Source organism: Bidens hawaiensis, unplaced genomic scaffold, assembly GCF_021521415.1.
Source record: "Bidens hawaiensis isolate Kalapana, Puna unplaced genomic scaffold, B.hawaiensis_p1.1 tig00011076_1, whole genome shotgun sequence".
NCBI lineage: Eukaryota > Viridiplantae > Streptophyta > Magnoliopsida > Asterales > Asteraceae > Bidens > Bidens hawaiensis.
In genome coordinates, this window is record NW_027491854.1 from 587,974 (window position 1) to 730,865 (window position 142,892).

A 142,892-nucleotide genomic window follows, 5' to 3' on the forward strand; every position below is an offset into this window, starting at 1 on the left:
TCCCGGCGCCTAGATTTGAAAAAAAGCAGACGCCTCCTAGAACATTTTGTCGGCCAGGTGAAAAAAGGTAAAAAAAGCAGGCGCCGATGGGAAACATTCTTGACAAGTGGCACTCAATCCTCGGGGTATAAAAAGTAGGCGGCCGATTGGTTTGTGTTGAACATAACAGAACCGGTTGGATTTGTATGGACATTTTGGAAATTATCATGGTCAAAACCAACCGGTTGGAAAGTCCAAACGACAACCTGGTTCCAACTGAGCGAGCTGAGTAAAAATAAAATGCAACATTAAATGTAATGGGTCGGATCTCTGATGATGTTTTGAAACTTGTTTTGGAGGTCCCAAAAGATGATAGTTTTATTGAGGTAAGTAGGTAACACACAAAATGAAAAATAGTGGGCACTGGGCAGTACAAAACGAATGCCAAAACCCAACTGGAAACCAAACCGTGTCCAGCTTGGTCTTCAGCGCCAGGACCACAACTCTAATGTAATTTGTTTGCGTAGCATGATTTCTTGTTTGGTTTCTTTTTGTGGTTTTCGCCCTCTTTGGTTAATGCCCAAGAGGGGGGGGGGGGGGGGGGTTGCACTAGTATGTAACAACCAAAATTTCATTCGTTTTTAATAAAATTTTACCCAGGGTAAGGCCCTACTATCAAAAAAAATAACGTTAACTTTTATTTCCTTTAAAATTCAACTAACGCTCACAATATCATAGATTTGTATCCAACGTCTACTTATTTACTAAATTTTACAAATTCAATGTTTGTTGTCGTATCTTGACAAACAAACACACGACACGCGGCCAATATTTAAAGACGGGTTCGATTCTTTTATTGTAAAACCGGAAAAATCAAACCACACAAAAGAGCCGATTACAATGTAGATAAACACCTATCTCATAACTCCCAACTATTGAATATAGATAAACCATAACTAAATTTACAAAAAAAAAACAAATTTTATTTGAAACTTTATGTATATATCTTGAAACCACTTCCAACCTATATTATTATTGAATTACAACAATGTTGATAAGTTTTTTAAAGTTTAGAAGTAAAATAAATGCTCGTTAATTATTATTGAATTACAACAATGTTGATAAGTTTTTTTAAAGTTTAGAAGTAAAATAAATGCCCGTTAATTGAAATGGTACATTTTGTATTTTATATTAACCAAACATAAAAAATGCCTATAAGTAGAACATATCTATATATGATTTGTACCAGATCCATGAAACCCGTCTAACCCAAAACCGGATTACCTATAAAAGAGTCGATCCTCAATCTTTACCAGAGGTCGATCTAGTCCATGCAGGTCCATAGTTAAATTAGCCGGTCGACTTACTTTGATTGTCACAGTCAGACATACATATACTGCTCGTTGGTGACTATATTTGCATATCGTCGTTGATTCAGATTACGGTTATTTGTTATTTTAAGTTTATATAAATTATTCTTTTAGTTGCATTTAACATGGGTGTATATACCAAATACCACTATTTTTGTAAATATTTTTTTCTCCAAACCTATTTTTGGTTAATTATCAAATGTTTCTAAAGGATAATATTTTCTGGTATCACATTATTTGTCATGTTGACTGATCTGTCAACAATTAATAAAACAGTCCAATTAATTAATGCTAATTAATTTTGTAATATTAAATATAAAGATATCAAAAGATTACAAGGTTATAATGATAATATGATTAGGGTTTAAGGTTTAATTCTGCTTTCTTTTACTATATATATGATATGATGCTTAATCTCATTTCCAAGTTCATTTCACGGCCGCTTAGCAAGATGAGATATAAGTGTCCATGTAAACAGTTCTTCATTTCTTTTATCGATTTTGAATTATAATCTTTGTATACATGTTTCAAAATAGCTGCTAGCGCGTTTTCACAAATGTCTGATCTGTGGGTTTTTTTTCCTTTGTATTTGATAAAATTTCATTTTTGGTGTTCACCGAATTCAATGTATGAATTTCATTTGGCATTTGCTAAATTTTAACTTTTTTTGCTCTTTGACTCGGTATTTGATAATTATGTTAATTCATCCTTTGAGGGTTTTGTGTTTGGAATGTGTTATGACCAATTGTTATGTTTAAATCGTGTGTTATCTCGCAGTATGCATTAATCTCTGTCCCCATCGTATGACGGCGATCGGATCAGATCATTATGACATGTTGATTGTTCATAGAGGCGCTTGTACGTGTCTGGTATGCAAAAATGGTTATTCTAGTTGAATAGTTTTATGGATTCTGAATGTTTTCTATATCTTCTATCAAGAATGAAAATTGATGTTTTGGAAAATGTTTTTTATTTTATTTCATTTCGTTATTTTGCAATGTAAATGTTTTAAACAATAGAAGGGAACTTTAATTTTAGTTTGTTTTGTTTTCTAATTTTAGTTCTCTCTTGCCATTTTCAACGCGCTGGAGCTGCATTTACGGCTAATTAATCCGTTGGATGCTCTAGAGATACGATGCTAAAGTTTATGCAGGATCTTCTGCGTTGTTATTCGAACGTAGAAGAACGTAATCGGGTAAGAATCTTCATCGTTGTTAGGTTGTAATTGTCGTTTGAACTAACAGCGCCATAGCATGATAGTTGAGGGACCAGTTTTGTAACTATGGTAATCTATGTTGTTACCATAGTTACAATATTGGTCCCTTAACTCTTATACTATGGCAATGTTAGTTCAAACTACAATTACAACTTACAGTAGTTTATAATCCTTTGTTGCTGCATTTATTTGCTTGATTCGATTTTTGGATTTCGGTTGGATGATGTGTTAGATTTAAATTGTTTGATTGAGATGATGCTTTAATTATGTAAATTGTGCTTAAATGGCAAAATACATCTAGATTGATAATTAGTTAATTACCTTCTAATTTTTGCAATAATCTAGCCTTTGTATGGTAAATTAATAATAATTGCTAATGTGATTATAATAATTATTATTATTAATATCATTATTATTTTATCATTTTAAGCTTGTTTTCATTTGAACCTGTAAAGTACAAAAACTAATTAATGTAGTATCTTTTGTAATAAACTAATGCCTATAATTATAATTAACATGTACCAACAAAAGTTAATATTGTTTATATTCTTTAATATATTTAGTTAAATTTTTATCATAATTGTTAACATTTTCTTTGCTTTAATTTCAACAGGTCCATAAGCACAGAGAATACAGACAAAAAATTGTATCTAACTATATGGTAAAGTTTGTTCAACAATGTACATAAGATCATAATTGCATTATATATAATTTGCTTTGATTTTTATTCTTTATTATTATTTTTTTCAGCCTGTGTATAAAAACCTACACACAATAGATCTTTCAATGGTCTTTCTTCCATCAACGGTCTTTCTTCCATAGTATTCAAAGCATAATGAACGAAAATGCACCGGGAGTCTATACTTTTAAAATGCTGCAACGCATACAGACACTTCATCATAGAGACACTTCATCAATTTTTAGAGGCGCTTGTACGTGTTAACTATACTAAAATGTCTATTCTTGTTAATAATTTTTGGATTCTGAATGCTTTGAGATTAGTTTTATCATATACTTCTTTAATGTTGCTTGCTAGTTACTACATTAACCTTTGTGTCATCTGTTTTTTTTTTTTTTTTTTTTTTTTTGTAGTTTATGAGTAGGCGGGAATGTGTTAGAGTGCTGTCGGGGTTGTGAAACTACGCGTGTCGCGTACAATGACCCAGACCCTATACGAGGAGAGAAATGATTTGGCTAGGATAAGGGCATGCATGGTGCTTCATCATCTTTAGTTGGCGTTATGTTTATAAGTCCTAAAGAGATTGATTTGACCTAGAAGATGATAATTGTAACATGTTGGTTGTACATAGTGTACGTTCTTGTAAAAGTTGATTGTAACTTGTTTATTGTCCAGTGTTTTTTTACCCTTTAATTAAAGGCTGATATATAGTATCATGTTGTTGTACCTTTTGTTTTTTGTTTTTGTTTTCGTGAAGTATGATATATATATTGATGACAATTGAAAACAAAATTACCGCCTACAACTTACAATATATTAGGATCCAATCATTGACAATAACTGTATAAGAGCAAGAATTTCACCACAAACAACAAATTAAAACACTAAAAGACCAAACAATAAAATAAAAAAAGGACCAAATTATTCCAATGGTCATGGTTTAATGGCAAAGGAAAAAAGGATATCAATTGACATGGAACTACTAAAGAAAATGATGAATTTGGCAACTAAATTCCTCAAATATATTCCTCACTTGATCAATTTCACAACTAAATTCCTTTTAAGGGGTGGAGTTGTAATACCCAGAAAAGTTCAAAAACCCGCCTCCATCACTTTTCGTTATTCCCTTCAAGTTCTATGTTTATTATTGTACTAGGTTAGAACCCGTATATTACACGGGATGATAGATAATAAACAAAAACAACAAAATAATAATAATAACATTAATAATATGATCTAAATTCTAAGTATATGTAAGTAAACTATCATGATTCAAAAAAGACCAAATATAATTCATAAATCAATAACTTCATCTCATAAATGAAATTACATATTACATTACATAGAATTATGAAAACTAAAAAGTTACGACGTTTATTCATAAACATCAAAGTTATAATTTTTGTTTCTATTTTCTACAACTTACTTTAATATTTAACATGCTCCATTAATAGAAAAAACTCGTTTCTATTGTCATCATATGCAGGTGGTATTGCCTGTCAATCCAAAAAAAGAATAAAATCTATAACAAACTTATCTTTCTTTCCAAATTATGAATGTAGAGAAAGTAATAAAAGTTAACAACCTAAATATGACACTCTAATTTATGTCTAAATGAGCCACCTCCTAGTGATTTATGATATATCCACCTTAAATCAAAAACCTGGGGATGATACGTGTTTTGGCTTGCCAAAAAATGAAAAGAGAAACAAAAAGAAATAATAATAATAATAATAATAATAATAATCCAAAAAAATATGAAAGAAACAAGAATGTAAGTACTATAATATAACAATATCACTTGTATATAATATTATTTGCAAAGTGCAAAAATAAAAAAAGAAAAAGAAAATTCATATTCTCGATTGCATTGAAGAAAATAAAAAAGAGAATATCAAGTTGTCACTCTCGAGTCTCAGGTACTAAATTATAGAGCTATGAGTTAAAAACTGATCCGATATTTGGCTTGATTAATATATTTATAAAATTAGTAACAAGATTCCATTTTTAAATGGTTAGTCAACACAAAAGTTAAGCCTAAACAAATTGATGTATATTACTAAAATGATTTGTTTTGAACCGAACTCATTTTAACCGGAACTCATTTTTCTAAGAAACCATTTTGACCCGAACCAAATAGATGTTTTTTTAAAACGACCCATTTTGACATGAACCAAAATTAATGAAATAAAAAATTAGAAAATGCCATGAGTTAAAAGTTGAAGCGATATTTGGCTAGATTAAAAGATTTCATTTATAAATGGTCAGTCAACACAAAAGTTAAGCCTAAACAATTGATGTATTTTATTAAAATAACTTGTTTTGAACCGAACTCATTTTAGCCGGAACTCATTTTTCTATGAAACCATATTGCCCCGAACCAAATAGATGTTTATTTAAAACGACCCATTTTGACATGAACCAAAATTAATGAAATAAAAAATTAGAAAAAAACTAATTTTATAATATTTTCTTAAGAAACAATTATTAATGCACGATTCAAATCATTAGATTTTGAAAAGAAATAAAATTAATGAAATAAAAAATTAGAAAATGTCATGTGGCACTTTGAAGACACTTGGTTATTTATAAAAAAAAGTTGATGAAAATCCACTCTTATATTATATAGCTGGTAGAAATTTTGAAAAAATAAATAAATTAATGAAATAAAAAATTAGAAAATATCATGTGACACTTTGAAGACATTTGGTTAAATATAAAAGAAAAATTGGTGAAAATCTACCATTTTATTATATAGGTAGAGATTTTTAAAAGAAATAAAATTAATAAAATAAATAAATAGAAAATGTCATGTGACACTTTGAAGACATTTGGTTAAATGAAAAAGAGAAATTGGTGAAAATTCACTCTTTTATTATATAGGTAAAGATTTTAAAAAGAAATACAATTAATGAAATAAAAAATTAGAAAATGTCATGTGACACTTTGAAGACATTTGGTTAAATGAAAAAGAGAAATTGGTGAAAATTCACTCTTTTATTATATAGGTAAAGATTTTGAAAATAAATAAAATTAATGAAATAAAAATTTAGAAAATACCATGTTGCACTTTGAAGACATTTGGTTAAATATAAAAGAGAAATTTGTGGAAATCCACTCTTTTATTATATAGGTAGATAGATCATGATTAAATTTGGGGATTTGGTTATAGTTTGTTACATCGTTTATCAATCATGTGTTGGTGTGATACATTGGATATGCTTAAGGTGCCTCAAACACCCTTGGGACTCATCGACCTTGTTGAATCTTTAAAGTACGAGGTTCTAATACCAATTGTTGGGATTTGATGTTCAAAATCGCCATTAATTCGATTAATATTAGAAATATATGCAACAGAAGTAAATCAGTAAGATTAAATCAATAAGAACACAATGAATTCATAGCAAAACAAGGATAACATATTAACATAAAAAAAATAAAAATAAAATTGTACAAAACGAGCAACTCCCCCTCGACAAATGAATATTAGCTAGTTTTGAACTATCGAGCAACTACTACAAAACTCAAACCAAAATTATTATTTGACTCATAGTTTTGTGTTGAGTCATTATAATATCATTTTCTTGTTAGAAAGGGTGCCTAATTAATTTGTTTTTAAATGCTCATTACTCGAATAGTTCAAATCCAATTTGTGTTTCAATGACTGGATTTTTGTTAAAAAAAATTCTAGTTTTGTGTTGACAAACTTGAATTAGTTTTTTTCTTATATAAGAATCCAAAGTGAATTGTAGCTTCATGGTTATGCCTGATCATCAAAACTCAATTTTGCATCCTTAGCTTGTGGCATTGTTAAAACAATCTTGCGTGTAGTAGTTTTAACTAATTTTCATCAAAATGAGCATGAATTACACATTCACTTCAGGATTTAACATATACGTTTGAACTTTTGACATCATCAAAATACATAACCCCCCCCCCTCCGCGGAAAAAAATCACGCATTACGAATAATTAATGTGTCCAAAAATATATGTCTGCTGTGACTCCCACCATTATATATGTGTTACGATATAGCGAATCTATCCATTCGTTAGGGTTTGTCCGTTAAATTGTAATTAACATATGCAACTCAGTTTACGATATAGCGAATGTGTTACTGCCTATAGACTTACTACGTACTAATGTAACCGCGTGGTGGCAAACAGTTTTGATCGAAAAAAACATTCAACCAAACGTTGTGAATTTATATATATAGAAAGATCGATGGGATTTTACGTAGGTTTTTCTCGAGTATGATTTTGTTAACAAGAAACATACTCCTTTGTTTCGCTTAGAATTATTTGATAAAAGATTTTGAAGGTACCAATACAATAATACTTTAATAAGAAATTGATCCACGAATGCACGATTCAAGGACATATCAAGGCATTACCAAATAATAAAATGTACACTCTTAATATTATTTTTCATCTTGGGGTTTTTTTTTTTAACAACAAATTTCTTTTATTCTTGGTCGAGTGTGGGATTCGAACACAACCATCTGAAACCCAACCCAAGTGTTTAAAGGTTCACCAACCTCATTAATTGGTTATCTTATTGAGTATGTAAACAGAGAATAAAATTGTCCAATAATGACAAATGTTGTTGTATATCATAATCCTGGTATAATATTATTGCTCGAACATAAAAAGTGATAATATGAATGTATGATGACAAGAAATTCAATTTTCAAGGAGGTAAGTATATTAAATAATTAACTTTATTCATTAATTACCATTTAATTTAATTTAATATTAAGTTTTACATTCAATTTCAAATTAGAAGCATTGTGGGTTTAATCCATGTTCTGATCTGTATATATATAAGAGGCTTAACTCCATGATCAAATGCCTCTGTCATTATCACAAGTTTAATTAGTAAGTATTTTTCTTTTATCATCTGTGGTTATGTATCAATCTGATTTGTGTTGGATTATAATATTTTCAAACATGTTTCAAAATATCTCACTTGTTTTCAAAAGTGTATATATTTCATTTTGATGTTAATCAAAATTAATGAAATTTCATGGCTTCCGAATTCGATATGGATATATAATTCTTACTTTGATGATTTTGTGTTTTGAACATGTTCTATTCATTTTTGTTTTTTTGTTTTTTTAACTTGTTATATTATTTATTGCTTGCAGTATACCTTGATCTATCTCAATTGCACTATGGCACCTGAAAAAGAGCAACCAAATTCAAGTGTTTGCCCGATTTGCAGATGGAATTTTTACCATCCTAAGGCACTAAATGGCCATTTAAAGACGCATACGCCTGTGGAGCGTAAAATGGCAGCCATTGCTAGGGCAGCGAGTTCTAGCAGTACTGATGAGGATGTGAAAGCGCCAGAAGCTAAAGAGTTTAAGACCCCCGATCTCAACAAGTCACCCCCAAGGGAGGACGATGATGAACAATGATTTTCTTGTGTGCTTGCAGTCGTAATTCGTGTCCCTTTTTTCATATGTTAAGCTTTCAAGTAATAATATAATGTAGTGTTGTTGAATTGTTGTCTTACATGTAACGTTTTAGTTTCAATCTATAAGCAATGATAACTATTATAATCGTGTGTGCAAAAAGATCATTAAAATACTAATCGAAGGGTAGAACTAAATTCCTAGTGATCAAATTCGGTAAAGAACTATAGTACTTTCCAAATAAACCATTACAAATAATTAGGCTTTTTTTTTATCGTTGTTATAACGACACTGCAGATAGATCGTTTGGCACGAGTTATATATAGCAATCCGTCTTGGCAAAAATTGATCGCTTCAAAACCGAAGTCCACTCACTAAGAAATCATAGATTCTCAGTTACTTAGAAGGATCGATGTAAAAGAATTGTAGCGCGTGGTTTAATATATGTTAAGTCTAGTTCGTATGTTATTATATTTCCCGAATTACATAATCAAACATGCTCAATCTTTTCATATTTTTATTTCACTTCTGTATTCCAGATTATTATTTCAATCCATTAATCAAAAATAAACATCTAGAACAAAGAAGATGGGATTGACCCTAAAAACACAATTTAATTAATTGAACCAAACCGGCTTGCAGATTGTTTAGAATAGATCGGCATTATATACCGATAGTACATATCCACGCAACGCTTCACCAAGCGTCAAGACTCTAAACATCGTATCCATTCAGTTATATATGTTAAATATTGAACTTGTTTAAAGTATTGTTATTAATTATCTGTACTTGTGTGTAAGCATTCGAATAATCGTGTTATCATATGTAATAAATAGGATCTGCAATAACTTCATCCGTGACGACATAATTTCATACTGTTAATTGTTAAATTTCTATTATAAGATACGAAAGATTGCAAAAGAGCTAAAAAAAACCTAATCGATCGAATACCATTTCAAGGTTCATGTGATACACTGAATTTATTAAACTAAACATTATTATTATTTGTGTATGCTAAGCATGTAACTATCATATAGTAGCTTAAATGACCGATCATAGTTAGAACCGACAGTTAACACAACCACCAACCAACGGCCGGGATGTGTTGGTTTGGATGATGTCGGTTTATATACTATTATTAAACTTATGTCTTAAGCTAATTACGCACACTTATTATATATGTATCGTTGTGTAATAATTGTTGTGACACTAGTAGATTAGCTAGGTATGACTATGAACCGGTCGTTGTACTTGGTTGTCAACCAAATAACAACTGCCAGTTTTAAACCGCCAGTGTATTTATACCGGCTATTGTATCGAAACGAAATAGATTGCTATATTTCATCAATCATCGTTATCTTGTTTGTGTTTTTTTTATCTATTCTTAATATTTACTATATAAAAGATTTTTATCTATTCTTAATATTATATGTCCACAATAACAAAATCAAACCCTATTCAATCTTTCCATAATTGCATTTATCACTAGCTTCCTGCTCATTTGTAGAACTTGATACTCTACACGTGCGAAGGTTAAGGATCGATCCAAAGGTACGTTAAGCAGTCAAACAGAAGGAAATTTCAAGTTCGATTTCGGCAGTCTCAAACATTGTGGATCACATTCCAGATCAGAAAGTACTTGATCAAATGGAATCAAAAGACCAGAAGGACATAAGCAAATCGTTGTACACACACACATCACAATACGTAATTTAGGTATTGTATACTAATCGTATACTAATACACGAATTTATGTTGATACATTTATCTATTGTATGTATCGAACATTAAAACATCCATTATGATATAATTATTTTATAAAACTTTACATTTTGATGTGTTACGGGTGCTAAAACAATTAGTTTGCCTACATTAATCTGGATATATTAGTGCGGTCCATGAATATGGGTGGGGCCATGTGGCGGTGTGGGTAATTGGGTATGGGAAAGTAAAAGAATGACTTGGAAAAAACAAAATTAAGATGTGCATGTTAAGCTTTCTTCTGAAATGAATAGTAAAGTTTGCGATAAATGGTTAAGATGATAAAACATTGAAAGTTGTATACTTGTATGTTATCCATTAAAACATACAACAGAATTGAATAGTAAACTTCTCTCACAAGTATTCTTCTTTTTAATATATAGTATAATTAAGCTCATGGTGGGCTTTTCTTTTGTGCACATGGGTAGTGATGTCTAGAAGGAAACCTTTTAATATAACCAACTATATTTAGATATGGCGCATTGCGACGAAGGCATAAAACCGTGAATAAAAAGTTCGATTTGAATGTATTGAAAAAAAGAATCTTACCACAAATTCAAGTATATCAGCACGATGTACAGGATTGATAAACCGAACAAAAACGTTGAACAACGCGCTTGCGTTAACTCGCAAAAATTAAACCGAAGCATATTAAACCTAAAAGTGGGTATAACCCATTAAAGCAAGTAGTGCACACCCTTATTGCATAATAAAGTTATTTAAGCAAGAAGTATAAGTGTTAAGGCACAATTTCTCTCATAATTGTATATATATAATCTTTGAATAAAAACAAAACTTGGATTAGACATTGTAATCTCATTTCATACTCGACTATAAAATCATTTATTATACCCTCATACTTGGATTAGACACTGTAATCTCATTTCATAATCGAATCGTGTATCATCTAATATCGAACCAAATCCTAACCTTTTGTTTTCCCCAAATTCTTCCCCATCCTCACGTATTTGTGTGCACAATTGGTTCCATTCAAATATACGGCGCTTAACCATAACCGAGCTCAGTTATAGAATATTGCGTAACCATTACCATATCTGAATAGTCGGTTAACAGTCGATTCCAGCTAAGTTCGGTTAGTTGTCCAATGTATTTTTTCATTATTGTTTTCCTTTGTTCCAGTTGAAAATGGTTGTGTTATAGTGTTCCAAGCTCAATTATAAAGTTTCGAAGCAGAAATATGCCGGTTCCAAACTTGGTCATCGTTTTTCAACCTCGGTTATAGACAGTTGCCACATGATAAATGCTCGAAGCTGGAAATAAACCGACAATATAAAATTTAGGAAAACATAAACATACATGGTTCGATCCAGTTTGATTTCAGCTAAAATTAATTAACGAGGACACCTTGACCATGACCATAACCATGACCATGACCATGACCATAACCGAAGGGATGATTAACGGAAGAGGACAGCATCAAGTTACCACTATCAATTATTCAATCAAACCTTCCACACCCTGCACTTTATATAAAACTATCAAGCAGATGAGATCACTGCTTACTCCTTTGTCTCAATAATAATTGCTTGCGACTCGGACCTGTCGTGGCTAATTCTCATTCAAGTAACTTCAATTCCATCCGTACAAAGGTATTCTATTAACCTAACACACTTCAATCGAGTATTTAGCTGCTGATCCGGAATCCTTATTGCACAATTAAACCGAATTTTACGTGGTAAATAATATTATAATTATAACCTATTGTTATATTTGGTAATATTCGGATCTGATATATTTTACAACTAATTGAAATTACGATTGTTGTTGTTATTATTATTATTGTTGTTGTTGTATAAATAGGGATTAGGAAATGGATATATTACGATTAATTGATCGATTGTTGATACCGTGTTTGCTTTTATGTGGATTCAGTATATTAATCATGTCACGGAAGATGCTGATTGACGGTGATATCGGTTCGAGTGATGACAATAATCAGTATGATTTTGATTTGTTTGTCATTGGTGCTGGTAGTGGTGGTGTTAGGGCTTCTAGGTTTTCAGCTCAGTATGGAGCTAAGGTATACATACATACATACATACATACATATATACATGCCACTTATTATTGCTTAGTTATGTAATAAATGTTATTTATTATTAATATTTGTTTCATAAATGTTATTGTAAGGTTGGGATTTGTGAGCTACCGTTTCATCCGGTCAGCTCGGAGACTATTGGAGGTGTTGGCGGGACGTAAGTTGTTAAATCTTTGTTTCGAATTGTGACTTTAGTGGTGCGTGTTATAACGTTTACAGCGTGTTTCAGGTGTGTGATTCGTGGGTGTGTTCCGAAGAAGATTCTGGTGTATGGAGCAAACTTTGGGCCTGAACTTGAGGTATATTGAGCTTCTTTTCTATAAAATATAGCCAGTCGTAGTGTTTCCTTAGCGTGGTCTTGGCTTATAGTTTTTTTTTCAGGGGTGTGTATAGACTATAGTTACGTGAAAGGGGGTTAGTGCTGCCTAACTTGTTTATTTGATTGCTATTTGTTGCTACTATAGTCTATCTACTGCTTCATGGTAGCAGACGCAATAGCTTACTTTTATATTACTAGTACTTATATATGGTTGTCGCTATCCTAGCCAAATCTTTATGTTATCTGAAATACTTTACTTAGCCTCTCTTTTTCTTGGGATAGACGAAAGGTTTGTCCCCATCACACCCTCTCCATACCCTACTAACTACTAACAGCTTGCCGTGTGTCGGATTTTACTGGGTATGATTGTTTTGTTTTACAAACTATTAAAATGGCTAATCTTGAATGTATTGAATAGATATATTTTTCATTTATGGTTCTTTGTGCTGTTATTAATTCAGTAAAACTGTTGTTTTATGCTTATAATCTTTATTTTGGTTTTAGTCCATGTAATTTTGTGTTAGGCTCTTTTTTAAAGGGTGTTTTAGGTAAATATGACACACTGTGAAGTTTGAATTGTTTAGAGATGTTGTGTATCTAACGACTGCTAGTACCCTTATGAATGACGAAGATTATAGTTCTCTAAATAAGTTTTCTATATAATACAATGTTTATTGACAATTGGGTATATCTTATCTTTATTGAATAGATATAAGTAGTCTTTGTTAGAGAGGAATCATATAAATATTTTACTCATCTCTGTTTCAACTCATGTAGGATGCAAGGGAGTATGGCTGGCAAGTGAATGAGAAAGTTGATTTTGATTGGACAAAGTTACTTCACAAAAAGGTTCGTTGAGGAAAGTTTCTGCTGTGCTTTTTCAGTTCATGTTTTACCTCCCGTCATGAATTTTAAATGGGTCAAATAAAGTTTCTGCATTTGTTATATAACCATCTTGTTCAATGTGTTTTTCTAACAAGTACTGACATGCACAATGGAACATTCATCTTCAAGCCTCTTAATATGTGGAAAAGCTAAATCATATTTGTCGAATTCTTATAAAGATAATTGCAGGATACAATTTGGTGAATCAAGTTAATATATTTAGTTTAAATTTTTCTAAACATTTTTTCTCTTGTATCTTAAAATTTTTATTTGAATCCCTTTTCTAGAACGAAGGAATTAAATGAGATTTGATGCTATTGTCATCCCTTACACATTGGAACTTGTTTGTTTATGTTTTTGTATAAGCATTAATGAGATATCCGTTTCTGTATATGAATTTCTAGATACTTTATTCCATATTTCAGTTGTATTTATATTATTCTTGAAAATTATTCTACTTAGATATTCAGTGGCAAATTCAATTCTTATAAATAGCGTATGATAATGAAATGTGGTGATACGAAAATGACAATTTTTAGCATCACTAATCTGTAATTTTTTGTACAAGTTAAAATGGGCCGGGTCAGTTTGACCCAAAATTCTTCAACTAGTTTGCCATTTTGTGTTTTCATCATATATCTTTTTTATCGTAGACTGAGGAAATATTGAGGCTAAATGCAGTATACAAACGCCTACTCTCAAATGCGGGAGTCAAGCTTTTTGAAGGCGAGGGAAGAATTGTGGGCCCCAATGAAGTGGAAGTTATACAGTTGGATGGCACCAAACTGTCCTACTCAGCAAAACATATACTGATAGCAACTGGTAGCAGAGCACAACGTCCCGATATTCCTGGGCAGGTATAAACTTTGGGTAATATTATCAATGATTTCAGTTTATTATATTTTATATTGCTCTTCTTTATAGGAGTTAGCTATTACATCTGATGAGGCTTTGAGCTTGGATGAGTTACCAAAGCGTGTTGTTGTACTTGGTGGAGGGTATGCTGACTTTTTACTTTGACTTTTTGACTTTTTCATCATGTAATTTCTGTACACGAGATGACAGTTATTGTATTTAATCAGCTATATCGCTGTTGAGTTTGCTTCAATATGGCGAGGGATGGGGTCCACCGTGAATCTATGTTTCAGGAAGGAACTGCCATTAAGGTAATAAATATATATATTAATATATAAATAATTAACTTAATCTCCATGTAATTATCAAACTGACTTTTTTTGGTGAAATTATGATTGCAGAGGTTTTGATGACGAAATGAGAGCTCTGGTTGCTAGAAATCTTGAAGGAAGAGGCATTATTTTGCACCCACAAACAAATTTGACACAGGTAATTTTTGTCTAATTATTTTCTGATTATGTTTATATTTTTAATTGATTTATATTATATGCATATGTTTCAGTTGGTCAAAACAGAGGATGGCATTAAAGTTACTACAGATCATGGTGAAGAACTAATGGCAGATGTTGTACTTTTTGCCACTGGTAATTTTAGACCTTCATAAAAGATAGCTGTTAGTTAAAATTCACCCTTTTTATATAGTTACTTTTAAAATATTACATGATGCTTCTAAATTGTAGCTGGTTGATTGGAATTGAACCCTAAATCCTATCCCAATTCTTACATTTAAGCATGTAAACGACCTGCACACACATACATTTGAGTCAACCCTCACCCGAAGACGACCCAATTAACCCATTTATCAAAAAACAAAATTGACATAATGAGTGATATGAATTTTTTTTTTGAAAATTATTAGAAATCTTGAAAATGAATTGAAAATTACAAGTGTATCTGCCGAAAAATGGAAAAAGGAAAAAAACACAAATAAAAATATAATTATAGTGTTTGTTGACCCAAAACCTTTTTTTTCCCGTGTCGGGTTTGGGCCGTGTCAACAATTTCCGCCCTTGTGTCTCGTTCATTTTTGTTTGTGAGCATTTGTTCATTTAAGTTCGTTTTTGTTTTTAAGTTTGTTCATTTACGTTCGTTTATATACATTAAAATCTTTAGGGCCCTTTACAGTTTGCTCTGGTCTTATGAAATTAATATATCACTCATTCCAATTTACCGTAGTTTTATCAACTATTTTTCTAAACCCAACAGATTGATGTTCACTCTTACTTGAACTGGTGTTCGCTTAGTTATGTTTATTTATATTCGTTCAGTTATGCTCGTTCTTTTATGTTCGTGAGCCATTTGTTTATTAAGTATTAACGAACGAACATAAACAAACACGAACACAGTCATTTTTTAATAAACAAACACAATCAAGAAAAGATAACCCTATTCATTTGACTGTTCGTGTTCGATCGTTTGTCCGGTTAAACTTAAACGAATGAACAGACATGAACTTTTCATTTTGTTGGTCACAGGGCGGGCCCCAAATACAAAGAGATTAAATTTGCAAGCTGCTGGTGTTGAATTAGACAAAACAGGAGCGATAAAGGTTACCTTTTACTTTATTTCCCTGTGTTTATATTTTAATGTTGCTTGTAATGCAAGTAACAAGAAAACGATTGGTTTTGGATTAAAACAGTATGAAAAGGGTAAATTTGGAATTTTGTAGGTCAATGAGTATTCTCAAACCAATGTGCCTAGCATTTGGGCCATAGGTGATGTTACAAATCGGATAAATCTTACTCCTGTTGCTTTGATGGAAGGAACTATGCTTGCTGTATGTGATTTCAACTTTTACTCTGAATTTACTGATTATTATTATTATTATTATTATTCCATTTTATATCTATAATACATTTAATACTTTTATTATTTTATCACATACAGAAAACCGTCTTCGGTAACGAACCTAGCAAGCCTGACCATAGCAACGTACCCTGTGCCGTTTTCTGGTAACACTATTTTTTAAATTTTCTTTTTATTTATGTCAAAATCAGTTTTTATGTTTTTTTACCAAAATTATATTTTCCATGTCAGCATACCGCCTCTCTCTGTTGTTGGATTAAGTGAAGAACAGGCCATAGAACAGGCTACTGGAGATATTTTGGTTTTTACATCAACGTTTAATCCAATGAAGAACACCATTTCTGGGTATGTTAATAATTATGTTAATAATAATAAAGTAATTAAAATTAAGATTTAAGAAACAAAATGGGTTAAAGTGTAATTTTTGGAAGTGGGAATAATAATCTCACTTGACCCAAATCTGTAGCTTTTAATTTTTCAAACCATAAGGACGAAATCAATAATTTGGACCAAACCTTCTATATCATTCTACAAAATGGAGAAAAGTGGGTTGAGGGTCAACTATTATTGATATGTATTAAATTTAAATATTAATCTGCGTTTCTATATTTCCATAGACGACAAGAGAAGACACTGATGAAGCTTATCGTTAGTGCTGAGTCCGATAAAGTTATCGGTGCCTCGATGTGCGGGCCTGATGCACCAGAAATTATGCAGGTAAATATAATTACTCTTAATCCTTTTGGAAAAATTTAAATGTAAACCTTTAAATAATTTTTAAAAAAAATTAAGACTGCTATTGCAATAATGCTTTTCACCACTCATAATGATGCTCATATTTTTGTTAGGGTGTTGCTATTGCAATCAAATGTGGAGCAACGAAGGCACAATTTGATAGCACGGTTAGCTTATGTGGATTTTTTTAATTTGTGTTTCATGATATTTTATTTCTCGTTTAATTGAAAAAGGTTGGTGCCTTTTCAGGTTGGGATACACCCATCAGCTGCAGAGGAGTTTGTTACAATGCGATCAGTTACAAGGCGTATTGCTGCTGCTGGTAAACGGAAGACCAATCTCTAAATGTGTTTTTTAGTTGGTTGGTTGTTCTTCGTACCTCACGTCGAGACGTGTGTAACATTATATTTTATTCATAAGTTGCAACATTGGGTGATTGGTTGGTATGTACTATGTGGTTATAGATTTTTGAAATAGAACGGAATAATGAACGAAAGATTGAATATTGGTAGTTTTGGGTTTTAAAATGTTATATATATGGTTCTATATACACGTTCTTTTACATTTTCATTAATGATGTGTAAAGTGAACCAGAACCAACCGTGCTATCGGTTTGATAGTTTGTATGTAGTTTGTGTTTGGACAAGTCCTAGAAAACAGATGATATCATAATAATCAACAATGGAATGGACAAGAGATCATGTTTTCATGGTGAATTGTATTACACATCTTGATTCCAATTCCAAGTATATAAAAAACCGTACTTAGGCTATGGGGTATACGCAAAGGGTGGGCGCCGATGTGGCATTGTGGATCCAAACTCGGGTCCAAGTCTGACTCAAACAGGTCAAGGTTTGTTATTTTGCTCCTTTTATATATTTACTTTGCGTGTATGTATTTCCTACCAAATAAATAAAAAGGTATTTGACTATTTGTTTATAGAGTTTGGTAGTTATTTACCAGATTCCATTTGAGTGGGTATGAAGCAGGTCATTTATAATACCAAATCACATTAGTTTTTGTCCCACCTCAAATTTTCTGTTTATTCACAAGCTAAAATAATTAATGTATATATATATAACGAAGGTAAATAAAAATCATTAATTATATAAAAACAAAAAAAAACACCTTTTCAATTTTTCATTATATTTCAATGGATGGTTATCTCATTCCATGTATCACAATTGCCTGTTTGTTCCATGATCAAATGTTGCGATGATAAACAAGTCGAGTGTTCACATGCAACTAAACACGACACGTGTATTCACATGTTAAATAAGCATGCAAATATTTACACATCAATACTCTATAGTTACATATTTACAACCAAAAATAATAGTAAGAGTGTGCTCAAGTATGTATAAACTATAAAACTAATGTCTCTCTCTTTTAGCTTTTATATTATGATATAAAATACCCGGCCAGTTTAAGTTATGGAATAACACGTATTCTTCTAAAAAAATGTATGTCATAAACGGATCACCTATGGACCCACACCAATACTAACCCGAACACATTCACATTAAACCTGAACTCACTAAAAAGGTAATTCTTTTAATTCCTAAACATTTCTCATTTTAAAATTCTTTGGTTGCTATTAGACAATGTCATAAGGTAGGAAAGGTAGGTTACCTATGCACAACACCTCATGAAGCCTTGAGTTAACTCAGTCAAACCAACCCCCCTATATATAGAACCAAAAATCCTCCATACTCTCTCAACCAAAACCTCAAATCTTCTTTCAAATTCAAACCAAACTAAACTAAACTAAAAAAACACACCAAAATCCCACAAATACCCAAATGGCACAACATCAAAAAACCAACACAATCTTTATGATCCTAGTGATCACAATGGCTGCCCTATATGGTGGCTCAATGGCTCAGTCTTCAGGGTGCACAAGTGCTCTAATTAGCTTGTCACCATGCCTAAATTACATTTCGGGCAACACGTCAACACCATCATCAGGATGTTGTACCCAACTTTCTAGTGTGGTCCAGTCAGAGCCACAATGCTTGTGTCAAGTTCTTAATGGTGGTGGCTCGTCTTTGGGACTTAATATTAACCAAACTCAGGCTCTTGAGTTGCCTAAGGCTTGCAATGTTCAAACACCACCAACTAGCCGATGCAATGGTAATGTTCTAAACATTTAGTTACTATGTTTTTATCCAAATTATAAAACATATGGATATATACTTTCATATTTATTTAATTAGAAATGATATGGAAAAATTACCTCAAAGTTTAAAAGTCCACATATTAGTTGATTCAAAAATAATTTTTTTTATAGTTCTCATGTCAAAATGGGCGGGTGGGTGGGTAACACGGTCAAAACAGGTAACTTTTTGTACATAATGTAACAGTAGAGTTCACCAGAAACACATGTTATCTAGAATAATACATTGGCGCAAGATTCACACACATCCTACGTTGACGTGGCACATGATTGTTTTTTAAATACTTTGGCGCAAGATTCACAAACATCATGAGCCGATGTGGCACGGGATATGGGTTTTTGTGGACACTTGTCATCCTACTATCGGATTAACTTTTTGTAAAAAGAAAATCCAATGGCTATTTTGTTAGATATTGTACGTCATGCTTTCCTGATTTTGTTTTGTCAATGTCTCAAATATGCTTAGAAATAAATTATTTCAATAATAATCAAACTTTATGAATAATCCTGTATGAGTCGTTAAACATAACTGAATTAGTTGAGTCAAAATTGTCACCTCTAATTAAGAATTTATTTTTTCATAAGTTTCATATTCAAAACCAACCAATTCAAATTTATGAACTTATTCATTGTTTTGTGTTTTAAAATTGAGCAGCTGCTTCTCCAACTGACTCTCCTTCAGGAACAACACCTACTTCTTCTCCAGGATCGCCTTCGGGTAAAGGAAGTGAAACAAACACCGTGCCATCGACTGATAACGGTTCTTCAGATGCTACTTCAATAAGATTCACAACCATTCCTATACTATTTTCCGTATTTGTTGCCACATATGCCGTGGGGATCTAAGTTATTTACAACTATCGCGCGCATCATTATGTTAGTGTTCATCATATTCACTCATTTTCCTTTGATTCTTATTGTTTTTTTGTTCTCTTGTTTTACTTTGTGAGTTTATTTGAGGGGCATTCTATGTATGGAATTCTTTGTGGCCAGTATTTGTATTGTTTTGGATAAATATGATATTTTTTTATACAATATTGTGTATTTCATGTGAACATAGCCAGCATAGTTGATAACTGACATTCAAATATCATCTGTGTTGGAAATCAAGAGGGCAATTGATTGATAAAACACAAATTAACACAAAAACATATTTACTTCAACTACAACTTGTTCAATATGATACAACCCTTATTTATACTACACAAATGACGATTATTTACCGTACCATAAGCACCTAATATAGTTACATATTTACGTATATATGCTAAACCCCTAAGGAGTTACTTCCAATAATTTGTGGGTTATTGCTATAGGTGGATCATGATAAATTTTGGGCTATAGAGTATTGTGATTGATTGTAAAATGTCAACTCTGGGCATGCACATTTGACTCTAAAAAGTAGGGGTGTGCAAATTAACCGCCATAACTATTAACCGAACCATAATCGACATAACCGAACCGATTTTAACCGATAACCGACATAACCAGTGGGACAGTTTAATGAATTTTTGAAACACGCTAAATACGGGTCGGTTTTGGTTAAAGATAATTTCAAACCCGCCAAAACCGAACCGTCCCATTTTCAAGATTCTCAGCATTATGCAGTATAATTAGACACACGGTTGATAATTTGAAGAAAATTAAAGAAGATAATAAACTAATAACGCTCTCATTTTTTTATTATATGATCTAGTTTTACTAAAATGTTAATCCATTAATCGTTGTTTGAATATATATTATTAATATTATAAGAATTATATATTTTAACTATGTATGTCATTTTAAGTGTTTTAAGTACCAAAGTTTTAGGCTCAATTATACATTGGTTTAATCACGATTAACTAACTCATAACCGACTCGCTATAACCTACAAAACCGATTAACCGAAACCGCCATAATGAATCAGTTATGGTTATGGTTATCTATTAACCAGCATGTTGGTTATGGTTATGGGTTTGGCCTAAAACCGCTCCATGCACACCCCTACTAAAAAGTACCAACGATATGAAGTTGGAAGTTGGAACCATTTGAAAAACTTGGCTTGAGACCTAATTTACGAACAAATTTTCAAAATCTGTTCATATAGTATAGTTTCTTGCAATTCAAAACATTTAAATATACAGTCATCATAGACTCATAATCTGAAGACATGAAACCCCTTATATAGTTAATAGTTGAAATGTTGTGATTTCAAATAACATTGAAATAATCAAGAGTTTTATAGAGACAGAATAACTAAAGAAGATAAAAGACATCTCTTTGTGATCGAAGAGTGAAGACGGACTATATCGACCAGCTTAAATATTTGTTTTTGGTTATCCAAGTATGTCGTCCATCTTCTACCCAAGCATGCTTTTGATTATAAACTAACTTCTAGTGGTAGCTCAAAGACACCATACTAACCATCTTATTAGTAAGTCTAGCGATACTCTCTTCCTCAAAGACTTAAACTTATAATATGATAGTGTTTCAGGATGAGTCAGAGTTTAGAACATCAAATTAATATAAATGTTTGAAATCTCATTTTCGGAAAGCTCACTTGGGTATTGGAGACTTCAAGCTTTCTTCAATAACAAAAAAATAAAATTTAAAAGAAAATAACTAAACAATAATTAATAAATTTTATAATTGTAAATAATAATATAATAATAAGACTACACTCAAGCAAAAGGTGTATTTTATATTATTTACTGGAGTAGTTAATACTTAATAGTTTGTTTAATTGTCAACCACTCCAATTCCCCCAAAATAAACTATATATTTTATTCGTTTCTTTTTAATAAAAAAAAAAAGGATCCGACCCGATTGTTGTCACCTCCCGAATATTGATTCATTCATGCAGAAACACCAAAACATCCGATCTTGGCCGGTCTATATATTAAACCAACAAATTGTTGGCTGTGCATTTGAAGGAAGAGAGTGAGAAGAAGATGAATATATTCACATTGGCAGGTGACATGACACATTTAATGAGCATTCTAGTCTTACTTCTCAAAATTCACACCATCAAATCATGCGCTGGTACGTACGTACATTATATATAATATTATGTCACACACGTTACCTTTCATTTGTTAATTATGATGTCATGATAATGTGACATTGGAAGGTTAAATTAGAAACATGCATGCAATGCAATGCAATTAATTGGTCAGATCTTAATCCTTTGATCTAATCGATTTACTGTTGCTTTAATCATATTCATCACATACGATACGATATAAAACCCCGGTTTTAATCATTCTTGTGTTACACTGATCAGGGATATCATTGAAAACTCAGGAGCTGTATGCGCTGATGTTTGTGACTCGCTACTTGGACGTGTATACTAACTTTTATTCAATATACAACACTATCATGAAGGTCATCTTCCTAGGTAGCTCGTTCACTATTGTATGGTACATACGACAACACAGCGTTGTTCGTAGATCCTATGATAAAGATCAAGACATCATCATCATCATCATCATCATCATCATCGTACTCAGTATATCCCACCAATAGCATAAAGATCAAGACACCTTCCGCCATTATTTCCTTATGATTCCTTGTTTGCTTTTGGCCTTGCTCATTAATGACAAGTTTACTTTCACAGAGGTATAATAAACATATTGCTATATATATTCATATATTATTAGATATTCCAGTAGGGGTAAACGAGCCAAGTTGCTAAAAGCATGAAAAAAGCCGAGCTTAAGCCTAGTCGGGCTTGGGCTCGGATCATTATGCCCATTTCTTTTTTGGTTTTTATATTTGCTAATATTATTTCCAGGTGATGTGGACATTCTCTATATATCTCGAAGCAGTCGCGATACTTCCACAGCTGGTATTACTACAAAGAACAAGTAATATTGATAACTTGACCGGCCAATATGTTTTTCTTCTTGGGTAATACATTTTAGTTTCTGTCCTTTTTTCCCTTTTTCGTAAATTAAAAATATATTTAATAAATGGTTCAATTCAGGTTATGTAATATCTTTAATGTATCAAATGTGTAATAATAAAATTGCAGTTACTAAATGTTATTGGTTTTTTGCAGAGCATACCGAGCTTTATACATTTTAAACTGGATCTATCGTTACTACACAGAAGCGCATTTTGTCCATTGGATCAGTATGTCTCTCGCTAACTCTCAAAACCACATCAAAAATACTAAATATGCTTTGGTGTAAAGAAAAAAAAAATTCTGGTTTTCAAAAGACAAGTAAACAACTCATAAATTTGCAATCCTTAAAAGATTAACTTAATTAATGTTTTTTTCGGTTTTGTAGCTTGGATTGCGGGGTTAATCCAGACGTTGTTATATGCTGATTTCTTCTATTACTACTTTACAAGGTAACTAATAGTAACTAATACTCAAATTTAGTTTACTATATTGATGATATTTTGTGTGGTGATGTTGACCATGTACTTTTTTTGGTATACCATAATTGCAGCTGGAAGAACAATAAAAGGCTCCAATTACCTCTTTGAACTTGTTCTTTTCGACAGCGATCGGATGAGAGGTGTCTCATAGGGTTGGGCGGTGATTTCGATTCTTTTAGTGTTCTTTTTTTAATGACCATGTGGTTTTCATATACTCCTTGAAAGTGGCGTTGTAATTTGTAACACCCCCAACTGGACAGTATGAGTATGATCACGAGTGATTATATGATATTCCTCTTTTGTCGTCGTGCCATATCATATCTTCAATATGTATAATGCAAGTGCATCCCGTTAGAGATGCCATTTGTAGGGGTATGGTACTAAAACCCGGTTCTACGCCCTAAATCTATTATGTTTGGCTTATTTTATTACATGGACTAATACAATGTTATTGGGCTGAGGGGGTTTGTGGAGGTAACCCTAACTGGGCTAGGCCCATTAGGGTATCATGATGGTGGCCATGAGGCTCTCTATATAAGGATGTCTCCACCTCCTTATTATGGGGTCATGCTCAATAAGAGCCACCACCACTTTTTGTGTCTGTAAACAAGAGATCTTAGGATCTCTTAGCAGTCACCTCCACACCCCCAAAAAACCATTGCAGGTCTCTAGCAGCTGAAGAAGAAGATCAAGACGTGGTTCGTTCATCTCAAAATCCGTGGGGACATCGTCATGGATCAGGTCAGATTTCATTTCGTGTTTCGACATTGGCGCCATCCGTGGGACGGCAACGAACTACCCTTCGATCTTCATCTCGGCTGTCAGATCTCTCCCAGGAAAAACCCAGATCTGGAAGTTTACAGAAAAAGGCTTCAAGGCTTGTTCTATTAAAGCTCAAAAAGATCTATAGATCTAAAAGAGGCTTCCAGATCTGTGTAAAAAGAAACAGCCTGATTCGAATGATCAGGTCTCCGGATCTGTGATGGTTTTAAATCTGCTCCGAGCTTCAGATCTACCTAGATCTGATTTACAGATCTAGATCTAGATTACAGACCTGGATTTTAGGTCTAAAGTTGCAGGTCTGACTCTAAAATTGCAGATCCAGAAATTACCAGACTTCCGCCGCCATGTACGCGCGCTCGCGGATTCTCACTCCGCAGCCGTGCATGTGCCGCCGCGGAAACCACCATCTGGGTTTTGCGTAAGAGACCTCCGCCATGCACGCGCATTCACGAGTCACCACTCCATCGCCGTGCACGCGCGCATCAGGCCACGCGCTAAACTTCAAGGTTGGGAATCCTCATAATATCCCATATGGCTACGCGCCAAACTTAAAGGTTGGGAATCCTCATAATATCCCATATGGCTACGCGCCAAACTTAAAGGTTGGGAATCCTCATAATATCCCATATGGCCACGCGCCAAACTTCAAGGATGGGAATCCTCATAATATCCCATATGGCTACGCGCCAAACTTAAAGGTTGGGAATCCTCATAATATCCCATATGGCTACGCGCCAAACTTAAAGGTTGGGAATCCTCATAATATCCCATATGACTACGCGCCAAACTTAAAGGTTGGGAATCCTCATAATATCCCATATGGCTACGCGCCAAACTTAAAGGTTGGGAATCCTCATAATATCCCATATGGCCACGCGCCAAACTTCAAGGATGGGAATCCTCATAATATCCCATATGGCTACGCGCCAAACTTCAAGGTTGAGAATCCTCATAATATCCCATATGGCTACGCGCCAAACTTCAAAGTTGGGAATCCTCATACCACATGCTCATGCATCACATATGCTCACGCATATTACACATGCTTACGCATCACATATGCTCACGCATATCACAGTCTACGCGCACGCGCATACAATATCTGCGCGTGGCGCGGGACATAAAGCCTACACGCACGCGCATACAACATCTGCGCGTGGCGCATAACACAAACCAAAGTCTACGCGCACGCGCATGCAACATCTGCGCGTGGCGCGGGACATAAAGTAGCTCGTAAGTCGCCTCGCGCGCAAGCTTTTATTATTCATGCAGCTCATAAGACGCCTCGCGCGCAAGCTGTTATTATTATTCATAAAGCCCATAAGACGCCTCGCGCGCAAGCTGTTATTATTATTCATACAGCCCATAAGACGCCTCGCGCGCAAGCTGTTACTATTATTATAGCTCGTAAGTCGCCTCGCGCGCAAGCTTTTATTATCCATACAGCTCATAAGACGCCTCGCGCGCAAGCTGTTATTATTATTATAGCTCGTAAGTCGCATCGCGCGCAAGCTTTTATTATTCATGCAGCTCGTAAGTCGCCTCGCGCGCAAGCTGTTATTATTCTCACAGCTCATAAGACGCCTCGCGCGCAAGCTGTTATTATTATTCATACAGCCCATAAGAAGCCTCGCGCGCAAGCTGTTACTATTATTATAGCTCGTAAGTCGCCTCGCGCGCAAGCTTTTATTATCCATACAGCTCATAAGACGCCTCGCGCGCAAGCTGTTATTATTATTATAGCTCGTAAGCCGCCTCACGCGCAAGCTTCATTATTATTACAGCTCATAAGACGCCTCGCGCGCAAGCTGTTATTATTATAGCTCGTAAGTCGCCTCATGCGCAAGCTTCATTATTATTATAGCTCGTAAGTCGCCTCGCGCGCAAGCTTTTATTATTCATGCAGCTCATAAGACGCCTCGCGCGTAAGCTGTTATTATTATTATAGCTCGTAAGTCGCCTCGCGCGCAAGCTTTTATTATTCATGCAGCTCGTAAGTCGCCTCGCGCGCAAGCTGTTATTATTCTCACAGCTCATAAGACGCCTCGCGCGCAAGCTGTTATTATTATTCATACAGCCCATAAGACGCCTCGCGCGCAAGCTGTTACTATTATTATAGCTCGTAAGTCGCCTCGCGCGCAAGCTTTTATTATCCATACAGCTCATAAGACGCCTCGCGCGCAAGCTGTTATTATTATTATAGCTCGTAAGCCGCCTCACGCGCAAGCTTCATTATTATTACAGCTCATAAGGCGCCTCGCGCGCAAGCTGTTATTATTATAGCTCGTAAGTCGCCTCACGCGCAAGCTTCATTATTATTATAGCTCGTAAGTCGCCTCGTGCGCAAGCTTTTATTATTCATGCAGCTCATAAGACGCCTCGCGCGTAAGCTGTTATTATTATTATAACTCGTAAGTCGCCTCGCGCGCAAGCTTTCATTATTCATACAGCTCATAAGACGCCTCGCGCGTAAGCTGTTATTATTCTTATAGTCCGTAAGTCGCCTCGCGCGCAGGCTTAATTATTATTATAGCTCGTAAGTCGCCTCACGCGCAAGCTTCATTATTATTATAGCTCGTAAGTCGCCTCGCGCGCAAGCTTTTATTATTCATGCAGCTCATAAGACGCCTCGCGCGTAAGCTGTTATTATTATTATAACTCGTAAGTCGCCTCGCGCGCAAGCTTTCATTATTCATACAGCTCATAAGACGCCTCGCGCGTAAGCTGTTATTATTCTTATAGTCCGTAAGTCGCCTCGCGCGCAGGCTTAATTATTCTTATAGCTCGTAAGACGCCTCGCGCGCAAACTCTATATTATTCCTATAGCTCGTAAGTCGCCTCACGCGCAAGCTTTATTATTCTCATAGCTTGTAAGTCGCCTCGCGCGCAGACTTTTATTACAACATGACACCATCATGAAGAAAACCTCTCAAAACTCAAAGACAATAAAGATAAGGCCAAAGAACAGGGAAAAAACCGCCTCATAGCCTAACACACCTCATAAAGTCCAGCGCTCCACCTAGACGCTTGCGCGTCCAGGAGCAACACTGGACTTGGGGGGGGCTTGTAGGGGTATGGTACTAAAACCCGGTTCTACGCCCTAAATCTATTATGTTTGGCTTATTTTATTACATGGACTAATACAATGTTATTGGGCTGAGGGGGTTTTGTGGAGGTAACCCTAACTGGGCTAGGCCCATTAGGGTATCATGATGGTGGCCATGAGGCTCTCTATATAAGGAGGTCTCCACCTCCTTATTATGGGGTCATGCTCAATAAGAGCCACCACCACTTTTTGTGTCTGTAAACAAGAGATCTTAGGATCTCTTAGCAGTCACCTCCACACCCCCAAAAAACCATTGCAGGTCTCTAGCAGCTGAAGAAGAAGATCAAGACGTGGTTCGTTCATCTCAAAATCCGTGAGGACATCGTCATGGATCAGGTCAGATTTCATTTCGTGTTTTGACACCATTAGAGCATCTATAACGGAAGTCTAAAAGTGCCAGTTCTGTCAATAGCCAAAACGCCTCTCCTACCTCCTTTCAAATGTTTGTGTTTTGACAATTATATACTTATTAAATCATTGATATGAATTTTTCATTCATATTTGGTGTGTGATTTACACAATTGGGCAATTGGCAAAAACAAAGTATATAATACGAGACAAGAGCCGCAAAATGTGAAGATGTATATAGCATATGGCTCGGGCAACTTATATGTAGTCAAGCACTAGTGTTTCAAGAGGGCATCATCAACACGATATTTTGTGGGTGGTGTCGATGCGAAAAGACTCAAAATTTGGCAAATTCTTTAGTACATAACTATTGATACAAGGGCAATTCAAAAGGCTTGTGACTCTCTCGATAAAAGCCCAAATAGAACGAGTTGAAAAAACTTGATTGAATACAACCTGAGTTGCGTTGGCTTATTTTGTAACCGATCCAAAATCGACCTAAGCTCGGCTCGGGTCATGGCTCTGCTCGTTGGCTCGATCTTAGGCTCATTTAACTTCAAAATCGAGCACGAGCCTAGCTAAGCTGCCTCGTTTAATTTCAAGCTCAAGCTTGAAACCACCCTGACTCAAATTGAGCTTGACTCGTGAACAACCATTGCCAAAACTTCATCTTTCATATTTTAAATACATTGAAATAAACAAAGTAGTAATTACATCGAAACATAAGGCAAGCGTGCAACAAGTTGCGCCGCTACCCTCCTTTTGAATTGCAAAACTCAATATTTTAAAAATTATATTCGCTAATCTTACGATCATAACATTACTGTGCATGACACATTAAACTCGACTAAGTAACTCCAAATCTTCGGACATTATAAAACCAAAAGTGCAAAAACAAATTAAATTCATTTGATAAAACCGAGTAAAGTTTGGGGAACATAACATAGCTTGGAGAAGAAACAACACCAAAAACAATCGGGTCGGGTCAACGGATACCATATAAATAAAAAAGCCCAATCAAACGAATCCCAATTACGGATATCCATCCGTCCTAGATCACCGTCAATCGCCACCGTATAACAATGGCCGGAGTATCACTCAAGTGCGGCGACTGCGGCGCCTTACTGAAATCGGTAGAAGAAGCACAAGAACACGCGGAACTCACCAAACACACTGACTTCTCTGAATCCACCGAAGCTGTTCTTAACCTAGTTTGCTCCACCTGTGGCAAACCTTGCCGATCCAAAACTGTAATTAGTTATTCATTATTCATTATTATCTATTTATATTATATGATCATTTTATTAGTTATATTAGTTAAACGATATATATATTTCAATTGTATTAATTTTGATGTTATTAATTAGGAGAGTGATTTGCACACAAAGAGGACTGGTCATACTGAATTTTCCGATAAGACGTCCGAGACTACGAAGCCGATTTCGCTTGAGGTTCCTAAGAATACGAGTAGTGGTGGTGATGTGGATGTGGTGGATGCTACTACTACTGCTGAACCTGAGGGTAATTCACTAAAAAGCTCGGGTGCTCGGCTATATATTTATAATTATCTTTTTATATTTTGAGAAATGCCTTAAATGAGCCTAGGTTTGAGCTAGTGTAGTACCTTAAACGAGCTAAAGATTGGCTCGAGCTCGGCTGTGCAGTGTGAAATTAATACATAGAACCTGAGTGTAATTGTTATTGATTGTATTTTGTGTTACACGGTAGCGGTGTAAACGAGCCCTGCTCTGCTCATTTTGACTTACGAGAGCTTGACCTCGGTCCATTTCGAGATCTTTTGCTATAGCTCGAGCTCAGCTCGTTTATTATTCGTTAATTTATTTATATGTGTTTTTAATTATTTTCAGTAAAAACCTTAAATGAGCCTAAGCTTGGCTCGAGCTCGTGTAGTACCTTAAACAAGCCAAAGCTCGGCTTTGCAATGTGAAATTAATACATGGAAGTCCATGTAAAACTTAAAAATACACAAGGCTTGAGCTCGGGCTTGGTAACTAAATGAGCTTTATTTGAGACTCAAGCTCGAAAAAGCTTGGCTCGTATTGAGCTTTTTATCGATCCGATCTCGAGTAGCTTGCGAGCGGCTTGGACGCTTGGCTCATTTGCACCCCTAGCTATTCCTTGATTTTTCCTGAAAAAGTTTTCGGTTAATGTTGAATCAATCCAGCTAGGTATTAAATTAAGAGCTAGTTGATCACTTGTTTAGATCTTGTTGTCTAGTGAAATAGCCCTATGATTTCCAATTCTGCAGTGATGTTCTTGATGTATTGGATGAATAGGTATATGGTGTTTTTTTCTTATTCAGAGTGTTTGATCTAACGAATATGTGTTGTAGAAATGGTTGTTCCTGATGTTGACTCCAAACTACTGGAGGAGCTGGAGGGAATGGGTTTTTCGAAAGAAAGGTCAACCCGGGCTCTTCATTTCTCTGGTAAGTGTTTATCTTGTTTGGATTTTGCTTAGTATGGGTATTGCTTTTATATAACACTTTTGTTTGCAGGTAATTCGAGTCTTGAGGCTGCGGCTAATTGGATTGTTGAGCATGAGGATGATGCTGACATAGATCAAATGCCCTTGGTATTAAAATCTTCTTGTCTTCATACCTTACTCCACATGTGTGTTTATAAAGTTTTACTAGTAAATGTGCTTAATCCAAGAATTGATATATTAATATCTACTACATGCATTACTTATTAATGATTGTGCCCCCAAAGTGGTAGTGGATTCTTATGAGTTTCTGGTATCAGTATTGATGAATTATGTAATTAAGTATTGGTACTTATTTCCATTATCTGCAAAAAAATGACTTTTTATGTTTCTCTTTTAGGTGCCTGCCAAGAGTAAATCAGAGCCTCCCAAGCCTTCTCTTACTCCTGAAGAAAGAAAAGCAAAAGCACAAGAACTAATGTATGATTTTTATTTTTGTGTTTTTTTACATTTGCTTGCTTAATTAGTTGATAAAGTTATTAGGATCCTCAGTTTTTGACATAATGAGGAGCTGATCTACCTTTTTTTTTCTTTTTACTCAATTACTCATGGTTTGTCCTTTCATATTTAAGAGAGCGGGCTCGCAAAAAGAAAGAAGAGGAAGAAAGGAGAATGGAAAGAGAAAGAGAGAAGGTAATTATTTGTTTATTTTAAAGATAAATAATAACAAAAGTCATGTTAAATTTATAAAAAAAAATGCACAAATAATATTTAGAATGTAGAATTTTCTTTCAACCAAGTAAGAGTGTAGAACAGCTTTTTATCTCAAGTATTTGGATTCATTTAGTTTATCTGAATATAAATATTTATAAAATTTTACAAAGTATCTTCAATTTATGCTTTTTTTGGATTGAAACAAGCACACTTTAATATTACGCATATCATTTTTCAGTTAATGACATACTTAATTGTATAATACCTAAGAATTTACACTAAAATGTATCCAAATATGATTATATAAAAGGTTGACACGAAGTAGATATAGATGCATCATATATTCAAATCATATGCATATCTTATGAACTCTTGTTACCTAATTTATTTCTGCAAATACTCAATCGACATCATCATAAATTCAAAATTTACCTAACATTAGATGAAATTATTTTCAGGAGCGAATTCGAATTGGTAAAGAACTACTTGAAGCAAAGCGTATGGAGGAAGAAAATGAAAGAAAACAGTGACATAATTATTTTTTCTCTTTTCAAAAGTCATACTCTGTATAACTTTAACTTCTATCTTAATTTTTTGTTTTTGGTATCTTGCAGTATTATAGCCTTGCGCAAAGCAGAAAAAGAGGAGAGAAGAGCTAGAGAAAAAATCAGACAAAAGTTGGAAGAAGATAAGGTCCTGAAAATGCTTATTTGACCTTTAAAATACATTTTCTATATATAATAATGATTTTTCTGATAACTAACTCCTTTATTCCTCATAAAATGTTAAACTGATAATATCTATGTTGTACAGGCGGAAAGGAGGAGGAAGCTTGGATTACCTGCAGAGGATCCCAATGCTTCAAAACCACCTCCACCTTTAGTGGAAGAAAAGAAGGTACTGTCGTATTTAATCCCCTTTTAAGAATTTGTTTAGCTATGGATTATAAAGAATTTGATTGGTCTTTGTTACAGAGCTCATTGCCCATCAGGCCTGCTACCAAAGCAGAGCAAATGAGAGAATGTTTAAGATCTTTAAAGCAGAGTAATAAGGTAAACAAATCATCAGCTTTTAACATTATCTGCATATTTTCTTTCTTGTTATAGTTTAAAGAGTCGAAACGAGTCCTTTTTAGTGCGGGTCAGGTTGGATTGACCTGATTTATTTATTTAAACGATTCAGGATGATGAGGCAAAAGTGAAGACAGCATTTAACACCCTTCTGACTTATGTCAAGAATGCTGCAACTAAACCGGATGAGGAGAAATTTCGCAAGATCAGACTTAGTAACGCTGCGTTTCAGGTTAGAACTACTAGAATATTCTAGAATCTTTATTGTTTACTTCATTTTTCCATTCTAGACCCAATTATTTTGTGGGTCCATCTATGTTTAGAGGTGTAAACAAGCTGAGCCGAGCTTGACTCGTTTAACTTAAAAGAGCTAGAGTTTGGCTCGTTTCAAGCTCTCTGTGTAAACCTCGAGCTCGGTTTGATTATTTTGTTATTATTTTTTATTTATACACCTGTATAATTATATATGTGTACATGTTTTCATAATTTTTATATAACATAATATATATTTAGTTATTTATATGACAATGATATGCATAATAATACTTATATGTAATTAGATTCTTTTATATTAAATTAAAAAACGTTGTTACAAAAAATAAGCTCTTTACGCTCTTGGTTCTAATCAAGGTAGGTAGAGGAAGCTTGTGCCCGAGCTCGTTTATTAATGTTAAATGAGCTCCAGTTTAGGCTTGGGATTGAGTTCGTTCATGCTTGAATCTATTTGAGCTTTTAGCAAGGTGATTTCGAGCAGCTCAGCTCATGTAAACCTTACCTATGTTCACATCTTTGCTAACGTGCCATATTAATGTACTACTAATTTCAAAAGGGTCCGAGATTGGTTGCCTACAACAAATGCCTATAATATGGTTTGGGATTGTACTTAAGGTTTCATTTTTATGGATCTAAACAGGATAGAGTTGGGAAATTGGAAGGTGGAATTAAGTTTCTTGAGCTGTGTGGATTTGAAAAGGTTGAAGGGGATGAGTTCTTGTTTTTGGCCCGAGACAAGATTGATAGAGCTGTATTAAATACAACCGGGACAGAGTTGAACAGTGCCATTAATAATCCTTTCTTCGGGGTTTTTTTTATCTCATATATGATACCATGTTTTAGTCGTGCTTTTCTCGTTTGTCTTTACTTTTGTCCGTCGGGTCAAAGGTCAAATGTAGAGAGGCCCACAAGTGTGTACTGAAGATCCGTGTTTCTTTTTTGTTATTGATTTAACAATTTGAGTTGGATGTTTAAGAATAACTTGCGTTTATATTAATCTTTGATGATAAACTGCTTTGTACTGTTATATATGTGATGAAGAGTAACAAAATTAGTGCATAATAACTTATAAGTGATAAAGATGAAAAGCATTACGACGTTACGAGGCTTCCACAACTACGCAAGTACCATGTGAGTCTTTCATTGACAAAATAAAAATTGGATTCTGATCCAATGTGAAAGGAAATTCACAAACATATAAAAGAAACATATAAACAAATAAAAGTACCATAAATGCAATTATTTAAAAAGCCAATAACTCAATAAGGTGTTTGAGTTTGACATACGTGTTTTTTGTTTTAACTTTTTGGTATGGGTTATAAAGTTGTTTTTTGAGAAGCCACAAATCATGGCTTTTGTTTCTGCTTTTGGCTTTTAGAATGTCGAATTACAAATTTACCCATCATTCCCTCATGCATTCGCACCAACCCGTTTTTTGTCCTTTTTGATCATTTTACTTTTTTTAAAAAAAAAAGAACTTATGGCTTTTCTTACAACAGAAACTAATTCGAACACTTTTTCAAAAAACTCCTTTTAAAAAAAAATTGTAAATCAACAAACACTTAAAAAAACTAAACTTTTGGAGTTAAGCATTCCCAAACAATCTATCATTTCACTTATTCATAGCTAGGGGTGTACACGGACAGAATCGGACGAGAGCAAGTCCGTGTTCGTCTGTTAAGCTTTTGACGGACAAACGGACGGTTCACGAACACTCTACTGAACAAAAGTTCATGTTCGTCTCCGTCCATTAAGAAATTGAGTTTGTCCATGTCCGTCTGTTAATATTGCAAACGAACGTTAATGGACAATAATAGACAAACGGGCACTAATGGACATTAATGGACACACGAACATGTGAATATTAATGGACAACAGACACTAATGGACAAAAATAAACGGTTGCATATTAATTCGAAACATAAATCCAAACATCTTCACCTACAAATTTAGAATACATCGTATAATATCCAAATATACTTAACCCCTAATATATTAACAAAAAGTGGATCACTATAAGAGACATCAGACATATCTAGCAATACAAAAGTGTGATTAATAACACTAGAAATTCAACAATTAAATTAGAATATTGGATAGATCCAAACGCTTACAATACCGGACGGACGTTACCGGACGTAATCAGACGAACGTGACCGGACGTTCACGAACACTATCGAACAGACTTGGCCATTGTCCGTGTTTGCCCATTAAGCTTACCGAACACTTTTTTTTTGTCCATGCCCGGTTCTTTTATTAAACGGGCAAACATAAACGAACTGCTTGCCAAACAGACAACAGACATCCGGTTTGCTTACAGCCCTATTCATTGCTTTAAAACAGTTAAGATCAATATCTGACAGTTGAATAAGAAAATAAGCAACCGACCTTAGCTCAGTTGGTAGAGCGGAGGACTGTAGTGTTATCATAGCTATCCTTAGGTCGCTGGTTCGAATCCGGCAGGTCGGATATCTTTTTACAAAAACTTTAATAAAAACACATATTCTTTACTTTGTTTGCAGTGGTCGTTCTTGTATGTGAAAGATCACATTGGATCCATTATCATAATCATTATCTTCTTTCAACACATCTCATATTATGGTAAAAGTTAACCCTAGATCGATTTCATTTGACACTGCATTCTCGAATTGTTGTTGAATTTCATGTGATAATAATAATAATAATATGATATTGTAATTGTTATTATTACAACAGGCGAGCTCAGGGAGGTTGTATCTGGCTTGCATTCGGAACACTCTAGAGGCTGCCATGTGTTTGCAGGTACACTATTATTATATTACCATCTCTATCTACTCCATTTTACATATTCATCATTTTGTGAACAAACACCAACCGAACACTCGACCACCAACATTCCTGTTCATGTTCATTCGATAAGAAAACAAATTTGTTTGCGTTCGTTTATGTTTGTTCGTTAACTGTATTAACAAGCAGGAACATAGATGAACAAACGTAACTAAAAAGTTATTAAAGCTAGGCTATATTGTAATGGACCAGAAAAATTCAAACGAATGTGTTAACGGAGGAACTTAAACGAACGTAAAGTAATGAATATAAATGAATGCGAATTGCAAACAGACGAACATAAACGAATTTGAATGAGTGAACGTTAATCGTTAACGTTTCACAAACATAATGAACAAGGAGACATTTGTTCATTTCGTTCATTTAAGTAAATGTAAAAAAACTTTTGTTTATGTTTGATCGTTTATTAAATAAGCAAACATAGCGTCGAAAGGTTCATCAATGGTTCACTCAACGTTTGGTTCGTTTTCAAGCCTATTAAGTCTACATTCTAAAAGCTTAATACTGATACATAATTACACATCATATATCCTAATTGTCATGTTTAATTGTTAGTTGTCAATTTAATGACAAATTGTTTGTATCTCTTATAATAAATATCCCAATGTGAGCTTGAAATAATATCATAATATCTTATCTTTTTTTCTGATATTGTTATATTCCTTTCTGCAGAACTTTCCTTGTCAAGAAGTTGAAAGACATAACAAACCTGAAGTCGAGATGAAGTATGTAGCCTCTGTTTTGATTCTCTTTTTATGTCACTTATGCATCGACTCGATACATGTTAATGTTTTCTTTTCCATTTTCAGGACCAGCCCGGAACTCATACTCAACCCTGTAAGAACATATTGTTGATCATGATGATATAAATATTAAGTACTGGTTTTTGTAGTCGATTGTTTAGATCTTTTCTTTTTATCCTCATTTTAATGTTGATGTTTTCATTTCAGGTTGTAATTTGTCGAAATGAGGCTGAAAAATGTTTAATTGAGACATCTATTAATTCACTGCGCATAAGCCTCAAGGTAATCGCAATAAATGTTTAAGCCGTCAAAATATTTTAAATTTTCATATTTACCCATTTCATCAAATGCAATATTTAATATGACCGTTATACCCTTTTGTTTCTCCTAACCATACTTTCATATCCTAATGCAAGTTTTTAAGGAAAGGGTATAAATGTCATAAACTTGAAAATGGGCATATTTGCTATAATGATTTTATTGGGTACATAAAAACTAATATGTATTGATTCTTCATTTTGGGTTCATTTATAGGTAAAGCAGGCAGATGAGGTTGAAAACATTTTAACCAAAAAGTTCCTTCGGTTTTTGTCAATGAGAGCGGAAGCTTTTCAAGTCTTAAGGAGAAAGCCAGTCCAGGTGTGTAACACCTTTTTATCTAAACGAGCTGATCCTATCTTCGTTTTAAACTTTCAAAAAGAACAATTTGTTTTATGAAATAATGTAGTTATGAAATCATAATGAGTTTTACTTCAAGGACATAAATGCAACTTTTTCGTTCAAGATTGATATCTTTTTGTTAGTATGTTAGTATTTGTGGATAATATGTGTGCCAAGATGAAGGTGATACATGACAACTCTTTTTTTTTTTTTTGGTTTTCAGGGTTATGATATTAGTTTTCTTGTCACTAATTATCACTGTGAAGAGATGCAGAAGCATAAGCTTATTGACTTCATTGTCCAATTCATGGAAGTGAGATTTCAATTTACTTTAAACCACATTTTTATAAACAAGTTGTGTTACGTATACAAAAGATTGTTATTGAAAAAATTTTATGGCAGTTTGTGGGGCTTACTTATATTGGTTCCACTTACTTGATATGCAGGATATTGATAAAGAGATAAGTGAACTGAAATTGTCTATGAACACAAGAGGAAGATTAGTTGCAACAGAGTTTCTGAAGCAATTCATCTGAAATTTTTACTGAACTTGATGCTGTGTTTACAATGCATGCTCTATCTAGCATTTTTTGTCGACTTATTTCGTTTAAGAGTGTCATTATGGGAAATTTGCAACAATAAAATTACACTAATTTTTGTTTTTATTGTTACAAGATAATAATCCCCAAAATCATTGCTTATACGTTGTTAATTTGTTGTTAAATAAGTATATTATGAAACAAAAAACAAATATGTGTTATATTATATATTAGTTGTTTTATTGGTTGATAAACAACAATCCGACCTTAGCTCAGTTGGTAGAGCGGAGGACTGTAGTGTCATCATAGCCATCCTTAGGTCGCTGGTTCGAATCCGGCAGGTCGGATATTATTTTTATAAATTGAAAATTTTAAATTAATATTTTATACTTCTTAAAGCTGGTAATGCAAAAATCTAGGAGTAGTATAGTATTTGCATAGTATGATCATGTACACGTATGTTTTTAACAATTTAGTTTCAAGTATACTTACATTTATGGTCCTTAAACTTAAGGATAAGTTTTGTTAACTTATTAAATAGTTACATGATAACCCCTCTTATTCTAAACCAACAATCCCACAAAATTTTAATGAACATAACTCTTTTACATGTTAATAATTTTTTAAAAAAATTACACCATAAAAACGAGCATTTTATTCTCTTTAATTTGAGTATGATATTGTTATACTTTTTAAAAATTTAAAAATGCAATTAGGGCTGCAACGGGTCTGGTGGGCTTGGGTCATGTTTCAGATCGAGTTACCCGTTCACCGACGAATGGTTACACGTCTGACGCCGCATTACATTCATACTATAGTCGGGCTACGTGCGTACTATAGTGAGGTCACCGCTTATGTGTTCGATGTCGTGTTTGAGCGTGTACCTCGCCACATAGCGCGGGCACCAAGCTAGTAAATATGTAATGAAGAAGTTAATGTGAAGATTGATGCACTTCTATATACAGGGGTAACTGGATTCAAACATGTATATCTACTATCTAGTTTAACACAACCGGTTAACTTCACCGTTAAGTTGATTTCATAGATAGAACTATGGTTCTTTATTCTTCTATATGTGACATAAATAGAGGAACTCTACTTCCATCTCTGGGATGATCGCATCCTTCTTGATGATGAAAATTTGGTAAGTTAAAGACACGCACATATAGAATCACGAGGCCTGCAGAGGTAGGCAGACGGGTAGATGGATGGTGAAGTTGATATGTGGTTTAAAGAGAAACGTTAATTTAATTGGAAATTCAGGCTTATTGTCAGAGGGTATCATATTCGTCCAGCAAATGAATAACCGGTAAGAAGAAAGTTGGTGAATAACGCCATAACGGTGACTTAATTTTGGTAACATGTATCAAGATTGAAATGTTTTTTCTCAAACATAATCAACCCAACCCAAACTTAAGTATTACATATAAATACAAGTAAAATTCTAAATAATTTCAGGGTAGTTGAGAAGAAAATGAATCGTCAAAATTAGCACAGATCTGGTTATCACATTAAGAACTCGCGCATTCGAATTGGCCTTTTGACTGCATTTGTGAAACCCTGCATTGACACCAAGATATCCATCTGGTCAAGCATGGCTACTTAAAACAGAAATATTAGAACTTTAAACAGTTAGTAACGGTTACCTCGTTAAACTTGAACAACACAGGACGTGAATCCCTCTCCAATGTTGCTGAAACTTTTTTCACAGGTTCGGTCATTTGAGAACCGTTGGCACTCATTTTTGTAAACCTGGTTTCACAGATTGATTAATATGACAATGACCAACAGTAAAAAAAAATGTTGAGTTAAGTGTCATTATAGTACCTGTGGTTTGTCCAACTACGCAACTTTAGTACCAATTTTGAATTTTATGCAAATGGCTACCTCAGTTTCAAAAAACTTGCAGTTTTAGTACTTTTTTTAACCCCGTTAATTTTCTTCCGTTAAGTCCGGGGTATTGCGTAATTTCATAATTTAAATCAGGGGTATTTAGGTAATTTCATTATTATATTTTTGTTTTTTTTTCTTCTCCTTTTCTCTCTTCCATTAACCCATTTCCCCAAATTCATTTTCATTAAACCCTAATTCCTCAAACTAAATTCAAACTAATATAAAAAGGGATACAGGAGAATCACCAGTTGACAACCCAACCCATGCTCTCCACTATAGAATCACACTAAAAATGCGCAATTGGAGATACGTAGTCGTTAGCGACGACGAAGGCGATCCACCACAAAATGAATCAGATGAATCAAAGCCCAGTCAGCGGAAAAGAAAATGGATGAAAATTTATGAAGACGACGACGGTATACAGGTGAATCACCAGTTTGATTAGTTCTCTCAAGCGTCCATGAAAACGCGTCGGCGAGTTGGACGGCGTTAACTCTCCGCGACGGCTCGTACTGCAACCAACGGCTCTGCGACGTTAACTCTCCTCATCGGAATCTCGTTCACTATAGCGAGTAAATGATGAAGAGCTAGTGCGATGCACGTGTCACCTTGTAATCTACCGTCTCCGGCGTTACCATAACCACCGGAATCGAAAGCAGAAGAGATGAGGTTGAGGAAGAACATGAAGGTTGTGATGGTGATGTAACGTACTGTCTTGATTGTTATTCTGGTTCAACAATATAAAAAGGGAGAGAAAAATAAAAGAATAAATCAAATAATAATAAAATTACGCAAATACTCCGGACTTAACGGAAGAAAATTAACGGGGTTAAAAATAGTACTAAAAATGCAAGTTTTTTAAAACTGAGGTAGCCATTTGCACAAAATTCAAAATTGGTACTAACGTTGCGTAATTGAACAAATCACAGGTACTAAAATGGCACTTAACTCAAAAGTTTTTGTTATTAAGTTTGTAAACGAGCCTAGCTAATCGGTTTGGCTCACTAAAAGCTCGAAGCAACCCGCGCTTAACTACCTATTGTAGCTTAGTTAATACTCGAGTAATGGACTCAAGCTTTCACTTATCGAGCTCCACTAGCGAGCCTAATATTAATATATATAAAATTATATAAAATTAACTAAATAATATATATTACATCATATATATAAATTATAACTATAATATATAAAAGAATTGTAAATGTATATATACAATATAAACTATTAAAAATAGGGGAAGGTTAACGTACAAATGAAATTAACATGCTAAACATGAGAATCAAGTAGAGTAATTATGTAATTTCATTATAGAGTAATTACATAATTACTCTACTTGTATATATAATTACTCTACTTGATTTTCATGTTTAGCACGTTAATTCCGATTGTATTTGATCCAAACTCGTTAAAAATAAACAAGCCGAGCTCGAGCTTGGAATACATTCACGAGCCAAGCTCAAGCTTAGCACTAGTTATGAGGCTCCTATCGAGTTGAGACTCGAGTAAAAATGCTAAAAAGGTGAAGAATTTCTCTAGATACATTTTTACTAAACTGATTTTAAATACTTTGAATAAAAAAATAATAATAATATAACTATTAATCAACAAAGCCCCTCTTTAAAAGTTCGCTTAAAGTCACTTAACCCCGGTCGATCCTCAAAAACTTAATAAGGTTTAAACTTTAAAAAAAAACAAAAAACAAAAGGTTTACCTCTCAAAAAAGTTGAATCCAGATCGCTTCTTAGTAGTTTCTGAAGGTTTTGATATCTCACTGGATGACGTGGCGCTTCTACCAGACACTGTAGCAGAGACTGTAGTATTAACAGTAGTACTAGACTTCTTTAAGTTGTTGATATTAGTTTTGGTGTTTTCTGGTACACGCTCAGGTTTGCAAGATTTCTCTTTCTCAGAATAATATGTACTTTCATTTCCGTCCTTTGATTTGTTGATACTACTTTGCAGTATCTTTTGCTTTTCAACCAACAATTAGAATGTATATATTTATAACAACTTGCAAATAAGACAAAAAAAAATTAAAAGTTGTACTTACCTCATGAGATAAAACCTGCTTCACGGCTTGGGCGAGAATGTAATAATTAGATATGTGGCCCTGCATGGATTACTGTAAATTAAACATTATAAAAAATAATAACTAAAATATTGTTATGCAGAGTGAATGTGAACCTCAAATTTTACAAAGTCGGCAATCGGGGGATCAAATGAGAGAATTTGGATGTCGGTTGAGGCTTCATGTCTTAGTTTCCCGGGTAAGGGGTCAATTTTGTTATTCTTGTATGTTATGGCATAGGAAACCATGGTCTTCACCAACTGAGCCATTTCATTTTTATCTTTCTCTGATAATAAATGTGAAGCCACCTGCAAAAAAGCAGCATAGGAGCTATCAACTATAACTTTTGAAAGGAGCAAGAGATCATGATATGAGCATTATGATATACATGTAGAAAATAGTGTTTACAACTGACAGAACTGTCCAAACCAAAGCAAGATTTATATGGTTTGGCTTACGGATTCGAAAACCTGGATTTATAAGTTTGGTTCGGAACTTGAAACCGGCCGTGTAAAAGAAACCGACGTTTTTTTTCCATTTTTGGAATAAGAAATTATGTATATCATTATCACCAATATTTAACAACCATCTTAATCACTTTAGAAACTTAGTAGAGTTCCAAACTAACGTTTTCAAAAGAAATTAAAAAATCAACTATTAAAATTTGTACTCAAATCACACTACCATTTCACCAAACCTACTTTATGTTTTATATAAAAACACACACATATACATATTAAGTATATAATTATGAAAAAAGATGATGCATAATAGCAAAATCTCTTATAAATAGAAAAAACTCTGTAAATGTGTGTAGAAACAATTGTGTACATCCTCATAAACCAACTTTTCAAAATCATATAATACAATTCCTGAAATCATGTTTTAAAACATCCCATCTATAAATATGTAAGAAAAAAAGTGGAAAAAGGTATTTCAGTCAGGCAAAAACAACCCAAGTATCAGAAATTGTTTTTTTTCATCTGTTACCCAATTCACTCCACCCGTCCATTTTGTCACCTCTAATAAACATTTTGCTACGATCCTACTTGGTTACTTTATTATTTTAAAGTCATTGTTCATAAAAGAAACGTTAAAGAGAAGTAAATTACCGGCCGTAATGTAGGTGGTGACAAAATATACAACAACGGGGAAACCAAGTCTGCGACAAATGATCTAGTAGATATGTGTCTTGAGATACATGGTGATATTTTGTTGTGCCATGTGTGTAATGCCTCCACTTTGTCAATGAGCGATGTTCTGTACCTGTATTTTGAGTAAAAAAAATAAATGCAACTAGTCTTTCTTTCTAAGAAGCACAAAGCTCTAAATTAGTTTACATACCTATGAAAAGATTTTGGCCACTGAATATTAGGTTTTTCAACTTGAGATACCATGCCATGTATGGCAACTGCAATAGCAGGCTGATAAACTACAAAAAGATATTTTATCAGTTATTTAACTTCATCCTCAGCTCTGGAACTTATAAATAAGCTTGTAAACAAACCGAACATTTAGTGAACAGTTCGTGAAGCGTTCGACGGAAAGTTTGTTTCTTAAACAAATGAACACACATGAAAACGTGTCTCGTTCATTCATTTATGTTCGTAAATGTTCGTTTACTAAAATTTGTCCATTTACGTTCATTAGTTAATGTTTTTTTATGGTCGTTCCATTCATCTATGTTCAGTTATGCTTTTTCGTTTACGTTCGTGAAACATTCATTTTACAATTAATGAACAAACATAAACGAACACGAACCTGTTTTTTTTTCTTAACGGACAAACATGAACAAGAATACCCTGTGCGTTTACTAGTTCGTGTTCAGTTAAAGTTAAATGAACAAACACGGGCATTCTCTGCTCGTGTGTTCGGTTCATTTACAAGCCTACTTATAAACGCTTGTAAACATAGAAATTAGAAACACAACTACCTAGAAGAGACATTTTTTGTGTGCGCATTAAATATTGATGAAGTATATCAGAGACCTCAATATTGTGCAAACACTTGACCTGAATAATAAAAATTATTTAGGCAAATACATACTAACTGACCGTCTTAAGTTAGTTACCAGTGATATAAATTAGAGTAAAACTTACAGTTTTTTCCATCACCGGATCATGATAGTTTAGTTTCAGGATGTTCTCATGAATCCCATCTAAAATTAAATCATAGTTGCCACTGAAAAGTCAAAGAGTCAAGACGATAAACGACGTAGGATTTCGTCAAATGCACGTCAAACTGCCACCATTTTGGGATATTCGAGCGTACCAATTAGAGATCAAAGTGTGCAGAGATGTAAACTCGTTAAACGAGCTTCTACATCCGTCAATAGACTTCCTTACCTCCTTTAGTTTTCTCTTCTGAAAAATCTTTTTAATACAAAAATAGACAGTTCTCAACGCTGTGAGTGACGATGTCAATAACTAACAGATATATGATAATAAGAGATAACCACTGAAAACTGAATCACACCTCTTTCCATATATCAAAAACACTTTTTGATGTATCCTTCCTACCAATCACTTGAGAGCTGATGTCCAACTACAAAGAAAACAAAACAGTATTTTAAACAGAAGAGAAGTATCCAAAAGAGCAATTTTATTTTATGTATAATACAGAAATATAAGATCAAGGCAACATACCACATTCAACATTTCCTTCTTTTTGTTGAGAAACTGAAGAGTATTCAAGCATGCCCGTATGTCACATTCTAAGAACAAAAAAAGTTGTTTATTGATTTTTCAGATTAAGCTCCTTCACATTGATAAAAGTATATTATAACCAAAAGGTGTAATTATAGATTTATATAAAATTTACATTTAACAAGATGTAACGATTAACGAAAGAGCAAATCACTTACCTGTGTATTCAGCCAGTGCGGTAAGTGCAATAGAACTAGTCCGCATTCCTTCCTTGTTGCATATATATTTTAGCCTAAATATGTAGTTATAAACCTATGTTAGGTGTGCGTAAGTAAATATTAAAAAGGTTATGAAGATGCACTTAATTATAAGTACACATAATTTAACATATTAGTCAACTATATGCTTTGAGTGGCATTTTTACCCCTTTCATGTTTATCTATAAAAATTTGTTCTGGTATAGGATATCCGTATCATTCATGATATCTTTTAAACTTAATTGCAACATGAATCAATGAAATGTTACCTAGTAATAAAAGTAAAAAACATCACCTGTTCACAATGCGATTTACTGTTGGCTGAACAAATACATGAACCCTGAAAATGTAGAAATTTAATGCCAGTTTAAACTGCCTCAGACGTTGCATACTTACAATGTACTAAGACTGTCAAAATAAAAACAGATACTGCAAAAGTAGATATTTTACATGAAACCAGATTTGCTAAGCCATAAAACAAAAAACAATAACAGTGCAAATACAGAGTCCTAAACAATTAAGGTTCTTACTTTGCCACATTACGCAACGGTCTTAGAGCAGGTGCATATAGATCATTGCAAATGCAAATCACCTATTAAAACAAACCATAAGTATCAAATAAACAAGCAATGCCAAATTATAAAATATTTTGTTTCAGTTAAATGGTCTTACAGGTCTTAGAAGTGATGTGTCCCTTTTCTTCTTTTTTGAGGATGTTTTTCCCGATTGTTCTGATTGATTAATATTTTCAGTCCCGGTGTCAGACTTCTTATCAGCAGAGACCTGCATTGATAATAGTGAGACGTTATTATCTAAAATCAAACCTTCATCAGTTGTATTTGTCTAACCAGATGCTATTACTTATGTGAAAAACTGAACAAAAAATATACATATTTAACCTTCATATAAGCAATATACACAACAATGTCTCGACAGAATATTATTTTATATTAATAAGACAGCTAAAGTTTTGTGTTAATATTTTTATGTATAGTCAGTGCATCATATAACTTCTTTATGCAGCAATTAGTAGGGTGTATAGATAAATATATAAGATACATAGCTGCATACAAAATTTTAAACATACTAACAAGTGATAGGTACATATCCAACTCACACATAGAATGTTTAACCATTGTAACCTATAAAACATCCAAAAGTATGTTTTTATGCCTCGTGCTGGGGCATAACAATTAACAAACATAAAAAATCATAATCATTATTTAAAACAATATTGATTGTTATGAATATCAATTGTTAATAAATTTATGTATCTTAAGTCAGAAAAAAACAAAGTTTACCATTTTCAAAATTACATCCACTGCGCCTTTTCCATCACCAAGAGCTCCATCAATTTCATCAATTACCTACAAAAGGTCATTTCAAACATTATACCCGTAACAAGAAACTGTAATGGTACTGTGTATGCTAAACGGAACTTACCAAACACTTTGGCCTTGAATCAGCCATGACAGAGTTCATCTGAACTACATCAAGAATTTTGCTTTCAATTGTTGAGGATGACCTGTCATCGCTGGCGTTAATCTGCAGAGCAATAGACATGTTAAGTATACCTGTCGAACATAACATGATTCCCAGAAAATTGCATTATATAAATCTTCGTTTTTTCAGACCCTACCATAACATGACTGTCTACATCTTACCCTCCTCAGACCCTACCATAGCATTGCTATTGGTGGGATATACTGAGTACGATGATGATGATGATGATGAAATCTTCGTTTTTTCAGTACATGAATCAAGATTTGCTCAGGCTAAATAGGTGCAAGTGCAAATTAATGAATTTGTCAACAAAACATCTATGCCATATCAATGACCAAACTCACAATTTGAAGCAACAAGTTTAACTTGACTGGCACAAAAGACTAATATAGATGTCAGCAACATAGACTAGCTTAAATAACATCCAAATACCATTTTATAGGCTGAACAAAAAAAGATTATTTCAAGAAATACTAGAGTTTGTCAACAGAACAGATGTGCGGTCTCCAGCTCAGCACCTTAACCTAGATCCAGTATTATACGTATCCAACATTGCTATAGGCTGATTTACATGGCTCAAATTTCAAAGACCGAAGCTATACTTTCTAACACTATCATGTTTTAAAGTCTAATCCCAGTATCCTACTTGCAATAAACAAAATCTAAGTATATTATTTTATGTGCACACCAGATGGTTTAGCTTATATCGAAATAAATTAAACCAGATAATCATGAAACTCGTGTGGAAAAAAAAGAGACAAATGACAACCTCCACCACACGGTATCCACAGTGTCTGGCAGCCACATGTGCAAGTGTTGTTTTCCCAAGCCCTGGTGCGCCACATAGTAGAAGAATCTGCATAGGTTACACACCGTTAACGTATAGATTTACAAAAACCAAAACATTAATATTGTGGAGCGAGAAAACACAAATTAACTTCACGATGAAACGAAAGAAAATTATTCGACACAAAGTTATGTCACAATGGTTGGATGATAATAATGAGCACTAGAAACAGCATCAAACAAATTTCTGAAGGTTACCTTCTGTTCTGGTGGGCCAGAATCCTTGGTCTTCTTGTTATGAAGTTCTTGAATAGTATGAGAATCATAATTTTCTTTGTGAAAGTGATTATGTTCTCCAAAAGTTTTACTATTATATACAAATTCTTTGTTCCTCCCAAAAGAATTGTTGCTAAAAACTCTTTTATGTTGAGAAACAGAGGAATGTCTTTTTAAAGCAGACAAAACGTCATCTGTTGTACTCTTGACTTCAGTGCCATAGACAGAAGAATCCCATTGTTTCAACCACATAAGCACCTGCAAATTACAAAAATAATAAGCACCGACAGCTTTAAGTTAATAATAAGTAAAAATTCATGTCATATGTACATCTCTGTTCGTGTGTTCGTCACTGAGAAGCTCCACAAAAGAATTTGGAGAATATTTATCAACCCACAGTTGTTCAGTCACCACTGGTGTTTGCAGATGATCTGCACCAATCTGACTAGAGACACTCGCTTCCAAAGCCTACACACCACAGTAACAAAGGTAATGTAAATAGTTATTAACGCTTGGATTCCATGCATTAAAATGCCAGACTTTAATTACAAATTATGTATCTTAAAACAATAATCAATAAAAAAAACATTCCTAATCTCAAAAACACAAAACACGAAAACTCCACTACAAATTAATAATGGTGTTATTAACTGCAAGAAACAAAGATAACATCTGGAACGCAATCCTGAACAGGTTGAAAATGGTAACTACCCACTTAGAAGATCATGACCCCAACCATATGAAAATATCTTATCTTAAAAATTATTAATAAGTAAAATAAACTGTGTCAACTTAGAGACAAAGCTGTCTATGATGATTAAATACCTCAAATTTCCTAAGCTTACAGAAGTCTTGAATGCCTTTTCATGGTAATAGTGAATAACAGACACTAAAGTTGATACAAGACATTACTTAAACCATTAGCTCTACCCTTTTTAACAGCTAACAAATAATAATAAAATCGCATGTCATATCCTTCCTTCATTCATTGCACAACTAACGTTAGGCTATCCTTAAGTCAAAACGCCAAATTCTTATTCAGTATTATCCTATCCATCTATCATCATATAAGTTAGGCAGAGAGGTAAATCTAAGTTAAAGTAACACCTACTGTGTTCATATGTAACAGTGAACAGTAACTATAATTTGACATTTTAGTGACCAAGTGATCATGAAATAGAGCAATCATACCCTTTGCAACTCAGCTTGTTCCACCTTCTGCATTAGAACACTTATAGGTTCCAGTATAAGACCTGCACAGTTAATCCATCATAATTAAGTACAAGATATACCAAACTTATACCACTACTAATAATCAACAACATAATTCAAATATTCTAGTACTCAATTAATAAGTTTCGAATTTAAATTAGACTAAATGCTAGCAAGTAAACCTTTGGATATCCCTTTGACTTCCAACTTTTTCACTTTATCAACCTCCTCCTCCACCTTAACTAACTTAGCATAAACCCTATCGCCATCCGGTGCCGTCACCGGCATAAAATCCCCTTCGATATCATTCGCAAACCGCGAAATAAACTTCTCCTTCTCCTCCTCTTCAACAACCACCACCGCTTCTTTCGTAGGCGGCGGCGAGTACCGCATCCAGTCATCCTCACCTTCAATCACACTAGAATCAACTTTACACCGCTTATCCTCCACCGATACCTCAACATTACCAGAATCAAGTAAGCTAGGGTTTAGTAACCGCTTCTTCTTCGGCTGCGATATATCTATTTCGGAATCGGTTATATGATCGTTCGGGATTGATAAATTAGGTTTAATAATAACAGGTTCTGATTGGCGGTGTCCGTACACCACTTCTTCTTCTTCTTCTTCTTCTTCAGGTAGTGGTGGTTCGAGATCTTCGTCTATGTAGTCGTCGTGTAGATCCAAGTCGGCTTCGAGCCATCCGATATCTTCCGAGTCCATTTCCATTTCCATTTCCATCTCCGATCCAAGCTCGGTGTGTGTGTGTCTGCGTTTGTGTGTCACAGAGAGGCGCGATGGGTGATAAACGTGTTGGCGGGAAAAGAAGAATAAAAAGAGGCGGGAAAAGATGAACTTCTGATATTATTACGCCACACCTCGTTGTACCGCAGACGTTTATGTCTGCAGTGTATTTGTTTTTCGGAAGAAGTTATACTTAACACCCCTTTTGTATAAAACAATAGCTGAGGAATTTGTTTAAAAAACAAAAAGGACTGTTATAAATAAATTTAGATGATGTGTCATTGTTCAGATTCTTTTATTTTTTATGTTTTGTTTTCTCTTAAACGGCTAAAGGGTGCATTGTAACAATCATGTGACCATTGTAGGTTTGGGACTATCAACAAGTTATTTTGATCGAGATAGTTTTTAATACCTATTGATAGGGGATGGTGTTATTGTCGGTATCGACCGACCACATAACTCATCCCATTCGATTCTAGTTCTACTTTGTTTAACGTAACGGTGGAGCTTTTGAAACTTCATTCCAAAGTACGTTAATGGCATCCAAAACGTCTCTCAGTGAAACGACACGTAACACGTCTATTCTTATGGAATTCATTTTGACGCCTTCCCCTTTAAATGTTTCCAAAACTAGTGAAGTGAACTTCAAGGAAATGTAGAAGACATGTTTTTCCATAAAAAGAATTAAATAAGTTGTTTTTACTATCATAGTTTTAATAGTGTTTTTTAACGGTCAACGAATCTTCCAAATAAATTACTAGTTAAATTCATTACATCGGGTTACACTCGTATTTCGATCCAATAAAAACCCTCACCTAAGGCCAAAGACCATAAACACTCGCCCGAAAGCACGACAATGCGATGAGATCAAACCCGTTCATTTCAAGGATCCAACAATGAACAACACCTACTCGCCTAATCATCCATCATCACCATATAAAAAAAATTCAAACCCAAATCACATGAAATACAAGTATCTCTCTTACTACTACTTCACCAGCTTATTGTCATTCTTATTACATCTACATCTATTTTTAAATTTTTTTTAAAGAAAAAAAAAGACAAGATGACATAATGCATACGTCAGAAATTTGAATAACCCGCTTAAAAGATTTAACTAATTTTGTGTGTCACAAACAACCCCGCAAAAACGATTACCATCAAAACTCATCACAGAATCTCACCCTTTCTTTATTCATTCATTCATTCTTCCCAACAAATTATCCATCTCTTCAAGCTTTCGAAACCGAATTCAAATCCACATCACAATATTAAAAGGCAGGCACGACAATTGAATCTGCGAATGCGCGATCAGCCACAATAAACGGGCTGATCAGATTTTGAACATTTGGTTTAAAAAAAAGGGTTTTGGAAATGGGGCATAAGGAAAAACCTTTAATCTACAGCTTCGTGGCACGAGGGACGGTCATCCTGGCCGAGTATACCGAGTTCAAGGGGAATTTCACGACCGTCGCAGCACAATGCCTTCAAAAACTTCCTGAAAACAATAATCGCTTTTCGTATAATTGCGATGGACATACCTTCAATTACCTCATGGATAATGGATATAGTGAGTTGTTGTTTTTCTTGTATTTACAAAAGTTTGAAATTGGCTCGTTCTGTAAACGAGTCGTTAATTAACCCACATTTTAATATTTTAAGCCAAGTTCTTTTAATAAGGCCTGGCTTGGCTCGTGAACAGCCCTGGGTTGATCGTCAGAGGAATTATTATTATTATTTTTTTTTTCAAAATCGTTTGTATTAAAATAATAAAGGTTATTTATGAATATAATATCACATATTAATAATTGCATATTCCAAAATTACAAAAAAAAATAAAAAAAGGAAGGGCAAGCGATGGGTTACGAGTTTCAAACCGTGAGCCGAACCGTTAATAGCTAGACCACTAAAACCTAGCAAAACGAACCGCTTTAAACCTTAAACCTGGCCGGTTTAGATGATTTGGTCAGATTCAACCCTTTTTGGAGACTCAATCATGATGTAATGACAATTAAATCAGATATAGCCTATTAAGAATGCTATGATGACCCGTTACCAATCGGCTAATGATGCATTATACTTGGAGGATACAGTATATGAACTGATCAAAACTTTGGCATTAATTAGATTAGAGTCATTGGACAAAATGCTTATTTGGATGATTTTTCTTTATTAACCGAAAGATAATAACCTTAAGACATGTTTGTTCGTTTGCATTTACTTCATCTCAATCTGTTGGCTGCTGCAGCATACTGTATTGTTGCAGTGGAGTCTGCTGATAAGACACTTCCCATGGCGTTCTTGGACCGTGTCAAGGACGAGTTTAATAAGAAATACGGAGGAGGCCAAGCCTCAACTGCTGCTGCTAAGAGCCTCAGCAAATCATTTGGGTACCTAACTACCCTTTATTTAAAAATGTTTTTTAATATTTTTTTCAAGTGTTAGTGACACTTGGGCGGATTTTAGTCCAAAAATGAAGGAGCAGATGAAATGGTGTATTGCTCATCCTGAGGAGATTGACAAGATTGCTAAGGTCAAAGCACAGGTTTCTGAAGTCAAGGGAGTTATGATGGACAACATTGAGAAGGTAATATTATTAGACAAAAATATTAATCTTTAACTGTTTTAAGTTCGACTTGCAAAATGGTTTGGTCACGTGGTAACATGTAAAAAATGAGTTGTTCTGGAAAAAGGTATCAATTTGGTTCGGGTCAAACTGGTTCAGACCAAAATAGACTCAAAATGAAACTAGTTGTTTTAAAAAAAAATAAAGGTGACACATTTTGACCCATTTTATAACTTATTCTTTCCTAAAGCAACCGAAATTGTGTCATGATTGTCAGTGTACATGTACTTAACTTTTTAAACAACTTAAAATTGTGTTATTTTTTTATTTTATACGCGACTGATTCATATTGTTCACTACAAAGCAAGATGTGTGCAGGTTCTTGATCGTGGAGAAAAGATTGAACTATTGGTCGATAAAACTGACAATCTTCGCAACCAGGTTTGTCTTTTTTGTAGCGCAAATGCTTTTAACGATGAATACAGTTGATTCATTGGATTCATATTTATTGTTAACTTGGTAATCAAGAACTTTTATTTATATTTTTTTTATTATGTTATTTTACAAGAGAGGATTAACCCCAATAAATAGAATGCTCAATAGTTAAACAAGGAAACAAAGAATTACGGAACATCCTATGGACAGTCCTTTTTTTCCTCCTATAATTATTCCTTGATTGAAGTCTTCCATGTTTATCAATAGTTTAACACTCCCCCTCAAGTTGTGTAGTGGGATCTCCAATACCCAACTTGGATAACACTAATTCAAATGCTTTTGTTCCAACTGCCTTTGTGAGAATGTCGGCAAGCTGATCTTCAGACTTCACAAATGGAATTTCGATGGTACCATCCTCAATCTTTTCTTTTATGAAATGACGATCTATTTCAACGTGTTTGGTTCTATCATGTTCCACCGGGTTCTCTGAGATTTTGATAGCAGCCTTATTATCACACTTTAAACGAACTGGACGCTTGAAGGGAGCTCCAATTTCTTTCATTATTTTTCTCAGCCAAAGAATTTCAGTAATCCCATTAGCTATACCCCTGAATTCGGATTCTGCACTTGATAGAGATACGACTTTCTGCTTTTTGCTCCTCCATGTTACCAAATTACCCCCAAGGAGCGTAAAGTACCCTGCAGTAGATCGTTTATCATTAGGATCTCCTTCCCAGTCAGCATCCGTGTAAACTTCAGCGTCAAGGTGACTGTTTTTCTTAAACACTATACCTCTTCCAATAGTGCCTTTTAGGTATCTAATGATCCTCATAACTGCTTCCATATGATCTTCTTGGGGATTGTGCATGAATTTACTCACAACTCCCACAGCATACGCGATATCGGGTCGAGTGTGGGCTAGGTAAATCAGCTTCCCTACTAGCCTTTGGTATCTTTCTTTATTTGTTGGTTTGACCCCTTCTATTATTTTGAGTTTATGGTTTATCATCATGGGAGTATCACTGGGCTTGCAATCAACCATGCCTACTTCAGCCAGCAAGTCCAGTATATACTTTCTTTAAGAAATAAAGATCCCTTCCTTTGACCTAAGCACCTCAATCCCTAGGAAATATTTTAATCCCCCAAGGTCTTTCATCTCAAATTCGGTGAAGAGATTTCTTCGAAGGGAGCTGATTTCCTCTTGGTCACTCCCTGTTATAATCAGATCGTCAACATATATTATAAGACATGTGATTAACTTACCTCTTTTCTTGTAAAACAAGGTATGGTCAGCATTGCTCTGTTTGTACCCATATCTTTTCATGGCCATAGTAAACTTTCCAAACCACGCGCGAGGTGATTGTTTGAGCCCATACAAAGCCTTTTTTAGCCTACAAACTTAGTTCTCCTGAAAATCATCCGAGAACCCTGGGGGCCCTTCCATATACACCTCTTCTTTCAAGTCTCCATGCAGGAAAGCGTTTTTTACATCAAATTGATGAAGAGGCCAGTCTTTGTTTGCCGCTACAGAGAAAAGGACTCTAATAGTGTCAATTTTAGCAACTGGGGAAAAGGTTTCAGAATAATCAATACCGTATGTTTGTGTATACCCTTTGGCAACCAATCTTGCCTTGTATCGCTCAATGGTACCATCAGAATTATACTTGATGTTAAATACCCACTTGCATCCGACTTGCTTCTTCCCTTGTGGTAAATAACATTTCTCCCACGTGCCGTTTTTCTTCAAAGCCTCTATTTCTTTGTTCATTGCTTCTCTCCATTCAGCTATCTCCTTGGCTTCTTGAACTGTGTAAGGAATTTTTTCTGAAAGGATGGTGGCCAAAAAAACTTTTGCAACATTGGCCACTCCCCCCCTGTTAGTTTCAACCGGGTATTTCGAGGTGCGAGAACCCTGTTCCGGTGAATACCGTTTGGGAGGGATTCCCCTATTTTTCCTTGGAGGAAGAACACTCTGTTGCTCCTCCATATGACTTTCTGGATCATCATGATTAGAAGTATCATTTTGTAAATTATCATGATGTTCTAAGTTGTTTACCTCATTGTTAGTCTCTACCGAACCTGGTGCGGTTTCGGTGACTTCGACCGGATGGACATCGTCTTCAGGAGATTCATTGGCTTGGTTATCCTGTCCCATGGTCGACGAAGCGGGTTCAGCGGCGCCATCTACCGGCTCTGTTTGGACATCCGTCGAACAACTATGATATAGCAGCCAATCGAACCAATCGAGTCACTCACCTAGTTTCTCCCCCTGAGTACTGGATTGGTGGTCAAAAAAATAGGCTGACTCTACAAAGTCAAGGTCCATGGTGACATGGACCTGACGAGTAACGGGGTTATAGCAACGATAGCCCTTTTGATTTACACCGTACCCAACAAAGACACATTTCTCGGCACACGCACTTAATTTATTTCAATCTGTTTTTGGGGTGTGAATGAACGCGGTACAGCCAAAAACCCGAGGAGGTAAGTCATAATGGATGGGACTTTAGCCTGGGTAGCTAGGACACCTAGAGGAGTTTTATGTCCTAGAATTTGGGTTGGGAGATGGTTAACAAGATAGGCAGATGTAGCCACGGCTTCTGGCCAGTACGATAGTGGAACATGAGACTCAATCATAATGGCACGCGTTTTTTCAAGAAGTATACGATTTTTTCGTTCCGACGTTCCGTTCTGTTGAGGAGTGTTAGGACACGTAGTTTGATGGATAAGGCCATTTTCTTTAAAGAAATCTTTCATTGTTTTGTTCACAAATTGCGTCCCATTATCGGAACGGAGAATCTGAATACCTTTTTTAAACTGAGTTTTGACCATCTTGTAAAAACTAACAAAAATTTCAGCAACTTCAGACTTATGTTTCATGAAGTAGACCCAATTCATTCGTGAAAAATCATCCACAAATATAACAAAATATCTGAACCGACTATTGGTACTATTTGGAGCCGGACCCAAGACATCGGAATGAATTAACGAAAAAACAGATTTGACCCTAGTATCATTTTTGTGGAACGAAGCCCTATGACTTTTTGCAAGAATGCATGTTTCACAAATCTCCTGAGCGGAGTTATTCGGGAAAAGACTAGGAAACAAAAACTTAAGATAACTAAACGAAGGATGGCCAAGACGTCGATGCCATAACCATAGTTGTCTTTCGGTTGTCCCGTGAGCAAGCATGGCATGTCCCTTTTGAACCACCTCATCAACATAGTAAAGACCCCCGCGTTCAGTACCACGCCCAATGATCTCCTTCGTACGAATGTCCTGTAGAACACAGAAATTAGGATACATAAGTACCACGCAATTGAGTTGTTTTGTAACTTGGCTAATAGATAATAATTTTGAGGAAAGGGAAGGAATGTATAGACAATTATTAATTTTCATTTTTTCTGAGAATGTGATAGATCCTCCCCCTTTAACTTGAATTCTTTCTCCACTTGCAGTTTCAATGTGGGACTTTGATGGTGGCACAGGTTACAAAAATCTTTGTTATCGTATGACATAGTATCCGTAGCCCCACAATCAAAGATCCAATTTTTTTCTTTTCTAGAGTGAGACATGGGCTGAACATTAAAAACTTAGGAGAAAACAACTTAGAATGAATAGTAGAGGGACTTGAGTTGTAATTCTCAAGTCCTGTACCTATTAGGTCATCATCACATGTTGCAGCCACTCCTCCAAAACCACCGCTGCTCTCCTGCGGTTCCTTTCCGGTGGACTCTCCTCCCCTTGTTACTGACACACCTCTCCCATCACCCTTGAACGTTGGTTGTCTTTGGTTTCTGACCGTCTTCCCACTATTCTAGATACCCGACTAGCCTGAAACATTGTTCCTTAGTGTGCCTCTTCATCTGACAATGAGTGCAAAAAAGTTTGGATTTATCTTCTTTTTCTTTCAGTCGAAACTTTGTTCTATGTTGTGGGTCCTTGGCAGCCAATCCTAATCCGATTTCGGTTGAATCGTTATCAGAGGGTCCAGATTTTAAGATGGTCACTCTTGCAACCTCTCTTCTGATGGTGGCATATGCCGCCTCAACGGATGGGAGAGGTTCTTTCTTCAGAATATCTCTTTTGATTGGTTCCAGTTTGTCATCTACCACCATGAGTAACTGGTAAAGTCTTTGTTCTTGGGTCTTCTTATTGTAAACTTGAATGTCTTCCGGATCCTTCATTGGATTCGGGTCTCTTCTATCGATCGACATCCAAATGCCTTGTAGTCTACTCCACAAATCTTCCAGACCCTTGTTTGAGGGAGTTTGCTCGTTTGTGGAGATCAAACACCTGGAGTGAATCTGTTCCAGATCCGTATGTGGTGGCTAAACCATCCCACAAAGCTTTTGCAGTAGGATATTGTGAGACATTATTCACCAGGTTGGATTCAAGATTTTGGATAATCCAGGTGAAGACACATTGGTCATCTTGTTCCCAACGTGAATAACTTGTATCAGTTTTTAAAGGGGGTGACGGATCCCCTATGACGTGAGAACCTCTCCCCCTACCTCCAATGGCTTTCTTCATCAGTGTTGCCCAGAGGGCATAGTTATCGCCACCAAGTTAAATCCCTAAGGAAAGGTTCTAAGAGTTGGTTGTTGTTTGTTGAGCTCCAAGACCATTCCTTAGGAGTGCAGCAATCTTCATCGTCAATTCATCAGGAACTTGATTGATTTGGGTGTCACCATCCGTCATCTTGTTTGAAGATAGGGCGGAATTCCCAAGATCAAACGCGCTTTGATACCATGTTAACTTGGTAATCAAGAACTTTTATTTATATTTTTTTTATTATGTTATTTTACAAGAGAGGATTAACCCCAATAAATAGAATGCTCAATAGTTAAACAAGGAAACAAAGAATTACAGAACATCCTATGGACAGTCCTTTTTTTCCTCCTATAATTATTCCTTGATTGAAGTCTTCCATGTTTATCAATAGTTTAACATTTATAATTTATAAAAGTATCAATAATTGGTTTTCTTGTTTTAGGCAAGTGATTTCAAGAAACAAGGAACCAAGATGAAAAGGAAGATGTGGATTCAGAACATGAAGATCAAACTGATCGTCGCAGGGATCGTCCTTATTTTAATTCTGATGGTGGTTATGTCAATCTGCGGTAACATAAGGTGCTTTTGAAGGTCACCAAATACATCCTTTTCTACAGGGCTTAATCAGAAGTGTGTAATGTGTTCTACATTGGCTACTTTTGTTTTCTATATTCTCCTGCTTGTCTTTTAGGAGGTAGGAGATTTGTAATTTTTTTTTTTTTTTTTGCATTTTAAATGCTTGATGTACATGTTGTAATTTTATAATGGAACTTATTAAACTAATTTCCAAATAATATTAAGAGCAGTTGTGCAATGTTTCTGTTTGTGTAAACAGTTGGTTGGTCTAAACGTGTCATTTCTGAAAATATGGACCAAAACCACAATATGATCATACCACATGGACCATTGGCGTTATTTATTCTATGCCGCATTTTTGGGTGTTTGAAATGTCAGAGCATTGTGTATTTGTGTTTGCTCTAAGTTTTACAAAATGAGCTTATAAGAGATACCTATGTGACATAATAGTCGAACTCGAAACTGATCACAGATAGAACTTGTTCGAAAGTTGACTATTAAAAAACGGTCAAACAGATGCATCTGAAAAACTAATGGAATTTCAACGATTTATAAATAATCTTAAAAAACCAAAGTGGTGAGACAAAAAAAATGTTGCTCAGACGTGCCTATGTATCATCTATTTTAGATGTAGGGCAATGGACCAAACCATTGCAGGGCTTGATCATCACAGCATATGCACCAGCCGGGAATCGAACCCGGGTCTGTACCGTGGCAGGGTACTATTCTACCACTAGACCACTGGTGCTTGATGTTTGATGTACAAAAACAAGTATTTATTATCTGAAGTACGGATATATACCTCTTTATTTATTTTTGACTTTAATTTTTTTTAGGTTTAAATATTCAGCAAAGGAAAACTAAATTTGATAAATTGGATTTTAGTTATTGAATCATGAACCATTGGCTAATAATAAAGTTGACTAATGACACTACTAACTTCATTTTCGTTACCTAAGACACAGAGCAATGATTTTAGCATAATTCTCGTATATTTTCACTTGATTTATTTTACAATGATGATATGATAATAATGACAAACGTACAAAATAAATTGAGTATAAATCATACGAAAATAAAGTATAAATATATAATAGTTATGTTTCTAAAATTGCCTTTGATACCTAGAGTAAAATTATGAGTGTTATTGGTCAAATTGTCATAATGTATTAGTATGACTATTGATTAACGGGTTAAACTTGAAATTATTAAAATCCATTTTTTCAAAAATAAACTATTTAATATTATAATTAAAATTTATAATGTCAAGGACATTCATGTTTAGATTTATAACATAAATACTCTATAATTGTATTCTTTCTCAATATATACGGGCGGCGTTGGAATCATAGTCTCTTCAAATTCTTAAGTTGTTAAATATGTATAACTAGTGTATCATTCGGCGCGTTGTGTCGGGGCAGGTCGATAAAATATATGCGATAGTAAAACTCAAGCGTTGTCGATCCATGTTTTGAGAAGGTAAGTCGACGCGAGTTCGGTCAGTTTTTGTTATGTGCGTTATGGTATCGGAACTAAAACCAAAATAAGAAAAAAAACAATATAAAAACTGAGGTGGGGCAATGGGGTAGCGTCGGTCACTAAAACACGGGTGTTGGTAGAACTCGAGCTTCTTCGATCCGGGTCGGCGCTGAGGCGGTGAGTCTATGCAAATTTGGACAGCCCGCGTCACGTTCCTTACATTATCAAACAAAAACAAAATTGAAATTCGGTCGGTTTTTATTACGTTCGTTCAAAACTAAAACAAAATGGGGTGATCAAATTCGGTCGGTTTCAGTTAACAACACAATCATCTGACCCAAACCAAAGTTAATGTTGAAATACAACCATTCTCACATATTAAAAAATGATATTGGTTTTTAATACTCTCAACCTTCCCTCTTTGGTAGATAACACTCCCAACTTTCGATTGGTCGCCTACCACTCCCAACTTTCGATTGGTCGCCTACCACTCCCAACTTTCACCATATTTTCTTATACCACTTCCCGTCTAAATGAACACTAACCTCATTGATGTTTTGGACTAAAAATGTCATTCAAATTAGTTGAGGGGGTAAAACATAATTTTATTTTTAATAGACATGAGCTACCAGAGAGAGAAAGAGATTGTCAATCAAAGAAAGAGAAAGTCGATGAGAGGGAGAAATAAAGTCTGCCATGTTTTCCTTTGACGATCTGGTCTGGCTTCCCTGTTCTTCGACAAACTCCCAATACAACGACAAGACGAGGACGGTGGTAATTGTACAGCCTCAACAACCTTCATTTCCGATGACCTCGTTTTTCCAGAGACCTCGTTTTTTCCGGCGAATTTGAGTTTTCCGGCTATCTCGTCTTTCAGAAAATGGAGATTGTTCAGAGGTGTAAAAAGGTGATGGAAATCATGAAGATTGTGCACAGGTGGAGATATGATGAATATGGTGCTCGCCGGAAACCTGCAACTCATTTTTCCGGCATGTAGGCAATCTCGGAAGGTGGCTGGGTGAGACACTGGTGGTGGTGGGGGAGGGGGTTGCGGTTTTGGGGTGATGGGCGGTGAAATAATGGATATGGTGTTCTCTGGAAACCTACAACTCGTTTTCCAGCTAGTAAAGGATTACTTCAAATCGATATGTTGTAGATGGGTTCGTGTTGAACCAGAGGTGTAGTGGTGGTGGTAATTGATGAGGATGGAGTGGTGATGCTTGATCTAGGGTTGGTTGGAGGAATATTTGGTATATGTTAAACAATTTAATTTTCTTTTTCACCCCCTCAACTAATGTGAATGACATTTTTAGTCCAAAACATTAATGAGGTTAGTGTTCATTTAGATGGGGAGTGGTACAAGAAAATAGGGTGAAAGCTGGGAGTGATAAGTGACAAATCGAAAGTTGAGAGTGTTATCTACCAATGAGAGAATGTTAGGAGCATTAAAAACCAATATCCCTATTAAAAACATAAATAACAAAGTTAATTGACTAAACATTTAACCTTATCAAGACAACCATACTTTGTGACACTAAAGTTCTCAATTATATTGATTAGATAGTTTGTATCATAATTCTTATTAGGCGACCCATAGTGTAGTGGGGCGACTAAAAGGGGCGCGAACACCGCCCTCTAAGGTGATAAGGGGGCAGACGACTAGTTTTTGTCCTCTGCCATGTTTGTTTTTTTTTATTATTATAATAGTTTGTGTGTGTGTGTGATATATATACATATATATGGGGTACAACAACAACATAACCATAAAACAAAACCCCAATATTTGCTGACTGGGCGCCACATGACGCAACTCACCCCATTGTGTAGCCTTTCACTCCACATGGCCTTAGGGGTGTATGTGGTTGGTTTTGGATACAAACCAACAATGCAGTTTTTGAGGTTTCTTAAATCATTTGATTTTCAGTTTTTATGATGGGTTATGTTTGGTTTTTATTTTTGTCATCTAGACTTAAATATCTGAACAAAAATATATGTGTTCTAAAATAATAAATTCGGTCTAAAATAATTTATAATAAAACGAGTCGAGTCTAAGATTAAAAATAATAATAGATAAGCTAAATCTAAGCTTAAAAACAACTCGAGCCTCTCGTAAGTCAAAATTCAAAATAAAGTTTTGGCTCAACTCGTTTACACCCAAGTTCCTGGCTTAAGGAGCCACGTTAAACATTTGGTCAATAGTCAAGACAAATGCTCTAAAGACTAAAGTTATGCCATGTTCCCCACAAAGCCATCGTCTTCTTCATCTTCTCCAACTGATAACCAAAAACCCATTTCTAAAACTAACCCAACAAACCCATGCTCAGGTTTACCACTTGGGTCTTCACCAACACCCAGTTATCTCAACGCACCTCATCAACGCCTACTCTCGTTCCCACAATCCCATTCAATCTCGAACTCTTTTCAACTCAATCGAACTCAAAGACGTCTGTTTATGGAACACATTACTCAACGCATACGCAAACAACAATCTTTATCATGAATGCTTCACTGTTTTCAACAACATGAGTGTTAATTCTTCACCTGACGAGTTCACATTCTCGACTCTGGCTAAAATCTCCGGCGAAATCACCGGAAAATGGGTTCACGGGAAGTGTGTTAAGCTTGGGTTGTTAATAGACACCGTGTTAGTTAATTCAATTATGTCAATGTATTGTAAATGTGATAGAATACAAGAAGCACGCCAACTGTTTGATGAAATGCCTGAAAGAATTGTTTCTTCTTGGAACATAATGTTGGCTACTTATGTTAGTACTGAAAACCCGTTTTCGGATTCAGAAGTTTGGGGGTTTGTGAAGAATATGTTAACCGAAGGGCGGAAGCCTAACGGGTTCACGTTATGTAGCCTGATTCCGTTGTGTGGAAACCGAACCGGCCCGTTTGATCATGGAAGGGAGCTTCATTGTTACATTATACGAAAGATGGACCTTGATGCCGACTCGGGTATTCACTTAAACTGCTGTTTGATTGATATGTATTCACGGCGTGGTAAAATAAGCTCGGCCCGCCATGTTTTCGACCAAATGAGGTTTGAAAACGTGTTTGCGTGGACTGCGATGATGAACGGTTATTTACAAATTGGGGATCATGAAGAAACTGTGAATCTGTTTTGTGAAATGCGAAGAACGAGTAAGGTGGAACCGAATGAGGTGTCGGTTTTAACGCTTCTCCCGGCTTGCAGCTTGACTGCAGGGTTATTAGGAGTGCAACAAGTTCACGGGCTTTCTGTTAAAACGGGGTTTCTTAATCACACGTGTTTATGCAACTGTTTAATAGATATGTACTCCAAGCACGGTCTATTAACCTCCGCAAGAAAACTTTTTGACCACGATTGTTGGTCAAAAAATGCAATTTCATACGGGTGTATAATAACCGGATGCGGGTTACACGGGGCCGGTCAAGAGGCGGTTAATTTGTATGCTAAAATGGTTAAAAACGGGATCAAGCCTGATGCTGTCAGTGTGGTTGGAGTTCTTTCTGCTTGTAGCAAATCGGGTCTGGTTGAAAAAGGTCTTGATGTTTATAATAAGGCGGTGAGTGTTTACGGGGTTGAACCGACGGTTGAAATGTGTTCTTGTGTGGTTGACTTGTTGGGACGGTCGGGTCAACTGGACGAAGGTTTGAGGTTCATAAAGTCAATGGGTTTAAAACCCGAACCGAGTGTGTGGGGGGCTCTTGTTAGTGGTTGTGTGGTTGATGTAAACTATGAGACTAAGGTTTTGGGTTATAAATCACTTATTGAGATTGAGCCTGAAAACGCGTCTAATTATGTGTCACTTTCTAATGTTTATGCAAGTAGTGGAAAGTGGGATTGTGTTGGTGATATAAGAAGAGTGATGAAAGAAAGACGGTTGCGGAAGGTGGCTGGGTGCAGTTGGATTATAGTTAATAGTAAAACTCATAGTTTTTTAGTAGCTGATAAAGCACATCCTGCATGTGACAAGATCTATGAAATATTGAATGAGTTGATTCTAGTAATGAAAAGACCTTGATGCTAAAGATGTGCAAAATCATTAGTATCAGAAAATTTGTTGTCTGGTTATTATAAGACCAAAATGAACTCAATTTAACAGAAAAAATTGATAGTTTTCTGGATTTAAGTGGGTATTGAAGTATCAAAAAAAAAAGAGATGCTCAGAATTGCCTTAACTTCATCCAGTTGGATGTAGACTGATGGACCCTACCATCATATAAGGCTTGAATCATCACAACAAATGCACCAGCCGGGAATCGAACCCGGGTCTGTACCGTGGCAGGGTACTATTCTACCACTAGACCACTGGTGCTTGAAGAATATTGTTGGATGTTAGTTAATGACTTGGTATTAAAGTAGAGATAAATACATGTGTTCTTTCAGAAATTGCTTAGATTTTTTCTGGATAAAACATGTGTGGTGTATAGTACCTAATAATATAATGATGGTAACTTATAGTTGTTATAGTTAAATAAACATGTAGTGCATGCAATAGGCTAGGATATGATTTATGATTCAGTGTGCTACAATAGGTTTATGATTTAAACATGCATGATGCCCATCATGTTAATAAACACTCTACAGATTTTTCCTGCCAAGATAAGCATTGTAAGTGTGAAACCACTAACATAACTCTTCAGAGACAACAAGTCACTAAGATTTTCTCACATTTCTTGAAACTGTATTTAATGTTGCAACATTTGTTTGTGCTTCTTATGTACATAGAAGGCGGCCTATTTATTAAGTAACGAACCAAAAGCATATATTGGTAATGATACGTTGATGTTAGATTGTCACTATCTAGTAAAAAACAATTAATATCAGCTCCTAATCACCTAAGCAAACTAGGGTAAGTATGGTGTCGAACACAAGAAGTATGTGGTCAATGTAATCGTGCAAACAAGTTTCAATATTATGAAGTAATATGTTTTAGTGCTGATCACACAAGCAATTAAGTTGATTTTAATAATGATTAATCAAATTCACAAATTCAAGCAATTAACAAAGATGAATCATCCCCTGGGTTCAAGAATGTAATTTAACAGTTTCTCATGCAATCTAACCGATTAATTATCACATACTGACTAAAGACTGATTAACGAATTAAACCTTAGGCACCAGCAATTAGGGATGAGCATGGGATGGTACCGGTACCGACCGGTACCGATCCCGATTTTCCCGATCCCGAAAATTGGAAATTCTTGGTACCGGGATAGTACCAGTACCGAGGGTAAAAAATCGGGAAATACCGGTACCGTACTACGATCCCGAAACTTAAAACCTTGGTACCGATTACCGATTTTGCTCATCCCTACCGGCAATCGCTAACACACTGCACTGGTTATCAAACCGCCCCTACCAGTGTGACTCAACTAAGGGCAATTGTATGCTTTGTTGTATTCAAGCTAGTCAAACAACCCTATAAGCAATTACTATACAACTGACAAGCTAATCGTTATGATCAACGTAAAGCTAAATCGATTGAATGCACATCAATACTAAATATCAATACTCATAGATCAATCAACGATAATTACAAATTGTATGTTCTTGGTTACATTAAAAACTGAATAAAATACAAACTTTACATCCCGAGAATGAATCAGAGAGATTAGCCGAGCCTCGACATCATGGAATCTTCAAATATGATGATATGGAACATGTATAAAATACAAACTTTACATCCCGAGAATGAATCAGAGAGATTAGCCGAGCCTCGACATCATGGAATCTTCAAATATGATGATATGGAACATGTATGTGATCTCGATATGAATCGGAATGGTAGAATCGCCCTCTTTTTGCTCTGGAAATCGCCTAGAAGAAGTTGTTGGATAATAGGGTCGTGCTTGAGAGAAATAACATAAAACCCTAATTTTCCCATCTGCGTCACCCATCGCGTTCTGGCCCGCCCATCGCGTATCGCGATGGGTCTTCTCAGCAGAAATTACATATTATTTTCTCTTTTTGCGTGCTGGATGTCCCGGGTCCTCATCTCGTGCCTCAAAATGTCTAAATTAGCTGCTTTAACGTCTGTGACCTGAAATACAATAGACACGTATGAAGTATCGAAGTTCCCACAATAAATAGTTAAAACTAGTAAATAAACAAACTATAGTATATACAAATTAACCAACCATCATACGTATATGATTTTTCTATTAGAGTTATAATCAACATTATTGATTACTTGATTATAGTAAACCCATAATTAACAAGAAACATAAAGCTCCTATATGAAAGAGGAGCTATATTTTGACTACAAAAGTCTAGTCGTATTCAAAAGCAAGATCATATACAATTGTCCATATATTTTTTGGTGTGAAAGACACCAACTCTAAGGCCATATATAGTGGGGCTTGGATTTGGACGATTTGGGGCTACATTGGGCACGAACACCGCCCCCCAGGCGATATGTGGGCGAAATGGGGCGGGGGCGGGGTGTTATTATCGCCGAGTCGGGTTTAAAAATATTATTATTTTTATTATTTGTCCGTTTTCAACGGTCACAAATAAAAAAAATAATTAATTAACTAAAACAATATATATCAAAATTCTTTAAAAAAATCTAGCAAAATGAATCCTACAAACAACCCAACCCGAACCAACCGAAACCCGTGGAACTCACCGCTATCATGACATAAATGATCAAAAAACACGAAAAGTTTGTCGAGGAACTCAACGATAGCATGAGAGAAACCAACAAACAACACGAAAAGATTGCCGCTATGATGGAGTTGCGGGAAATGAGTAAAGAATACGAATCCCTCAAAGCGGCTGGGTCACACGAAGAGGCCGCATTGTTGCAACGACGACGAGTCAAAAAAATACGCGAATATTATGGATATTAGTTTTTTTTAGTTATGTACTTTTTTGTATTTCTTTTTAATTTTAATGCATTTTTATTTAATTATTTAAATAAATTGGTTTTTATTTGTTTAGTTTAATTATAAAAAGAAAATAATAAAAAAAGATATTGTGGGCCCAATTTGTAGCCCATACACCATTACACCCCAAAAAAAATTTCCACTCCTTGCTGACTGGGCGCCACGTGTCACAATTTGCCGCCATTTGTAGCCCCTCCACTACACATAGCCTAACCCGCACACATTTAGAATCATGTAACACTATAAGTTTTAACACGACCCATGTGGAGCATGCATTTAAAAATGGAGTTCCAATTACTGGATTGTTAACTCGATTTCTCAAACCGTAAACCACAAAAAACAGTTTTACAACAATATAACTGTAATGAAAAAATTTGCTCAGAATTGCCTCAATTTTATCTATTATTAAGATGTCGATCAATGAACCCAACCATCAAAGGCTTTCATCATCACAGCATTTGCACCAGCTGGGAATCGAACCCGGGTCTGTACCGTGGCAGGGTACTATTCTACCACTGGTGCTAGATGTTTCGTCTCTGAAGTTAATATAATTAACTAAATCAGCTATATATACAAATTTCTTTTACTGTATGTAATAACAGTGATGACAAATTTCATGTTTGAAAGGATATTTATATTTAAATTTATTACATTTATGCTCTTTAATAAAATTCTTTTTCAAATATAAAGGCGTTGGATCTTAGCGTTATTCTATAGTTGCATGTTTGAAGTTGGATCTTAGCGTTATTCTATAGTTGCATGTTTGAAGTCTGGACGATAAGTATTCTTATGGTTTTGTTATGAAGAACCGAACCCATTTTAGCAGGTAGAGACCATCTACATAGCAAATCTTGTACCGAAAATTGGATCGTTCATACCTCAATCGGCTCTTGGTCAAAAGAGCTAGAAAGCTTAGCATGTACACTGTTAGCTTGTAACAAAAGTACATAACTATTAATTATAAAGGTTAAAGAAACTAATCCACACACTTCACTCTATTTTTGTATTGGCAGGCAAAGTAATTAGCTTGCAACAAAAGTATGATAACTAGATGAGGCATTAGAAACATCATTATTATATGTTGGTGCAAAAGATTATTACACATAGTAAATTGCACTTTTTTTATGACAATAAAAAATATATGCATATGATAAAAATGTTAAATATAATTATCCATATGTCAGTATCATACAATGATTATCAGTGTCTACAGATGTGTTGATCGATCGACTCCTTGGGGGATATTAAATTGTTGTCAAGAACAAAACAATAGAAGACCCGCAATCACTGAGACGGCATGTCCTTGAATCAAGTTTTCACCACACAAATCTGAATTTCATTTGTTACATATGCATTATCAATATTCAAAGCAAAATCACATAAAATGTTGTAAGAATCCAACATGAATCTTGAATCTATATATTGTATCAGTTACCAGTTTTTATTAGTATAAGGCCCGTGGGCGCAACATAGGCTTCCTAGGGTTGTCTATCTTGTATATATTTTCCTAGTTTAAGATGAACAACTTTTACACAACAATTTTGTTTATAAACTAATTACCGAATTATAAAACCCGAATACTCGCTTTGGAGTTCTTCATTTCTTTGCTTCTCTTTTCCTGCATCTTCCTCTTCTTTGCTTCGGCTGTGATCCACGTGTAGTCAGCAGGAATCAAAAACGGGTCATGATCGTTATCTACACATGAAGTTGAAACACTCGTTGATGAGATGACATGTTGATACGGAGCTTTGATCCACTGAAACCACGATGACGAACTTGCACTTGTTGAGATATTGTGGTCTGTGGCTGTAGGACTCGATGGTGGCGTTGAAAATTCATCCAACGGTTGTAATTCTTCAAATTTTGTGAACGTAACCAATACTCGTACGGTTGGGATCACCGGAATGGCAACCTAGAGGTGTAAAACCGAGCAAGAAACATTAGCCGAATTCTATAACAGTTGAGCAAAAACTGACAGTTTAGTTTTATGTTCTTGCAAAAACTGATTTTTCAGTTCGGTTTCGTATGTAATTAAAACGAAAACCGAAGCAACTGAATGTATAGCTTATCGTTTTTAATATTGAATGTGAAGTAATTTATTAGAATATGATAAATAGTGCAACCCAAATATATTAGCCTAAATGCATAATAATCATTATATTTTGGGCCAATCTTGTTTTCTCGGCCTAAAAATATCAAGCCCAAATGGCAAAAGCAAACCGAAACTGAAAAAACCTGAAACCGAACAGTCTTAGCCCAAACCGACCCATGCACACCGCTATCGCTGGTTAGCGGGGTATTGGTGGGTCCCGTGAATTTAGAGTAACATGTTCCAAGAACATTCTCCAAAACATACTAATATTCACAGAAAGCGAAGCAAACCTTAACAGGAAACGTGCCTGATGGAAGTTTTGTGGTAAGTAATTCTCTTAATCTCCGTATCGCCTTCACTTTATTCGCCAAAATATCAAGCAAAGGTAATAATTCATCGGTCTGCAACGGAAAATCTGGTGAAAGCCATAATACCGGCCTCAACCCTTTCTTATACTCATTCTCGGTTTTTCCATCTCTTTTCTTACCAACCCATTTGACATTGCTATTATCATCTCTGTTAACTTGACCTTGACTTTGACTATTCTTAGTATCCCGTTTCCGCCATCTATCAAACCACCCTTTCTTTTCTCTTCCGTGTTTATTAAACCCATTTTCACGGCTAGAACCGTCTTCAATCGGGATATCTATTTGCTCACGAACACCAGGTTTATTATTTTCATAATCTTGATCCAAAGAACCGGACTTTAACGCCTCCTCGAGTTGTTTCCGCTCTCCGTCAGTCAAAATATCATTCAAATCTTCAATATCGGTTCCGTTCCCGTTAGAATCTGCAAACAACTCGTCATCCGGCTTAGCACCCGGGGCCCGTCGGGACTTTATACTCACCACAACATTTTGCATATCGTAAACCTTCGCCTTCCAATTCCCGACACTTTCAGTTTTCTCGAACCCTCGCCAAGTCATCTGCGGCACGAGAACCGCTTGGGTCACATCAATCCCGGGCCTAAAAATACTACTCCGAGTCATGGCTTGAACCTCCTGGTCCACCTCTTCATCCGTGGCTGACCCACCCGCACCATCCAACGCGTTCATCACTTCTTTATTCTTATGTGAAATCATAATAAGCGAACCGGGTTTAACTTTCCCGTCTTCAGACCCATCACCAAGAAACAAAAACGATTGATCGGCCCGTTGGATTCTAAACCCGTCAAATCCAGATAGAGTCGTGTCAGCCCGTAAATTAGCCCCACGCTTCCAAATCTTGTACGTGTCAGACGGGGCGATTCGGGAAATAAACGGGATAACCGAGCTTTCAAACTGAAACGTTATTTCCATATAGAAATCCCGCATTCGTCTCATTGTTGCTAATAACCGCGGTAACCTTCTGCACCATTTAGCCCACGCTGCGGGTTGATAATGTTTGATTATTATTTTAGCTATCTCTTCTTCATGGTTACATATAGCTTCTTGTAAAGCACTCCAACCGTGCTCGTTCTGCAGACTCCAATCCGCACCAGCACGCATAAGGATCTCAGTGGCGGTAACATCACTATTCTTGACAGCTAAATGGAGCGGTGTATCACGGTTAGGGACATCACGGCGGTCAATTGTGGCGGATATCTCATCGGCTTTCGCTTCCTCCGCAATGGAGTCGGTTTCTGTCCGGATATCAGCCGGGTCAACGGGCCGGGGAAGAGTGGATATTATTCTGTTTAGGGTGGTGTAATCTTTGGTCAATACTGCTTTGTGGACTGAACTATGGGCATACAGAGCAATATCTAGGGCTTCCATTGATAAAAAAATTAGGGGTTTTACTTAATAAACCCTAATTGTTCAATTAACCATCCGAATCAACAGAAATTGGAAGTCAATTTGGAAATTGTGCAGTGGATTTGACCTAATTATAATCCAAGAAGAACAATTAGATTGATCAGCAAGTGAAATTAGGTCAAGAACAAGATGAAATTAAACAGAACATGATAATAAAAATAAATAAAAATCAAACCTTTGATCCAATTAAACTTGTTTTTGATGGGATTCAGTTCAGGTGGCTGAAAACACACAGAGTGAAATAATATTAAAGGTAAGTTTGTGAATGAAGCAACAAAGGGTGTAATTGTTTGTGAGGAATACCAAAGTTGAAAGAAAATGTCAAAGAATATGGAAGACTTTATTGAACAGGTCAACTTGTTAAAGATGACATGACATTGAGTGAAATTATTATTATTACAGAAATAAAAGATGTCAAAAGTGTAAAATTTGGTTAAGTAGAGGTGGGAGACAATCAGACAAACCTTAAGCCCTTTATCAAGCTTTATATATTTAAATAACAAATTTTAATGACCTTACTTGTTGGCTAAAAAAGTGTTTTTTTTTAAGAACGGCGATTTTGTATTTTGATTATCACACTGTTCAAATTTAGAGAGCTCCGATATTTTATTTTGGTTAGACAATGTTATCTTAACCACTTGACAATTGTTGTACGGCCACAAGAGCAGAACTTTCTGGCGTAACACACTGTGCGACGAAAACCCGAGTGGGTTCAGAATTCGAACTAACAACCTTGTAAAAGTCTTAGCTCAAATCCTTCATTATCAATATTCACCTAAAGTGATACAAGTGTGGATAAAATTCGGGTCTCCACTAGAGAACTCAAGTCTTCCTACCAATACTAGAAAAGAGTAATGTTTCCTACAGAAATTTACAACGCATTTTTTATGAACGCTAGGATAAATTGGTTGGCCCAAATCATTGCATAGAAATTGATTTGATTGATCTAAGTTCATACAATTTATTATTTTGATCTAAGTTCATATAATTTATTATTTATTAATATTTTCCTTTGGTCAATCGGCGAATAAAATGATCTGAAAAGGGAAATCATTCTATAGAACATCCTTTTTTTAATGACATTTAATAATACGTGGTAATACCACAAGACTTCTTCGTCAAATTACGACTCCGAATAGTGAATATTCGGATTCGATGACCAATCTAAACTGAATATTCATTGGGGGGAAGGTATGATTATGATATAAATGGACCAAACAGGAATTTTAGGAAAAAGATATTTGAGATCTCTTTCCCCCCTTTTTTCAATTCTCTACTCTAATATCTTTGTTGTAATCTTTTTTTCTATTACTCTGATCGTAGATAGTGTAGTTGTATCTTTTCATTCCCTAAGTCAATTTTTTTTAGCCACGCACACATTGCCTTAGGTTAAAAAAAAAGACTTTCTAGTCAATGGTGGCCCTCCATGGATTCACCTATATAAGTCGCGGCTAAAGTTGCAAAAATAAGAGCTTGAATACCACTTGTAAATAATCCAAGGAACATGACGGGGATAGGAACCACTGAAGGTACTAAAGAAACAAGAACAACAACTACTAATTCATCGGCTAATATATTTCCGAAAAGTCGAAAACTAAGTGATAGGGGCTTCGTGAAATCTTCTAAAATGTTAATAGGTAAAAGAATTGGAGTTGGTTGAATATATTTCCCGAAATAACTTAATCCTTTTTTGGTAAGACCCGCATAGAAATATGCCACTGACGTGAGTAAAGCCAAAGCAACAGTAGTATTTATATCGTTCGTGGGTGCGGCTAACTCCCCATGAGGTAATTGTATGAGTTTCCAAGGTAAAAGGGCGTCTGACCAATTAGAAACAAAAATAAATAGAAACATAGTTCCACTAAAAGGACATTTTCTTCTCCAATTTGAGTTTTACTCACATCTCGAATAAATTTAAGGACATATTCGAAGAAATTCTGACCGCCGGTCGGAATGGTGTGTGGGTTCCGAACGGCTAAAGCGGCTGAACCTAATAAGATAGCAATTACAACCCAAGAAGTAATAAGTACTTGGCCGTGGACTTGGAAACCCCCGATTTTCCAATAAAAATGTTGGCCTACTTCCACACCGGATAGATTGTATAACCCATTTTGTGTGTTGATGGAACATGATAGAACATTCATACTGCCCTCTGAAAAAAATAGAACTTTAAACAAAATTATTTTGATTCAACCATCTATTTCTCGACTTGACTACTTGAATAGTATATTTTGAATACCAACTAATCAAATTCTATTCCTTGTTATTTTGATCTCTTTTTTGAGATTCAGAAATAGTAACCGATTCGATAAATCTATTAAGGTTCCGAAATGAAATAAGTTATTTATCTTATTATTAATCACGGATTTCTTATATAGCCAGAACGGCCTTCACAAATTGCAAATACTAATTTGTTAAGAATTAATCGGATTGAAGATATAGCGTCATCATTCGCTGGAATCTAAATATCTGCGAGATCAGGGTCACAATTTGTATCGATTAAACAAATTGTTGGAATTCCCAATGTGATACATTCTTGAAGGGCCGTATATTCTTCCTGCTGATCAACGATGATTACAATATCGGGTAACCCTGTCATATATTTAATCCCGCCCAGATATGTTTGCAAATAAGATAATTGTCTTTTCAACATAGCCGCATCTCTTTTCAGAAGACGGTTGAGTCCCCCTGTTTTTGTTTTCAACCCAATCGCTCTTTTGATTTTGGAAATTTTTTTATCAATATACTGTTTCTTATACACATACTTCTCCATTATGGAATGGAGGATGGTAATATTAAGGATTCATTAAAAAATCAAGAATACATTCCTGGGAGAAAGCCTTCCCGTATTGGGCACTAATATTTTTTTAACGTCTAATTAGATCGGGTAATCATTCAAATTAAGAACGGAAGCTCGTTGCTTTTTCTTTCCCTATAATCAAAATGAAATTAATTGAAGCCATGGGGCTCTATCCATTTATTAATTCGACCCAACTTAAAATTGACTTCTATTTGCCCCTTTGAATAATTTAAACGAAGGCTTTGTCTTGAGCCGGAAAGAATAAAATATTCTCAGAACTCTTAATTGATACGACATGCTATTTTTTCCATTCATTCCCTTTGAGGATCAGTCGTGGTCTTCCAAACTTTACCGATGGTATGGACGAATCCTTCGCTTCATCTAAATGTGTAAAAGATCCTAGCCGCACTTAAAAGCCGAGTACTCTACCGTTGAGTTAGCAACCCACATAGAAAAAGGATATGTAGATACAATCAGAATAAACAGAATAAAAAAATGATTAAATCAAATCATAAATCTACGTAATCTACGAAAAAAATTCCCGAAAAAAGAAATAAATCAAAAGTAAAGAAATGTAAAAAATTCTGGACTATCCCCTATTTCTAGGTTATCCACTTTTTCAACCAAAAATCCCAGTAGCAAAGCTAATCCAACGAACCCATCATTTGAATCAACAGGTAAAAAATCAAACCTAAAACCTATGGGACAGAAACAAATAGAGCTCTTATCACGATGAATTATATTTATTCGATACAATATTGTCAATATAAAGGTTAATAAAAGAATACGATGGAAAAAGTACAAGACCTAAAATTGAAAAAAGTTAAAAAAAAAAGACTTCGAAGATCTCTTCCTTCTCTTCGGGATCGAACATCAATTGCAACGATTCGATAGACGGCTCATCGAGATAGATGTTGATGAAAAAGAAATCCCCCCTAGAACCGTATAAGAAGCTTTCTCCTCGTACGACTCGAGAAAAAATGATTAGAAGTTTTGTCTATGGATAAAATTAGAATAAATAGGAAAGGACTCCATAAAATAAATTAGTCTAATTTAACGCAAAGTCATTTTTTTTAGCTTTCTTCCTGAAAAAAATCATTTGTACTCATAACTCAAGTTCAAAAATTTTAAAATATCTTTAAAATATCTTAAAGATATTCATATTTTTATTTTTTGAGTGGTCTTTAGCCCCCCCTTTTCGTCTCGTTTAAAATAGATTTGGATTCTGTATTTGGATCCGTGAGACAATTGAAGTGGCGTTTCCTTGTTCTGGGATCCTTTATCTTGGTTTTAAATCATTGGGTTTAGACATTACTTCGGTGCTTCTTAATCCTTTCAAAATGGTAGCAACATACCCCTTTTTGTGATTTCTTTCTATCAAATAATCATACCGATGGTTTATTCGTGTGCGATACACCGTGAATCGAAAAGTTTTAGTCGTTCCAACAAAAATTTTGGGATTTAAAATTTGTTTAAAATTCGCTCGAATCGGATCCTTTCGATTTCTATTTCTATATCGAAGATATACTTACGAAGTTGTTCCAATTTATTGATTGGCATTAACCCTAGATCGTTTCCCCCTGAGAAATTAATCAATACTTTCTACTCGAGCTCCATCGCAAACTATTTACATTACAATTACAACCCAATAAAAAAAGAAGGGTTCTAGTATAATAGAAAAACGACGTCGAGCCAAGAGCACCCTCATTCCTATATAAAATGGTGGATAAGAATCCACAACGGATCGTGTCCTTCAAGTCGCACGTTGCTTTCTACCACATCGTTTTAAACGAAGTTTAACCATAACATTCCTCTAATTTCGAACCATTATGGAATTGATTCAATTATGAAATCATGAATAGTCATTGGTTCAGTCGGTACAGAGATATATTTATTTCTCTTTTTTCTTAGCTACAGCTACATAGATAATCAATATTTTATGAATAAATATTAGCAAGACCCGACTTTTTTGTATGAATGGAACATTTTGATATAAATCTCTATCTCAAAAAATGTCTAAAAGAAATATCCAGAAATCTAAATAGAGAAATAACATAACTAACAGAAATCACACGAATAAAGAAATTCTAAAAAAATAAATTCTATTTGACCCTGCCTCTTCAAGTGACTCAATAAGATAGACTTACTAATTCCAACTTCCCAAAACTTCCCAAAGATTCAATCCATAAAGAATCATTACAAATCTTTATACTTGAAAAAGTTTCTTACTTCTATATTATTATTTGAGTCAAGTTTTACAGTAAAGACTCCATTTGATTATCATAATAAAGATCATTTTCTTTTTCTTTTAGAATGGAATTCTCAATGATGTAAAGCAAATAATCTAAATAGATCAAACAATGAAAATAAATAGAATTGTTAAATATTTAAAATTTGATTTTTTAAGTAAGTATGAAAACTCTTTTTCACAAAAATAGAAAGACTCTTTGTCACTGAAATAGGATAACAATACATACCGGATAACAATACATACCTATAGGCTAAGCACTTCCTCTTTTATATGTATTTTCATATTTGAACCTGAGGTTAAGTAATCTTTCTACATCTCATCTTATCTTTATCAAAAAGGTTTAGTTGCTTTTCCCACACGTTTCCAACGGAATTCCTACGTGAAAGTGACAAACAAACAATCGTGTTGGAATTTTTTTGTAAATATTCCAACTCAATTCCAACAAAAAATTATTCTTACACTTTCTAATAATATTTTCGTAAGAAATGCGCAACAAAGAAAACAAAATACATAAATAATAAATTCCAGCGTAAGTATTCTAACACAATCTTTATTAACATTTGTTTTAAAAATAATAATTGTTTTATATTAATAATATAAATTAACTGTTTTTTAATACTAAAGTTATTGATGGTAATAATATATATTTTTGTTTAACATTTAAAATGCATATTGATGAATTTTTTTTAACGGAATGCAAGTTGTTAATAGTATAATTCCAACATCTAACCCTTTTTTTTTAATTTGTTAGAAATACGTAAACTTTGATAGTTGTAAAAACAGAATAAATTACAAATTCACTGTAAAACTTATATATAATAAAAATTGTTGAAGAGGTAGGTCCCCTCAAAGCCTAGTTGGACCCGCAAGACTCACCTTGAAGAGGTACGTCTGCGCATAGACCAACTGGATCCGCAGGACCCACCATGCTCAGAGATGAAGACCTTACACGTAGTAAGCCAGCTATCCCCGCAGGAAAGCCTCCCTTGGTACAGTACCCTGCCTGTCCCCGCAGCTGTGGGTACAAGCCAAGAAGGAAGGCTACCCGCACTAACAGTAAGGCTACACGCATAAGGCACTAACTCTTATACTTCAGTAATGTCACCTGAAGAAGGAATGAGCAGGGCGGGAATATTTCCGCCCAAAAGAGCTAGTCCGTACGCTTCTAGAAGATCTTTTGTACTATACCTACCAAGGTATGGACAAATAGACAAGATCTGGCAAAAGCAACCCATGAACCAATCACAGGGTGACAGCTCACCGACAATAGTACGAGGAGGAGCACGCTCCAGTACAAAATGCCACTATCAGCCGCTGCCTACCCTCCAACTCCCATCATGGCACGAACATAGCCCATAGTTGGTGGAAAAGGAATATTATACAGCTGGCCGTACCTGCTTGGAAACCTACATTCGGCTATAAATACTCCAACACCTTGGAACGGTATCATCATCTTCTCTCTAGCTATTTCTCTCAATATACACTTATATTCAGAGCAATCTAGTCTGATTCTCACACCGGAGGGTGGTCACAAGGAGGAACCCCCCCCTCTCAGTGACGAGCTTACGGTGTCTGTTTTGCAGGTTGAGAAGAATAACCATCTTTGCCGGACCTAACCCTCGTGGGAAACATCTACTTAACCCTAAGATTATCCTTAATCTGCCGGAGTCACTTAGTGTTTCTTCATTGGCGCCATCCGTGCATTAAGATAGAACTAATTCTTCTTTTTCTCAGTTTTTTCAAACTTCTGGAAAGATGGTTAAGGTTACTCCGATGCCAAAGCCACCGAGTGACCAAGAAACTCCGGTAACCACAACCCCAGCTACTGGGGGGAACACCGGTGAATACACGATTTTTACGAACACTACCCCGGTTACCCAAGCCGGGGCAAGTGCAGTAAACAATCCTCCCCTGAGATTCATTGATACCCAGTTGGAGAAACAACAGACGAGGCTTCCCCGACAAACACTAGATCAAGTTAAAGCTTGGGCGGAAGCACGTCAGAAAGAATTCCAAGCCGAGTTGGACGAACGTTTACGTTCACTCCAACAGGCCAATGGCGAATTCGGAAGCACTCGACAACAGCTCAACATGAGCAATGATTGCGAGTATTTGGATGATGAAGATTGGGAAGAATCTGACAGTGACGCAAACCCTCGTCATAAGGCGAAAGGGAAGCGTAAAGAAGCAGACTTCCACTCGAGAAGAAATTTCGAGGGAACCTTCAAACCAAAGAACACGGGGGGAAACCCACGTGACTTCTCCAAAACTTTCAGACCAACTGTTGCGAATGCGGGAACGTCCAAATTTGCAAGGGACATTGCGGAAGCAATCGCTCCAAAGAGTGCCAAACAGATGTCCAACATAGGCACTTACGATGGCATATCTGACCCGGACGATCACTTGAACAGATTTATAGCGGGGGCAACCGTCAGTAATTGGACGGAACCCACATGGTGTTACATGTTCCAGATGACGCTCGTGGGGGCAGCCAGAGCGTGGTTTGATCGTCTACCGGTCCACCACATCTATGATTGGGCAGACTTCCAGCACAAGTTCAGCCAGCACTTCAGTCAACAAAGAAAATATACTGAAGAGCAATGGACGATCCTCAACTGCATCCGAGAGGAAGACGAATCTTTGCTAGACTTCATCACTCGCTTCAACTCAAAGAAGCTAAGTCTGGGCACTATAAGCGAAGATCTTGTTCGCGCCGCTTTCATCCAGGGCGCTGAGTACCCAGAGCTCATCCGCACGTTGACAGGTAAAGATGGCATGCCATCCACGTGGGATGCCATCATGACGGCAGCTAAACGCTTTGCCGAAACGGAGAAGCAACTGGGTAGAAATCTTCCCCAGAGCACAAACCTCTACACGCAGAGAACAAGAGAAAATAACGTCCGTATCGCCCGAAAAAATAAAAAGAGGAAGCTTGGTATTTGGCAGTCAAGGATAAACTTTGACACCTCATCCAACTCTCGCCCTCTCTTAGGCTGAAGGGACAACATGCACTCGTCGAACCGGAATCCCAGATGGACGCCACTCACCAAAAGCGTCACCGAGATATTTGCCACCGAGAAGCTCCCATGGCCAAAGGCTCCAATAATTCGACAGCGTCATAACGCTGATCAGAGCAAATCCTGTGACTTCCACGGGACAAAAGGCCACACCACGGAGGAGTGCACATCTTTGAAGGATATCGTCGAAACATTCGTCAAAGATGGGAAACTCACACACCTCGTGGCATCAATCAAGAACGGAGGGAGGAATGACAATCGGTATAAGGGCAATGGACGAAAACCCGTCGACATCAGCATTCACATGGTTCATGGCAACGTCAGAGGAAGAAAACGACGAACAACAGAGCCAAGTGCGTGGAAGGAAGCTGAAGTGCGCTTCCCGCGTGTGCCAGGAGGGCCCAACAAAGAAAACCCCATAGTCATCAAAAGCCAGCTGGGGCACTACATCACCTCCCGCACTCTTGCTGATAATGGCGCTTCGTCAACGGTCATGTATAGGCAGTTCTTCGACAAGCTAGACGACGAAGACAAGAACGCCTAGAAACAGTTTACGCCTCGATGGAAGGGTTCGATGGCAGCACAAACACCCCCTTGGGTATCATATCCTTCCCCGTCACTCTCACGGACGGGAAGTACTCCCGCACAGAAGACGTGGACTTCGTTGTAATGAGGAAGCCACACCACACATACGACATTCTCTTCGGGAGAGATGGGATGGCAAGATTTAATGCCGTGGTGTCTTCGATCCATGGGATGATGGGATGGCCAACAGCCGAGGGCGTTGCTATGATCACGGGCATTCCCCAGGTATGCATCGCATCTTTCTCATCTAAACCCAAACCAAAAATGGCTAAACCAACCACCTCTGAACTAGAAGAATGGGCCTTCAATGGCATATACCCTGACCAGGCTGTTACCATTGGCCCAACGATCACTAACCCCACACGCACCTTACTCAAACGCTTGTTGCAAAAAAATGCCGACATCTTCGCGTGGACACCAGCTGACATGACTGGTGTACCTCGAAGTAAGGCTGAGCATAAGCTCAAGTGTGACCCGGCATTTGCGCCGGTCATACAAAAGCGTCGCGTAATGGGTGCTGAACAGGCTAACGCGTGTAGAACCCAAGTCAAGGAACTCCTTGACGCAGGCATCGTACGCGTTAGTAAATATCAAACATGGGTTGCAAATCCCGTCATGGTACCGAAATCCAACAAACAATGGCGCATGTGCATAGATTTTAAAGACCTAAACAAAGCATGCCCCAAGGATTGTTACCCGTTACCCGAAATTGACCTTAAGGTAGATTCATTAGCACAGTTTCGCCTTAAATGCTTCCTTGATGCGTATAAAGGGTACCATCAAATCCACATGGCTGTTGACGATCAGGATAAAACCGCATTTCGGACGCCCGATGTGACGACTGCCCAAATCCGACCCGACCCAGGTACCCGTTTCCGGATCCGATTTTAAGATTTACTATTTGATTATAATCTTTATAAATTTACCTTATATATATATATATTACTAATAATAATAATGATAATAATAATAATTCCTTTCCGCCGTCCCGCCCCTTTTTCTCTCTTGTCGCCGTCCCGCCCCTCTGCTTAACCCTTAAGCCTTGAACCCTTTTTTTTCTCTTAACTCTTTGCTTGTCCTTTGGTTCTTCCCGCCTAAGGATGTCTGCGCAGCTCCACGCGCCAGACTCCTTACAGGGAAGCCTGCGTGAAGACCAGCTGTTGCTGCGATACGCGAGACGAACTCTTCCCGCGGCGCGCTAAGGATTGTAGTTCTTCCCGCGGCGCGCAAAGGATTGTAGTTCTTCCCGCGGCGCGCTAAGGATTGTAGTTCTTCCCGCGGCGCGCAAAGGATTGTAGTTCTTCCCGCGGCGCGCTAAGGATTGTAGTTCTTCCCGCGGCGCGCTAAGGATTGTAGTTCTTCCCGCGGCGCGCTAAGGATTGTTCTGTCTGCCTTCGCCCTCGCGCACTCAAGCCTTCTCGCGCTAGACACTTAAGTCTTTTCTCCAGTTTAAGCCAGCCTGTATGCTTTTGAAATATCTTATCTTCTGTGCTATACCTGCCAAGGTATGGGCACAGTAGGCCAGATCTGACATCTGTCCGAAAAGTCACTTTCGGCGCAGCTTGCTTACCAACCCTCTTGGTTGTCAGAAAAAGTAACTGGCATAATCTTTTAAAATCTTCTTTTGCATGTCTTGTACAGTACTTTGTCTGACCCCTCCCTTGCTATGAACAGTAACCTGTCAGCCTTCCCCATCCCCTGCAGCTGCCACCATATCTTTTGCTTGTAATATCTTTTGCTTTTGATATCTTTTGCTTTGATTTGATAAGATCTTTTTCCCCTTTTTAAGGGATGTGTTCCCTAGGGTTTTCCTATAAATAAAACTATTTTCTTCGATAATTAACACTACACTCAAAACACGTAAACTCTCCCCAAAATCTTTCTCCCTTACTCTCTGCCGAAGATCCTCAAGCGACGCCTCCTTGCATCCGTCTTCTCTTCTTTTCTGCCCAGAAATCTCGGTAAATATATATTTTGTTTAAGTAACTTGCATAATATTCAAGACATAAAAACCAATCGATAAACCAATAACCTCTTATTTATAGGTTAACCTTCGCTTGTTTAAAAGTTGGTTCTTGCATTATCTTTCAACGCACCTTTTACAAGTGAGTAATCTCGTACCTAATCCCCTTTTATTTTAACGTTTTGGGATGTTCATGTGTTCGTACAACTTGAGTCTTAAACTTGTTTATGAAATTATGTGCGCAAAACCCATGTGTTATGGACGTTTACTAAGTGCTGTATATCTGTATGTGTTGATCATTAACCGCTTTGATCGGCCTATTCCGAAGTTTTCATGGATCCATTAGATGAACACGGGAGACCTATCGTTACGATTTTTCTTGGTTTCTTTGCACATACACGAATGATTATTTGTTTTTGCTCGATTTGGAGCACGCTATGAACTATGAGCTATGATCTATTTAGGCTTGATCACAATCTGTTTACACACTATGTTGAACACCAGTTATACACATGTTGCGCGCAGTGCTTTGTTATTATCTATTTATATCTATTTAACTTGATTTCTCACCGATACGCAAGTTTTGACGTTTTATTTTAACACATGTTCAGGTTTGCTGTAACTGCTTTTGGAAACTCAAGGACACGTAGGATGTTTTCTTTTACTTTGGACCTAGTTTAAAATATAACAAGACAAAGTTATGTATTTGAATATTATGAGTTATGTTATGTGATTTATGTTACTTTATGTCGTGTTCTGCGCCTGCGCAATGAAATGTATTTATTAAATATTGACACCCAAATAGTGTCACGAGTAATGAAACAATTGGTAGCGCCCCGATGTATAATCCGCCGTCGGTCGGGGTGTTACAGATTGGTATCAGAGCTCCGTGACTTTAGGATTAGGTGGTTAGACGTAACGACCTAGAATACCTAAGAGTCCCTTCTCGCGCATGAGAAAAATCTCATGATTGCGCGCTAATTGTTAATTACTCGATATTTATAAAATATGCTTGCGCATACGCAGCACATGATTTCATGTTTTATCCGCGATCTTTCGATTTTTATTGTTAAATTTTAATTCGTTTCTTTACTTACATATTCGTTTGTTGTTGGGACTTAACATTGAAAATCCGAAAAGTCATGGTGATACATGAATAGTTGATTTTCAATCCCCATTAACTTTATGTTCTAAAATTGAAGATTTGAAAAGTCATGGTGATACATGAATTGTCAACCTCCAATACTCATTTACTCGTATATTTTAAATTGAAGATTTGAAAAGTCATGGTGATACATGAATTGTCAACCTCCAATACTCATTTACTCGTATATTTTAAATTGAAGATTTGAAAAGTCATGGTGATGCATGAATTGTCGATTTTCAATTCGAATTCATTACCTGTATTAAGTTTGCATTTAAATTCATATTTTACTTCAAAATTTGATAGCATTTAACTCTGCGAAACAAGCTTTACAATGATATACTTTGCGCTGAAACGATTTCCCATACCAAGATGTTAACAAAAACTAAAACTTTTATAGAATGCCTCCGATATCAGCTCGCCGTCATCAGAGGAGAGAAGCCTCGCACAGACGTATGCAGCGTCGTTCCCAGGAAATGGCCGCCGCAATAGCCCAAGCCTTAAATCAAAATAATACCAACCCCTCCGGATACAATATTAAGTCCTTTAATGCGGGTAACCCTCCGAAATTCACAGGGCTCGAAGGAGCTACCGTAATGCTCCAATGGCTCGAGAAAATTGAGAACACCTTCGTTCATACCCATTGCCCTCCAGACCGACGAACCTTATACGCCTCAAGTGTCCTGGAATCAAGGGCGCTTACATGGTGGAACGGAGTAGCTCACGCGCGTGGCGCAGAGGCTGCTTCTAGCATGCTCTGGGTGGAATTCAAGGATCTTTTGACTCGAGAATTCTGCCCTCTCAACGAAGTAAAGCGCCTTGAGGAGGAATTTTGGAACTTGAAACAGTACAGTGGCGAAGCGCGCGAGTACGCTACGCGCTTTCACGAACTAAGTTTGCTTGTCCCGCACCTAGTTACCCCTTCCCGCCGCGCCATCGAAAAGTTTCTTGGGGGCCTCCCCATGGAAATTCAAGATTCTGTATGGGCCAGGAACCCAGTAACCCTCTCTGACGCCATCGAGTTGGCCGCTGTGCTCAGCGACAACCATGTCAGGGCAGGAACCCTGTTCCTGCGGGGAGCCGAGAAGACCAAACTCACCAAGACTGTCCCAGAACCAACAGAAACCAAGCCAGAACCCTCAAACCGTAACAACCTCAAGCGCAGGCGCAAACCCAATCATCAAGCCTACGCGCTTACCAACCCGCTCATTGTCCAGCAACCCGCCTACCAACCTCTAGTATACGCTCCTAACCCACTGTCAACCTACCCAACACCCCCTGTAGTCCATAACTATGCCTTAACCAATTCCGCACTCCCTGCCCCGTCAACTAAGAAACCTTACACAGGAAACCAACCCTTTTGCCCAACCTGTAAACTTCATCACCCAACTCAAACCCCGTGTCGACAATGCAACCAATGTGGCCGTATTGGTCACACTGCTGAGTACTGTAGAGTCCTTCCCGCCAACCCAATCGCGCAAACACCACCAACCTACCCGCAAAACCCACAATCAACATACCATAATCCACGACCCAGGTCGTGCTATAACTGCGGTGACCCCAGTCATTTCCGGAATGCGTGCCCGAGACTGCAAGTACAAATTACGCAAGCTAATCCGGTTAACCAAATTTCAAACCAAGTGACGCGCGGACGAGCTTTTAATATAACCGCGCACCAAGCGCAAGCGAATAATGACGTGGTTAATGGTACATTTTTACTTAACGGACAATATGCATCTATACTTTTTGATACTGGCGCCGATAGGAGTTTTATTTCTCGCGCATTTGAACAAAAACTTGCGCGACCGCGAATAAACTTAAACGAAAACTTTACAGTTGAAATGGCTAACGGTGAAACAATTATAATAAACTCCGTGATCAAAGATTGCACGCTTAACCTTAATGAACACGATTTTTTAATCAACCTCATTCCCATGCCTCTTGGAAGTTTTGATGTTATTATTGGTATGGACTGGCTCTCGCAAAATCGCGCCGAAGTAATCTGCGCCAAGAAATTGATTCGCATTCCTCGGGAAAATGGTCAAGATCTTCATATCTACGGCGAGAAACCATCTAACGGTCTTAAACTTATGTCATGCACTGAAGCCCGAAGACTTTTACGAAAGAAATGTGTCGCGTTCTTAGCTCATGTGGTCAAACCCGATGAAGGAAAGAAGAAACTTCATGAAATCCCCATCGTGCGTGACTTCCCTGAAGTCTTTCCCGAAGATCTTTCTGGTTTACCTCCCGCTCGGGAAGTCGAGTTTCGTGTTGATCTTGTTCCTGGTGCATCCCCCGTAGCCAAATCTCCTTATCGACTTGCACCCTCTGAAATGCAAGAATTAGCAAGTCAACTTCAAGAGTTGACCGATAAAGGATTCATTCGCCCTAGCTCTTCGCCGTGGGGTGCTCCGGTTTTGTTCGTTAAAAAGAAAGACGGTTCGTTTCGCATGTGTATCGATTACCGCGAGCTGAACAAGCTCACCATTAAGAACCGGTATCCCTTACCGCGTATTGACGACCTCTTTGACCAACTCCAAGGTGCCTCTTGTTTCTCCAAAATCAATCTCCGTTCTGGCTATCACCAGTTGCGTATCCGCGAAGAAGATATTCCCAAAACTGCCTTTCGAACCCGCTACGGTCATTTTGAATTCTTGGTCATGCCCTTCGGTTTAACCAACGCACCCGCTGTCTTCATGGATCTAATGAACCGGGTGTGTAGGCCTTTCTTGGACCAATTCGTGATCGTGTTTATCGATGACGTTCTGATATATTCCAAAACCAAGGCCGAGCATGAACAACATCTTCTGTTGGTGTTGCAAAAGCTTCGAACCGAACAACTCTATGCCAAACTCTCCAAGTGTGAGTTTTGGTCTGACGAAGTACAGTTTCTTGGTCATGTTGTAAACAAGATGGGTATTCATGTCGACCCATCCAAAATTGAAGCAATCAAGCACTGGATTACACCGACCACTCTTACCGAAATCCGTTCCTTTTTGGGCTTAGCTGGTTACTACCGGCGATTCATTTCGAACTTCTCAAAAATCGCCTTGCCTTTAACAGCATTAACGCACAAAGGCAAACCGTATATTTGGGCCTCGAAGCAAGAAGAAGCCTTTCAAACGCTCAAGCGAAAGTTGTGCGAAGCTCCTGTTCTAACGTTACCAGAGGGTACTGACGACCTTGTCGTTTATTGTGATGCCTCCAACCAAGGTCTCGGTTGTGTACTTATGCAACGAGGCAAGGTTATCGCTTACGCGTCAAGGCAACTCAAGATTCATGAAAAGAATTATACGACTCACGACCTCGAACTTGGAGCAGTTGTATTTGCCTTAAAAATCTGGAGACACTACCTCTATGGTACTAAGTGCATCATTTACACCGACCATAAAAGCCTTCAGCACATTTTTGATCAAAAGGAACTTAACATGAGACAACGCCGATGGAACGAACTCATCAGCGATTACGATTGTGAGATCCGATATCACCCTGGAAAGGCTAATGTGGTAGCCGATGCGCTCAGCCGTAAACCCAGTCAACTCAACTGTATTTTGCTGCACACGCAGCTTCACTTCGCGCCGATCCAAAGCAATCTTGATTCGCGCATTCGCGACGCGCAGCGCGCATCGATCAGCCAAGGCAACCTACGCGCCGAGTTAGCGTGTGGTGCGGAAGCGCATCTAGTCCCTAACCTGAATGGAATTCTCAGTTATCTCAATCGCATCTGGATTCCCAATGATGAGATTCTTCGCACTGACATACTGAGTGAAGCGCACAAAACTCGGTATTCCATTCATCATGGCGCTGACAAAATGTACAAAGATTTGCGCCTTACCTTTTGGTGGCCCGGTATGAAAAAGGATATTGCTGTGTTTGTAGCTAAATGCCTAACTTGTTCTAAGGTAAAAGCTGAACATCAACGCCCATCTGGTTTGCTCGAACAACCAGAAATTTCTACGTGGAAATGGGAAAGTATAGCAATGGACTTTATCACCAAGTTACCCTCGACCGCAAGCAAACATGATAGCATTTGGGTAATAGTGGATCGATTGACCAAGTCTGCCCACTTTCTGCCCATTCGTGAAACCTACCGTGTGGAACAACTTGCGCATCTATATGTCAAAGAAATTGTCTGCCGTCATGGTACTCCCTTGAGCATCATATCCGATCGCGATGGCCGTTTTATATCTCGCTTTTGGAAATCTCTCCAATCTGCGTTAGGAACTCGTTTGGACATGAGTACTGCATATCATCCTCAGACTGACGGACAGTCTGAGCGAACCATCCAAACCCTTGAGGATATGCTTCGATCTTGTGTTCTTGATTTTGGAGGTAATTGGGATTCACACCTACCTCTGATCGAGTTCTCTTATAATAACAGCTATCATTCCAGCATTGGTATGGCCCAATTTGAAGCACTTTACGGTCGAAAGTGCCGCTCACCGATTTGTTGGAACGAAGTGGGTGAAGTTCAATTCACAGGACCCGAACTAGTTCAAGAGACAACCGATAAAATCGCCAAGGTCCGTGATCATCTGCTGACTGCCAGAAGCCGGCAGAAGAGTTACGCAGATCGCAGGCGGAAGCCTCTCGAATTTCTAGTTAGTGATCTTGTTCTCCTCAAAGTGTCGCCCTGGAAGGGTGTTGTCCGCTTTGGGAAGAAAGGTAAGCTTGCACCTCGTTATGTTGGTCCGTTCAAGATTCTTGCGAGAGTGGGAAAAGTTGCCTACAAACTGGACCTGCCGCCCGCGCTCAGCAATGTGCATCCAACGTTCCATGTATCCAATCTCAAGAAATGTTTAGCTGACGAGAACCTCCACATACCACTTGATGAAGTTCAAGTTGATGAGTCTATGCATTTCGTTGAGAAGCCTGTTGAAATTATGGATCGCGAGGTAAAGCAAACCAAGCGCAGTCGCATCCCTATTGTCAAAGTTCGCTGGGAGTCCAAGCGCGGAGCCGAGTTCACTTGGGAAAGGGAAGATCAAATGAAGATCAAGTACCCGCACCTTTTCTCTGCGCATCCTACTTCGAGATAAATTTCGGGACGAAATTTCTTAAAGTAGGGGAGACTGTGACAACTGCCCAAATCCGACCCGACCCAGGTACCCGTTTCCGGATCCGATTTTAAGATTTACTATTTGATTATAATCTTTATAAATTTATCTTATATATATATATATATTACTAATAATAATAATGATAATAATAATAATTCCTTTCCGCCGTCCCGCCCCTTTTTCTCTCTTGTCGCCGTCCCGCCCCTCTGCTTAACCCTTAAGCCTTGAACCCTTTTTTTTCTCTTAACTCTTTGCTTGTCCTTTGGTTCTTCCCGCCTAAGGATGTCTGCGCAGCTCCACGCGCCAGACTCCTTACAGGGAAGCCTGCGTGAAGACCAGCTGTTCCTGCGATACGCGAGACGAACTCTTCCCGCGGCGCGCTAAGGATTGTAGTTCTTCCCGCGGCGCGCAAAGGATTGTAGTTCTTCCCGCGGCGCGCTAAGGATTGTAGTTCTTCCCGCGGCGCGCAAAGGATTGTAGTTCTTCCCGCGGCGCGCTAAGGATTGTAGTTCTTCCCGCGGCGCGCTAAGGATTGTAGTTCTTCCCGCGGCGCGCTAAGGATTGTTCTGTCTGCCTTCGCCCTCGCGCACTCAAGCCTTCTCGCGCTAGACACTTAAGTCTTTTCTCCAGTTTAAGCCAGCCTGTATGCTTTTGAAATATCTTATCTTCTGTGCTATACCTGCCAAGGTATGGGCACAGTAGGCCAGATCTGACATCTGTCCGAAAAGTCACTTTCGGCGCAGCTTGCTTACCAACCCTCTTGGTTGTCAGAAAAAGTAACTGGCATAATCTTTTAAAATCTTCTTTTGCATGTCTTGTACAGTACTTTGTCTGACCCCTCCCTTGCTATGAACAGTAACCTGTCAGCCTTCCCCATCCCCTGCAGCTGCCACCATATCTTTTGCTTGTAATATCTTTTGCTTTTGATATCTTTTGCTTTGATTTGATAAGATCTTTTTCCCCTTTTTAAGGGATGTGTTCCCTAGGGTTTTCCTATAAATAAAACTATTTTCTTCGATAATTAACACTACACTCAAAACACGTAAACTCTCCCCAAAATCTTTCTCCCTTACTCTCTGCCGAAGATCCTCAAGCGACGCCTCCTTGCATCCGTCTTCTCTTCTTTTCTGCCCAGAAATCTCGGTAAATATATATTTTGTTTAAGTAACTTGCATAATATTCAAGACATAAAAACCAATCGATAAACCAATAACCTCTTATTTATAGGTTAACCTTCGCTTGTTTAAAAGTTGGTTCTTGCATTATCTTTCAACGCACCTTTTACAAGTGAGTAATATCGTACCTAATCCCCTTTTATTTTAACGTTTTGGGATGTTCATGTGTTCGTACAACTTGAGTCTTAAACTTGTTTATGAAATTATGTGCGCAAAACCCATGTGTTATGGACGTTTACTAAGTGCTGTATATCTGTATGTGTTGATCATTAACCGCTTTGATCGGCCTATTCCGAAGTTTTCATGGATCCATTAGATGAACACGGGAGACCTATCGTTACGATTTTTCTTGGTTTCTTTGCACATACACGAATGATTATTTGTTTTTGCTCGATTTGGAGCACGCTATGAACTATGAGCTATGATCTATTTAGGCTTGATCACAATCTGTTTACACACTATGTTGAACACCAGTTATACACATGTTGCGCGCAGTGCTTTGTTATTATCTATTTATATCTATTTAACTTGATTTCTCACCGACACGCAAGTGTTGACGTTTTATTTTAACACATGTTCAGGTTTGCTGTAACTGCTTTTGGAAACTCAAGGACACGTAGGATGTTTTCTTTTACTATGGACCTAGTTTAAAATATAACAAGACAAAGTTATGTATTTGAATATTATGAGTTATGTTATGTGATTTATGTTACTTTATGTCGTGTTCTGCGCCTGCGCAATGAAATGTATTTATTAAATATTGACACCCAAATAGTGTCACGAGTAATGAAACAATTGGTAGCGCCCCGATGTATAATCCGCCGTCGGTCGGGGTGTTACAGATGTAACACCCTTGGCAAACACAACATTGTCCCACTCTTAGGCTATCCCACATCGGCCGTGGACAAGAGAGATCACTAGTTCATAAGTAATGTCCTGCCTCTTCAATCACCAACGCGTTTTGGGCAACCAAAAACAAATCCGTGAGCTCTTCGTGGGCAGAGCGGACAATATTGGTGGTGCGAGGGGCCGGATGTTACAGTTGGTATCAGAGCCACTCTTGTGCCGTTCGGGATGTTGGGACACGCCTCATCGAGGACGATGAGTCCAAAGGGGGGTTGTCTGTAACACCCTTGGCAAACACAACATTGTCCCACTCTTAGGCTATCCCACATCGGCCGTGGACAAGAGAGATCACTAGTTCATAAGTAATGTCCTGCCTCTTCATTCACCAACGCGTTTTGGGCAACCAAAAACAAATCCGTGAGCTCTTCATGGGCAGAGCGGACAATATTGGTGGTGCGAGGGGCCGGATGTTACTTAAACCTGTAACATCCGGCCCCTCGCACCACCAATATTGTCCGCTCTGCCCACGAAGAGCTCACGGATTTGTTTTTGGTTGCCCAAAACGCGTTGGTGATTGAAGAGGCAGGACATTACTTATGAACTAGTGATCTCTCTTGTCCACGGCCGATGTGGGATAGCCTAAGAGTGGGACAATGTTGTGTTTGCCAAGGGTGTTACACCCGATGGCACATTTTATTACCAAATGATGCCATTCGGACTTAAGAATGCCGGGTCCACATACCAACGCCTGATGGACAAAGAGTTTCATGCCCAAATTGGGAGGAACTTGGAAGTTTACATGGATGACTTGGTCATCAAAAGCCTCGAGCCAGAAGCGATGTTGAAAGACATCGAAGAAACTTTCAACATGCTCAGAAAGATAAACATGAAGCTCAACCCGAGCAAGTGTTCCTTTGGGATGGAAGAAGGGAAGTTCTTAGGAGTCATCGTTACCAAAGATGGCTTCAGAGCGAACCCTGAAAAGGTCGAAGCCATTATGAAAATGGAATCACCTACTACCATCAAACAGGCTCAGACACTGAATGGACGACTAGTCGCACTTAACCGCTTTTTGGCAAACCATGCGGATAGGTCGTTCCCATTCGTGTCAACATTGAGAAATTGCTTGAAGAAAACGCACTTTCGCTGGACACCAGAAGCGGAAGCAGCTTTTCAAGAGATTCGGTCACGCTTGATCGAACTCCCAACGCTCACAGCACCAGAAGTGAGGGAGGAATTAATTCTCTACCTCTCCACCACAGACAGAGCAACCGGGGCAGTCTTACTAGTAGAACGAAAAGGCATCCAGATGCCCATCTACTATGTAAGCCGCGTCTTAACAGACGTGGAAACCCGGTACTCCACCCTGGAAAAATTAGTCTTAGCGCTTGTACAGGCTTCACGCAGGCTAAGACGATATTTCCAAGGCCACCCAATCACCATTCTCACCAACTTCAAACTTGCAAACGTTCTAGGCAAACTCGAGTTGTCAGGGCGCCTAGCCAAATGGGCAATTGAGTTGGGAGAATACGCGATAAAGTACAAGCCAAGACCAGCCATAAAAGGCCAGGTCTTGGCCGACTTTATTGCAGAAGTCCCCGCTTCGCGGGAAAAAGAGTGCCAAGAAGAGGCTCAACCCTCCCCAGCACAAGACATTAACGATGTCTGGCGACTCTACACTGACGGAGTAGCCAACAACGAGGGTTCAGGCGCAGGGTTGAAACTAACTAACCCAGCAGGCCAAGAATACACTTACGCTATTCGGCTGGATTTCCCAAGCACGAATAACGAAGCGGAGTACGAAGCATTCTTGGCCGGATTAAGAATTTCGCGTAAGATGGGAGTGAAAAACTTGGAAGCCCACGTGGATTCCATGCTAGTAGCCAACCAGATAAACGGGACGTACACGGCCGTGAACGACACAATGGCCCTGTACCTCGCACAAGCAAAAACGCTTATGCGCGATTTCAACGATTGCAAAGTTGTGCACATCAAGCGAAGCGAAAACAAACCTGCGGATGCGTTAAGCAAGCTTGCATCGTTGGCCTTCACCCACTTGGGAAAGGACATCCACGTTGAACTTCTTGGTGCACCATCAGTCCCGCACAAGGAAATTTGTGTCATCCAAACCGGCACGGAAACATGGATGACGCCAATCATAAATTACCTTGCAACGGCTGTACTACCAGAGTCAAAGACACAGGCAAGAAAGATACGCTGTAAATCACTGAACTATCAACTTGTTGATGACATACTTTATAGGCGTAATTTTCTTGGCCCACTCCTCAGATGCGTTGACGACCAAGATGCCGACTACCTCCTAAGGGAAGTACACGAAGGCATCTGTGAAGTACACGCAGGTCCACGCACAGTTGTAGCCAAGCTAAACAACGCGGGATACTTTTGGCCGGGGATGCATACGGATGCGCTGGCCTACATCAGAAAATGTAGATCCTGCCAGCTCTACGCACCCAACACGCATCGCCCGAAGAACGAACTTGTTCCAGTCACTTCTTCATGGCCACTCCAGAAGTGGGCCATCGATGTGACATGCCCATTTCCCACAGCAGCAGGGAATGTTCAGTTCCTAGTGGTAGCCTTCGACTACTTCACCAAGTGGATAGAAGCAAAACCCCTAGCCCAAACAACCGCAAAACATATCAAAAAATTTATTTGGGAATTTATTATTTGTCGTTTTGGACTTCCACAGAATTTGGTGAGCGATAACGGCACCAACTTTGCTTACCAGAAGCTACAAAAGTGGCTGAAAGAGCTTCAAATCACCCACACCTTTACCTCAGTGGCACACCCGCAAGGTAATGGTGAGGTGGAAATAGCAAACAAAAGCATCGTCAATGGCATAAAGAAAAGACTCTTGGAGCATAGATCTGGCTGGGTGGACGAAGTTCCACATGTCCTTTGGGCAAACAGAACGCTGAAAAAAGCAAGCACGGGCGAAACCCCGTTCAGCCTCACCTATGGCACTGAAGCCATGGTTTCAATCGAGATTGGTCTACCCTCACCAAGAGTCATAACTCAACCAGAAGACAATGATGCGGAAAGACGGTTAGACCTTATGCTAACCGAGGAGCGCAGAGACTTAGCCGCAGCGCGTGAAGAGAACTACAAGCGACAAATGCAAAAGTACTACAACACGCGGGTGAAACTCTGCAACTTCAATATAGGAGACTACATACTGCGTAACAACGAGGCTTCGAACCAGGAGCGCCCAGGAAAGCTGGCCCCGGTCTGGGAAGGGCCATACATTATTAAAGAAATTCTGGGAAAGAGCGCATACCGGCTCGAAAGGCTCGATGGCACCCCCATCCCAAGAACATGGAATGGAGCTCAATTACGCAGATGCTACATGTAGATCAATTCCAATCCTTATTGGACAGAGCCTCCTGAAGGGTAGCTTGAGCTTGATCGCGGACGCGTTCGGCCTCATTCTTGCTAAGGTTGGCTAGCAACACCTCCTTGCGGCAGCCTCCTCAACGCCTTTAAGCTTGCGCTCAGTGTGATCAAGCACACCCCTCTGATCCAAGAGCTCCTGTAGCTTCTTGGCGTCCTCCAGAGCCAAAGCCTCATGAGCCTGCTGAAGCTTCTCCAGTTTAGCTTTCAGTTCTTCATTTTCAGCGCGTAGAGGCTCAGCAACAGCTTCAGCTTTGGAGGCCCTTTCAGTAGCATTGCTCGCTGTTTCCTTGGCCAACCTAAGCTGTTCGTTAACAACTTGAGTAGCCTTGGAACGGGCCTCATGCCTGGCTTGGATTTCGGCCTCAAGATCCTTGAAGGCCTTCTCTTTCTCAGCAGCGGTGGCGGCAAGCTTCTTGTTCTCCTCCCGCAGCGATCGCACCTGAGCCCCCTCCAAGCTACGCACAGTCTTTAACTTATCGTTTTCACGACAAAGTAATTCGACACGCGGCTGCATCCGGGCGAGTAGAATTCGGAGCTCGGTGGACAACCAGCCTTCCTGGTAACTAACCATGGCCTCCCCCAATGCACCACTTGGAGCGGCATGGCGCGCCCAGTCGACGCACTCTGCAGCCGTCCTGAGAGTTGTCCCTCGGCGGATATTCCACCTTGGGGCATAGACCTCATTGGAATCCGAAACTGCGAAAACAGAAAACAGTTAGGAAAAAATGACAAGGATGGATAATAGGCCAAAATAACCCCACGCACCTGTAGGGTCGATAACAGGCCGATAGCCTCTAAACTCATCACCTGAACCTAAAGGATATCCATCCAAGAGGTCAATGAGATGGGAAGGAGGCAAAGATTGGACTCCCTCATCAACAGAGGTAAGTCTAGAGGTCCCAACTCTAAACATACCTGAAGAACCGGCCAAGGACGAGGTAGTCGCTGACGCCGAATGTGACACTGTAGAAGCCACTGAGGTAGAGACCATCGGAGATGAACTCATTTGAGATGAACTCATAACCGTGGTAGACGCTGCGGACGAGCTCACAGAAAAAGTCACCGCCGGTCCGGTGAATGATGTAGTAAAGATGGCACTGACGGCCGGCGGAGAAGTTGAACTGCTCAATGCAGCAACGAAAGTGGACGCCATCGTCGGCACAGCAGCCATGACAGATGACGTCATAACCGGAACAGTCGCTTCAACAGTATGAGCAACTGAACCAGTACCAGAAACAGTCGCAGCCGCCTGGGTCATCGCCTCGGATAGGTTGACCAAACCTATCGTCGTGGGTCCTGAACCGCTTCCTCCCGCACCGCTCTCGAAAGCAGATAAGTCCACTCCTGCATGAAGAAAAACAAAAGATATAAAAAACAAAGGAGCAAGGAAATGCGGAAAAGGTATACAAAAAGTATACTTACTGGTTTTCTTGATCTTGAAAGCCTTGACAGGCGGAGATGGACCCGATGAAACTGGCCTCTTCACGCCAGTCACCTTCGCAGCGCTTGGTGGCTCGGAAGTGACAGCCGTTGTCTCAACCTTTGAGACAATGGACTCGTTACCACCAAGGTTCCCCGCCGCCTCCTCACTTTCAATCACGAAATCAGACTGATTCCCCAGGTCAACGAAGGTAGCAACCTTCGTTTTGCCCTTCACGCCGGCCGCCTTCTTCTTCCTCACAATAAAAGGCCCATCTGCGGATTCCTCATCAGAAGATGACAAGATCAGAGGAATTCCAGCAGAAGTTTGAGCATGAAGAGGACGGGGATTAAAGAACTCCTTACCTGGCCGAGTGGCGCTTAAAATCTCGTGGCCTGGCGGGTAGACCTCTACGAATCTATCCGCAGTCTGCTCCAAAATGGGCAACTCGTTCTCATCGAGATCACGAGTACCCAACCGTGCGGGACCACCAGTCTCCCGCGGGTGCAAGAGCGAATGTAAGTTGTTCCCTTCTGAAATAAAAACGATAAAAATGTTAGAAGGAAAACCCTAAACCAACACAAAAGACGGGGCGTACCAAAAGGAAGATAGTTCAAACCGTATTCGAGAACGATGGGTATTTGCGGCGTCCCAGACCCGGCATCCTTCCACGCGCGGCTCATCCCAAGCATCACCATCCCAGACTCCGCGAAGCGATAAACCGGAGTCTGAATCTGGGAGATCTTGGTGAACCATTCCGTCTCCTGGTAGTTGGAGGCGTGAAGGTTAGGAAGTGCCCTCCCATTCTTGAACGTCATCGCGATAGGAACGACACGAGCGGAAATGTAGAAAAACTCCCGCTTCCAAGAACGAAGACTACGCTCAGTAGCGCAGATCTTCAAACCCTTGATCCGAGTGACAAGGGTATACCAACCCTGGATGCACCTCCAAGTATAGAAGGTCATCAGGCGGTCGACTCGGGGTTCGATACCCAAAATACGGCACACCCATTCGAAATGGCGAACTTTGGCAATTGCCATTGGGTGCACCTCTGTCAGATGAACACCGTGTTTCTCCAAAACACGGTATACGAACTTCGTTAATGGGAATCTTAGATTCCTATATAGGAAGAACGAAGCGTAAACCCCTATCTTGCCCTTAGGGGCATCGTACACCGTCTGGTTGGCCTCCGAAAACTCAAGCTCATAAGGCTCCAGCAGGAACTTCTTGACGATGTAATGGTATACATCGACAGAAAGAGTACACTGACACTCGCCAGCAGTACTCTTATCGTCCTTATCGGACGTAGACGTCGGGTTCTCGAGGTAAACGTCGGACTCCTCGACGTTAACCTCTGGGTCATGAGTAGAAGAAGACATTTTTTAGTGTTAAGAAAGCGGTTTCAGGAGAATGCTCGCCGGAAAAGATGAGTATTCGCCGGAAATCGCTTAAAAGGAAAAGGAGAGTGAAGTGAAGATGATGGATGAAATACACCCTCTCCCCCTTATATACTCATCGCAATGAATGCGATGAATTTAAAGCGGATGAGAGAGAAGGCGCAGGAGCAATGACACGGCGACACGGGTGGATAAAGCAAGCTGGCAACAGGTGTCAAAAGGGCGCGTGCCATAAAACTCGCGCCCACGCGCCTGAAAAAGCGTCCTGATTGACCACATGCTGTCACGTCGTCATAACTTCCTGCACGTCCTGAAACCGTCAGAAGACGCCAACGTCCCTTCAACCGTTTGGACTGTCCTTATCCTTTCACCAACTCTCCGAATTCCAAAAAGATTCAAAAATAAGAGGGAATATACCCCCTTACCTTGGAAAGCAAGAAACCGTAAGACAAGTGCGGGTACAGTGTCAAGGCGAAATCCTTCACATACTTAGCATTTGCAGGGAATTGAAGCCAAGAAGGACCTTATGGGCCATGCTTGCGGAAAGAGAAATAACATCCCCGCATGGCGGGAACGTTGAGAACTAGATTGTTTGAAGCTTCAAGGTGGAATTGGTTGTCTAACATAACTGATCACTATGTCTAAAACTACCAAAACCTCGGAGAATCTATACAAGTGAAACTCAACGCTCCCGACTTGCGAGGAGGTTACACACCTACCCGCATCATACCCAAAGATCAGGCAGAAAAGTCGGGAATTTCTGCAAGTGACATTAGGAAAACTGCGGGAAGAATCCTCACGGAAAACCTTAAAAAACGAAAACCCCTCTTTAAAACCCCTTGCTTAAAGTCCAAAAGTTCACTTCACTTATTAACAATTCATGAGAAGAACAATGGACTGGGGGGACTTGAAGAGGTAGGTCCCCGCAAAGCCCAGTTGGACCCGCAAGACTCACCTTGAAGAGGTACGTCTGCGCATAGACCAACTGGATCCGCAGGACCCACCATGCTCAGAGATGAAGACCTTACACGCAGTAAGCCAGCAATCCCCGCAGGAAAGCCTCCCTTGGTACAGTACCCTGCCTGTCCCCGCAGCTGTGGGTACAAGCCAAGAAGGAAGGCTACCCGCACTAACAGTAAGGCTACACGCATAAGGCACTAACTCTTATACTTCAGTAATGTCACCTGAAGAAGGAATGAGCAGGGCGGGAATATTTCCGCCCAAAAGAGCCAGTCCGTACGCTTCTAGAAGATCTTTTGTACTATACCTACCAAGGTATGGACAAATAGACAAGATCTGGAAAAAGCAACCCATGAACCAATCACAGGGTGACAGCTCACCGACAATAGTACGAGGAGGAGCACGCTCCAGTACAAAATGTCACTATCAGCCGCTGCCTATCCACCAACTCCCATCGTGGCACGAACATATCCCATAGTTGGTGGAAAAGGAATATTATACAGCTGGCCGTACCTGCTTGGAAACCTACATTCGGCTATAAATACTCCAACACCTTGGAACAGTATCATCATCTTCTCTCTAGCTATTTCTCTCAATATACACTTATATTTAGAGCAATCTAGTCTGATTCTCACGCCGGAGGGTGGTCACAAGGAGGAACCCCCCCCCCCCTCTCAATGACGAGCTTACGGTGTCTGTTTTGCAGGTTGAGAAGAATAACCATCTTTGCCGGACCTAACCCTCGTGGGAAACATCTACTTAACCCTAAGATTATCCTTAATCTGTCGGGGTCACTTAGTGTTTCTTCAATTGTTATGTATTAATGTTTAATTAGGCTATGTTAAACGTAAATGTAATAAAGGATTTTTGGTGTAATTGTATCAAAGGATTATATAATGTTTATCTATATAGACATAATTACAATATTTTGTCCTTTAAACAGAGTTAATTTATAGGTTAGATCTTTAAAAGGTCGGCATTCACTTTCTATCGTCTAAATGACAAAGTATCTCTTTTTAATCTTTTACACTAACATTAGGTGAGAGATCATGTGGCAACCAAATGAAGGATACAATTGTTATTCATATTTAATCTTTTTTGTTAACAATCAAAAGTTCTTAAACTAATTTATCTCCTTAGTCCTCTTAAATATTTTCAAAAAGTTAATAATTTGCTAACTTATCCTCCCCACATATGCAATCCCAGAATAACTTGTTAACTTTTCAAAAAATTAATAAGTTATAAGTTAATAAAATTAAGCAATCCTTAACACCGTACCCCCTAATCCTTCCCACCCCAACCACCATTGGTCAACCACTTCTGCCCATCCACCAGCACTAATTAACCAACCTGAGCACCACATCATGACGAAGAACACACACCTAATTTATGCAATACCGAACAACTACAAACACGCGCCTTATAACTCCATAAAACCGAATCGTTACAAACAGAATTTTTAAATAAATTAGGAAAGAAACAATTAATTCAACATGGTTACACGACGACTGAAGATTGACACTTTGAGGGGTTTTTGTGATCCTTCAGATAAGATAAGATGGCTACGAAATATGATATATGCCAGAAGAAAACAAAAGCAGGGTTTCTCCAAAGTCGAGGAGGTGGTGTTGGATGGAGAAGAAGGTGGTGGTTGCTCGCGAGTAAAGGGAGTACGTGGTGGCGGCAATGGTGGCCGAGAAGGGGTTGGGTTAAATAATATTTAAATATAATTCAATATATTTTATAAAAAATTTAATATATTTCGTTTTTAAAATTGTAACGAATTTAATTAACGGGTATATTCTCATGTGCCCGGCACATGATCTCACTTAGCTGGATTTCCGGATGGCCTTTAGCGGAAAGGTTTAAAAGCCAGACATCTTTTTAAAAGAAGGGGATTGAACATTTTAAAGGACATAAGGCGAGGATTGAGATTATGGCACTTTGCCATTTAAAGAACAAAAGATGAAAGTGTGACGCAGACAGTCGTTTTGACATCTTCTTTTGTTTTGTGGGATTTAAATGTATTTGACAACGCAAAGAGAGAACAATATCACCATTATACTTTTCGCCATTTAAAATTTTTTTTTTTCAACAACGCCATTTTAATTTTCTTTGACCAGATTTGTTAATTTCATTAAGTCTGTTAAAACGTTTCCTTATTTGTTATACCAAAACATTAACGCATGACGCATTAAATATAATCAATATATTGTAATTATTGTTGTTTAATATCATATGGAGCGTGCTCATTAAATCTTTTCGAGTATAAATATAAGGTGCTTAAACCATTTGAAAGAAACTTATTCATCCACAATCTTTTGATTCAGAATATCAAGAAATTACAAGTCATGTCATCTCTAAAGGTTTTTGTTACAATTTTGCTCATATTCACATTTACCGGTAAGTTACATATTGTTTGATACTAAAAGATCGTTTATATTTTTTACTTCTACATTTATCATATATCAGTAACGTTGTTTAATCCATGCATGTTTACCAAAATAAGAGAGCATGATGCTGCTTAGCGAAGCGTGTGAAGAAGAATGGACCGTCCCTACTCCGTGTGATTATAATATTTGCAAAAAAGACTGCAAAGCTAAAAGAGGGGAATGGGCGAATGGCCGATGCTCGTTTTCAGATACTTGCACATGTACTTATCGTTGTTAAAGTTCACTTGATTTTTACAAAACGATTGTTCGTTAACTTTTTTAATAAATGATTCTTGCGTTTGAACCTAACATGTTATTGTGTAATAATATCAATTAAAGAATAATGTATGATGGGTTTTGATATCAATTTGCGTTCAGATTTTTAGCTAGTAACCGATATAACATGATTTGAGTCAATCATCATATATAGTAACTATTAAGATTTTAAGTGGTATTCTTTTAATTAATATTTAAGAAAATATAAAATCTAAAAACCAATGTAACATAATATATCAAATTTACGGTGCTAGCCTTCGCGGGTCACGAGGAAAGAGTGACACTTTACGAATGTTATCGAGGGCGCAGAAAAGTATCACCACCCGTTCCAGTCCCGCTCCAAACCCACCATGCGGTGGTGTACCATACCTTCAAAATGCATTTAAAATGTTAATTTCGGCCTATTTACATACAAAACACTTCTTGTTTTCATCAAGTTATACGATTTTAAGAAAATGTACCTGAAGGAGTTGATATAATGTGATATTGTGTTGACATCAATACCACATTCTTTCGCTCGTGACTCCAAAAGTTCACGCACATGCACACGTTGGCCACCTGATATAATCTCCTCACCTGCAGCAAAATAGCGTTTTTAAAGTTGGATAATATTTTGCATTTACATTTTCACGTGTGAAACTTCAAACTATAATGTTATTATCTTAAAGATGACTTGCCTCTAAGGAAAGCATCGAACGAGTTGCTATAAGCTGGGTTGTCAAGGCACGGCATTGTGTAGAAAGGACGAACAGCTAGTGGGAATCGGTGTAGGATAAAGAACTCAGTATCATACCTACAATAGTACAATGAATCAATATGTCAATAATTGAACATAAATTATAAAAATTAACAATTCATAGTTAGAAAACTTTACTTTTCAAGAACAAGTTTTCCTAATGCTCTTTCTGATTCTGTGTTAAGATCACCAAGTGGGTCCACCTCAACTCCAGCTTCCAATTGAATCAATATTCAAAGGGTCATGCTATGCATACACCAGCCCCCTGGTGTGGGAATAACGCTATACGGCTCGTATAGGGCCTATACGAGTCGTATAGCCCTAACCTATTGACCTACGTACGAACGTGTCAGTGTGGCAGCTTTTTGCAGTCTTTACGAGCCGTATAGACCCTATACGAGCCGTATAGATTTTCCAGCTCGTATAGCCTACTTAACTCGTCTAACCTATACGAGCCGTATAGGGTCTATACGACTCGTATATACAGCATGTCAGCATGTACTTTGACCAGAGATTTTTAATTACTTTTCTGGTCTATACGACTCGTATATGTGGTATACGACCCGTATAGACCAGGTATCAGATTTTCAAAAGGCCATATTTTGAAGGCTATATTTCAAAAGTTGAGTTAACACGAGCCAAAACATCTACACCAACAAATGAAACTATTTTTATAGCAATTATATTTCAAAAGCTTAGATAACGACTCATATATGTGTCAACCAAAATGGATTGCATTACCACATCTAAAAAGTCGTTACCCCGAACCACTCATGTTGTACGTAGGTTGTTATGTATATTTTTATTTTGTAACCAACTCGGGTGTTGTTTTTAATATTTTGTAGTTTTAAAATTGAAAAAAAAAAAAAAAAACTATACGAGTCAAATAGACCCTATACGAGTCATATAGCCCTATACGAGCCATATAGGGGCTATACGATACAAAAGAATGAAACCTGACACTTCTGCTTGAAAATGACTTGACCATGCACCTATACGAGTCTATACGACTCGTATAGGCTACCCTGGTGTATGAATAACCAACATGGTGTATGTATAACCCAAGCCTATTCAAAATGTTACAAGTTACAACAGTAAAATTATCATTTAGGGCCAAAATGGGCACAAGTAACGGGTCAATATTACTCGCCCGATTAATGAATGAAATACAGTTTTACTAACCTTGAGCATTTGAATCCCTTCTTCAAACGTGAGGCGAGGCGTAAGGTGTTTCGTAAATACTGCATATTTAATAATATCAACATTAAAACATAAGTATATGTTAATTATGTATAAGTTATCTAAACTTCCATTACCTTCAAAGGTTTGAAAGGATATTGTTTGCCAATGGCTGCTAGTTGTTCTTGGCATTTTTCGTTCACCTTATCGAATATTTTAACAAAGAGGCGGTCCACGACATCCATAACCTATACAAATCCAATATCCGAACCATCAAAACCTTTTCATAATCTGGAAATATTTATATTATAAATTGTTTGTTATGCATAATACTTAATAGTTAATAATACCTCAGAATAATGTTCCTTAATACGCATTTCAGCGTCAAGACCTGTGAACTCGCACAGGTGTCGGTGTGTATACGAGTCCTCAGCTCTAAAAACCGGACCCACCACGTACACATGACTATAATCACCAGCAACTGCCATTTGTTTGTGAAGCTATGGTGACTGTGCAAGACATGCTGCTTAACCTTTGTAATCCAGCTTAAAAACCGCTGCACCGCCTTCACTAGCGCCTTCATTTAGCTTTGGAGTGAAGATGTTGGCAAAGCCCTCTTTCCGTAAAAACTTCTGAAACAACTGCACAATATAACATCAAGTTTCACTTAGTTAAAAGAGTCTAGACCACAATATTTGAAAAAACAAACACGCAAACATGATTAATTCGTACATATGCCACTTCGGACACAAGGTGAATAATCCCTTGATTTGCAGATGCTCGCATATCTATAATCCTATTGTTTAAACGCGTGTCCTGATTAACACGGACAAGTTGCTCTCCAGCCTGCATGATTAAAAAATAAATAATAATACATAAGTAACATAATGATAATAATAACAGGGGTGAGAACCGGTACAAATAAAATTAACTTACTAAACATACAAATAAATAAAGTAATTAGTAGTGTAATTACGCTAGTTATTTGTACACTTCTCATGATAAAAGTCATTTGTATTTGATAATAATAATAATAATATAGAACAATGCATAAGGCGCAGATGATATGAAACAGTGTACATTTTGCTGATTAAGTTTAAGTTCATGATATTATACCTCTAAAGCCCTCTCTATTTCGGCTTCACTTCGGGAAGCATCTTCAACGTTTATAGGAAGCGGACTCTCAGCCCTGTCTACCGTATGAATCGTCCTTACATGGACTTCAACCTACACACAATGAATCGGTTATTCGATCTGCATATATTTTAGTAAATCTTTAAACCCTTGTTGTAAAATGTGCGCCTTAGGCGCACTTCAAGTTACTTGTACTTTATTAGCAGTTTGTTGGTCATACATAACAGAACTAAATATATACTTATTTTTGTCACACACAAAACTTCTTTTGTGATACTATAGTTTTTTTTTTCTTAATTTATTTATTTTAACTCTATTTTTTTACTATTTAAAAGTTAAAACTTTAAATATCATCCATAAATATTTTTTTAGCAGTTTTTTCTAAAAACAAATAGGTGATATGATGTTCGTGTGGGTTTAGGGTTTTAGGGTTTAGGGATATTAACTCAATGGAAATATATATTCACCTGCTGCGACGTGCCTTTGATCGGCTCGGGCGGAACAGTAACAACGCCTTGGATATTAACAACCGATTCCCTACTGATATTCGCAGCATACTTAACCATTTGAACGCTAACAACACCAGGAGCCACATCTAACACACACTGTACGGTGCAACATTCTTCTCTAACGGTCAGGAACGCAACATTCTTACTGACAGCACGAGCCGCTTGCACTCGTACGCGCATTAACACCGTCTGATTATTAAGTTTTTCTGTCAGGGACCCTACCGTGGTCCACAAGCGACCGGAAACCGTACTCGGTATAACCTCTTCGATCGAGAGGTCACCGTAGTTTGCAGCCAGAGGATCAATGGAGACGTTGGCAACTGCGGCCGCAGCAGCTTCCTGTTTACGGTGGAGTTTTTCGGCCTTAGCGGCTTGCTTTTTCGCCATCTTTTTGCTGACTGGACGCTGCTCGGATTCCATCGGGTTTATAGAAACGATTCTAATCAATTGCTTAATAGAATTAGATTACTTGTATATATAAATATATTTGGGTAACTTGAGGTGCAAGATGGGCTTTGGGCCTCTAGTTATCGGGCCCAAATATTTCTTATGTAAAAAGCTTTACTCCGTAGTCCGTAATAACTTGTATACAACTATTAAAATTTAAAACTAATCCAACTAATAGATATTTTTAGTATTTAAAAAAATAAACTATAACTTGATTTTTTATCGATCTATTAACATTATCTAATATTTATAAAATTATTAATATTTTTATTGGTTCAACTTATCTTATACAAACGAATAATTAAAAAAAAAAAAAAAAAAAGGTAACTTCAAAGTCTAGCACAGTGTTTTAAAATTCAGTTGGTACAGGCCGGTTGAACCTATAAGATTTCGCACAATATGCTGGTATTTTAGCAAGCAAACCAGTTTCAAGCCTAGCTAAGATATATTTGATATTTCGCTGCCAATATTTATAAAATTTACTTATAACGTAGCGATTAAAACTGAAAGCAGTAACTAAGAATGTTGTCGATCGTGAACTCGATGCGTACAACACTCCCGATGTCATAAACCTATTACAAACTTTTACTTATACAAAATACTTTGTTTGAAATAACACAGCACTTCAGAAATTTACCTTGATCAAACCTCATTCATCATTCCCTTAACATGTCGAAGAAAAAGATTACCTTTGTTTTAAAATCTATGAAAAAAAAAGAAAAGATATCACCATTATATTATTGCCCATTTAGTTTTAGTTTGACTAAGTGTGTTAATTTTATTAAATCACTTAAATTTTTTTCTTTATTTGCTATAAGAAACCTTAACGTATGATGCATTTAATATCATCTAGTATCATGTATATATTAAATGATGATATCGTAACATATTCATGTGCGCATAAAACATTTTCAAGTATAAATATGCAATGCTTGAACCACTTGAAAGAAACATATCCCATTCACAATCTTTTGAATCTAGTATATCAAGAAGTTATAAGTAATGACGTCTATAAAAGTTTATGTTGCAATTTTGCTCATACTCACAATTACCGGTAACCTACATACTAGTTTATACTTGTAGATTGTTTATTATTTTACTTTGAAATTTATCACATACAAGTAACGTTGTTTATTGATCAATGTATGTCTACCAAAATAAGCGAGCATGTCAATAATTGGCGAAGCGTGTGAAGAAAGCTGGGACTCCTATCCGTGTGATTGGGACCTTTGCAAAAGTGATTGCATAGCTAAAAGAGGGGAACGAGCGGAAGGCAGATGCGCGTTTGTTGATACTTGTACATGTACTTATCGCTGTTAAAATCCAATGGATTTTCACAAGATGGTTGTCCATTAACTTCGGTAATAAAAGATTTGTGCACGTGAACTTTTAAAAAACATGTTATTGCAATGTCCAATGAAGAATACAATATGATCCCTGATTCGACCATTTTGAAATAAAACACAACCTAATAATGGGCACCCTTAACACATATAAATATATCACATCCGGCATATCAAGTAAACGGGTCGCATACAAGGTTCAAACACAATTCTTATTGTAAAAATATCGGGCCAACAACTGAAACTGAAAACTAAACGTCTTTGTGTGTGTTTGTGTTTGTGTATGCGTTCCTTCACCTATACGAGTCGGGCTTCTTGGGTTTGCTCTGAACAACGGCCTCAATCTTCTCCATCACATCCGGTGTAAGCTTCGGTATCACATTTATGGCCTTCATGTTTTCTTGAATCTGCATTTCATAGCAACCCAAGAGATGTTGTTATGCAACAAGTTTTTCTTTTTCAAAAGTGTGTCAAATAAAAAAGAATATTAGCTTGTTAGATATGATGACAAAATATATTTTCAATGAATAATCTGTTTTAATTAATAAAATCTATTTCATATAAAAAAGAATCCAGATATGACCTGATGCTCCTTTGTAGCACCGGTAATAACCGATGATACATTAGGATTTGCAGCACACCAAGCAATTGCAAGCTGAGATAATGGCACGTCTAGTTCATCAGCAATCGGTTTTAGCCTCTTCACTTTCTTCAACACATCGTCCACCAATGATCGACTCGCCAGATTCTGCAACAGTTTAACATCACAATTTGATTTAAAAGTCAGCATAATGTTATTATGTTAACATAACAAATATAAACTATAGAAATAAGTAAAAAGTGATTAAGCATTAAGTTTACCTTGTAGTTTTCCAAAGCAAATCTACTCTCAGGTGGAACCCCTGCATTGTACTTTCCGGTAAGAACTCCGGATGCAAGAGGACTCCAAGTTGTAAGCCCGATGCCATAGTTGTTGTAAAGAGGAAGGTACTCACTTTCAACCATCATAACAAGCAAACACCGAAAACCATCTTCCGAATCATCAATCATAATCACTTAAGTTCGAAAAACTATTTTCTGCTTGATTAATTCGTGATTTCAAGTGTCCATTTTCACATGTAATAAGCTATTACATATATTTAAAAGAGTGAATTTTTTACACGACACGAGATGGGTTTGGGTAAGTTTCGGGTCGACCAGCGAACACGTCTATCTAAATGAGTCATGCTCGGGCCAACCTAGTAGGGTTTGCAGATTGACTTGTTTATTTTTCTGATTATCAAAAAAATGTGCTTTATGTCATAACTTAATATGATGGGAATTTTATGCCATTTTTTTAAAAAAAAGGGAAAATCAGCATAAGTGTAATTGTTTTACATACATTTGTAATTTTTGTTGTAACTTGTAAATGTCTAACTTTACAGCATAAATATGCAAAAAGTAAGTACGACATAATAGAACCCCGTGTCAAACAGGTCGTGTTTTGAATATTGTGTCATGTTCAGGTTCATTATTTGACACAATTTTCAGGTTTGACCAGCCCTACATATACTCTATTATCTAAAACTCATGCTATATTTCCAATTTGAAAGTAGTGATTTGCATTTTGCAATTCAAACCGATTTATTCGACCTTTCTTAAACAACCAACATTGTTACAAAATTACTTCAAAAGAGCAAACAAATTGGCATGTGGAAATAACTTGTGCCATTTATTTTGCATTTTTCTTTGCTAAGAAACTAACTCTTAAGTGTAATGGACAATTTTAGCCTTTTAGGCATCATGCAATTCCACAATTATTCCAAATAACATCAATCATAAACTCCCAAAATCTAACAAATTCATAACAAAAACAAAGTCAAGAATCACAAAACATATTAAGATTCAACAATAAGGGCTTTAAATGACACATACCTTGTGCCTAGAAAACATGTTATACTCGGGCTGCTCGACAATCGGCCCAACCAAATCCAACCGGTTCGCCACCCCCCACGCCTCAGTAATCTGCTGAGCAGACCACTCGCTGGTCCCCCAATGAAACGCCCAACCTTTATCAATGACATAATTCATTGCCCGAACAGTCTCCTCAACAGGCGTACAGAGATCCGGCCTGTGACAATAAATCACATCAACATATTCCATATCCAACCGCTTCAAAGACGCCTTTGTCCCCTCCACAATATGCTTCCTGGACAAGCCTTTATCATTCGGCCCAGGCCCACCCCAGAATATCTTGGTGGAGACAACGATGTCGGAACGCTTCCAGCCGAGTTCTCGGATGGCCTGGCCCATGATTTCCTCGGCGCGGCCGTTGGCGTAGACCTCGGCGTTGTCGAAGAAGTTGACGCCGTTGTCGCGGCAGCATTGGAGTAAGGATTTAGCTTCTTTGACGTCGAGTTGGTTGCCGAAACTGATCCATGCGCCGTACGAGAGCTGGGAGACTTTGAGGCCTGATCGGCCTAGGTTTTTGTATTCCATGGTGATTGATCGGAGGTTAGAGTGTGAAAGTGTGTGTGTTTGTGAGGTTGACTGTTGAAAGAAGAGAAGGTGAGTAGATCTAGAGGTGGTCGGTTGTACTTAAGATTAGCATGTGACTGACAGAGTGACAAGTGCAGTTAGTATAAGAGAATATTATTCGAATTTTCACATGTTTTTGTTGGTGAATGAATTTATTCTTTTTAATTTCGATATATTTTATTTTCAATGTAAATATCTACTAAGTTAAAAATAGGAAAATAATGGGAAAATCACGAAAATGGAGGTTGATTAAGGAGGAACAACCAAAATAAACATGGGTCGCTTATGGTATGTAGGGGTTTTATATAAAAACAAGGTTTTCAGAAGGTGACACGTAGGTGAAACGTCTAGACTATTTTCTCTAAGGGTCAAACCAAATATTAGTTGAAGTGTGTCATTTTTGAGAGGAAGCATCTGCCGATTTCCCCTCAAAAGCGTCTGGGTAGACATGTTTGTTTACAAAAATGTCACGTGTCAGCTAATCTTTTGGTCCGTCTACGGGAGCTATTGTCTATTGGTGGACCATTTCAAGTCTTGGTTTGTTTTGAGGTAAGAATCATGCCTTGGACTTGATTTCCTTTTAAGATTATTAACTTTGGTTGAGGTTTAATGTCTTTAGATGGTGCTCGTAGGTTGTTGGTTGTGTTTGGAAGCTTGATTATTGTGTTTCATTGGTAGAAACTCTTGAACTAGGTAACCTTTTGACCTAAAATATGTGTAATTTGATTATAATCGGACTGTTTTGAGAGAAAAAAACCCACAAATTAGCCTTGTGCATGCAAATTGATGGTAAAAGTTTGAGCCTTTTTGTGTTAGATAACATTTTATACAGAATTAGATTTTGAACAATAAAAACTAAATTAAAAGTCAGGTTTTAGGCCCAAAACCGTGAAAAGGGGTTTTTCTTTCATATTGACCTCACATGTAATGTAAACCTTTTACAAACCATCATACGATCCGTGTAAACCCTTAGGTCACAGTTTCTGATTTCGTCATCACACGGACCATGTGGAAAAGTTTGAAACTCTTATACGGTCTTGTAACTATCGTTTTAGAAAATCAGTGATGACACGATCACATGGACATTGAGGCTTATTTGAGTATTTCCAAACCCTTATATGGTCTGTGTAATTGAATATTTATGTTTTTCATAGCTAGAGATATTAAGAACCCGAGAAGGCGAGAAGTAACCAAGATGATTAAAAGCACTTGGCCACTGTTATTAGCGATTTACTTTACTTATCACGTTCTAGATATATAGATAGCATGTTAACATCAAATTTACATGTATGTTTTCGTAGCTAGAGATCGATGTTGTGTGATACATTTATATAAAACCCACAAAGAACCCCATTATTCGAAAAGGTTTCTAACCCGAATTTGATCTAGCTGGGATCCAGGAGTCCGATAAAAACCGATTGATAATTTATAGGTCCATTGTCCATATAATTGGCGCCGGGAAGGGAAAATTTGATTAATTTTATTATCGAGCTATAAGTAGAGTGAACTCAGGTTAACTTTTTTGATTTTAGATGCTTATTGTTTTCAAACCGTGAATTTGATTTTAATCTAGTTGGTTGTATTGTAATCTAGCGAGACAACACTTAAACAATAAATGCACGTAAACCAGATCCGTAGTTTACACACATTGTGAGAACGGAGGACAAACGACCCTAGTATGTGCAGTTGCAGGCATACACTAAAACCTTAAGGTGATCTGACAATCTAGTGTGAACCATAGTTTGTTATTTAGGTGAAACAATCCTGCTGGGTGTTTAGGCCATCGTCGGTTAAACAATCAAGTTGTTTTATACTTTTATTGTTCATTTTAACTTATTCACAAGTTTTTGCTGATGTATTCTTCGATAAGTTTTTTCTCGAATGGCCATGTCTTGCTTGGTCCATGACATAGTGTGACACTGTGACTACAAGTCACGGTCTTGTATACAGAAATACCGAATAATACGTAGGTTACTAGGTTCACACAATACTAGAGAGAGATTGCAATTTGATTTGATTTGTTTTACCTAGTCCTATTGGTTAATAAGGCGTATGTGGAGAGTTCCATGAGTTTGACAATAACATGTTCTCACGGCTATATAAAATGTAAAAACAAGTAAACTGTAACACCACGTCCCTGACCCTCTTAAATTAAGCTTAAAAATACTAACTTAAGAAGTACAGGGACCAAAGTGCAAATTTTGAAAATCTGTTCCCATCGCGATACGCGACGGGGTAACAATCAACCCATCGCGTAGCGTGATGAGCTTGGTGAGTCACCGGACACGTGTTGAAATCGTGTCGACACGTGGCACAATATGACAGGCCACGTGTCATCAACGCATAAGGTGGTGTGAAATGGCGGCGGCGCGATACGCGACGGGCCACAAGGGACCTATCGCGTATCGCGATAGGGTTCAAAAACGGCTATAAAAGGGGAGGACGGGTATGAACCCAATTCATCCCAAAACTCACCTTCATTTTCACATAGTTAACCTAGGGAGGCGTGCCCAATAGCCGTGACGAGCCGAACGTGCCATTTTCTCGTAATACGTGCAAGAAACGAAGTTGGAATTAAGCTAGCAATCACATAAGCGAGTAGATCAAGTCCTGCCTTATCGTGTTATCAGTCTAAGTATCCGAACTAAGGTAGGAGTTATGTTTAAGTTATTTGAATTACAGCTTAGACTATCAATCGAGGCTATGGCCTTTAACCTTGATCGTATTTTACAAACATTCATTCACAATCATGTTTTCATAAAACGTTACTTCATGATAAAGTAATGTTAAACAAAAGATATATTTTGACGGGCATGTAGTAACTGGAAGGGGGATATCATTAATAGTAAGTTTCTTGCCTAAGGAAAAGTAATTCGCATAAATCCCAATCAACCGAGGGACCCGTTTACTTACCTGGAGAAACTTACCAACGTGATAGAACCTATTAGGCCAAAACATGCTATATCAAACGTCACATAAAACTAAGTGTTTTCATTCACAATTAAAGATAAGCGATTTCAAGGTTAAGCTTACAATCATAGCTTAACATCATTCAAAACATTCATACGAACCTATTTATGTATAGGTTAATATCATTCACAGTCGATCAATCAATCAGTCAAGGTTTACAACACCGACGGTACAGGTGAATACGTTCAAACCTTTTTGATCAGTCAAAATATATTTATACTCAATGAGACGAACGGGTGTTTGTCTTAACGAGTCAATCAATGTCTACATGAGATCGAGTAATCTCTAAAACTTTATAATACAAGATAGAAAATAAAGTTAGCTCAGACCGAATACACATGTGTCTGGATCCAAACATAATCATTCAGCCTAATCATTTTAAGGTGCTGTTTGTTTTTGCAGACATAAACTGTCTGCAAGCTGATTTCATCTGTTTTCATGTCTGCAACTGAAGATGTGGTCTGAAGATCTGCAAGCTGAAAATATAAGACTGTTTGTTTTTATAAGCTGATACTGTCTGCATAACTGTCAAACTTATCTCACAAGATAGAAGTCATTTATTCAAGTTACATCTAGTTTTTAGTCTTTGCTTTCCATGCCGATTTGGTTTTGGTGGGTGGTGGAAGGTGGTGGTGGTGGATGGTGGTAGTGGCGGCGGACGGTGGGTAGTGGCGGTGGATGGTGGTGGTGGACAATGGGTGGTGGTGATGGATGGTTTTGGTTGGTGGTGGACGGTGGTGGTGATGGATGGTGGTGGTGGTGGGTGATGGATGGTGGTGGTGGCGGTGATGGATGGTGGTGGTGGTGATGGATGGTGGGTGGTGGACGGTGGTGGTGATGGATGGTGGTGGTGATGGCGGACGGTGGTGGTGATGGATGGTGGGTGGTGGACGGTGGTGGTGATGGATGGTGGGTGGTGGACGGTGGTGGTGGCGGTGATGGATGGTGGTGGTGGTGGCGGTGATGGATGGTGGTGGTGGTGGGTGATGGATGGTGGTGGTGGCGGTGATGGATGGTGGTGGTGGTGGCGGACGGTGGTGGTGATGGATGGTGGGTGGTGGACGGTGGTGGTGATGGATGGTGGGTGGTGGACGGTGGTGGTGGCGTACGGTGGGTGGTGGTGTTGGCGGACGGTGGTAGGAGCAGTGGATGAGAGGGTGGCTGCAAAGGGAGAAGAGTAGGGTTTTTTTGTGAAGATGTTTTAAGCAAGATTTCCTTGCTTTTCTTTTAAGATGAAAGAAGATAACTTCAGATCTGTTTTAAGAAAAAAAACAAACAGTCTTCAAGGGTAATGTCTGCGCGCCTGCAGACATTAGCTCCCTTGAAGATGTTTGAAGAAAAAACAAACACCCCCTAAGACTACGTGGTCGCGGGCTAATGGTCATAACTAGTCTCCCGGAAAGGACTACGTGGCTCGGGAACAATTGTGTGTGTAGGGCAGTGGTACATAGACCAGAAGTAGAAAGACCAGAAGTAGAAATGCTTCTGCTGAGCTTGTAGAGAAAACTATATTTGTATTATATTGACATTCAAATGTTTTATTGAGTCATACGTGTTCACCAGCATATAGCTGACGTATTTTTCCAACCCATTGCAGTTAATTAAGCATAAGTAGCAATAGCAAGGATTGGAGTCTTATGAAGATAGTATCGCATACAAGATGGTTCCGTTTTTGATATAACATCCTTGTAATATGAAAACATATCTTTTGTAAACCAATACTCGGGTATTTAATTCCCGAGTAAATTTTCAATGTAAATTAATATTATATTCAACCTAAAGTCTTCCGCTAAAATTAATCCATAAACTCTGATATATTTACAAAACAGGTACCAACTCGTGGTCACACGCCTAGGCCCTAAGTCGGGGTGTGACATAAACATTTTTTTTTTGTATCCCATTTTGCTTGGATATTATATCCGCGACTCAAACTTGTGACTTCTTAATTGTAATCAAACAATCTCTTTTGAAACTTATGAAAAAACCAATCTTTTGGCAAGTTGACACAAATGTTCAAAAACACCTCACATTGACAAATTTTGGGACAATGGTTACAAAATATGAAGCCATATACAGGCAGCGACAAACATCAAGAGACAAGTAGCCAAACAACGCAACTCAAATCCAACTGCAGTAGTGTGGCTATGTTGCTACATCAAATCACAACATCATTCACATGAAATCAAAGGTTTTAAACAAGAACAAGGTTAATGTATTATTACCCGTGGAGGAATCAAACACAACTCAGGTTGTCGAACGATGTAGATCTGATCACCCGTGCTGTTTTCCTTGTACATATCTTGGTTTCTGTGCCAGGTCCATAGTGCATATGTAGAATTCACAACCTAATACACAGTCTGATAATCAGAAGTGGAGTTTGTTCACTATAAAAACCTGTTATTGTGACTTCAACTTGGCAATAATGTTTTATGTCAAATGAGTCAAATCCTAAAAATTATGGAACGGCTGAAGTGTTAAATGGGTCGAAAAGTCACCCAAAATGTATTAATAGAGCGAATATATTTTCATATCATTTTCTTTTATAAAAACTAATATTGTTTTGGTGATAATATACTTTTCCGATCATACTTAAAACAAATTATATATTTATAAGAAAAATTATAAAAAATGGAACAAAAAAATAAGTGGATGTCGGTCACCTCTATCAGCTGACCCGTTTCACTTTTAGTTAATTATATCAATTGACCCGGTTGACCCATTCCATTTCTTACCTCAAGAATACCATGCCCAAAGCTGCTTTCTCTAAACGCGCTCCATTCGGGCTGTTTATCCCAGCAAAACTTACCCTTTGCAGGACCCGAGGAAAAATTTGTATGACAAACCCCTCCAAATTCGGGTATATTATCCCGAGGTGAAGGACACTTTCCTGGTTCATCTGCATGATCCACATCAATCTTCTCAATGTTACCACCGTCTCCAATCGTTATGTACACGGGCCCACAAGGGTCCAAACTGTAATTATACACTCTATTCATCCGCTCGTAAGCGTGCACCTGAAAGGCAACAAAGATTATTTTCTTAAAAGTGGGATTACTAGTTGAGTTAAAAAGATTCTTGAAACAACATAAGATTCTTGAAGATCACATATGGGCTTATATTACAGGTGGCAAGTTTGACCCGTTTACTTGAATGGGTCGACTTGTGTTTGTTTTATTTGACACACCAAATAGCTAAAATGCGAATTTCTAATCCCCTAAACCTCCAAAAATATTTTCCAAAATGAGATTATTGTTGAAATAATATAGTTTTTGTGATCGTATTTCCCGCACATGCAATACAGGCCGTTTTGACCCGGCCCGCTCATTTTGTCACCTCTAAGCTCTAGTTCATATTAAACGTACATGACCAGAAAAAACGATGTCAACCCGATATTGATACAAAAGTTGTTCCATTTCTAGCCTCATACACTCAAACTCCTGATAATGTGATGAGAAGCTATTATACCAAGGGGAGTGCCACGTGGCTACTAACCAAGGTGTCACACTGCGGTTTAATCGATTCAAGTCCTTTTGAAGCCAAGTATATTGTGCACCTGAAAATAAACTTGATTATCGAAATAACTGACCTGTAACTGAAATAACCGAGCCCCACCCAAAACAATCGGTTTGGATTTATGTTTTGTCAAAAACCGAATTTTTGGTTCGGTTTCGGTTTTGCTTGTACTCATCCCACAAACAATATTAAAACATATGGACCCCGTAATAAATGATGTAGCCCAAAAACGAACCAAACCCGAAATAAATGGTGTAGTCCAAAAAGTTTAGGCCCAAATGTGTAATTATCAGTTGATCAGTAATTAAAAAAATAGGCCCAATTTCATTATTTGGATCTTTTGGCCCAAATATTTCAAGGCCAAATAAACAAAACGAAACTGAACCCATTGAGAAAACCGGAAAATGAACGCTTATATAAACCAAAAAACCGACTTTTCAGTTCTTGGTTCGGTTTGAGCCCCGAAACCGACCCATACTCACTCCTACGAGTGTTAATCATTTACCAGTTCTGTTGTAATCAACATATGCTCCTAACATAATGAAATGCACACCCCCCGCATCAAACGAGTAGTAGAAATTCGTGTTAGAGCCCGACTCTTTAGAGGGGACCGCAAATCGTTTTAGATATGATTCAAAAGTGACTCCGGATGCTTGCGGCTCGATCTCGTGGTTACCTTCAATGACCATCATAGGTACTCTAGAGATTAAGGGCTCCATGAACCTGGACTATATTTAAAAAAATGTCATAATATTATTTTTGTAATTCAAACAAATGTTCATCATCATCATCGTACTCAGTATATCCCACCAATAGCAAAGCTATGGTAGGGTCTGAGGAGGGTAAGATGTAGGCAGCCTTACCTCTACCCCATAGGGATAGAGAGGCTGCTTCCGGTGAGACCCCCGGCTCGATAGTAGTTTTGCATCAAGCCTTGGACATAAGGCACATAGCACTCAATCATCGGGACACCAGCTGATCGGTGCATGTACCCTTATCTTTCAGCTATCAACGCCACTACATGATGCCTGATTAACCGTCCGTCACTTTTAACGTTATTTTCACGAGATTAGTAAAATAACGTCAAAATTAGTGCAATTTCACTTTTGCCCACCCGAGGGTTCACACATATATACATCATATGTGCGCACCGCAAGCAGGGCTAAATTCAAACAAATGTTAATCGGTGTTATCTTTTATCTCTAAGGGGTAAAATTCAAATGGTCATATAAAAAGTCAACTAAAAGGTCAACCAAGTTATAAGCTTCTCTCATAGTCTATCCATAAAACCGTCGGGTTGGTTCCAAGCCGACTAGCACAAGTTCTAGGTTTGGTCAACAAAAGTCATAACCAGGGTTGGAACTGGTTCAATGCAGTTTCAAAGTATAGCGTTACAACCTGATATCAACCTTACGGACCGGGTCAGTTCCAAATCCATCATTACTGATTCCATGTATGGTCAACAAAAGTCAAACCCGGTTCTGGTCAAACCGGGCTAGGTTAGAACTGGTCAATGTAAGAAATTTACCTTCCCCATCCATCCCAACGGGGTTGATACGTTTCACGAATCGGGGCATCGGGGAACGTACACGAGAAACACGGTGCACCTTTACCGCCAGTTGTCATGTACTGATTGGCATAACTTAAATCACCAACCATTATAACCAAATCGGGCCCGTTTTCAGTTAGATGGTCAATTGTGGTTGTTGTATTTGCTGTGAGGCCCAGATCCCCTACGACTGCAATTCTGTTAGGGTATGAATTCGGGCCGGGGCCCGGTAGCATTTTAAAAACATGTTCTTTGCTCATAGCTGGTATAGAACTGTCTCCACATTTGTAGTAATATGTTGAACCAGGTTCAAGACCTTCATAATAACATGTAATATAAATGTTAGGGATTGTTTAGATGCATTATTAAAAGAGGTTATGTTTATTGATTTTGAGTTGTTGACTATTTTATTCAACTTTGACTTAATTAGTCATAATCATAATCAGTTTTTGTTGTACAAAATGTGTTGGTCCAGAAAATTGGGTAGTAAATGAGTAAATTAATGTATTAATATGATTAAAATCTATTTATTAAAACTATATGGGTTAAATATTCTTAATTTAAAAATTTTAGGATGTCAAAAACACTTGCTCGTGTCATAGAATGATAGAAGTTTAGACCAGTTGTACTGTAATCTAAATATAAGCGTGTAAACGTATCAGAAGCATGTCAACGTGTACACAGGTCAGAAACATGCCAACGGGTTGTAATAAATTGGTTAAACGGATCGTAAACGGGTCAACCTGTTTAACAGGGCCGGCCCATGGGCCACCGAAACCAAGAAAGGGCTTTAGGCCCACACTTAATTAAGGCCTCCAAATCCAAAAAACACACACACACACCATTACATATTATAATGGGTAAAGTAAACGCCTCCAAATTGTTGAGCCAGCCCTACAGTTTAGCTAAACGGGTTGATGGTTGTTTGATTAAACGAATTAAACAAGCTAACCCGAACACGACCCGTTTAATTAAAAAAGTTAGATATGACAACCATAATCTGGTTGGTTAAACAGATCATAAAGCCCTCAACCTGCTTAAATATACGGGGGGATAAATTAATTATTTTAAACAAATCAACCCAAACACAACCCGTTTAATTAAACATATCATATATAAAAATCCAAAACCTACTATTTTCCGTGTCCGTGCCATATATTAACACCTCTAGTTTTATACAATGAAAATTCAGCCCCTACTTAGATAAACCAACAACAACCAACTTGGCAACATTAACTAATATTTAATAACACTAAATTAAGCATTAAAGTATTAAACTAGAGATTAACGACAAGAAACAGATTTACCATCAATTTTAACATGATGAATGATTCCAGAACTATAATTAAGCAGCCCTTCATACGGATACAACTGATTATAAACAACCGAAACCCCGACTCGTTTATTCGAATAATATCTACTTTGTTTCCCATACCACACCTCACTTCCAACACTATACGGATCAAGTGGTGTCACATTCTTCCCAATCTGTGCATCCCCTATACAAAACCACCATAATTATTATTTTATCTAAAAATAATAAAATGAATTAAAACTAAATTAAATTATACCAGTGATCCATGAAACCCACATGGAGTTTTGGGATGCAATTGCTAAAGCAATTTGTTCTGGGAAATTTGAAGTAACATTTTTCTTTAGTCTTGGATGGTTCATGGGTAGATCATCACTGCCCCGACGAAGAGACGGGTCGAATTTTCGGGTTACCGGGTAAAATGGGCCGTCTAAGGTGGTGGGTATTTGACATGAAGCGGTTGATATTATTAATATTATTGTTGTGATCAGAATTAGGAAGTTCAGGAGAGTGATATCCATGGTGAAAAGGTTTATGTGTTTTATGGTTTGAATTATTAAAGTTTCCGAAATGAAAATGGAATATTCATAGTGGATATTCATTGATCCAATTAGTTTTAATTCTGTATTTTGTTTTTTAATCCGAGTTAGTCATTCTCACGTTCATTTGTCCTCAATAGTTTAATTCGAATTGTATGATAAACTCTTTTATTTTTCACGTTAAGAAAAATCATAAAAATAAAATATTAACCGAGTTCTAAAGTGTTTTAATTAATACATTTAGGTAACTTTTGCCCAAATTAGATAATGTATCAATGCTAACACGCCATCTCCTATAGAGCTATGCAACGGATCGGAACAGAAACTGATAGACGACAGAAAAATAAAACATGAATCAAACCATATTATAGTAAACCGATTCGGTGTCAAAACAGCTAAAATTGGTTATCGCTAATTGGCTTTGTGTTGGGATCGGTTTTGTCGATTATGTTATCTGATTTGGGTTGAGTAAATTAAATGGAGCGTACTTTTGAGGTTTGAATCAAATAAGACTTACCTTTGAGTTTTAATCAAATGGGTTGTGTGTATCGGGGAACACATGACGAAACAGGAATCATATAAATTTGCGTAGATGACGTCTAACAATTCTTGAAGGTATTATATATATACTAAAAACCAAAATTTATCTCTCACTATTCATCAAATGTGCCTATTTTTTGAAAGTCTCTACGTTCATTTGTCAACTTTAATTCATTAAGTTTTGTCACACAAGTATAATGAATATATTTATTAGCCATTTATTTTAATTAATCAAATTTAGTTCACTAAACTTTTGCCATGCAAGTTTAGTAAGTCTGACTTTTTTGCTTTTTTGCCTCTCTATTTTAATTACAAACTTTGGTTTATTAAATTTATTTCACAAAAAATTCATATATATATTTTTTGATCTCTCAACTTTGGTAATATATAACTTTCACCATAACAACTTAAATCTTTACTTTTTGGACCCTCAACTTTGATATTGAGACTTTTGCAACAATACTTTTAATATAACAAACCAAATTGATTTATATCAACTTTACGATGCTTACCGCCACAACACACGGTATTTTTTGAGCATGTAATATATTTAATCCGTTCCACCTCAACGTGGGGGCAAAAATACATGTTGTAATGAAAAACACATTAGAATTTACGATCCAAAGTTTGTTTTGAACGACGACTTTCTTATGTGTTAAGCCACCACTTTGGAGAGACATGTCGCCTCACACTGGCCAGACTATGTTGTCTTAACCGAACTCATGTTGGCTTTCAGAGTTTGGCTTGGGTGTTCCTCAGGGTAACTATAGTGCCGATTGCCACTTCGCAGTTGTGCCACCATAAGAGCATAACTCTTTGACGTAACACACGATGGGAGAAACCCCGGGTGGGTTTCATATTTAAACTGACAACTTTTACATAATGCATAGCTCAAATCATTCATTATCAATATCCACCCAAAATAACACAATTGGACATCAAATGTGGGTCTCCACTAGAAAATCTATGCTTTCTATTACTAGGCCACAAGTAAGACATCGATGTTTTGTGTACTTAACTTTCATAAATCTACTCACTAGTTTACTTGTAATTTTATATTGTTGAAATAATCCTAGATGTTCATTGACTCTCATACGTTATTTAGTCTCATGTGTCGTTTCTAACCATTCAATCTTTTAAATAAATAAACATTAATCATCAACTGGCTCAAAACATGTTTTGTAAAAAGTTAAGAGCTACTATACTTGTTATGATTATTTTATAAAGGTTTCTTAGTAATCAATATGAGTTCGGGACGTCATGAGACAGCTTGGTTATAGTATGGGCGTTAGAGCATTAAGAGGCTCTTTCTTTTCTTTGTACAAAAGGACCGTGAATTTATAATCAAATATAAAATATACATTTTTATCGTATCTCGTTCATTATTCAAATACCAGTGAATAATTGCTGAATTTGGAACTTTTAACGCATAATATTATATTTTGGGAAATATTAATGGATTCTGTTTTATCTGATAGTTACTTAAATAATTGGTTTTTTTATTAGTTTGGCTCTAAAATAAATAAACTCACATGGCTGATGGCTCAATAGCTCATGTAAGGTTATCCAATGCACACACAAGTAGGCCCAAAATCCAGCCACAAAACTGGCCCGTGTTTCCCTTGTTCAAGCACAAACTATGGATTTTTGAATAAACGTGAAAGAGAGAGGAGGATAAGAGAGAATTTACTTGGTCCATGGACAAGAATTATGAGAGGAAAGCCATGACTATGAGAGGAGAGGATTAAAAAAAGCGTCGCAATTGCGTAGGGAGAGAGAGAGAGAGTATGTTGGTTCGTGAGAGTAGGAGAACAGAGAAACTAAAGTGAAAACACTGCTAACCGTCAACTTTTAACAAAATAAAAACTAAGGAACAAACAAGCATTTTATTTCGACCATTTTGGTATCAAAATCAATCGTTTATATGAAACAAGGTCTTTTGGTCTTAAAACTCAATCAAAATGAATATCTTTCTATTGTTCACGATGACTTTTAGCAAAACAGTTTTATCATTAATCACATCTATCTATTCTAATAAAAGTCTACTATTTTTGCCACTTGTCAATATCATAGTCCCCGTCATTTTTTATTTTCAATCAATTTTCATATATGGTCATTATCTTTTAAGTCATTTCAATATATAACATTAAAATTATAGGTTTATTCCAACAAAATCCATTACTACATATAATAAGTATTCTTCATATGGATTGACAAGAGAAAATTAATGAATTTTGAAGCGCTAATTAAAGTGTTTATTATGGTTTATATTCAAAATAATAAACAATAAACATTCGATTCATAGTATGTGGAATGAGAACAATCGATTTGGAATAAATTCTGATAATGTCAGTGGCTAACGCTTAGCCTTTAATACCTAAAAATACATATGATTTTAAAACTAAAAGCTTTCGAGTTGACCCGAAACCTAGAATTTGAACCCAAGAACCAACCCAAATTATTCCGGTTCAAGTTCGGGTTAGTATTTTCTTGGGTTCGTGTTTCTTGGGTCATGTTAGTTTGGGTTCAGGTCCGGGTTTTCTTGGGTTGGGTTTCATGTTACTAGTAAAAAGCAGCCTTACTTTCAACGAGTAAAAATAAGAATCACTACATTATTATATGCAACTTTAAATATTCTAATATTCTTTTAACTCAGAATAATTACTATTATCTGAACATGGTTTTAATGTTAGTATGTATTTTTTATTTTTCTGGCAATTACATTCATATGAAATAAACAAATCATTTTGTTATATATAAATTTTTGTTTTTTATGTTGCTTGATTATACAATATTTAATTATATAATATAAAGTCAATTAAAAATTTGTCATACACAGAATATTAATGAAAACTAATTTATCATGATCAAACAATTTCAAATTGTAAAAATTCTAACGATAATTATATCATCAAAGTTCATGTATATGGTTTTTAGGATAATCATGTTTTTTTTTATAAACATGAGGAGATGTTCTCAAATGACATCATATTAATTGATTAAAAGCTATGATATTTTATGTGTATGAATATTTTTTTATTAGTATCATGGATATATATATTATCATTTATCTAGAGTTGGTATGTACTTGGAGAACCTTTTTTTGTCACACAAACAACTATATATAGTTATATCAAAAGTTATAAGCAGACCTATATGTTACTTTATTAAGAGTTACAAGCAGACATAAATTAAAATTTTTGATTTTTGATAAACAATGTATACCTGCTAATACAATCACAAATGTAGTAAAGGAAGTTTTGACATATTTGTAGCATATTTGTGTAATCTTAGTTATGTAATTTCTGTAATTTTAATTTAATTGTAATTGTATTAACAATATATGATCAATTTGTTGATTGTATTGCACTTAATAATCAAAGTTTAAATTTTCAACAATTATCCGTGTAATACACGAGCCTCAAACTAGTAAACATTAAAACACATTGGTAGGGGTGTATAAAACCCGGTCTAAAGTCCATACCGACTAAAAGAAAATAGTTGGATCCAAATAAACCATTTTATTTTTAAAAGAGAAAATTACGTAAAATTATGAGTTTGATTGATTGTATATGGTGTCATTAAAATTATGAGTTTGATTTATTGTTAACTTTTTATGTGTTTGGTATAGTTTCTTTGTTAAAACTGTATATCTTTTCTTTCTGCTTATTCTTTTTTTTATTATTATTTTTCTGTAAGTATAAATAATGCTTATATTATTTACCTCGATAGCGGCCAATAAATTAATTACATTCGAACACCACCATCAACCATCAATCATTGTCACCCACACTCTCTGCCATCGTCAACCACCCACGTCCACCATAAAACATTGTGAACCTTTGTCTCGAACAACACCCATTTACTATATTCCGAATTTCCGATCATCATCACACATTCAACACCTACCACTATCCGAAAATCGTAGAATTTCATCTAAATAAATCAATCTCAACCCATTAGTATCATCCTTTTTTAGCCTATGGATCGTCTCAACAAAAGTCTTTTAATCTACTGATATCAAAGTGTTGGATAAGACTTTAACTATGCAAGCGACGAGAGATCAAAATCTCATGGATGCATAAAAAAACATTAAATAACATTTATCTTACTAATTTCAACATTTGTTTTAATTGTATATGCATAACATATAACGTTGTGAATCAAATATATGACATTAATTGGGTTGTCCATTGAGTCGAATTGAAGGCTGTTTCCTTTGTCCCATTTGGATTATAGAAAAATATAAAATATAATTATTTTTGCCTACGGAATTTATGATCTAGTTGGCACCATACAACCCATGCGGAATGATACAAAACAATTGGTAAATAATAAAACAATTGGTCAATAATAAATACTATATGTTATCCATATTCTAATGAATCAACGGCGTGGATTACGTTACGCCAATGGCTCCACAGCTAGTATAAGACATTGATTCTAGATAAATGAATGATTAGTGAATACGTAATTAGTCGCCGGTGATATAGGGGAAAATGTTATGCTGCTTTTTGAAGCCAAATCATGTGCATAATCCTATTCCACAAAATACGTTTCAAATTTAATTATATTTGTTTATTTATTTATTTATTGTATAGTACATGTATAGGGGCATATTTATGTAGGGACTATTCGTGTAAAAACTTACAAGTTATATTTGTATACGACAAAGGAGTGTCTTCGCATGTATTAACCTTTTGATCATTTATACAACTCAATGTTTTCGTAACCGAATCATTCAACCCATCTTAAGCCTTAACGGTCCATTGGTTGGGCCAATCTTAAAACATGGATTATCTTCTAAATAATTTACATTTTAAAATTATATGTATAACTAATATAACATAAAATATGAATTTTTTGGTATGAATTTGCAATTTTAATAAAACATGAATATTGTATACATAAAAATATGAAGTTTAAAGTAGTAAACTTACTAATGTACTATTAAACGGATTTTCTAAGGATAAAAATGAACTCATATTCGAGCACCTAGATTGGTTCACAACTCAACCGATTCAAGTGGGAACGAACCGTATAAACTTAACCAGGGGGGATCTATTAGGGATGAGCATTTTGTCCAAAATACCCGTACCGTACCCGTATGCGTACCCGTACTCGTACCGATTTAGTATATTCGGTACGAGTATTGGTACTCATTTTTGTTGAATTTTGGTACGGGTACAATCGGGTACGGGTACGAGTACGGTACGGGTGCATTCGGTATACTGTACCCGTTTGGAATGTGTAGAGATTTTTATGTGATTCTCAATATTTACTATCTATAAATAAATTCTTTATATTCAATTCTCCATATAATAATCAAACTTATCATTATCATTATAATTAATATTAATATTTCATATAACGATTAAGGTTAATTCTCCATATTTCATTCTTCTCACTTCAACCATCATCAATCAACCAATTGTTGGAGCATCAAACATCATCAACCACCAAGCATCAACATCATTTAGATTATATATCATAAAAAACATCGACTCAAGTCAATTCATGTTGTTTGTTACTTGTAAACATATCATCACCCGGACTAATTCATGTTGTTTGTTACTCGTACCGGTGTCGGTTTCAAGATCATTAGAGATTTGGATATAAAAAAGAAAAGTGGTACATAAGCGGGTACCGTACCCAAAATACCCATACCAATACCCGTACCATACCGAAAAATTTGGTACGGGTATTCGGACACGATTTTATTGATTTTCGGTACGGGTACAATAAGATACAAGTACGGGTACGGGTACTGTCTCACGCTCATCCCTAGGATCTATAGCTAGTTTTCTGGTTCGACTGACCACTCCAACCAAGTTCTAGTAACAATGTAACATCACAAAACCCATAATTATGTTTAAATATGTTGTAAAACAAATCTTTATTGCATTCGTATATGTTATAAATCAAAATTTTTCATACAATTGTACATGTTGCAATTAGTTGTGTTCTTTGTATTTACGTGTAATGTGTTCGTGTTTTGATGTATTTAACATGTGATTGCATAAGTAAGGAGATTGAGTCGATGTTTGTTATAAGGCAATTACCTTTTTTTTAAACATGATTTAAATTGTTATACTTAAACTTTTCGAAGCACTTGAAATTTTATATACTTAAATAATTATAAATAACCTTATGAACTTTTTTTGTTCCTATGCAAACAAACTGAAGTCAAAATTTCTCAAAAGTGTAGACAAAAGGGAAGAACTCAAAAGTGCCAAACTTTTCATAAGTAGAGAATAAAAGGAAAAAAGAAATAGTCAACCATTGTGAACAAACATATATTAAAACAATTTGTTCGATATTTTAGCACTTAAAGAAATAATAAATATAATTGTAAAAACAAAACAAGATCCGTCATATCAATTATAAAAATAGCATTTTTTTTCTAACTTTTATATGTTTATGTGTTGGAGCGTAAAAAGTTCATCAACTCATGAGTTGCTTGAGATCAACTTTTTTAAACTCAAACTGAACTACACTTAAACGGCATAAACTTGAATATTAGATGCAACTCAATAAATGTGTTTTGAGTAAACCGAATTTTAGAGGATTGCAAATATGTACAAGATTATTGTTTATATTAACACAATTTATTTAAATACAATTATATTTAATCATATCTATTTATTAGAAACAATTGCATAAATACTACTCTAAACTGAAATACGTGAATATAGCAATACAACCTTTTATGTTACACATATATATTTTTTTCAGTTTAGTAAAAGCAAAAGATAACCCGTCAAACTAGTTTGTTGCCAAACACAGCCCTACAAGATCCATTCTTTTCACTTTCATATGTTGAAGATGCAATTGAGTACAAGGTACAACATCCCTTGCATAATGAACCACATGCTAAGCATAAAGTATAACATATCAAGCATGGCCCCACTAGTGTCTCCGACCATCTCTTTGTTGCTTCTATTTAAAGGTAACATGAAAAAAGTTACAACCAATCAATGAAACAAAATCATGGAAACTCATGGGTGGTTAGTCAAAAGCAAAAGCTTAAGAAACTTGTACCTTTTCACCAAATTACAACCATAATTATAATTAGGCTTAACTTCTACTATGAAGAATTATCGTTAGTGGAATCGTAACTTAAAGTGGATAATCGTATACAGTACATTGGTCATATCTTAAAACAACTGTAAGCTTTGTGCTAAAATCGCATATATCCCTTGCACACTTTAGACTCATTGTTAGTGAATAAAAGGATACTCAATTAAATATGAATGAAAATGTATATATATATTTTTTATGGATGAATGATGTTTAGAAAGTCGTAAAATAAAATAGACAATATTAGTAGACATAAGATTTAAAATAGCTAACAAAAATTGATATTTTATCTCTTCAATTTTAGAAAACTGATATATTTCAGCTTTTCGGTTTTTCTTATGGGCTTGATTTGGTTATTGATCGGTTTTCGGTTTTACATGGGGGCTTTAAATGTTTGTGTCTAAAAAAATGATAAAAAATAGTTATATTTGTTAACCAACTATCAATAAATTTGAGCATGAATTTTTTTTCCTAAAGTTATAAATTTCAGTCATAAATCCACCAAAAAATTTCAAGATAGTTTGTTTTGTTTGATATTGGAGTCCAGTTCGGTTTAACATAAAATCTTGAATTGTCGGTTATTAGTTTAGGTCGGTTAATATAGTTCAATTATGTCACTTATTTTATTTTCGATCAAAATAATTTTCTTTTGTAGTATTTTCTATTCCATATAAAGATAACAACAAATTACAATAATTAGTAGGAAAATTGGTTTAAAATACTTCCAATTATGCTCTATTGGGAAATAACCGGCCCAACTTTGCACTTGGCTGGTGGCGGTCCCAACTAAATATGTATTTGTTTTCAACGGTCCGCGACTAACGGATGGTTAACTTCGTTAATATGATACTTATGTGGCACGTCTAGTTGTCAAAATTTGCTTATGTGTCGGCTTACATGGCAACAAGGCATAATAATAATAATAATCTAAATGTTTTCTCTCTTGCAGCAACAACACTTCCGGCAAGCCATTGTAAGACCCCGTTACCGGTAGCCCTACTTTAACGTTGGATTTACTCATAAACGCAGTTCTAAATATCAGAGTTAACAAAAACTTTCGCGGAATAATAAAACTTCAACCATATCATTTTACATAACCATCAAATCATGTCTTATAAAACATTCGTAGTCAATTAAAACAAAACATAGTCTTTAAAACATCATAACATTTCTTCGAGATGCTAGTATCTTCGATTTCCATGCCATGTGTCTTCAGTTACGCGAGCTGCCTCAACCTATTTGCCTGCGTGCATACTAAAAGTCAGCTATGCTGAGTGAGTTCTAGTTAATCACATAACTTACTTTTCATACACATATACGTGCCCGAAGGTACGCATTACAACATATCAAGATCAGCATTCGTCCATACACATTCATATCTAACCATACATTATAAAGGGCGTTTCACCCTACATACCTTGGATATTTTTAGGGTCCGGTACCCTCCATCCTCGTATATTATTAGGGTCCGGTCACCCTTCATCATCGGATATTATTAGGGTCCGGTACCCTTCATCCTCGGATATTATTAGGGTCCGGTACCCTTTCTTCCATAGCTTCACACTATACCTGTCCTTAAATATTTTTCCTGACAATACGTGCAATCTCCAATGAGCGTTCACGTACCATTAACTTATCATACGTACATTATGCATACATCATAAATATTCATACATGCATCTTATCTTACATCATACATAGCAATCACGTCTTTAGCTACCACCTGACGGTACATGCAATATCCGAAGATCGTTCACGCACCGTCAAGCAATCATCATACATACATCATACAAGGCATACACTTACCACTTAAGGTAAGTGTATTAACTATCACATCGAGTATGCACACAACCCCGAAAACATAACAAGGAAGTGGGGCTAGAAACTCACCTTAATGCGGTTGCGTTCACCGTTTTACGGTTATTCCCTTCTTGAGCTATGCACGACTAACTGTATAATAATTATACGTTTCAGTAAACTATCACTACACATATCGCCTTTCTAGTTTAATTATTACCCTCAACGAACGGGGGTCCGGGGGCAGCGCCCCTGGCAGCGGGGTTCTAGGGGCGGCAGCCCCTAGCAAGGTCCAAGGGGCGGCAGCCCCTGGCTGGGGTTAAGCTGCCAGGTCAGCTTGGAAAAATTTTATTTTCATTAACTGTCTTAACACATTTTCCATTAGCATTTTGAATCATTGAATAATATGCTACTTAAAAGTTCAAGGGCTTATTTGTAATTAAATCATTCTTTTCTAAGTCCAGGGACCATTCTGTCATTTCGTTAAACTTCTAATTCGTTACTTATCTTTAACGAACTGACTTGCCATGACGAACTGGTTCTTGTAACGAATTGAACCTTTAACGAACTGGTTACTTACACGAATTGGACTTTTAACGAACTGGACTCTTAACGAATCAGTCCATGTAGCGAACCAGTCCAAGTAGCGAATTGGACCTTCTAATTCGTTATCTCCTTTAACGAACTGGTCATAACGAATCAAGGGTAATTCGTTACCATTTTCCCTTAACGAATTGGATACGAACTACAGCTAGTTCGTTAATCTTTCCTTAGCGAATCAGTTGACGAATTACCTTTAATTCGCTAGTTATTCCTTAGCGAACTAGGGTTAGGTCAGATTTGTCAGAACATTCCCTGACAACCTCGTACACGTTTTTCCGGCGCCGCCATTGCCGGAAAACTCACCGGAAAAACGTATCTTCACCGTTTTACACCGTTTTTCATCGTTTTTCGTCCCGTTCGATCCAGATCTGAGCTAGGGTGACCCCTAAGCTCATATTAGGTTCGGTTTATACCCGATTCCACCCGGATCTCATGACTTAAACGGTTTAACGGTGTCGTCTCGTCGTTTCATGATTATATCTAACGGATTTAAGCTCAAACAATAAAATACTATCATTACCTCGGGTCGGTTCTCGGTTTCCTTCTCGATATCGGTTTAGAGAGAGAGAGAGAGAACTAGAGAGAGAATCTTAAGTGTGTGTTTTGGATGGTGTAAGAGATATGTGTAAATGAATTAAATGGAGGATTAAGGGTATATATATTTTTTATCATGGGCTTAAGCCCATGGTCTTTCCTTCATTCCTCTATAACCCAAGTCCATAACCCATATCCATTTAACCAACACAAGTCCATCTCGTATTATATTCAACTAAACCGATAACGACCCGCTATAAAATAAACGAACTTTATTTTATTAATATAATCGAAAGTAGGATGTTACAGCCATCCACCTCAGCCTACCATCGTTGTCGGCCGCTACCCACCTCCACCACAGTCACCATCATTGTTGGCCACCACCCACCTCCACCACAACTCACCATCTCTTACAGCACAACAACTCCCTCCCATCACCCCTTTCTTTTCTGTCCAATACCGTCGCCGCCATCACTTCCTTCTCCGGTGAGACTCCACCACCTTCTCCGACAAGCCCTAATCTCTATCCGACCCAGTGGTGATGGTTAGAACCTTTAAAACCCTAATGCTAACTTTTACTTAGTCATTCCATTGAACCCACATATAACTCAACAAAAGATGTGCGTCATGCATCTATGGCTAACAAGGTTAAATTCAATTTCAATTCAACTCATCACCATCGTGTCATCGTTCTTCCCGTGGTTTCAATTTCAAGTTCGAGAGACAATCGCCGATAAAATTAGTTTATGAGATGAATCGAACATTAGATATGGATTTGGATCTGAAACTTGATTACCGGCGTGTTTAGGGTTGATCGGAAGCAGATGGCTCGTTTTAGGGTCGATTGTTGCGTGCTTGATTTTGGGGAAGATGATTTTGATAAAGAAGATGCAGGTTTGAGAACACAATGGTGGTGGTAACTGTGCTTTACGAGAGAGAGAGAGAGAGAGAGTAATAAAAAATGATATTTTGCCACATAAGCTGCAACCTAAGCAAATTTTGACAATTAGACGTGCCACATAGCATCATATTAACGGAGTTAACCATCCGTTAGTCGTGGACCGTTGAAAATAAATACATATTTAGTTGGGACTGCCACCAGCCAAGTGCAAAGTTGGGTCTGTTATTTGTCAGTAGAGCATAGTTGGAGTATTTAAAACTAATTTTCCTAATTAGTAAGAGAATGAAACTATTGGTGGGGTGAATTTTTTTTTAGTAAAGTTACATAAAACATTTATAGAAATTTTTTTACATAATTTTGTTTGAACGACAATTTCGGTTATATAAGAGACTTGAATCTAAGACCTCTCAATCACTTAAAGTTTTTAAAACATGTTTAACTATTTTTATGAGTTAAACACTATTGTATAAATATATAATAACCTTTTTCTTTATAAATAGTTATTAGACTTAAAGACATAAAGTAACTTCCGACTTGATCTTTATGGTCTACCATCCTTAACTTTTTGTCTAGTGACAGTTTTTCATATTAAAAAAACTTAAGTTACCACTATGAAAGAATTACTATCTCAGTTTACAACATATTGTTTTATATCATAAAATAAAAAATAAAAAAATAAAAACCTTACATGTAACGGACGGAAAAAGAATTCCACGTGGGCGTCAGGTTACATGTAACAAAATCAACATCACCTAACGAATAACGACGGACAGAATTATTTTAACGGCCGTTAACTTTTAACAACCTCTGCTTTAAGCTTATATAAATCAGGCGGTTAAGCAGAAGCTGCAGTCTGACTTCCTACATCCATCGGCCCACACCACACTGTTCCTCCGTGCTCTCTGTATCCTCATCGGAAACACGCACAAACACATTCACACACACAGTGCGTGACCAATGGAGGTACACAAGAAATTGTTCGCTGTATGTTCATTTCTCGTTCTGATGGTGTTAATTGCCACCGTAGTACACAAAAACAACGCCTCAAACCCTAGGTATGGATATATCTTCGTTATTTAAATGTTCGTTAACGGGATTGTGTAGTTTCAGCTCAACTATGTGTATTCGGAGCTTATATATTATTATTACCGTTTTTCATCATCTGCATTGTTGAATTCTGAGTGATTGTTTTGAATTGATGTGTTAATTAATTAGGTTTAGAGTTTTATTTTAGCTGAATCTGAAGCTTACATTTGTTTTTGTATCATATGTGAATATACATTACAGGATTGTGGAAGCAGAGGAGTTGCAGAACCAGAGCTCATTCAACTCATCAATGGCGGCAAGGTATAAACTAAATACAATTTATACTTACTTTTAGCTTAAGTATTTTAATAATAATAATAATAAGTATGATTATTGTGTAAATTAACGAATCAGAAATGAAGAATCATAATAACCGTTGAGATCCTAATTGCATTTCATCTTCTTCAGATTCTAAAACCGTTTTCTGTTTATTGTTTGTTGTTGTTTTTGTTTGTTCATTCTCTCCACTTTCTGACCGTTATAACCGTAAAATAGTGGCACCATTATGTTTCTCTCTCACACACTGAGTGTGAGTGTGATATATATATATATATAGAGAGAGAGAGAGAGTGTGTGTGTGTGTACTTTTTTGTGTCTGATCCCAGTACACTTGTTCCCACCACACGCTGTCGAGTGGTGAGAGCACTTTAATGGCGGTGCGTGTTTGCTTGTTGAGACAAAGAAGAAGATTAAATAGAAGTGTTTATTGTTTTAAGAAGCTAATTTGGGTTATTTTGTGGACACAGATCAAAGGAGGCTGAAGCTTTGAATGAGAAGGCAGTTCAAGATCCTGAAGAAATTGTCTCCCTTGTTGAAATGTAAGAATATGCATATACAAATTTAGTTTTTGATGGGAAATTGTGGATAAGAGTATTATTCATGGTTAAAATATTGAAAGAAAATGACACAATACAACTATATAGTTTTTAACTTTATTTTAAATGGATATTAGTGACATGGGGATGGCAAACCTAAGCAAATGCTTTGAGGCATGGTTTCATATTTTCGGCGTCACACATAACAAGATCTTTTTTATTTTTCTAATAATAAGTGACATTCTAAAACACATATGGTTAAAATTGTAAGACAATTCCTCAAATCATTTCGTTTTTTTAGAACAACAAATTTCATAAACCACAGAGTAGCAAGAAGCTAGCAAACATACAACAAAGAAAGCTTATAACTCAAATTTACACCAATCTTTCCAAAGCAAATTTTTAAAGAATGACCGATTTTTAATCCAAAGAAAACTCGTAGATTTGATGTCCTCCATCGTTTTGGAGATGCTAGCCGTCTTGTTTTGAAAAACCGCCTCGTTCCGGGTCTTCCATATACACCAACACGCTGTAAGAATTACACCGTAAAGCACCTTATTTTTCTTGAGCCCCAAGTTGCTGTATTCGTATTCATGAATGGTAAGTAAATCCCGGACCGAGAAAGCGAAAATCGGAGGAATATTACACCAATTACTAACAAATTGCCAAATTAACGTGGCAAAATAACATGAGGTGAGAAGGTGGTCACTAGTCTCCTCGTAATCGCCACAAAGACGACAAGTCGATCCCACGTCAACATTTCTTTTAACGAGAGCCACATAAGTCGGAAGCCTATCCATTTCCGCCTTCCAAGCAAGAATGTTGATCTTAATCGGAACCCAACTATTCCACTTTATAGTAAATGGGACAGACATGTTGGAGTTTTTGAAAAGAATTTGTTTCATGGAAGCAACCGTGAAAACACCCGCTAAATCGTTATCCCAAATCCAACGGTCTGGGGTGTTATTAACAATCACCAACTGCAACATATTTAAACAAACCGACAACTCGTTGGTCTCAGTTTGATTCAGGCTCGAACGTTTCCACCTCCATTTCCAAACTATATTCCCATCAACAACCTCAAAACAAGACTGAATTAAACAAACTTTATCCTTTACGATCAAAAACAGATTTGGGAAGACTTCTCTTAAAGGGACGGGAGTGAGCCACGGGTCTATCCAAAATCTGATTTTATCTCCCATACCCAAAACTCCCTTAATGAGACTGGTCAAATTGAGGTTGGAAAAAGCAAGACGATTTTCCATTTTTGCAATTGTGTTCCAAGTACCTGGCAGTTTACTTGAGTGTGGTAAAATAGGCCAAGACCTATTGGAAGAGTGTAATGAACTGACCACCTTTCTCCATAATGCAAGCGGTTCGGTCTTGAATCTCCACCACCACTTGGTGAGAAGAGCAATATTAGCGTCTCTAAGCGGGGTAAGACCTAAACCGCCAGCCTTTTTGGGAATAGTAACTCGATTCCAACTAACCCAACAAATTTTATTTTTATCTTCGCTTCCTCCCCAAAAGAATCTTATTCTTTTCGCTTCTAACAGTTCAATTATCTTACACGGGGCTTTGAAGAGAGAAAAAAAATAAGTGGGGAGAGTTTCCATCACCGACTTAACAAGCGTTAATCTTCCTCCAATAGATAAAACAGAAGCCTTCCAAAGAGAGAGCCTTTTATCAAAAGCTTCAAGAACCGAATTCCAGTTGGAAATTCGATTCATATTAGCACCGATGAGGATACCAAGATAATTACAAGGAAAGGTACCCGGGCTGCATCCAATCAACTTAGCAAAATACGAAACCTCATCTGCGTTCACCTTTATACCCAAAAGATTAGATTTTGAGTAGTTTATTTGAAGACTGGAAACTAAGTGAAAACATCTTAACAAGCGAGCCATGTTTAAAACATTTTCCTTAGACCACTCCCACACAAGAATGGCGTCATCGGCATAAAGAAGATGAGAAACGGTGGGCCCATTGTTTGGTAAAGACACGCCGCGAAAGATACCCAAGTCATTAGCTTTATTTAGCATGCATGAAAAAGCTTCCATCCCGATTATGAAGAGAAAAGGCGAGAGAGGATCGCCTTGTCTCACACCTCTTTGAAACTGGAATTCAAAAGAGGGTGAACCATTAACAAGGACCGAGGATCTTGCCGACGCTAGAATACTACTAATCCAGCCCCGCCATTTGACCGGAAAATTCATCTGCTCATGTACAGTAAGTAAGAACGACCAATTGATATGGTCGAAGGCCTTTTCGAAATCAATCTTGAAGAGCAAAAGTTTGGACTTCTTTTTTTAAGCCCACACAATGAGTTCATTAATGATAAGAGGGCCATCGATTATATTCCACCCCTTTAGGAATCCAGATTGAGTGTCCGAGATAACCGAACCAATCACTAATTTCAACCTATTGGCGAGGACTGCTGAAATAACTTTGCGTATGCAACCGATAAGGTTAATAGGTCTGAAATCTTGAAAACCGGCAGGGTCGTTGACTTTGGGGGAGAGCAAGATAAAAGAGGAACTGCACCCTTGAGAAATGGATTCGGACTCATAAAAAAACTGTAACAGATTTACTAAATCTGTACCCAGAAAGTTCCAAAACCGTTTAATGAACCGAAAGTTAAAACTACCCGGACCAGGGGCTCGATCATCGCCACAATCCCAAACCGCACTCTTGATTTCGGCAGCCGAGAAAGGGATGATAAGCGAATTGGCTTCAGAAACAGAAAGACGTTTAATACCTGGGCACATAAAAGATGGCCTAGAAGTCGATGTTTTTTTAAATCGATTAGAGAAGAATTTACACGCCTCCCGTTTTATAACTTTTGGATTGTTATTCCAGATCCCATTCACCACCATGCCATGAACCTTATTTTTTATCTCTTTGCTTTTAATAAGACCATGGAAAAAAGATGAGTTATCATCCCCATAGGAGGTCCATTTGATTCTAGACATTTGTCTTAAATCTTTGGATTTAAAGTCTGCAATTTTCGAGAGGCCCGCTTTACATTCCGCCTGAATCCATAATTCTTCCTCTAATAAATACCGATCTTCTGAGATACCATCGATCTTGAATAATTCGTAGGTAAAATTATGAAAATCCTCGTCCTCTTTCTTTTTGGAATCTGCCCACCAACCTTTCAACGAAGATTTAATATGTTTCAACTTATTGGCAAGTATCATGTAAGGAGGGCCAATAAATGAAAACGAATCCAAAGCTTGTTTGACAGTTTCTTCATAACCAGGCCTATCCAGCCACGAGTTAAAAACTCGAAAGGGAAGAGGCCCAAAATCAATCGGGTCAGTGACCAATATGATCGGCGAGTGATCCGAAAGAAACCGGGGAAGAGCGGTCAGACACGCATCAGACCAAAGCTCGATAAAATTGTGACAGACCAAAAATCGATCAATTTTACTTAATTTGACCTTTGACCCTTTCCCCAATTCCCCTTGCAGAAAGTGAATCGCCTACCCTTCATAGCATACTCAGTTAGTCCGGCGGAAAAGATGAACTCGTTAAAGTCTTTGGCCTCAACGGGATTACAAATCGAGTTTTTTCGATCCTCGGGAGATCTAACAGCGTTGAAGTCTCCAAATAAAACCCACGTCCCCGGATAAGAATCTTTGAGAAGACGGATTTCTTCCCAAAGAATCCGTTTAGCTCTAATACATTGAGAAGCATACACATTAAGGATATGGAACAGAGAGTCTTGTCCTTTTATATAACCGGAGACCAGGAGGTAATTTCTGTTTTTAGCAATGTTTGACATCGAGAACACGTTTGGATCCCACATACTAAGAATACCCCTGACCTGCCATATGCTACCACCACTTCTGAACTAAAAGAATGTTTCCCCCAAAAGGAATGCAAATTAATCCCAGACATGTCAACAAACTGAGTTTCTTGGAACCCCATAAAGCGTATTTTGTGAGTGTTTCTCAAATGCCGCACCCAATTAGCCTTGTCGGCATGCCCCAAACCTCGGATATTAAGGCTTAAAAAATTCATTTGAGACAAGAGAAATTTACCTCCCCTTCAACAAGCTTTCGCACTTCATTGCCAAAATTATGCAGATCAGCACCTACTGCCTCCCCGACTTGAATCGAAATAACCACTTCTTCCTCTAAGCGTCTGTGTTCCATGTCAGATTGAGTGTCCATATCGACCTGTAGAGGATCTGGTTCCTGCCCGGTTGCCGACGTACTCGGTTGACCAATGGGGGAAAATAAAATTCCAATTGGAATTACCTGAAGCTGAGTTGGTATGCACTGAATTAGAGATCATCCTCCTACTGACCTGCGATTTCTTTTCAAACTGTTGCCACCTTTTTAACTTAATAAATCCGGGAGGAGGTGTGTTCAAGTCAGAGATTGGATCTTGTGTATTAGGCCCAACATTAAAGTCTTCAGGCTCAGGAGAAGGTCTTCTAAGTCTTTTACGAGGATTAGGCCCACCAGTAGTAGAGGCCCCGACGAGTGTATCACCCTCCCAACAGAATTACCAATAAGATCAAAAGTATCCCGAGACCAAAGATGGGCTGGAACCTCTCTGATCCCGATCCAAGCCAAACGGTCAGGTTGTCGCTCCAAAGATTTGAAAGAAACTTTCCATGAAATCGATGGCCTGATCTACTTTGGAGAAAGAAACAAGGACGTTTAATCCAATATAGATATTGCCAAAGGAGCTGACAAATCCTTCTTTATCCAATACATTGAAAAAACGAATGAAACCGAAGTTATTGCCAAACTTATCTTTCTTCCTTGCTAGATAAACCAAACCGTAGCAAGGTCCCCAAAGTCTTTGAATTTTGTCTTCTTCATAAATTCCATCAGGAATGTTGGAGACAAAGATACTAGTGGTGGGTAACCTTACTGCGAGATGCCTCCACCTTCTTTCTTTGTTTACTCTTCCATCCCTCTTGATGTTGACTCCGATTGGTTCTTCCGAGATCCGTCGGCATCCTCTCTCTCCGTGTGTGTGTTTTTTAAAAGTTATAATATAATAACAATATTTATGATGTTATAATTTTACTTTTTTTTTCCATAAAATAAACCAATTTCATATTTTAAAAAAAATACAAATTACCATATTTGTTTACCTACTAGAGGTGAAAAGAGAAGACGAGCATGTAAATTTATAAGAATAAAAGGTGATGTGTATTTAACAATAGTATACATTTTTTTTATTTTTTTGCTAGGCTTATTTTAACAATGCATATTAAAACACTTAACTTACTAATCGAGCATGCTCGAGTTCGATTCATTTAACTCAAGACTCATTAAAGAGACTTAACAAAAATTTATAAATAACAAATTCGTTTAGCGAGTTTTGTCGAGTTTGATTTTGAAAAGCGTGTGATCGGCTCAACTTGCATAAAATTGTCTAGACTTATTAGCCCGTGTCATGTGTCAAATTTACTATAGCAGAGGAAACCTGAAATCAACCCATGTGAACCTACCAGACCTAAACGAAATCAGTCTACATAACTTTGCACGTGGTTTTCTGATTGCTTTTTGACATCTTTGCAACCAGTTTTAACAGAAACCCTAATTGGCTATTGGCATTGCATGTTAATTTCAGTACCTTTTAACCTTTTTGTATGTAAAGAACTCATTTAACTTTTACAATTGACAAAATGATAAAACTGGTCCTTTACGTTTGCATCAATTTTCAATAGTCGTTCTTTACAAAAATGAGTGCCAGAAAACATCCTTTATGTTAAAAAACCCTATCACGTTATGTCCTTTGGCCCTAACCCGGTTAATTTTTGTCGTTAAGTCTAGTCATGTGCAAGCCACATGAGGGTATATTTGTAATTTTACATATTTGTTTAATAATTAAATATAAAGAAATAGATATACTTCTTTTCTCTCTCTACTCCCTCTTTCATTACAACATATAACCATCGCCACCTACTAGGTGGTTCCCCTAAACCGATCTGAAACACCACTTGATTCTCTTTCTCTACAAAACTGAACCGCCGACCGTTACACCTCCACCGACCGTCACAGCCACCTACATGGTGGTTCCCCCAAATCTGATCTGAAACACCACTTGTGCAGATCTGAAACAAGTCACATCTAAACATTTCATCATGGTTGATGTGGTGGCGGTTTGGTGTAAGTGAACGGAAATCGAAGATCCGCCGTAACCGTTGCCGGGATTACGCATGTAACTCCCCTAGGGTTGACCCGTGGTTTTTGTTGAAGAAGATGAAGATGAGGTGGTGGGTTTTATGGTGAAGCTGATAAAGTTCTTGATTTGAAGGAAGAGTCACCGAAGATGATGTTAGTAGAGTCTCTCAAGATGGTGGCGGTGGTGGAGTAGCCGGAGATGGTGGTGGAGTCATCGGAGATGATTGTGATTGTGTGGTGGTGGTATGTTGTGTTGAGGATTTGAGGTGATAGTACAGAGAGAAAGATGAGAGAGGGGAATAGAGATGAATGGTCTTAGTTATCATTTTCTTTATTTTTAGTTTTCAAATAAATATGCAAAATTACAAATATACCCTCATGTGGCTTGCTCATGACTAGACTTAGCGACAAAAATTAACCGGGTTAGAGCCAAAGGACATAATGTGATAGAGTTTTTTTTACCATAAAGGATGTTTTCTGGCATTCATGTTTGTAAATGACGACCATTGAAAATTGATTCAAACATAAAGGATGAGTTTTGCCATTTTGTCTTTATAATTTCCATAATACCTATGTTCCCATGTATTCGTTGCGTATGCGAAATAGTTTTCTTTTAAGTTATCAAAATCTGTAAATTTTTTTTCGCTTATCTTTGCCATGTGACACGCATGTGCCCCAAAGACACATAATAATCTTTATTTGATTTGACTGATGTGCTTTCAATTTGTCCATACTTCAAACCCAATGACGTAAATTGACCCTTGTTGCGTAATAAAACATGATTGATTTCATCTTCATATGATGATAACATTGGCAATTGGATGTTGAACAATCTTTACAAAATCCTTCTGATAGATTCCATGTAATTGGGTAGGTAGATTGGGGATAAAATATATCAAAATATGGTTCATTTCATATATTATTAAACCTACCATAAAAATACTTGTTTTCTTGTATCTTTGATCATTCTGACCCAACCTGCTATATATGTTCATTTAAATTTGCAATTTTGAAAAGTGTCCGATTCAAATAAGCTTAATCGAATTCGGGTTTATTCGGATAGTCCAAATAAGCAATAAAGTTACAAAGATTTAGAAAACAATTAATGTTTAATAATTAAAGTTTACAAAAACGTATATTATTTGAATTCAGGTTATTCGAATCGGTTATTTTCAAGATTCGCAAACGTATATTATTTGAATTCGGGTCGAATATGGACTAGATTAATAACCCGAATTCAATTCAGTTTGAACTTCTATTATTACACATTGCATTCAAATAATAAACATTCCTGATAATTATGTGCAGGAGCATGAGAAACAGTACTGAGAGGAGAAAACTAGGATATTTCTCATGTGGGACCGGTAACCCAATCGACGACTGCTGGCGCTGCGACCCCAACTGGCACCGCAACCGCAAGCGTCTTGCAGACTGTGGCATTGGGTTCGGACATAACGCAATAGGAGGCCGTGAAGGTCGTTTCTATGTAGTCACCGACCCCCGAGACGATGACCCAGTCAACCCAAGGCCCGGGACTCTACGCCACGCTGTCATACAAACCGCCCCACTGTGGATTGTGTTCAAACGTGACATGGTTATTCAACTAAAGCAAGAACTTATTATGAACAGCTTTAAAACCATTGATGCACGTGGAGTCAATGTTCACATAGCTAATGGAGCTTGTTTAACACTTCAACACATTACTAATGTTATTATTCATGGTTTACATATTCATGACTGTAAACCGACTGGTAACGCGTTGGTTAGAAGCTCTCCGTCTCATTATGGCTGGAGGACAATGGCTGATGGTGATGCGATCTCCATATTTGGATCGAGTCATATTTGGATCGATCATAACTCTCTTTCTAACTGTGCTGATGGGCTCATTGATGCGGTCATGGGCTCCACTGCCATCACCATTTCTAATAACCACTTTGCACACCACAATGAGGTCAGTAAATCTTCACATTATAACTAAAAGTGACAAATTGTGCTGGCTTGGGTGTTTACAAACCGTTTGAAATACATCGAACCGTTTAAACTAACGAACGTTGTCCGATTTGGAGGGTTTCAGATCTATATGGTTTGATTTTAGTGGTTTAATGGACAATGGTTCTGCTGACTGTTAAAACTTTGAACTGGCTGTTTAAACCGAACTATCTTTATTATTCTTAAATATTTAATACAATCTAAGGATTTAAAAAATAACATTATAAAACCTTCTTACAGTTTCTTAAAACCATACTTAGCGGTTCAACTCAGAATTTTGTAAAATATGTTCAATCGAACCGTGAACATGGGTTGTAACGAGCTAAAATGTCTTTTATAAAAAAATATGTATATTTTCTTCTATACATTCAAATCGTTAAAACCTTTACAGTTTTTAAAACCATAGTTAGCGGTTTCGATTTGGAAAACAAAAATATAATAATATGTTGTTTTATACATAATTAGGTTGGTTATAATCCTCACCTCATGATTTAAAGAGAGATAATAATTTATGTACCTGTAATAATTAGTTTTGTAAAACAGGTGATGTTGTTGGGTCATAGTGACTCTTATGTAAGAGACAAGATGATGCAAGTGACTATTGCATATAACCATTTTGGTAAAGGTTTAATTCAGAGAATGCCAAGGTATTAATTAATTATTATTATCACTGATTAATGTATTTAATTCTCTGTTTGTGTACATATATCTGACACTGAAAAATAAATAAAAAAAATTGCAGATGCAGACATGGGTATTTCCATGTGGTGAACAATGACTACACTCACTGGGAGATGTATGCCATTGGTGGAAGTGCAGGTCCCACCATCAACAGCCAAGGCAATAGATATCTTGCCCCTGCTAATCCTTTTGCTAAAGAGGTACCATTTATTTAACTATATTTATAAAACTATAAATTTATATAACATAATGGTAATTACAGGTTACAAAGAGGGTGGATACTGATGCAAGTAAATGGCATGGGTGGAATTGGAGATCAGAAGGTGACCTGCTTCTTAATGGTGCTTATTTTACTCCGTCTGGCGGTGGTGCATCCGCAAGCTATGCTAAAGCTTCAAGTTTAGGGGCCAAGTTATCTAGCATGGTTGCCACCATTACCGCCAATGCGGGTGCTCTTAACTGTCGTAGAGGTCACCAATGCTAGCAAGTCTCTCACCGTTTGAATTTTCACTATCAAAGTGTCCAGTCTCGTTTTTCTTGGCGTGCGTTTTTTTTTTCACACTCCTTTTATCATCACGTTGTTGTGTGTCGTGCAACCTCGGCCAAGATCGAAGTGTTGTTAACGACTTGCGACTTTGTGTTTTAGATCTAACTAGGTATATTGGTTTTTGGTCAAAAGATGTTATTTTTTTCTTGTTTTTGAAGTGTAATTTCGGTTTCTTGAGTTGTAATGTCGAAGCTACTTGGGTCATGAAATGAAAAGATATTTTTTGTTAATATGGCGTGGGGATTATTATAAGTATTTTAATATTGTTGTGGTCATGATGATGATGTTTACCACCAGAATTGAAGACTTTTCTTTTGTCAAAGCTTTTTGTAATGATCTTGTCTAAGACATTGGATCCAATGTGTACAATGACCATTTTCATTCATGCTGTATTTGACTTTGTTCAAGTATGTAAATGAGTCAAGCTCCCCACATCTATTCGGGATTGGTTTGCTAAATCTCAGATTTTCGAGCAAAAAATAAGTGTGTTTAATAAACGAGCTTGAGCCTGAGCATTACCTATGTAATTCAAGTACACGAGTCTAAATGGTGTCGTTGTTTATGTAATTGTATCTAGTATGTTAAATTTAGTAGCGATCTCGATTAGTTCATGAGCGACTTGGCTCGTTCACACCTTTAATTATCGTTAGAAAAACAATATTATTACGGTGATAAGATAAATCTTTAAATGAAACTGGTTCAAATGTTGAATGCAGCAGCACAAGTAGACTCTGAGTGACTTTCAACCTTTGACTTGACTCATTGGCCTTATAAACAAAAAGCAGTATTTATGATGGTAATGCTTTCTTGCACACCAACTGTTTGTAGAAATGCCCCTGTGTACCTAGCTAGCATTATGTTTCTCATCACGTATTTACTCAGCATATGCATGCCTATGAATTAAAATAAATATCTGATCTCAGTCTTTCACCACATTTTGTAATTGTTCATGCAAACTATAAGATGTAATACGGGTTATGATCACTTATAAAAACGCTAAGCTGCAACTTATATTGTCCCGGACACATTTTTTAGTTAGATTTGTGAAGCTTTGTAGTGCATTCAATAGTTTGAGTTGTTTATTACATTTGTTTTATAGATTTTGAAATGTCTGATACTCGATGGAAACTTATTCGCGGTTCAATGTTTTTACATATGTTTTTTGTTCGTTTAACAGCCCCGTCACAACGCTGTTATGAGTGGCTCCTCAAAACTAGTATATATTAAAAGGGAATTGGCTCTTAACTCACATTTTGCAACTGTTATTATTATTCTTATGATTTCTGAATGCAAGCAATATTTTGGTATTATGCACAAGTTGTATTAATTTTTTAGTCTTGGTTTGAAATTTGAATATGGTCACCTTGCAAACCTTTATGGTTGGATAGTTACAACGCGTGGTAAATTGGCAAGTTGTAAGATGAAAAACGGGTCAAATTTAATGTGTTTGGTTCGGAACTTCGGATGGTACGTACGTTCTGATTTACTTCTGTTTTTCTTTTCTTATAAAGAACTAATGTTTTAGATCATGTTTGTTTGCTTCATAGGTGAAGACCGCAAATGCAACCCGAGTGGCAAACCCGAAAGAAACGAATCTGCTGTATTTCTGATTTTCAAGAAAATATGTTGATCCAGTGATGTTACACGCCGACATATTGCGTATAACCATTTTGGTAGAGGTTTAATTCAAAGAATGCCAAGGTATTAATCTATTATATAATGTATTTGATTCTCTGTTTGGGCACGTCATGCGTCTACATGACTGTTAGCAAAGGTTCACACTATTCCTAAATCCGAATATCTGATTTTTAATACCAAACAACCCTCGACAAAACACACATACGGCTATTTCATAGTAAGCCATCAAAATGACCATCAGGCAAGTGCCCTGATGGTCATTAGATAAAATGGTCATTAGATAAATATCTCTTATGACCATTTTGAAATTAAAGGGGTGAAAACGACAGTTTGACAAATACCACGACGACTATTTGAGGTATAATGCAATACGGCGTGTGTATATCATGTCCAGTAGACATGGGTACTTCCGCGTGATGAAGAGAAAAACTTACCAACATAGCATTAAACACGAAACTCAAACAATAAAAACAAAGAAACGAAGCGTACAATGGTCTTAAACGGTTGCACTCATAGTCATTACATGATCAATGAAGTTTCCAACCGATTTGTAAGACGATCCACCCTCAACAACCGCAGCTCTACTCTTTTCTTTCATGTCCTTCACCTTCTTCCTCATCTCATCATCACTCATCAACTTCCTAATCCCACATTCAATCTCCTCCGCCGTCACTAGCACCGGCTCGCGCACACGATCCGGTGTCGTATCCATCAGATAATCCATCTTAATCTCCACCGCTAATCCTAGTTCCATCACCAGCATAAATGCATTCAGCTGTTGTTCTGAGTACGAGGGCCATGCAGCCATTGGAACCCCACACCATATACTCTCCAAAGTCGAGTTCCACCCACAGTGTGACACAAACCCACCAACTGATGGGTGGGCCAACACAGCCATCTGTGGGGCCCACCCAATCACCTTTCCAATACCAGATGCGCATTCAAGGAACCCATCCGGTAGGACCTCTTCCAAGTTATCATACTCATGCGGATACCCCAGCTTTCCTTTCGGTGCTGCTTCCCGGAGCGCCCACAGAAACCGGTGTCCACTCCGTTCAAGGGCGACCGCCATCTCCTTCACTTGCTGGTTGTTAAAGGTTCCCATGCTTCCAAAGCATAAAAACACTACTGAGCTATCCGGCTGCTCGTTTAACCACTGCATAATCTCATCGGTTTTCACTTCGTTTTTCTTCTTCTCTAGGTTTAATATCGGGCCTATCGGAAACACAGGTGGGATGTCATGACTGCTTAAAAGGGACTCAAGGCCATAGCTTTCCAGTTCATGAAATGTATTTATTATTATCCCCTTCGACTCACGAAACTTCCTCGCGAGATCGAGATATGTCTTGGCGTACGGCCCATCTTTACGAAACACCACTTCGGGAAACACCTTAACCGGGACAGGGTTGAGAAAACCCGGAAGGGAGAACTCGGTGTCAGGCGAGTTTTCCAGCTCCAATACATCAAAACCCTCATCGTCTCGTTTAGCCTGAAGGTAAAGCATGAGCCGAAGTAAGGCTGCCGGACATGTGAAATAAGTGTAAGATGGAGCTCCAAACTCGTTGGCTAAATCAATGAACTCCATGCAAAACATGTCAAATATGAAGCCAACAACTGATCCAACCGAGTCAGACTCGGTGATGTTTCGAACAATGTCTCTAAAATGAGGTCTGTTGTGGTCAAGGAGGTCAAGTAATTTGCATGTGGGTGTGATTAGAGCCTTAGTGGAGTCATCACACGGGATGTGGGCGAAGCGGAGACGGGGAGTATAGAATTGATCAGTTTCGCTGTTGTATGTTGTTCCGATACTTTCGGGGAGGTGCATTATGATTATTGTTGCCGAAAGGTTGTGATCTTGGCGGAGGAGAAGCTGTGCGAGCTCCACGGTTTGAGGCAAGTGACCAGCACCCGGAGAGGGGATACAAACAAGCTCTGAGGTTAACATATTTGTGTTTGTGTGTTGTGTTTTATGGCTTCTTATATTATATGCATGTATTTATAGAGTTAGAAGATGACATTAATTATTAAGTCCGAATTGGGCAGTTGGGGAAATATATTGGTATTTACTTGTGAAATTATATGATCCAAATTCCAAAATGGTTCACAGCCTAGTTCACTGAATACGGTCTGTCACATGCATGGTCAATGAATGGTTCACTTGGTTATACGGTGGCCATAATTTGTCTTCATGTATATGCAAAAAAAAAAGTGACTATTATTTGTATAAAGGACCAGGTGTTATATGCATGGTTGATGTGCAGCTGTCAATTCATGTCTTAACTGGTTTAACAGATAAGAAGCGACGCGCGTAACACAAATATTAAATATGAATACGACTCGTTTAACTACTTTAAATGTCATTACTATGAGACAGTTTTAAGTTTTGTGTATCAATAAGAGAAAATAATGGAGTCTAGCCTACTACTTTTAATTATTTAAGAAAATAAAAAAATCACATACCGCACTTTTTTGCTTAACAGGTTTTATTGTGTCTTAAACAGGTAACCAATTGCCAGCCTTGATTGGTCCAAAAAGAAAAAGACAATGCAATATCGGAACAATTAAAGATGGTCATATCAAATATAGCTAGAAGAGTTTAGACAAAAGTAATTTATACGATGTTCGTGAAGTCGTGATGTTGGCAATGAACCAGCACATTTATCAGTGTTTCATGCTAAAAGCGCACTTTCTCGTTCAAATTTCTAGGATTACCCATCGGTACAAAAATGAATTTATTCGCAAGTTGGGTGCATGTCATCAAATCCTTTGACGACATGTTATCAACTGGGGGGTCGGCTAACATTATATATATATTTTATTTATTTACAAGGCACCCATGAAAGGGTGAAGTCATGCAAGATTTAGAGAAACTTAGGAGATTCTTTTGGGGCGGGGATATGAATAAAAAATGAATCAATTGGGTGGCTTGGGAGAAGGTTGTAACGCCAATTGATTCGGATGGGGTGGGAATTGGCTAGATAAAAGATATGGTACGATAGCTTCATCTCTAAGTGGTGGTGGCGTTTAAGGACCGGGTATAATGGGTTTCGGGGTTCGGTGATAAATTCAATACGTTTGACAACGAGGGCATGTGGAT

The 142,892-nt window shown here is 37.1% G+C and overlaps 11 protein-coding genes, 4 non-coding genes and 3 pseudogenes across 20 annotated transcripts; 10 read left to right on the forward strand and 8 right to left on the reverse strand.

Annotated features, from left to right (window-relative positions):
- The first annotated feature begins 12,005 nt into the window (after nt 1-12,005).
- Nucleotides 12,006-17,686, forward strand: LOC143537019 (glutathione reductase, chloroplastic-like). Of its 3 annotated transcripts, none has more exons than XM_077030891.1 (17): nt 12,006-12,115; nt 12,313-12,460; nt 12,571-12,635; nt 12,708-12,777; nt 13,575-13,646; nt 14,336-14,539; nt 14,607-14,680; nt 14,765-14,848; nt 14,939-15,026; nt 15,100-15,181; nt 16,073-16,146; nt 16,267-16,374; nt 16,485-16,549; nt 16,635-16,748; nt 17,021-17,120; nt 17,252-17,305; nt 17,388-17,686. In XM_077030891.1, the coding sequence occupies exons 2-17, from the start codon at nt 12,323-12,325 to the stop codon at nt 17,481-17,483; spliced, it is 1,488 nt and encodes a 495-aa protein (XP_076887006.1). In that variant the 5' UTR covers nt 12,006-12,115; nt 12,313-12,322; the 3' UTR covers nt 17,484-17,686. The 3 variants fall into 3 exon arrangements, with proteins under 3 accessions (XP_076887006.1, XP_076887008.1, XP_076887007.1); XM_077030893.1 differs by having other exon boundaries at nt 12,012-12,029; XM_077030892.1 differs by having other exon boundaries at nt 12,108-12,153.
- Nucleotides 17,687-18,738: 1,052 nt separating this feature from the next.
- Nucleotides 18,739-20,369, forward strand: LOC143537020 (non-specific lipid transfer protein GPI-anchored 5-like). Its single transcript, XM_077030895.1, has 2 exons — nt 18,739-19,271; nt 19,970-20,369. Exons 1-2 carry the CDS (start codon nt 18,941-18,943, stop codon nt 20,158-20,160), a joined length of 522 nt encoding a protein of 173 aa, XP_076887010.1. The 5' UTR covers nt 18,739-18,940; the 3' UTR covers nt 20,161-20,369.
- Nucleotides 20,370-22,247: 1,878 nt separating this feature from the next.
- On the forward strand, nt 22,248-24,012 carry LOC143536986 (ER lumen protein-retaining receptor-like). The gene is made up of 7 exons (XM_077030855.1): nt 22,248-22,338; nt 22,580-22,767; nt 22,837-22,914; nt 23,090-23,205; nt 23,357-23,430; nt 23,589-23,652; nt 23,754-24,012. Exons 1-7 carry the CDS (start codon nt 22,248-22,250, stop codon nt 23,788-23,790), a joined length of 648 nt encoding a protein of 215 aa, XP_076886970.1. The 3' UTR covers nt 23,791-24,012.
- A 4,907-nt stretch (nt 24,013-28,919) lies between these two features.
- LOC143537021 (uncharacterized) lies at nt 28,920-33,440 on the forward strand. Its single transcript, XM_077030896.1, has 12 exons — nt 28,920-29,169; nt 29,287-29,440; nt 30,273-30,368; nt 30,438-30,514; nt 30,765-30,844; nt 30,997-31,057; nt 31,537-31,604; nt 31,693-31,771; nt 31,892-31,975; nt 32,053-32,130; nt 32,261-32,380; nt 33,062-33,440. Exons 1-12 carry the CDS (start codon nt 29,002-29,004, stop codon nt 33,341-33,343), a joined length of 1,347 nt encoding a protein of 448 aa, XP_076887011.1. The 5' UTR covers nt 28,920-29,001; the 3' UTR covers nt 33,344-33,440.
- Nucleotides 33,441-34,804: 1,364 nt separating this feature from the next.
- On the forward strand, nt 34,805-34,890 carry TRNAY-GUA (transfer RNA tyrosine (anticodon GUA)). The gene is given in 2 exon segments: nt 34,805-34,841; nt 34,855-34,890. It is a non-coding gene; the product is annotated as a tRNA-Tyr (tRNA).
- Nucleotides 34,891-34,942: 52 nt separating this feature from the next.
- On the forward strand, nt 34,943-37,297 carry LOC143536987 (actin-related protein 2/3 complex subunit 4-like). The gene is made up of 8 exons (XM_077030856.1): nt 34,943-35,022; nt 35,137-35,202; nt 35,920-35,972; nt 36,057-36,084; nt 36,198-36,272; nt 36,525-36,629; nt 36,874-36,963; nt 37,097-37,297. Exons 1-8 carry the CDS (start codon nt 35,020-35,022, stop codon nt 37,184-37,186), a joined length of 510 nt encoding a protein of 169 aa, XP_076886971.1. The 5' UTR covers nt 34,943-35,019; the 3' UTR covers nt 37,187-37,297.
- Nucleotides 37,298-37,450: 153 nt separating this feature from the next.
- Nucleotides 37,451-37,536, forward strand: TRNAY-GUA (transfer RNA tyrosine (anticodon GUA)). The gene is given in 2 exon segments: nt 37,451-37,487; nt 37,501-37,536. It is a non-coding gene; the product is annotated as a tRNA-Tyr (tRNA).
- A 1,026-nt stretch (nt 37,537-38,562) lies between these two features.
- LOC143537022 (uncharacterized) lies at nt 38,563-48,605 on the reverse strand. Its single transcript, XM_077030897.1, has 23 exons — nt 48,012-48,605; nt 47,809-47,870; nt 46,948-47,085; nt 46,600-46,875; nt 46,325-46,411; nt 45,496-45,597; nt 45,354-45,419; nt 44,725-44,835; nt 44,583-44,644; nt 44,348-44,392; nt 44,014-44,087; nt 43,796-43,863; nt 43,626-43,694; nt 43,422-43,522; nt 43,250-43,331; nt 43,084-43,162; nt 42,495-42,582; nt 42,263-42,416; nt 41,267-41,458; nt 41,134-41,192; nt 40,794-41,063; nt 38,836-38,941; nt 38,563-38,749 (listed from the first exon to the last, which is right to left on the reverse strand). The coding sequence occupies exons 1-23, from the start codon at nt 48,565-48,567 to the stop codon at nt 38,696-38,698; spliced, it is 2,901 nt and encodes a 966-aa protein (XP_076887012.1). The 5' UTR covers nt 48,568-48,605; the 3' UTR covers nt 38,563-38,695.
- A 2,164-nt stretch (nt 48,606-50,769) lies between these two features.
- LOC143537035 (vesicle-associated membrane protein 722 pseudogene) lies at nt 50,770-51,625 on the forward strand (annotated as a pseudogene).
- A 5,753-nt stretch (nt 51,626-57,378) lies between these two features.
- TRNAG-GCC (transfer RNA glycine (anticodon GCC)) lies at nt 57,379-57,449 on the reverse strand. The gene has a single exon. It is a non-coding gene; the product is annotated as a tRNA-Gly (tRNA).
- A 3,114-nt stretch (nt 57,450-60,563) lies between these two features.
- LOC143536988 (pentatricopeptide repeat-containing protein At3g57430, chloroplastic-like) lies at nt 60,564-62,227 on the forward strand. The gene has a single exon (XM_077030857.1). It carries the CDS (start codon nt 60,703-60,705, stop codon nt 62,188-62,190), a length of 1,488 nt encoding a protein of 495 aa, XP_076886972.1. The 5' UTR covers nt 60,564-60,702; the 3' UTR covers nt 62,191-62,227.
- A 186-nt stretch (nt 62,228-62,413) lies between these two features.
- On the reverse strand, nt 62,414-62,484 carry TRNAG-GCC (transfer RNA glycine (anticodon GCC)). The gene has a single exon. It is a non-coding gene; the product is annotated as a tRNA-Gly (tRNA).
- Nucleotides 62,485-66,507: 4,023 nt separating this feature from the next.
- Nucleotides 66,508-69,313, reverse strand: LOC143537023 (uncharacterized). Of its 2 annotated transcripts, XM_077030899.1 has the most exons (3): nt 69,120-69,313; nt 67,442-69,011; nt 66,508-66,971 (listed from the first exon to the last, which is right to left on the reverse strand). In XM_077030899.1, the coding sequence occupies exons 2-3, from the start codon at nt 68,903-68,905 to the stop codon at nt 66,624-66,626; spliced, it is 1,812 nt and encodes a 603-aa protein (XP_076887014.1). In that variant the 5' UTR covers nt 68,906-69,011; nt 69,120-69,313; the 3' UTR covers nt 66,508-66,623. The 2 variants fall into 2 exon arrangements, with proteins under 2 accessions (XP_076887014.1, XP_076887013.1); XM_077030898.1 differs by having other exon boundaries at nt 67,442-69,313.
- A 28,613-nt stretch (nt 69,314-97,926) lies between these two features.
- LOC143536989 (aspartate--tRNA ligase 2, cytoplasmic-like) lies at nt 97,927-101,662 on the reverse strand (annotated as a pseudogene).
- A 1,518-nt stretch (nt 101,663-103,180) lies between these two features.
- LOC143536990 (putative voltage-gated potassium channel subunit beta) lies at nt 103,181-105,540 on the reverse strand. The gene is made up of 4 exons (XM_077030858.1): nt 104,948-105,540; nt 103,894-104,035; nt 103,616-103,780; nt 103,181-103,439 (listed from the first exon to the last, which is right to left on the reverse strand). The coding sequence occupies exons 1-4, from the start codon at nt 105,508-105,510 to the stop codon at nt 103,326-103,328; spliced, it is 984 nt and encodes a 327-aa protein (XP_076886973.1). The 5' UTR covers nt 105,511-105,540; the 3' UTR covers nt 103,181-103,325.
- A 2,068-nt stretch (nt 105,541-107,608) lies between these two features.
- LOC143536991 (purple acid phosphatase 23-like) lies at nt 107,609-115,437 on the reverse strand. 3 transcript variants are annotated; one of them, XR_013135972.1, is made up of 8 exons: nt 115,153-115,437; nt 114,889-115,080; nt 113,561-113,897; nt 112,586-112,755; nt 111,882-112,072; nt 111,252-111,533; nt 110,548-110,864; nt 107,609-107,644 (listed from the first exon to the last, which is right to left on the reverse strand). XR_013135972.1 is itself a non-coding variant. In XM_077030859.1 (7 exons), the coding sequence occupies exons 1-7, from the start codon at nt 115,412-115,414 to the stop codon at nt 110,727-110,729; spliced, it is 1,620 nt and encodes a 539-aa protein (XP_076886974.1). In that variant the 5' UTR covers nt 115,415-115,437; the 3' UTR covers nt 110,531-110,726. The 3 variants fall into 3 exon arrangements, 1 of the variants encoding a protein (XP_076886974.1); XR_013135971.1 differs by having other exon boundaries at nt 112,538-112,755; XM_077030859.1 differs by lacking the exon at nt 107,609-107,644 and having other exon boundaries at nt 110,531-110,864; nt 112,538-112,755.
- A 12,195-nt stretch (nt 115,438-127,632) lies between these two features.
- On the forward strand, nt 127,633-138,494 carry LOC143537025 (putative pectate lyase 8). Its single transcript, XM_077030900.1, has 7 exons — nt 127,633-127,942; nt 128,175-128,234; nt 128,720-128,791; nt 136,249-136,891; nt 137,473-137,576; nt 137,672-137,810; nt 137,873-138,494. The coding sequence occupies exons 1-7, from the start codon at nt 127,845-127,847 to the stop codon at nt 138,092-138,094; spliced, it is 1,338 nt and encodes a 445-aa protein (XP_076887015.1). The 5' UTR covers nt 127,633-127,844; the 3' UTR covers nt 138,095-138,494.
- A 1,797-nt stretch (nt 138,495-140,291) lies between these two features.
- Nucleotides 140,292-141,946, reverse strand: LOC143537036 (UDP-glycosyltransferase 71E1 pseudogene; annotated as a pseudogene).
- Between the last annotated feature and the right edge of the window lie 946 nt (nt 141,947-142,892).

What these genes read in the sequence shown, in the direction of transcription:
- LOC143537019 (XM_077030891.1), top strand. Translation starts at nt 12,323, where the DNA reads ATGTCACGGAAGATGCTGATTGACGGTGATATCGGTTCGAGTGATGAC. An exon ending in CACAAACAAATTTGACACAG is followed by an intron (nt 15,027 to 15,099) that starts GTAATTTTTGTC and finishes CATATGTTTCAG; the next exon opens with TTGGTCAAAACAGAGGATGG. An exon ending in AGGCACAATTTGATAGCACG is followed by an intron (nt 17,306 to 17,387) that starts GTTAGCTTATGT and finishes GTGCCTTTTCAG; the next exon opens with GTTGGGATACACCCATCAGC.
- LOC143537020 (XM_077030895.1), top strand. Translation starts at nt 18,941, where the DNA reads ATGGCACAACATCAAAAAACCAACACAATCTTTATGATCCTAGTGATC. An exon ending in ACCAACTAGCCGATGCAATG is followed by an intron (nt 19,272 to 19,969) that starts GTAATGTTCTAA and finishes AAAATTGAGCAG; the next exon opens with CTGCTTCTCCAACTGACTCT.
- LOC143536986 (XM_077030855.1), top strand. Translation starts at nt 22,248, where the DNA reads ATGAATATATTCACATTGGCAGGTGACATGACACATTTAATGAGCATT. An exon ending in CAATATGTTTTTCTTCTTGG is followed by an intron (nt 23,206 to 23,356) that starts GTAATACATTTT and finishes GGTTTTTTGCAG; the next exon opens with AGCATACCGAGCTTTATACA. An exon ending in GCATTTTGTCCATTGGATCA is followed by an intron (nt 23,431 to 23,588) that starts GTATGTCTCTCG and finishes TCGGTTTTGTAG; the next exon opens with CTTGGATTGCGGGGTTAATC.
- LOC143537021 (XM_077030896.1), top strand. Translation starts at nt 29,002, where the DNA reads ATGGCCGGAGTATCACTCAAGTGCGGCGACTGCGGCGCCTTACTGAAA. An exon ending in CTTTAGTGGAAGAAAAGAAG is followed by an intron (nt 31,976 to 32,052) that starts GTACTGTCGTAT and finishes TCTTTGTTACAG; the next exon opens with AGCTCATTGCCCATCAGGCC. An exon ending in TTAGTAACGCTGCGTTTCAG is followed by an intron (nt 32,381 to 33,061) that starts GTTAGAACTACT and finishes GGATCTAAACAG; the next exon opens with GATAGAGTTGGGAAATTGGA.
- LOC143536987 (XM_077030856.1), top strand. An exon ending in TAAGGAGAAAGCCAGTCCAG is followed by an intron (nt 36,630 to 36,873) that starts GTGTGTAACACC and finishes TTTGGTTTTCAG; the next exon opens with GGTTATGATATTAGTTTTCT. An exon ending in TCATTGTCCAATTCATGGAA is followed by an intron (nt 36,964 to 37,096) that starts GTGAGATTTCAA and finishes CTTGATATGCAG; the next exon opens with GATATTGATAAAGAGATAAG.
- LOC143537022 (XM_077030897.1), bottom strand. Translation starts at nt 48,567, where the DNA reads ATGGAAATGGAAATGGAAATGGACTCGGAAGATATCGGATGGCTCGAA. An exon ending in GTGGATACCGTGTGGTGGAG is followed by an intron (nt 45,598 to 46,324) that starts GTTGTCATTTGT and finishes ATTGCTCTGCAG; the next exon opens with ATTAACGCCAGCGATGACAG. An exon ending in TGGATGTAATTTTGAAAATG is followed by an intron (nt 44,836 to 45,353) that starts GTAAACTTTGTT and finishes TTATCAATGCAG; the next exon opens with GTCTCTGCTGATAAGAAGTC.
- LOC143536988 (XM_077030857.1), top strand. Translation starts at nt 60,703, where the DNA reads ATGAGTGTTAATTCTTCACCTGACGAGTTCACATTCTCGACTCTGGCT.
- LOC143537023 (XM_077030899.1), bottom strand. Translation starts at nt 68,905, where the DNA reads ATGGAAGCCCTAGATATTGCTCTGTATGCCCATAGTTCAGTCCACAAA. An exon ending in CAGGCACGTTTCCTGTTAAG is followed by an intron (nt 66,972 to 67,441) that starts GTTTGCTTCGCT and finishes TTACACCTCTAG; the next exon opens with GTTGCCATTCCGGTGATCCC.
- LOC143536990 (XM_077030858.1), bottom strand. Translation starts at nt 105,510, where the DNA reads ATGGAATACAAAAACCTAGGCCGATCAGGCCTCAAAGTCTCCCAGCTC. An exon ending in AACATGTTTTCTAGGCACAA is followed by an intron (nt 104,036 to 104,947) that starts GGTATGTGTCAT and finishes GCTTGTTATGAT; the next exon opens with GGTTGAAAGTGAGTACCTTC. An exon ending in TTGCTTTGGAAAACTACAAG is followed by an intron (nt 103,781 to 103,893) that starts GTAAACTTAATG and finishes AAACTGTTGCAG; the next exon opens with AATCTGGCGAGTCGATCATT.
- LOC143536991 (XM_077030859.1), bottom strand. Translation starts at nt 115,414, where the DNA reads ATGGATATCACTCTCCTGAACTTCCTAATTCTGATCACAACAATAATA. An exon ending in GTGGGTTTCATGGATCACTG is followed by an intron (nt 115,081 to 115,152) that starts GTATAATTTAAT and finishes GGTTTTGTATAG; the next exon opens with GGGATGCACAGATTGGGAAG. An exon ending in TCATCATGTTAAAATTGATG is followed by an intron (nt 113,898 to 114,888) that starts GTAAATCTGTTT and finishes GTTATTATGAAG; the next exon opens with GTCTTGAACCTGGTTCAACA.
- LOC143537025 (XM_077030900.1), top strand. Translation starts at nt 127,845, where the DNA reads ATGGAGGTACACAAGAAATTGTTCGCTGTATGTTCATTTCTCGTTCTG. An exon ending in ACTTTGCACACCACAATGAG is followed by an intron (nt 136,892 to 137,472) that starts GTCAGTAAATCT and finishes TTTGTAAAACAG; the next exon opens with GTGATGTTGTTGGGTCATAG. An exon ending in TTAATTCAGAGAATGCCAAG is followed by an intron (nt 137,577 to 137,671) that starts GTATTAATTAAT and finishes AAAAAATTGCAG; the next exon opens with ATGCAGACATGGGTATTTCC.